A 121,896-nucleotide genomic window follows, 5' to 3' on the forward strand; every position below is an offset into this window, starting at 1 on the left:
CTTGGGAGCACATATGGCTGTGTAGCTGCTGTCCTGGAATCTGCAGGTGAAATTACACCCAGACTCTGCAATGCATCCCACTGCTCCTCTGATCTATCCAATCACCTCTCCACAGTCACCCTTCCCTACACAAGTGGCATCAAGTCTCATCCACAGCAATTGAGAAATGGCATCGCCTGCTCCTCCAGCCTTCCTGTTGTGCCACTTATGAAACAAATGACTGCCTTACATAGGGCTCTGCATTTTAACTCTTGGCTGCCTGGCATGTCTCCAGCATGCTGCTCTTTGGTCTGGTTTACACTTAAATGCATTGTCATTTTCAACTATTAGCAGGAGATAGTCTCGTTCAGTCCCAGTTAACTCTAAGGGCACACAGGCACATGGAGAAGTTACTGTGACAACCACACAGCCTAAAACTCCTTCTCTCCCCTTTCTGGGACACCTTAACAAGAAGTTAATTCCCTTCACACTTACTCAAGAAATTTTTCTTTGCTAGTCTCCCAGGCTTAACGCCACATGGTTTGTTTCCACGGTAACAGGATACATAGGAAGTCAGCCCATCCCATCCATGCCAGTAAAGAGTCTGAGACCCTTCAGCTTTTACTCTAAGGAGCACCCTCATTCTGAGCCATGCTCATCCAAGGTGTGTTCCACCTGCCCTCTCCCAAAGGTTTTTCTAGATGGTGGAGCTGCCTCTGATAGTGATATCATCTTGTTCATCGCATGCAGTGAGTTTTCAGTCAATGTGCTCAGCATCATTCAGTACAGAAGGGCCTGGGTGAGGCTGGGTCCACACTGCACAGCTGTGCTCTGCTGCTGTACTTTGGCTTTCCTCTAGGACACACACAGTTCCACCCTATCAAAGTTGCATTGCACCTAAAGTAACTCCTGCAGTAGCCCTCGGAGCTGGATTGTGCTGTGCAGGCATACACTACTTTTCCTGGTGTTTTACTCCACAAACAAATTTGGGTTTGACCTGCATTTAAAACCAACCAACCAACCAACCAACCAACCAACCAACAAGGAAGAATCACTATTTAGGCTTGTTAAAGGCTCAGCAATGTTTCCTCCTCTTAGCTGATTCTTAGATTTTTTTAAAAAGAAACCTCTGGTAGGTATAATGGGTTTAAATGCTCTATTACCTTTATATTCTTTCTCACCAAGTTCTTGTGGAATGTACAAGTCTTTAGGCACTCAAAATGCTTTCCAGCCAACAGTCGGAAAACAGCCTTTGCTGAGCTGCATTTTCTGTATAATTTGCATAAAAATACAGTTCAATTCTCACTATATGCTGCAAAAATCTGACTCTTTTATTTCCATTAAGTTGGAAACTGTCCATATTGCCATATGTAGCCATTTTATCTCTGCTCGTTCCTTTCTTATAAAGCACAGTCCTTGATGCCAGCTTGCTTTATGTTTTTCCCATTCACAGGGAAGTGAAGAAAACCAGCATGATTTCCTGAAGAGACAGTAGCAGAACAATAACTTTGCTTACAATCAGAACAGCAAAAATTCACCAAATCTAACCATTTAAGCCACGCTACTACAAAAACAAGGTTCAGGCTCTTTATTTTCCTAGCGACTGCTGGTTTGCAAGTGGGCTGTTAAAATATAAGTGATAGCAGTTTCCCAATGTCTCACAAAGTGGGGCGTTTAAAATAAATACTTCCTATTCAGTCATTTAACAAAACAGAGCTTCCTATTTCTGGTTTTGTGTATTACATTGTACTTAAAATCTGTGTGACAGAGATGCACTTCTGGCAGCAAAGTAGAATATCTGCAAGCATTTGCAATAATCTGGTATAAAGCTGGTTCCCTTGCTGTTCAGGCTGATTTCATTCATACAGACAGATCATAGCATCAGCTTTAGCAAAGTTACAGGGAAGATAAATTCAGTCCTTTTAGTTTGTGTTTACAGAGTCATACATTTTTTATAGTTCTACAGGCAGAGATTTCTGTTTAAAGCAGCATTTTTCTGGAGAAGACTATAGCACCATCAAATGATTTCAAGGTGATCATATATAAATGGAATAGATAATTCAAAGGGCAGCCCCTTGTACTCGTCACAATGAGTGGGAGCAATGATACAGTGAGTGTTTGCAAAAACGCTAACCTCACAAGAAGAGTTGTTTTTACTAATTGCACTGATTTTGGTCTGAATGCCAATTTTGTGTCCAGCTTTACCATCAACAGACTGTACCAGCTCCTCAAATAGTCCCATTTTCCCTGGTTTTGCACATCTAATGGCACCCACTGCTACTCAGGAATCATTAAGTCTAGTCCCATGTCAGCCTTCATGCCTTGATCGCACTAAAATAAAAAATTATTTAAGCCTTAATAACATCTGACCCCTGATTTCTTTGCTTTGACCACACTGCAACGTTAGAGAACAGAGCTCAGAAGAAAACACTTACATCCAACTCATTTAATTTTAACACGCTTACTCTATTTCACAGAGCCAGGGGGAAGGGGGGAAAGTGGCATTGGGTGGTTTTTTTGTTGGATTTTTGTTTGTTTGTTTTTAGGGAGACAGAGAGATGCCTCCTGAACACAACCAAGTGCAGCTGGAAAAAGCTGGGGCTCAGTTCAGCACTGTGCACATGGCCGGGTGTGGGGTGACACTGATTCCAGCAGCATCACACAAGAAGGCTGCTTGATTTTGGACAAGTCTCTGCCAAATGAGTGTCGTGTTCCTTACATGTCTGCCCTGGGCAAGCCACCAGCAGGCACAGGCAGGGAGGTGAGCTCCAGGCTGCCAGTATTCCCTTGTGCTGGGAGGGGGAACAGCCGAGCAGACAGAGAGGGCATCATCACTTTGGAAGAGTGGAATGATTGGATGGGGAGAGCGGGAAATGTTATTTCCTGAATGAGTCACCTCGAGCTAAAGCCTCCAGGTTGTATACAGCAGCTGAGGCTGATGCTGTCACTCAGTGAATAATAAAGGAGATGCCAGCTCCCATCTGAACTCATTTTTTATTCTGGCACTCGGGGAACTCACTCATCTCAGTAACTGTTTGCAGCTCTTGCTTGTCACATATGTTGGGTGAGGGCTGCCTGTCCCAGAAAGGCAGACACCTCCCCACCAAATGGGGAAGCAAAGCCAAGACCAGAGGAGAGAAGTTTAGCCAAGGTGTTTGTTTTGGGATTTCCCATGTCAAGTGCCTGTACAGGTCACTCCTGCTCAGCAAACCCTTCCCTCCTAGACTTTCACTCAGGCACAGACTCACACACAGGAGGCAGGGGGGAAAGACAGACTTTACCCATACCAACTCTAAACTCTCATTTGCAAGGAAAATAGCCATTTGCCCTCTCAGGCAACACAACAGCCATTATGTTTTGGGGGAGGGGGGGTGTGTTTCTTGCTGCTGTTCAGCAGCCACCTACTTCCTTGAGTCACGTAAGAACCAGCAATCTCACCCGGAACCTGTCCAGCTTCAGCAAATGACTTGGATCCAGTGGCACAGTGTGAACAGGAAGCTGCAACCAGTGCCATTTGGCTCCACTCATTTTGGCATACTGTACTCCTGTGGGCAATGTTCCTGCTGCTGGTACATTTTTAATTTTTTAAATGAAAATATAAGTGAAACATGATCCAAACAACAAAGCTTCCCAAAGAGGCACATTGCCAGTGCTCCTCATTGGCCAAATTGGGCAGAGGAGCAGGAACATCCCTGCAGTAGCAAAGGCATTGAGACAGGCAGGGGCTGGATGAGGTGGATTCCTCTGAACAATAACAAGTAAAAGTCGGGACTTGTTGAAAAGAAAAAAAGAAACAAACCAAACCCGCCCCCACCCCTCCCCAACTAATCAACCAAAAATATCTCAAACAAAAACCCTAAAACCAAACAGAAACAGGACCAAGAATAAAGTATATCAGGGAAACTGTCTGGTGGTAAGAAGAATTATACTGAAATTCTATCTTACTAATGCCATCATCTTAGTTTTCCTTTCTGCTTCCTTCAAAACCTATCAGTCACCAGATCCTCTTGCTGATCTTCAGCTGCTCATCTTCCAGCAAACTCTCACATAGTTAACTACTGGGAACAATTCCATCCCAGTAAAAGAGAGATACTAATCTTAGTAAGAGCTAACACCTAAATTACTATTTCAGGACTAGGGCCCTGACATATGAAACCTTCCAGGCAGCAGCTGCCACAGAACTGTTCAGCATCTAAGGAGACCTATACAAATTGTTTAAGCAACGTTAAAATCAACCCACAATAACCCACTGTATTTGTGTCCTTGCTCCTGCCCAACCTTCAGCCCCACTGCACCCTTTGGGCTCGGGGAGCAACAGCCTTTCCCAGGGAACTGATGGAACTTTTGAACTTTGCCTTTATTATCAAACACCTTGGCTGGGGGTTTTATTTAAATGTGTTAATCACTTGTGTGCTGTAATTGCAGCACAGCTACAAGCTTGTCTTGGATTTCTGCCACACTGATGCACATGGCCTCCATTTAGCACACTTACCTGCATGCTGCTCCTCTCCTGGAAATTGAGTGGGTAATGTGAACTTCAGCACAAAAGAGTCAAAAGAGGCTTTCTGGTCACTCAGAAGTTATCAGAAAGCATTCTAAGAATATTTTGAATCTACATTTTCAAGAGAATGAGCAAGATCCACAGGTGTACCATACCAGCAGAAGGAAAGTGATCTTAAAAGAGGTAAAATTATGCCAGACACATCACTAACCCTGGACTCTAAATAAATGCAATATAAAAATACAGAAATCATTTCCAGAGAGAGCGACAGAGTGAGAAGTTGAAGCTCATCTTGAGTGCTCACATGTGTTTGTGGCCAATAGTAGGTAAATCACCCCAGTGCATTGAGGGGGCTGTCTCACATGCTGAGAAACAGTCCATAATGGTAAAGGACAAAATCTTTCCTGGATGAGGTCTGTGCAGCCTCAGAAACAACAAGCAGCTAAACCAGATTTTGCCACAGGGCTAAATAACAAAGATCATTGTTTAGCAAGTAACTTCTGCAACAGCATCATCCATGGTTTTTTTTCACATGACAGACTTCTTCCTCAGAAGACTGAAGAAATGTACATTGAGCAATTTCTCCAGCTGTAGTGTGATGACTTTGTCAGCCATGATCTAGATCCTTGAACCTTCATTCAGAGTGCTTCAAGCTTGTTTCATGCCAAAAGCATGAGCACACAAGGGATGCCATTAGCAAGGAAGGGTGAAGAAGGCAGGCAAGGGATGCCACTCTGCTGGTGGGATGAGCCTGCAGCTCCCCATGCTACTGCCACAGCTCCAGCCTGCACCACAGATGCTCACCTCCTCTCCTCCACACCATTCTGGCCTACCAGGCTTACATCTCATCTCCAGCACTTAAAGGTGGGAGAAAATCCTTCACCTCAGGGTGAGCTCTGGTCTCCTTTGCTTGTCTATCATGCTCCCACCATCTAAGTGTGGGCTGGGCAATGGCCTGGCAGCTTGGGGAAGCACAGGTTTACTATTAAAGGCACAGCACTGAAAGGCTGTATCTTCTTGTTTCATTATCCTTCCTTCAGATGAGGACATATTTAAAGTTTGGGAAAGGATTCAAGTCAGATGTGAAAAAATAATTCCAACCACTTCCAGGTACATTTATAAAACAAGCAGTCTTTTTTTCTTACCGGTTTGTTTTTGCACAGGCTGCGCTTTCATAATGGGATATTTTTGCTTGTTTTGAGGGTTTGTTTTGTTGTGTTTTTTTTTTTCTTTAAATGGAAACCAATGAAAAAAATCATCGTCCTAGTGGCTAGCAATTTTCAGGTTAGATATGAGGTAAAATTAGAAGCAATGATACAACTTTTTGGAGGATGTACAGAAACAGAAGTGCTGCTCATTTCAGCTGTGGCATGGTTGTGCATTTGCGGCAGGCTATGGTCATGCAAACCACATGCAGACCTAACAGCCTGTATTTTTGGTATGTAACTGTAGATCATACTCTAATGCTCTGCTTTCCTCTCCAGAGCTGTTAAATGGAGCCAAGAGGACTTTTCTGCCACAGACTGAATTCATCAGTATATGGGCAAAATGCGCTTTGGATAAGGACTAAAATTCCCACTCCAGTTTTTTATGTTGGTCCCTCCAGCAGTGTTCAATGCACAAACTTGCTTTTCTGTGAGCCTTGTTGATTGAGCAGGTTTTCTGCCACAGCCATAAAGCACATCTGACAACAAGGAAGGACTTACAGCCCTGCAGTCCCTGGAGGGAGGCCACGTGATGGCCCAGCCACCCTTACTCAGGTTATTTCAACAAAGCAGCTAACCATCCCTTTTTGTGGATTTGCCCCCACCCAAAGCAGCTGCACAGGACATCCCAAGCCCATGGCTCGGGGGGTGCCCTCAGCCACCACACTATGCCTGGCTCCTGCCACCCTAAGTGCACTGTCAAGGTTTGGGGCAACCTTTGACTGTCTTTGATGAACATTACACGTATTTTCAGGCAATGAATTCATTCTGTGACAAAAAATACGAAACAAGGTAAATAAAATTGCATAGGTTGTTGTTTCAGCTTGGGATAATGACTGCAGCAGCATCTGCAGACTGACACACTGCTTAGATTAATGTTGCTTTCAAGAATGTGGCTTGATTTTTCTTTTTAACATTTGTCTTTACCAACAAGCCCCTCACCTTCATACCGAATAATTGATTCTGCCTTGAAGATACTAGAGCTTGTCACAATGTTTCAATGTCGGGCTGCAGCTAAGGAGACACGAAGGCCTTACCTACCTATGCCATGGTAGGTTTAGGTGTGCTGGACCACGCAGATGACCTGGTGAGGACAAGCAGCTCCTCACCACTCTCCCAGACTGACTGCTCAGGCTTCCCAAAACATATCAAAGCTCAAGTGTTTCCCCTAGGTCTGCCTGGTGAAAGGATTAATGGGAAGCACTGCTTGTCATCCAATCCCCCACAATACAAGGTCAGACAGCTCTTCATTGCTTTCTTCCTTTCCAAAACTTTTTAATATTTTAATTAATAATTTGAATACACTTTTAGTTCACTGACAACCAAGTGCAATCACTGTATAACAGAGCCTCATGTTCATTTTCAACCACACACCAACCGTCTTCCCTATGCAGAAGAGAACCCACACCAACAAAAATCACCTTGACTGTGAACTACCTTACCACTTTCTCCAAAGAGATATTTTTCAGGGGTATTTTAAGCACCAAAAAGAAAAAAAAAAAAAGAGAGGAAACTCTTTAAAGTCAGCAACAGAAAGGTAAGATCTGTTCAGATAAACATAAACGTGATGGTACAATATTCTTTCGTCTTCTTTCTATCAAATCTAAAAAATTATGTTTTAATTGATTCTTGAGGCAGTTTTTGAAGTTCAATAAATGCTTCAGAAATCAGTTGGGAGTCCACAAATGTTAATAGTATTTAGCTCATTTCAATAAAAATGGCCTCATTAACATGCCAGCTGCTAAAATGTGTGATACCAACTGTGTCCTTCTGCCAGCCTGCAGGGAAGCATTCCTACTTACTACTCAGTTCTGCTTTAAGAGACCGTTTAGAAAACATACCCATTTTACAGTGTGTATGCGTTCAGACAATAATTACTTCACTACTGCCTTACCCCCAAAAATGGCTTTAAAAGTCCCTGCCATCTCTTCCAACAAGCTGAGCTCAGGCTGGTTTTCTAGGAGAATGTTTTTTCCACAGACAAGTAAAACCTCATTCACTTTCCCATCCATCAGCACAGAAGAAGTCAGGTGAGCACCGTGCCTGTCTGAGGCAAGAAGTTTTTTATTATGGCTCTGCTAGGTGGAAATAAATCTTTACTCAGCTCTGCTGCTGTCAAGCCACAACCATTGGCTGCAGCTCCCTAGACTGCGTCTAAGCAAGCAACCTCCACCTCCAAAATTTGAAAGTCACATTCCAGTTAGCACAAGAGCAAACACTGTTGCCTTCACCCACCTACACAAACAAAGGATGACCCACATTTTGGTTTTGGAAACATCTTTTCAAGTAGTGTTTATGCATTGTGGTTAGATTTCTGAGACTCTTGGAATGAAAGCCATTAGGAGCTTTCAGGAGTGGGGTGATGCTGGTATATGAATGGGCACAAGTATCCAAACCAGGTTCAGGGCAGGAATAACATTTGGAAGCTCATTTTGAAACTTAATTTGCTCCTCTAGGCTCCTTAAGCCACCTACTGCTGCTGCCACTCTCCTTCCCAGCTGTGGCACACTGAGGGCTTGAGACACTGCTGTGGTGCTCTGAGAACACGCTAACAGCAGCAGCATTAATGATGTGCCAAATTAAACCATGTCATTAGGCCACAAGGTAAGTAGCACTGTACAAGTATTTCCAGAGAAAATGCAGGACACTATTCAATAAAGTACTGATCAAGTCAAGGACACTGGCAAAACCCAACTTAGAAATGTCACCAACAAGCGGTAACACCAAAAACTTCCACATCTAGTATGCATCTCCAGCATAAAGCTGCATTAGTAATTCAAGATCCCAGCTCAGGAAAAACAGCACGCTGGCCTTTGAGAGTCAGGGTTTGATTCTCAGATGATGTGAATGCCTCTTCCCCATGCTTACATTTGTAGCTGCGCTTCCAGCTGGTGCCATACCTGCCACAAGCTGTTCACGCAGTTAAATGGCGCTGGATGTGCCAAGCAATAGTCATTTTACCCAATCCAGCTTGTATAGCAACACACATGCCAGCCTGCCTGCAAAGCCCTGTCCCCTCTCCATGGCAGACAAAAGCAGCGTGTGACTGGCTGTGCCATGGGCATCCCCCAGCACAAGCCCAGAGGAAAGGCCAGTAACCACGCCAAGAAACCCTTTTCTCATTGTTTTAGAGCATCCCAAAAGCCATTCTATCCTGTGAGAGCCAGCACAGGGGCTGTGAAATCTTCATCATGCTCAGATACACATTTAATGGGGAATCACAGAGGGAATTCAGCCCCCCATGTCTGAAGAGTAGCTGTGCAGGATACAACCCTAAAAAGCAGGCCAGAGTCTGCAAAAGGCAGAGCACTGATAAGCAAAATTAAGCAGCAATGAGGAGCTATTGCAGCAGCAGGCCCTACATGTGGCTACCCAGAAGCTGGGCCCACAAGTCCTTGTCATCCTGCAGCTCCTACCCTGGATACTGGCCCTGCAGGATGCAGCTCAGACACTTCAGTGCAAGGATCTGAGTCCATACTGCCAATGGAAGTGGATTTAATCTAAAACGCAAGCCACTAAATGGGCTGATTTGGCTCTCCTACCTCATGCTGTAGTGGGAAAAAGCGAAAAGAGAAAGCAGCACAACCCATTGGACTATTTCCTGAGCCCCTTGTACAAGTAGAAGCAATGTCATATGCCAGCCCTCATCCTCTTTTTTACCTACTCCCAAATGCCATCTAGGACTGTTAAAAAGGTAATGGATTTTCCACTGCTCACATCAGCACCCTGCTGGGTCAGAGGTACAAGAAAAACCTCCCACTACAGCACCCTCAGACCTACCACAGTTTCAGGCTCTGGCAAACACCAGAGAGACATCCTACCTGCATCCCACATGTGTCCCAGCCTCTGGTAAACCTTGCCAGTGAAAAGACAAAGTAAGTTCTTCAGCTCAGTGCACTACCAAAATTTAGGCAAAGTAGAACACTCTAGAGCACAGGGGAGACTTGAGAGGGAAACGTGTCCTGCAGTCACGGTGAGAACAGGGCCAGCAAATCCCATCTGTGACTCTCTGAGGCCCCGACTGCTTGGTCCCTTTCAGTGCAGCTCTGACTCTGTTTCCCCTTGTGCTGAAATGAACCCCACAGTCCTTCGGCAGGCAGGGTGACACCCCGGTGTCTGTCACCACCCCAGGCAGCCTGTGCAAGGGAGATGGAGGTGTCAGTCCCTCCCACAGTGATCAGAGCTTCTGAAATGACTCCACTGCCTGTCAGGAATCACTCAGGGCGTCTCAAGTTCACATATAAAGCGTAACTAAAGAGAAAGTGAGACAGACCACAAGCAGAAAAAGCCACAGGAAGGCTGAATAGGTTATAAATACCCAGTTCTTCTGAATTCATGTGAGATGCTGAGCACAAAGCCTGGCAAAAAATCCTCCAATGGCACACAAGGAATCAGGGTAAAACCATGGGGGCTACTTAACACAAAGGTTAAAAAAAAACAGCTTCAGAAAGTGATTGGAGATATTCACAGGAGGCCAGCCTGTCCGAGACCAATGGGGTGTAATTGCGTCTGTGCTTTGAGGATGTCTTTGATGACCAGAACATGGCCACAGGTCCATGCGCAAACACTGGGACCTCTGCCACTGTGCAGAGGCAGCCCATGAAGGCAGGGAAGAGGACACTGGAGAGATCCCTCTGCCTCTGGCCACCCAAACAAAAGGTGCTCTCCTGGAGGCCATGGTGGTGTGTGAAGCACATCAGGCTGTCTGCTACATAGTCCAACCAGGAATTTCAGCCATAAAGGACAACTTTGAAGAGCTACAAACATTTTGCTTAACAACTAAGTACATTGTTTTTAGATTTCACTTACCAGGCTCTGTGAAAACGCATCTCAATAGCTGCAGCATTTTCAAATCTCCCAGCTAAGCATCTTTTAAAGTGCAATCATGGGTTTTTTTGGCATTACAGACTCGAAGGTGCAGGCAGCAGTTTGGTGTTCTCCAGACCTACATGTTCATGGACTATTCCCTGTAAATCATTGCTCCCACCCCATCCATGGTGCCAGCTCCCCTCCTGGTGCACCCACCTCAGACACCTGAGTCTCAGGGGGGGCAGGCACCCCAGCCACCCCCTTCTCCTCTTGCTTTTATTTTGGGTCACCCGTATTTCACTGGAGAGGTCAGAGTGTGGCAGTACAGCCACGGCTGAGGCCCTTCCCAGAGGCAGGAAGGGAGCACACAGCTTTTGAAGCAATGATAAGAGAGAGCACTGCAATTAGGAGTTTGCAGTTTCTCTGGCACATTTGCATTTTAAATTACATTTTGGCATAATTTTGTTTCATCTTTCTTTTCACTCTGACTTCTATAACTTTTATTATTTCCTAAGGATGGTTTGAAATGCTGTATAAGACCGCAATTAAAAAAAAAAAAAGAAACTATTTTATATCAATTTTTTTTTTTCTCAAAATATTCCTTTGAGATTAACCATTGGGGGGCAGGAAAGTCATCTGAGATGAGGAGGAACAAAATAAGGTTCACCCTGAGGAAGGATCCATGAGTTCTTGCTTGTTACCCCAAGCTCAGCAGAAAGTAAGCGGAGCTTTAGCAAAGATTTCACCCCAGCCACCTCCTGGCCAGGCAGACACCCTGAACTCATCATGGGGAATAATCCCAATTACCAGCCCCTTCACTCCACAAGTTCACAGCTTGGTGCCCTAAGTGCTAAATCTAATTATCTCTAGGTCCTATTGTGCAAAGATACCTTGACAGCTCTGCTGTCAGGCTAGATCAAGCCACGGTCACAGACCCCTGCATCCCTTCTATCCTGCTGCTGATTGTGTGAGAAGTCAAACAGTACCAGTGTGGCTGATCTGTTGCTCCTTCATTTCCCATCCCTTCATCACAGCTCCTTGCCACTCACAAAATACTCAGTGCTGCCCTTGAACTGGGAGCAGGAGCCTTGGCCCCTGACAGGGCTATGAACATGCTGAGTCCCCACAGCTGGCTGTCCATGCCATGGGAAAGGTGTGTGAGTTAAGAGAATTGCCTCAATTCCCTCAATACACACACACAAAAAGGATATCTAGATCTCTCCAGCGTGCTCTGAAGGGCAAAGAAAACCAGTCAAGATGCACTTCAATCCATAATAAAACAACACTGCTGCTATAGTCAAGCATTTGAATGGAGGCGTGAAGGTTAGATGAGTCTGTGTTATATTTAATGCTGTCAAATACTGTTTGAACACAAAGTGTGGTTTGTCTTATTGCTGCACTCCCTGCCTGCAGTCTGAAAGGATCTCCAGCATGTAATGGGCTCATTTTTTTGTAATTGCAGAATTCTAGTCAAGAAAATGATGGGGACTTTGTATTTGAATGTCACCTCCAATATGTCATGTTAATTTTCCTTTTTTAAGACCCTCATCTGGATGCTAATGCCAGATTATTATCTTGGTATATGAAACCAATGCAAGCAGGTCTATGTAAAAGGCCACCAATTCATATCCCATCAGGACAGTGGTCGTGGGTTTATTGGCACAGTGGTCCCGATTTTGATCGGAGTTAAGCCGATATAAATTAAAACTAAAAAAAATAAATAAATAAAAAGAAAAATTGATGGCTGGTGAGGGAAGGTCCTCAGGTGGTATTAATCTGCACATCTCCTCCAAAAGCAGTGCTTCTGCAGAGATTGACCCTGAGTGGACATATCCATCCCAGCCAGCAAGGCCACACAGGGCATCCCAGGATCTGTTGTTGAGGCAGGGGTAAACGCTGCTTTCAGCTTTGTTTGCAGAGCTTTCCTTTGTAAGCTACTTTAGCTGTTTTATGCACACTGGGTTTCTCACCAAGGGGGAAGCAGAATGGGGTTTTCCTCTCTCTTCTCCCATCCTCCAGCTCACGCAGCAGTTTCACTATGTCTAGATTTTGCTGCTTAAAAAAAAAAAAAAACCACTCTTGGGGTTTGGTTTTTTGGGTGAGGTTTTTTTTTGGGGGGGGGATTTTTTTAGTCTTTAAAGGCAGAGGAAAGAACTCAATAAATCAGTGCTCTATTTTACTGCATTGGATTAAGACAATATCTTTAGAATACCACTATTAATTAATGATCCAATCCTTGTAGCTTCTCCACAATAGGATAAAAGTTGGCAGAACAGAGAAGCTCCAGATGGAGGAAAACTTCTGCACCAGATAAGGCTTTATGAGTGACAAGCCCCTGCCACTCATGTTTAGGGCCACAGACATAAGCTGCTTGCTATGCTGCAAATCAGCTAAAAATACCTTAAATACAAACATTTTTCTTCTCAAAACCACCTATTACATCAGAGGCATTTAGAACATTCTGATTTGTGTGTAGGAAGTGCTTTTATTTTTACTGATCTGAACTTTTTCTTTCGTTAGAAAAAACAGAGGGAAAAGGATGAACTGCAGCTACAGCCCAGCTTCAAATGTACCCTGTTAAGAGTTCACAAAAAAAAAGCTACATAGCACTAGCAGACCACCTGCAAGCTCACACTAGGTGAAATTTTAAGCTGATTGACTTGCCTTTTTTCTTTTTTCCCTGCAAAAGCTGGAATTTATTCTCACCTCTAAGCTTTTTGGAGAAAGCAGCTCATGTAGGTTTGATGCCAAGCGCACTGTAATAGTAATAGCTCTAATCCAGAAGCCATAGGCAGGAGAACAGAGCTCTTTACAAGAGCTCCAGTTCATAGGCAGGAGACATCTAAGCCAGCACCTGAAACCTGAAAGGTTTCTTGAACCAGTAAAAGTGGATGTAAAACCTCTACAAAAGAACTATGTTTAGTAGATTAAAATGAGGGCAGTAAAACACAATGCAGACTGTGACCAGCAATCCATTCCCATATGAGCTGTACCAACCAAGCCACCACTTCGGCCTGGGCTTCAGCATCACAGGGATATGCACAGCTCATCCTGCTCCTTAGAGTTATTCCAACATTATGGACTTCTCCTGAATAAGAGGGGCCCTGCATGAGGCAAGATCTCAACTTACACAGTCAGGTCCAGAATTCACATGCACCAAACCCCCCAACACTGACTCAAACTCCCACTCACATCTCCTGCTCCCAGCTCCCATGATCCTGGTTTACTTAGACTGTAGTAACCACTTAAACCCTCTCCTCAAAATTACATAATCTTCTGTGTTATTGAAGTGGCTTTTTTTTTTTAACTGATGAAGATTAAGTATTTCATTTTGCCTCTTAAAATCTGTGTTCTGTATCATCTCATGGTCTTAAAATGCCTGGTAGGATTAAACTCAAGACTTTTCTCCATTAGGACCACTAAAGCCTTTTTAATTTGAGTCTACATTTTTTTAATAACACAAGAGGATATCATATAAATCACTGGAGTCTTATTTTTAAACATTGCCCCCCACCCCATCTTTAGAAAGGAAAGAATTATTTGAATTTCAGATTTTAAACACTGATTTCACTTGAGACTGCTTCTATCCCAGATAGTGATGTTATGCTTGCTGTCTAATTAGAAGAGATGGATTAACTGATAGATTTATCATCTACCTTGGAAATTACCATAACCATTATTATAATAGTAATGTCTACATCCTGCAGGATCCAAAAGTGCTTAACCAGATAAAGAAATCCTTTTTCATTGCACACAATCAACTGCACTGTCATTTGGAACATCTCCAGGCTAAAAAAAAAGAAAAAAAAAAAAATCAAGCCAGGATTCCAACTAGTGTGTATTTGTGTTAGGTGTAAAGTACAGCTGAGAGGTCCTCACTCTTGTAAATTTTCATTGTAATTCATAGGTTTAAAAATAAATGTGTACAGAAGAAACAATAGCAATCCAACCTCCACAAAGCAAAAGATAATTAAAAATAACCTTGCTTGAGACAGGTTTACATAATTTTGGTGCCTAAATCCACAGTCAGACTCTAAAATTTCTGCTTTAGAAGTTGTGAAAGTCTGTATGCATCTCTTTTAAAATGTAGTGCTCCTCAAGGGTCTTCTGGAGAGACAGAAGTATTTCAACCATGGCAGAGATCATGATTAGATATTAGAAAAAGGTTCTTCACCCAGAGGGAGGTTGTGCATCTGAAAAGGCTACCCAGGGTAGTCACAGCATGGAGCCTGTTTGAGTTTAAGAAGCATTTAGACAATACACTCAGGCCCATGGTGTGACTCTGGTCCTGTGCAGGGTCAGGAGCTGGAATTAATAATCCCTGTGGGTCACTTCAGCGTATTCCGTGATGTTGGTGTCCTCCATACACCAAAGCCCAAACAGGGTAACAAAAGTAATAGCAGATAAATAATCACATGCCCAAAGGTGCCAGAAGAGTATAGCCTGTAAAGCAAAGAGAAGCCAGTGTTGTAGCTACTTTGGCAAGGAAGGGGCTCAGCAAAGGTTTCTCATTAATCTCATCATTCCTTATCCTTCAAGTCACAACACAGCTGCAGAAATAGACCACCTTTGCCTGCTGTTTTGCTCTTCAAATCCTGCATTCCCATAGCATTTCCAAAGATCATTTCAGAGACTCCTTAAGGCAGCAGCTATAAAACCCCATACCTTTAGAGCAGCAAGCCTTGATAACACCAGGCAGAAAGACAGCAGAGGCAGGGTGACATGAACAGAACAAGTCCAGGCTGCCTTCAGGAGGCTGAGACAGCTCTCCACCGGAAGACCAATACCTAAAAGCTACTGGCTGCACCTGGAAGGTGGATGCTCAACAGGTGTCTGTTGTAAAGAAGAGGGAGAACCTATATGTTGCATTTAATCCTCTCAGTTCAGAGGAATGTGACAGAAAAGGTAGTTTTTAGCCAAGCATGTAAAGCAGGGCAGTTTGCAATTGTAGCTGTCTTTATAGAATTGTGTGCTAAAATCAGCAATTCTTCCTGGCCAGGAGGAAGATTATCATCTGTTGTAAATTGTCATACTTCAAAATAGCACATTAATTGCTGTGATAATTTATTCCAGCTGAGAATCTCCCCTGGGGACTGTGTTTATTACTCAGCTTTGTGTCTCAGACAATAGCAGTTCCTATCAGGGATGGGGTCCTGTGGTACTTTCATCATACTCAGAATAATGGAAAGAGATAGAAACCTTCTGTCTTTTCATTCTGGATAACTAATGCATCAGCTGAATTGGATTTAATTGCATAACAGTGGAAGTGAAGCCTGGAAGCACTGATGGAAATCACCTTTGGGGGTTTTCTTCCCCTTCCTCCCCGGTTACCTCTTATTAAATGATCATCCACATATATTTATAACACTGCAGAAAACACACATTTCGGTTGCAGTGCATAAATAGCCAAGCTACATTTTTCCTTTACAAAACCAATTCTAAAACGTGTGTAGTGAGCAGATGAGGAGGGTGCGTTGGGATTAAACTGCCCAGCACTTGACTTTACCCAGACAAATCGTGAGAACATTTTTGGCAGACTTCCTCAAAATATGACCTGTCAGTTGTTCAACTTGGTAAGGTTTTTTTAAAGCTAAAAGTAGTTGAGTGGGCAGGGCTGGCAACACCCTGCAAAGTTACTTTGGCTTTTCTTTTAAAAGCAGAGCCCTGTGAAACATTCTTTATTAAAGCACAAAATGTTTTACAGAAAAAAAATTTGTAACTCAAATAACCAGCCTACACTGATACCCCAAGAAAAATGCACTGGTGAGGGTTGCTGGGCTGCCTCTCCATGCATTCCTTCCTCTGGGTCCCATACACTTGGTCTCACTGTAGCCTGGGGCAGGACAGTGAGACACTGGAAGGGCTGGCAACTCCCACAGACCCCGATCCTGTCCCAGGCACCAGAGCAGGGGCTGCCCCATACTTTTAATCACACCAAGTCCAACACAGGTGTTTGCTGTAACCAGCTCACCTGCAGCCAAGCTGGAGAGCCCTGGCAGATTTGCAAGAGCTCTTCTGTTCACTGCATGGCCCCTTTCCCCCTCTCCCAGTGCAAACAGGCTCTTAACGATCTAAACAGCAGCTCGGAAATGTTTAGAGCAAATGTATTCCCAGAGGCTGGCAGAGCTGTCACTGCCTGACAGGCAGCTGTGGGGAGCAGGGAAATGGGCCAGGTGGGGCTCCTGAGGATGGTCAGCACCTCTCGCTTTTAAAGATCTCCAGCTTTTCTGGAGTGATGAAGCTGCTTTTCCTATAACCCGTGGTCAGCCTGCATGCTGCAACCTGCAACCTTGCATATTGGCAAGCAGCCCCCTCCAGAGACAGACGTTCCATCTGTGTAGTGTGCTCCCATTTCTGCATGGATATCAGGAGCAAAACTGCTGCCTAGAGAAGTGCTGTTACTCAGCTTCAGCACAATATTTGGACACAGCCCTAACCCAGCACTGTTACCAATCTAAACTCTGACGTCTGTATTTGGAATAAAACTTTGTTGCATGAAACGTGAAAAAAATCCAGAGGAAGTTTGAGGCATGCTATAAAATACCTGTTATCAAGGTACTCTCCTTCAAAATTCAAAAACAGTAGCAGCCCCAATTTGGCTCAGTTCCTGTCACTACCACAGTAAAAAGCCTTCCCCACTCCCCCAGCAGCCCCCTCCCCCCAGCATCTGGAAGATTTGTATTTTGTGGCAGGCTTACGAGAGGACCCCACAGGGCAGTGCTCACTATTCCCATCTCTGTAAAAAACATCTCACTTGGAAAACACACTGAAAAGGACCTTTGCTTTTAAAAAATTCAAGGCAAACAAATTAGCCAATACCCCTAAGTGGGTAATAATTTCCAGAGACACCAACTACCCTAGAATGGCTGATGTAATGTCACTTTTAAAATGGGAATGAATATTCATGGGAAGCATCACACTACATTGACCCACTTGCTATAGAGCAAGCCATTCCAAAAATCCTGATCTCATTCCTCTGATGGTGATCTGTCACCTTGCACTGCAGGTGACAAGGACTAAATTGACCTCTGCCTTTGTTTTCAGGAAGAATCAGGTAATTATTACAAGTTTCACATACTGTTTTCAATGCAGCCCAGCCTGACAAGAAAACTGGAAATACTGGTGACATTCCAAAGTTTAAAACTTCTAATTTCCAATTCCATCTGCACCAGCTGGTATGATCAACTTCCCCAAGAAACAGGCTGAGTTGTTCTGAAAGAGCATTTTGGGGCATGGGAGCAGGGAAAACAGTAAGGCATGAAATAGATTTCACTCCCAGGAGCCACGCCGTGAGGTAAAGACAGCACCTCACCCAAAAATGGCCTGTTAGGGATCCCCTGCCTCCCTTGCACCAGTACAGACTCTTCTAGTTAGTCCAATTGACAAGACTGGGCAGTTTCCTCTCTTTTTCCTCAGTGCATCACCACCAGTGCCCGTGGTGCTTTGCTGTTAGGAATGGCAGATCCTGGATCCCAACAGAGCTGGTACCACCAATTTCCACTGCTAGAGCAAAGAGGGTTGAGGCTGATGGGTGATGCAAAGGGTAGCAAAAGCATCACCACCACCCCTGCCCAATTCCAGCTGAGCAAGGCTGTGGGAGCAGCCATTCCCTCAGGTTTGTACATGCTTAATAACTAGTAGGCTGTGGCACTCAGCAAATTGTTGGTTTCAGGCTTTTTATTCCTGGTTGGTGAAGCACAAACATCATTCCCCATGGAAACAGGTGATTTTGCTCTCAACCTGTTGGTTCAGGTTTGTACTCCCAGCGCTTCCTTAGCAAAAAGCTAGGAGAGAAGCAGGGAAGTGGCTATTAAGCTGCAGAGGCCTTTGATCTGGTCTATTACGTTTTATAAGGCTTTAGAGCTGGACAAAAGTTAGGGCCTGCACCTCTTCCACCAGTGCCTTTGGAGGTAGAGCAGCAACAAATGCAACTGGACAAGCTCCCCCACCCCATCCCATGGGCATCCTTTGGCCTCCTCAGGTTTTTTTAGAATGCACCACAGTCAACCCGGGGGCACAGTGGGAATTAGCTCTGGGAGGGCAGGGCAGATGATAACTCTACTCCATCCCAGCCATGCAGCATTTCTGGCAGGACACTCTCACTCCCTCCACAAAGGAAGCTTTTGGAGGCTGCAAAGGAAGGAAGAGCAGGACAAGGCAGCAGGGCTGCCAACAAGCCTCTCTCTGACTGTTTCTTTGCTTGGATGGACTTTGCCACCACATGATTTGTCTTGAAGTTTGGTTAGAAGAAAGGATGTCTGACTTTGCCCAGATGTAGTACATTAATCACATGAGATTGATGACACACTTTAATACAAATTTAAATCATTCAGTTAGGTATTCTTAATGCATGGCAGGGCTTCCTTCTGTGCGTACTCCTGCAACACAAATCTCTTTATGAAAACTTACTTTCTGTTTAGCAGAAAGCTAAAGTATTTTCAAGACATTGCATGGCAGAGAAAAAAATTAACAGAAAAGTGTCTTCAAAATAGCTCTGACTACTGGGAGTAGTAGTAGTAGCTATCTGTGTACTTTAGAAAACATTACCTCCTCTGGGCCAGGAGAAATAATATGAACACATTGCAGCAAAGAGGTCAGAGAATGTGGTTCTTTTCCTACCCTTTTGTTTGAAACATCTATAAAAGCAGCTTTTTCTCATGCACCAGCTGTGGTGTGCTCAGTCCGTGGGCTTGTTTCAGAGCTGCAGAGGGTCCTGCCAGGGCCTGTGAGAAACCAAAGCTCCACACCTCTGTGAGCCAGCACCAGAATAACCAGCCTGATGCACACAGCACCGTGTGCTAGAGGCTGCTCCTGAAAGTGTGGGGCTAAGGGATGAGGTTCTCTGCTGCAGAGAACCATAAAGTCACAGCAAGTTTGGAATGTATTAGAGTGGCCTCATCAGAAAAAAAAAAAAAAAAAACAACAAAAAAAAAAAAAAAAAAAAAAAAAAAAACAACCCTCCACTCCTCTGTACAGGAAAGACAAGGCAAATGCTCTCTGCTCGTGGGAGATGATTACACAGAGAAACCTCAATCTCTAACATAACAGGTTCACAGAGTTTAAGAGAGTTTTGTAGCGTGCAAAAATGTCCCAACTATGGTTATGTTATAAACATCTGCAAAAGCAGATTAGATCAGTCTGAGAAAATGATCAACTAATATACCCCAGGTTAATTTTAGTGCAATTACAATTTCCTGCAGCAGCTCATTTATGGAGATGTCAGTGACACTTCACTGCGGGGTATGTCTTGCAGCAGCTCCCAGTGATCTTCACTGCCCCTTCTCACACCAGTCTTTGCAGCAGCAGCAAGATCACATTGAAGCATCCGGTCCTCTGCTTTGGATTCCACAAGATAACAAGGAGAGCATCTGAAAAAGGCCTGAGCTCTCTTTTACTTGACAGTCTCATGCTAACATTAATCGAGGATGACTCTCACTCTGACTGTAAACTAAACCAATAAGATGTGAGGTTTTGCAGGAGCAAAGCATGTCCTACAAACATTAAAAATCCCAGCTAGCTGTCAATTAAACTGACTAATAAAAACATTAATAAAAACCCCTTTCAGATATTAAGCATATTAGTCCTGCCTCATCAAAAAGTCTTATGACCTTGGGAAAGGGAAAACATCCTGTGGCTGTACCTGCCCTGGCTGATTTGCCTAGCAGGGAAATCCTCTTCATGTCTCTAAGCAGCCCATCCCCAGAAAGGCAGCACAGGTGCCTGTCTGCAGTCAACCCTGTTTCCTGTGCACCGTGGTGCCTTGATGAGAGTGTTTCCTGCCCATCTACTCTTTCTCTGTGGCATTGTTTTCCCCTGCTGGAGAAAACCAGAGCAGCACCCAGCTCGACATCCCTACCCATGCCCAGCACTCAGCTCAACTCTTCCAGTGTCCCAGTGGAAAACTCCTACTCCAGTGTTGGCCTGAAGTAACCCATTTGTCTTCTCCCTGTTTAACAATAAGGTGAAGGACATATTCCTTGATTGAAGGGCACTGATGTTTAAAGTCTTGCCATACATCCCAGGAAGGAGAGCTGAACTTTGCCCATTTTCCATCTGAATTGCATACACCAGAACCAACTCTGTTGCCTCAGAGGTGGGGATGAGAGGTACTGCTTCTTTGTTTCTGCTCGACATCAGTGAAAAGAAAATTCTCTTATAAAAAAAGAACATTTCCCCATGTAAAAATGAAAACTTGGCTGAAGTCCCCAGGAAAGATACATCTGTGGAAGTCTTTCCAGTGGATGTAGAAATTTGTTGAACATTTCCATCTGCTAAGGAGTCTGGCCATCAATTTGTTATTTTAAATTCTTAAGTGGCATTGGTTTTCCAACATTGAAAAAATGGAAATTTTATTTGTGGGAATATCCAAACCAATAAATATTGCACAGACATGCACACAGGGGGAAAAAAAAAGTGGCAGGTAATGCACAGGCTTGCTCTTGCCAGTTAGTATAAGGGGTTTAGGAGTACTCACAAACTCTTCATGAAAATGGCCTTTTAGGCAGGCTGACATCACCCAGATGTCTTTTATTACAATGACTCTAGGACTAATTTCTCTGCTTATCTGTCACTGCCCTCCAGCACTGGTTCCTGTCAATTAAATCTGCCTCAGTAACAGAGTACAGCTTTGGCTGGGGATATTCAGTTTCCTGGTAATTGGGTGTTAAGGTTTCACTGTGCTTCCACAGAAGTTAACAGAAACAAGGGAGAGCAGATCCATAGCATGGATCCTTTGGCCTGACACCTCCATGCTACCTCCTTTGCCGTGACATGGGTTCAGAGTGTGTTCCTGTCCCTTTCTCCACATAAGTAGCCCTATGTGTCCTCACAACCTCGCAGGTCAGAAGCCAGTGGCCACAGTTTCCAGAGGGGACGAAGACGCGCAGCTTCACATTGAAGGGCAAGAAGATAATTTTTGAACACAAGGTCCTCTGCCCTCAGTGGTGGAAGTAGTTCATCCCACAAGTGCAAGCCCTTCCCTCTTCCACAGATGGAAACCTCACAGGGATACATAAGATTCCACAGTCTGAGACCAAGTGTGTCATGCCACTCAAGCCAGTGAAGGCATCACCATTGGACTCAGCAGGGTGACAGAAAGTTTATGGACTGAGGCCCCAGCTCCAAACTGTACAAAGCAGCTGTACCAACACAGCCTCGTAAGAAAGCAAAAGCAACATGGATCACTGGCAGCCCGGAGTCGCAGCAGCAGACAACAAGCAGTAGTTTTTTTTCTAACCTCTTAGTAATTCTCCAAGTTTCAGAGCACTTTAAAAAGCCCTTATGAGTGTGGAGCAGGATTTGGGCTTATTAAATTTAGTGCAATTTATTTTTTTGTAAATTTCTGGGAGGACTTCACATCAAAGCCTAGTCTTGAGAGATATTTTCAGTCATTAATTTTCATTGGCTTTAGTGGGGAGGAGTATATTGCATACAGTTTGAACTGTTTCTCTGATCCACTTTAAAAAAGTGACAGGGAAGAAAAGCCTCTCCTGACCACAGGTGATCCCTCATTTGATGCTCCTATTGTATGGGATCTGGGGTCATCTGTATCTGTTTTGGTCCAAGAAGTTCCTTTTTAGGGCAACATTATTAGATTTTATGAACTTCCCTTTACATATTTAAAATGACTGTAGTTCCACTAATGGCTATAATTGTTCCAGACACCCATCAATTTTGATTTATTAACTTATTCAATTTCCCGTATTGTAGTCTTTCTTGCTCACACTGTAAGTAATTTACTGTTTTAATATTGTGGGTCAATACTAATCATATCATCTGTAAGTTGTTTAATTAATAACAATTAGCACCTCCCATCAAGAGCTCATTTTCCTGAATGAGCATTGTTAATGTGATTTTTCAGAATCATTACCTGTACCCACTCCTAACTGACTATTCAACATGTTTCACCAGTAAAGATACTTTTAACAGCTACAGTAGCTTGTCATCTCCAATTATTTTATCAAGAATCTTGTTATATTTACTTTTCTTAAAGCCTTGGCTCTCCAGCTGACTAATATAATGTGCACCTCATTTTCAATGTAATAAAAAAGTATTGATACAGTATGTGAGTATAGGAAAGAGCTAGCCAGCATGAACAGCAGCTCAAAAACCAAAGGGTAAATAAGAGCTAGAATGGTCTCTCTACAGATGAGTGTGAGTATACATTCCTTTACTTCTTATAATTTTAAGCTGACCCTTTTATTTCTGAGCCCACAGTTATTTTTTAATATCAGCCACTGGCATTACTGTGGAGTTTAACAAGGAATGCACAGCTATAACAGTATTCAAGTCCCTTTCATAAAGATCTCTCCAACCCCTCCATTAAGCGGCCACTTAGTCTTTCATGTCCACAATAAACACAGAAATAAATATTCAAATTAGTCATTAGTATCTATTTGAAAACCAAATACTCATCTTCAATCAGTTTCTCACCAGAAAAAATTATTAAATTTAGTTTCTGAATTTAAACTGAAATTAACCCCTGAAAATCTTCACATTAATATGCAATGACTTGCTCGGTGATATAGCAAAGGCAATGAACTGTTATGCATCAACAGACATAGATTGGTCACACTCATTTTAACATAGGAGCTAAGCAGGAACGGAAAAAAAAACTAGCAGGCAGTGTGTTGGAGATGAGAAAGAAACTCATCTGCACAGTGGATGGCCCATCCTGGCAGCACATCCTCCTGGGTGCTGTAAGCTTACACAAGTTCAAAAGAGGCTTAGATGAGCTTCTACAAAAGAAATCCCTCCAGCACCATTATGAAGCATCTCTACTGAATAAGTTTTTGCTGGAAAACCCCACTGTAGCTCTGCTTTCCCCTGCGTGCCCACCACTCCTTTGGCCAAGAGGACAAAACAGAGCCAGAGGCTGCTACACCCCCACCTATTGTTGATGTGATTCCCACCAGCAGTCTTACCCTGCATGGCGTCTACATCCAGAAGTGAAGGTAAGGGATCAAAAATCCTGCCAGAGGATGCTGCCTGAAGGGCTCAGAAAAGCACTGCTAGCACAAAAGCCCCCCCAGCACCAATGGAAGCAAAATAAAAGACAAAATATACACATGGCAAATTTATACAATATGATCATAACCCAAATTATTGCTTCTCATCTGACTTCCTGCTCAATTCCACTATGAGGAAGGTATCTGCTTGGTGTAACCAGCTTCAGTCACTCGCAAACCACACATCACTTTTGTTGCCACATTAGCATAAACCCAGACTTTCCATGTGGTCAACAGAAATGCACGCAGAACAGCAGCTCTCACTCTCTCACTGCCTCCAGAACCACCCCAGGAAATGTGGTTAACCCCACACAAAGTACAGCAACGCTAGCAGTGACATAGCAAACAACATGACATGGAAAAAAAAGATCAATATTACTATTTTTACACAGATAAGGTCATGCAAAGAGAGGTGAATGAAGAGATTGAGTAGAATGGAGAACCCATGACAGACCTGAGCCAGGTCCTTCATCCATCCTTCTTCCTTGTGGTCCCCAGCATAAGACCATCACCGTTCTTCACCACATCTTCACCTTTCCTCCCCTGAAACTGGCTCTGCTGTGGCAGGTGCGCATTCCAAGTTTGCTCTCTCCCAAAGGAAAGGGAGGCAAGGGAGCAATTAATACAAATACAAAATTTCAAAAAAATAACAGGCATGGGGGTTAACATGTCAAATGCTGTCAAAAAGGTATTTACCCCACCATAGCTGGAAAAGGTGTTACAGTGCAATCCTTGACAGTCACTTTATCTTCATCTTCCATGTTAAAAATTAAAGACTGTATTAATACAATGTCAGACAAACTTAATAGTACTCTTTTATCAAGTTGATATGACGGTAGCTAATTATTAAATGAGTTAATGTATGTCTTGTTATTTAATCTACCATGACTGATAGTGAACTGTGTCAAATACTTATTAGATGCTCATTCTCTCTACACCTAGTTGACATTAACATGGACCACAATTAAACACCCATGTGCCAGGCTCAATCACACTGCCCAATATGAGCCCACTAGATATTCCTTGGTCCAAAATGGGGGTCTCATTCTCCATTTGCCTTATCTTGACATTTCTTCATCCAGTTCAACATCAGCTTTTTAATCAAGGTGGTGGCAGTAACTCAGATACAGACAAGATGCTTAAGAAACTCTAGGGCTCATCAGACTCTAGAAACTTCATTGAAACATCCTTGAAGCTTCATTGCAAGAAGCTGAGCTGGAATCCATTCAGACATGGCTTTTGGTCACAGCACTCCCAAGGGAGATCTTTCCTTTGACCACAAGAGGTCTTACACTGCCAAAGGATGACTGTCCCTCATCAAGAGGCAGCTGCCACAAGGCCACAAGGCTTGCTCAGAGCAAGCAAACTTCTTCCCCATTCCTGGAAGTGTTCAAGCTCATGTTGGACAGGGTGTTGAGCAACCTGGTCTAGTGGAAGGTGTCTCTGCCCATGGCAGCAGGGTTAGAACTGGGGGATCTTTACAGTCACTTCCAACCCCAACCATTCTATGATTCTATTATTCTATGATTCTATTATTCAATGATTCTTGGGCCACACTCTCATTGCCTTTCTTCACTGCCTTTCAGTGTACCCAGCATCAGCATCCATAATCATAATCAAAATCATAAGAAGGAAAGGAATATGTACTCACACACCTCTGTAGAGAGACCATTCTAGTTCTTATTTACCTTTTGGTTTTTGAGCTGCTGTTTATGCTGGCAAGCTCTTTTCCTATACTCACAAAAAAATCCAAAAGCAAGCTACCTACCTACTCTCTTCTTCAGCCAGACCCACTCCTTTTGGGGTTGCTATTAGGGTCAAACTGAGCCTTGAGGCAGGAGCGGTGAATGCTGTTGTACTGAAGCAATGCTACTGCTCTTGGGACCAGAAAGAGTGGAGAAGAGTAGGAGGAGCAAGTTGCAAAGCTCAACCTAGATTGCTTTATGTCTTCTTAAATTGCTGCTTTTTCACCTCTAAGAGAGCAACTGCCAGTCAAACTGACAAACAACCTAATATTGCATTCACTTCAGACATCAAAAGTTACCCTTCCTTAGCAGAAACTTCTCACAATCACCTAAAGCCACCAACAGAGCAGGGCAATTTCAGACAGGCAAGCACTTTCTAAACACACCTGCATGAGTCATCCTGCTGACACCCCAGCCTGCCCCATCGCTTTTGCTTTGTTTCAGGGAGCTGAAGGTGGGATAGCAAATGCTGGGCTTTATCACTCCATTATGGAGCTGGCTACAGCTCATGTCCGGTTTCCAACCTCCTGGCCAGGGGAGTGTGTCTGCAAGCAAGCCCTGAAGTTCTGACTGCGTGTGAGCTAGCTAATGGGATTTAGCAAAGCGCCTCTCTGTCTGTTTATACCTCTGGAAAACATCCCAGCGGGCTTTCAGAGGAATCTGAAAGCTAGGAAAATGAATGCTCTGAGTTATTCACACACTACTCTCACTTCTCTGGAGAAGTTTTTATAACTTCCAGCAGGCTTAGGACAAATCTTTGCAAGAGCTTTTGGCTTCTGTATTGTAAGGTGGCCTTGCAACATGCCAGGGCATTTTGAAGTTCTTTCTAGTGGGAAAATCAAGAGTGAAGCAACCGGGTATTTTATTTTATTTGCTGACTTACTTGGAGGAAAGGGCAGAAGTCAGAAACTGTAATATTAAAAACCTGTCATAACTTCAGCTCATATACAGTCTCAGGAAAAGGCTTAGTCCTAAAAATGGAGGAAAGTTGTTTGTCTGCTTATAAAGAAGTCAATTGAAAATAGATTAAAATACAGACTGTATAAGAACAGCTTCCCACCTGCCTGTGAACGCCTAAGGGAAATTACCCGAAAATGCAGAAATTGTTATACAGATCAAACAAAAACACTTATCTATAATTACTGGACTTATCTGTTTGTCTTGGGACTAGCAGCAACAGCTCCCATTGTCAGGAATAAATATGGTGCTGTGATTTGTATTCTCTTCTATCTCTACCACCAAGATCACTCAGGAAGGACTCAGTTTATTAAAAGAAATGTTTCCTTAACTTCACTAAATAAAGGCAGATTGAAGAGATTTGGCCAGATAAATGAGGAAGGGAAAGAGAGCAAGAAGAATAGCCAAAAACTCTTTAGAAAGAATTTTCTGTCCTTTTAATAACTTTAGATCTGGACCTGCTAATATCTCAAAGACTTTGGAAAGTCACCTGGGAAACTCCCCACATTTCTGTTATGTCCTGGCTCTCATCCTACTTATTCAATAAATAATTATTAAAGTTTTAAGTATTCACAGAGGAAGCTTCCTGTTGCTTAGACTGAACAGGCTCCTGCCAACTTGACAAGCCAACACTGCACTGATGATACCGAAGCCAAAGGATAATTATCCGGTTTATATGAAGCTGAAGGAAGTGAGTGCCCTGCTGGTTTGTAATAATTTGCTGTTGGCCAGTGGCCATAGGGACTTGTCTCCATCACACACCCTCAAGTTTACAGCTGTCTTCTGGGATAAGACGTGCCTGTGCAGCTCCCACTCAAAGGTGGAAGTGATTACAGTAATTTCATGATTATAAGCCGCACCATTTTGACTAAAATTTTGGTCCAACCCCAAAGTGCAGCTTATAATCAGGTGCAGCTTATATATGGACAAAGAACAAAAAGTTGCTGTTTTAGTTTGGAGGACAGGTGTCTGCTGAGAAAGGCAGGAGCTTCTCTTTGAAATGGAGAATGTAAACCCCCTCCCTCAAAATTATTATAATTTTTAAATCAAGGGGCTCTCAGGCAAAGATATAGGAATTAGGAATAACAGTTCTTTTCTAGGGGAACTAAAATAGAAATACAGCACTACAAAGAAACAAACTACAAACCCTGACAAAGTCAGAGTACAACCTGACACCCCGTCAGGCAGGGTGTTGGTAGCAGCACCATTAAATGGTGGCTGCATCCTCCTGCAGTGACAGATGTGATTTAGTTGAAGCAGTGCTCCTGTACAAGGTGCAGTTTCCCTCCGGAGGTCGAGTGGTGATGTGGAGAAAGCCGATTTTCCTCTGGAGTCCAGTGGAGAAAGGGGCTACCTTAGTGTCCTAAAACCTCTGTTTTATCTTGGTAAGAAATGTTGGGTTCTTCCCCCTGGCTGGAGCAACTTTTAATGGGATGAAGTAATTTTCTCAGTCAGACAGCGGGACTCAATGGGCCATTAGCAGAAAATGACTCACTGGAGGAAGGATGGGTTGTGAAAGATAAAGAACAATGCCCCGCCTGGTTTCAATGGATGGCCCATTAGCAGAATATCTCCCATGGAGATAAGGATCACTGCTCCCACCCTCAACAGATGGTGATAGAATAGATAACTTTTATCACACTCTGTATTGTAACCTGGGGCTTATAATCAGGTGCGGCTTATAATTGTGAAATTACTGTAACCATGTTCTACTATTAAAGAGTCAGTTTTAAATACAATAGAATAGAATACCAGAAATACATATGTTACATCCTAGGTATGCCCAAAATTCATCTCAGTGTAATCCAGAGGATCTGTCTGCACCACATTTGGCCCTGCACGCAGATGGGGAGCCTTCCTCTGTGAGCAGTCACACCTCCAACTGCAAACGCTCACAGCCCTGTGGCTGCTGAGAGAGGACAAGTCACTCCTGCCTGAGCTACTCTCCAGCACCACTGTGTCCCCAGTGCCACCACCATATGCCAAGGTTCCAGGTGAGAAACAAGATGCCCATGCCCCAATTCCTGCAGCCACCCCTGCATCTGCCAACAGATCTGCATCTGCCTCCCTTCCTGCCCCGCAGGCTTCAGCACCCAGAGAGAGACCAGGCACAACCCTTGTGCTGGGGCCAGGGGGGAGTTGTTTGCTATCTCCATGTCACATTTACAGTGTTGCAATGAGGTTCTCATGTGCAAGCGGGCAGCACAGAGGACAAAGCAAGGGACTCAAGCCATGGGGACAAATGAAGCTGAGAGGGAAGGGGATGTTGGAGGGATGAGGTGGGACTGCCCCAGGGGTATAAACTGCACAGGCTCGGTGATCAGAGCAGCTCCCAGTAACTTCTAAGCCATGAAACTGTCATTGCAGAGAGGATGTAATTGCTAGAGGAATTACTTAGTTAATCATCAGGGGACAGATCCATTATATAAAAAAAAAAGAAAAGCTCTGTCTATGGGGCTCCCAAAAAATCAATTACTGGAAATGATCTGCTGGGGCTCCCAGGAACCACTATTGGCTTAACTGATTATTTCTAATTTAATACTAATCACACACTCCCCCTCACACTTTCATCCACCCACTTCCTGAAAGCCAATCTGATGCCTGTGCCTGGAGAAAACATTTGATGAATCCCAAACCAGTATTGCTGCAGCCTTTTAGAGATAAGAATTTAGCTGTTAGATATTTTTGAAGACTTGATTGTGCCTTTAAGCACAGCATTGAGCTCCTCCTCCAGCCCTCTGGACAAGAGCAGGCCCCAGAAAAGGCTGAGCCCATTATTCGTTTCCAAGGATAGCTCCTCCATCATTCTTTCTTTTTCTCCAAAGATGATAGAAAGCTGGTACTAAAGTGCACCAACAGCAAACTGTGGTGTTCTTCCGTGGAGAAAGGTCCAAACTCTGGTCATCTTCCTACCACTTTCTTCTCACAGGAGAGGTGTAAGCAGATAAACACATGTGTCTGGGCACTGCAAGTCTTCAGACAAGGGTTAGGATGAATTTCTGAATCAAATATACTTTTAGGATAAAATTAGATTTCCCACCAAGCAACTTTTTGCAAACCTTTGTCAAGCTTGCTTTTTCAACAAACCATCTAAAATCAGAATCCTTGGTGAGGAGGAGGGAGAAAGTGAGAAAATTTGGATATAAAGGTTTATATTTTAAATCTCTCTCTCCCAGGAGTCCATCTCATGCTCCCTAGAAAGACTTTCCATCACAAAGTGTCCCACATCCCACGAGTAACCCCAGAGGTGGTGTGCCTGCTTGGCAATGCAGCTCTGTACTACCTAAGCACAAGAGCCTATGGAGAGAGGGAGGTAAGCCCCACAAGTCCCTTTAAGGAACCCCAGTTTCCCAGTCTGCAGCCACCATTTCCTCCTGCCTCCACCAGCTCTGAGCCCAGCCTTGGCTGCTTAGGAGGAGCATTTCATCATGCACTACAGTAAAGGAGTTGACAGGGAAAAAAACATATGGGAAAAAAACCTGGATCCTGATAGCTCTGGAGGATTTTTCTAAGCAAGTGTTTTTGTATTTGTAAGGAAACCAGCTTCTGTCTGCAGCAGCTCTAATGGGTATTTGGGCCAAGTTGAGGCAGATGTAAAAACCATCAGTTTGCCTCTGCAGTCTCCCATCCTATGGGTCTCAGCCTCTGCCTTCTCACCTTGTTTTCTCCAGCCTCATTGCAGTTCCTTACAAAACAAAGCACTGCACTCTTAGACAAATTATCAAAATTTAGCCTTTTCTGGGTTTTTTTAAACAATGGCTACATTCAGAGACCAGGTGTATTTGTATGGTGAGAGTGCAGTAGGCTGTGTGATGTCAATGTTTTCCCTTTCAAAAGCAAATATATACTGAAACTAGCCTCTTCTTAACTTCGTCTATTTTTTTCTAGCTTTGGGGTTTTCTTAATATGCAGTAGGGAGTCTTTTAGGAAATGTGTTCTCCTCTCAGGTTTTTTTTTGTCCTACAGTAACCTTTTTTAAAATGCTGAGTATATGCTTGCTCAGATAAATGTGTATCTGAACACATAGCAATTATCCTATTTTCATATAATTAATTTTTTTCAAGCTTCTATATGCATTTCCTGCTCATTTGACCATGCAATAATTAATTAGCATTAATTATCTTAGATTACACCTTCTCCATCTACACACAAATTCAATTAGACAGCACGCTTTTTACAGCCCACTTCAGAGGGAACACCACAAGCAGTGAAAACTTATCTGTGGCGAGGGCATATTTCACACCTGCCAGAGTGTTCTGAGAAACTATTACTATTTTTCAAGGAACATTGAAATCAAAATCAAAGCCAGAAACCCACGTGGTCTTTGCTGCATCCATTCCAGGGACTGGACCTTCCCCCTTCTCTTCCACCATCCCTCTTTTCCATATCCATGGGGATATTTTCTTCCTGGAAGAAAGAATATTTCCTTCCTCTGGATATATCTGTACTTTGAAAGTTCCCTTGCTGTCTGGACCAGTCTCATGGCTCTTTGATGTCCTCTTGTCCATCTCCAGCTGGTGCTTGCAAACACACAATTTAAAGCCCTCATGCCCCCAACTCTCGTTACCTCCAGCACCTCTTTCTCTCCATTTCAGGAGCCAGCAATTACAACTGAGGACCAATATCTAACATTGCTGGCAGATGAAAGGATTTCACCTCTGCGTTGCTAAAGGCTGAATATGTGTTTTTCCATGCTGGGTTTCCTTTTTTTCCTGTTTTTCCTCCTGGTTTCCTTCAGGAGGGGGATGCACACTCAGTCGAGGGAGAGGCAGCTGGGGAGACTTTTCTGTCTAGTCTAACACATTTTCAGCCAAACCATTTCACCAGCTTTAGACCAAGACCAGCAGGAGTGAGATTGGAGGATGTCATGGTAATCACTGCCCTCTAAGTTATTAGGGATGAGGTGGCAGGGAAAATTATCACTTCTGGATAGCTAATGTCATCTAGATGCTACAAAAAGCCAACCATAAGCATGAAAGGAAGGAGCAAAGCGCAAAAACCCAGACAGTGCAGCTTAGCACAGAGGAAGGGAAGTGGTAGCACAATTTTCTTTAGAAGACCAACCACATAAGAGAGTGCCCCTGGGACTGAAGCTTTTGAGGTTCCAGCACAAGGAGATTAATCATCCTGCCATTGAAAAGAAGAGAAAAATACAGAAAAAAACACATCTAATCTGAGACTGTGCAGATGAGCATCACACCGATGCAGGAGATGAATCATCTGCTACCTGTACTGACTCAGAGCAACACCACAGGAAGCAGCCGGTGCCAAAGGCTGTGCTGCTGAGCCCCTGCACCCACACACAGGAGACTCCCCTACAGCCCCCAGGAGGGAGGGAGGGAGCCAGTGATGATAAGGGAGCATGTGCCATGACATGACATTTCTGTGCCACTGAGTCAGACTCAGCTCACTGATAAAAGCTTTGGGTGCACATGCATATGTGTGTGCATATAAATATGCATATATATATGTGTGTATATATGCACATATGTATGCGTGACTGCCTATGCAGTCGTAAATATACCCCGAGACAGTACATTTTATTTGGCAGCTATTGGTACTGAGGCATGTTTGTGACTTCTGAGAAACTGAGTATCCTTTAGACACATATCATAAACCTGTCACCCGGAAAAGGGAAAGGAGTTTCTGCTCAGGGCACGCAAGCATCTTCTTATGCTAGCCTTCCCAGCAGGGCTTGGTCCAGTCATGGTCTCCTGCCCAGTCCCTGAGTAGGGGATTAATTTCCCTGGCAGTGTTTGGTGGTGCTTCTGAGATCTCCGAGACTTAGTGAGACTCAGACTCTGACCTTGAAGAGGAGATGGCAATGATATAATGCCCCTTTGCTCCGTCCTTATGAAGCCCCTTTCTGTGGCAGGAGCCATTTCCTCCCCAACAGCTGCTGCAAGGAACAAACTTGGCCTCTAGGTACAGCGGCAAGTGTGCAGTCCCCGCAGCTGCCCATGCAGCTGGAGACTCAGCTTTGGCAGGGAGAGTACCACCAGCACCCCTCTTTCCCAACAAAGTCTAGAGGAGATGGGAAGGGAGGTGGGAGAGATGTGCAGTAGCCACTTTTCCGGTGTTTTGATCTGGTCCTTTGCAGAGCTGGGTGAGGAAGCCAGACATTTGTGGGCTGCCTGAAAAGAGCATGATGAGGCTGTATTTTGGAGCCATGAGCCTGTTCAACTAGTTGTCCTAACTTTGCTTCTGGAGCACTTCAGAGCATCTATCAAAATGCCCTTTGGTTCTCCTAGACTTCCTACATTTGCCTGAATATTTTTAGCATGTGTCTCCCTGGCAGCACAGCCATTAGACATACTTGGCATTCGTTTGTTTCCTCAGACTCCCTTGAAACTGTTTTTGGCAGATGAGATTAAACCAAAGTGCCCCAAACCACCCAGCAGTTCTCCTTCCCACCACACACACGGGGACCAGCCCCTAGGCCAAGCTTACCCCCGTGCACACAACTGAAGGAACAAGGGAGGATGGTTTTCACATGATGGTGGAAAGCAGGTCAAAGGATGTGCCATCAGCTGAGATTTATCTGCATCTTGTGGCTTCCCAACTCCCCGGCAAAAAAGTGTCTTCCATGGAGGAAATACGCTCACCAAAGCATCTCTCAAGTCCTTGAGCACAGCTTAGGCACATGTGATGGCATTCCTCAACTGGGGATATGTGCAGCTCTCCCTCAATGAGGCAGTCAACAGGACAGCAGTGGTCCATTACAGACAAAAAATGAGGTTGTCAGGTTTTATTTGCTTATAGTATTTAGTTGTGTAAAGCAGCACCAAGAAGCTAAACTTTGCTGGGCAAGTTATTTTCCTTACACTAGGTTAATGATTTGTATACAGATACATATGCCAGGACATGGTTACAGTTCATTATCTCATGGAGCCATGACCTAAAATTAGAAAATACTCCCTCAGGACAAAGTCTCCCAAATCCAGCTGCTGGGTAGATAACCTTTGTAAGAAGGTTTTTCACATCCAAAGATCCTTCCCATATAGCAGACCTAAGGATGCAAAAGCTGCCCTCAAGGTTGGCATCCCAGCCAAATCCTATCGGAAACCTCCTGACACCTTCACAGTTATGCAAATGAGAGAGACTTCACGTAAGCATTCAGGAGGGGAAATCCATGTCACTGCACATTTAAAATCCTCTGGAAATGCCTTTCTCGTAGTTAAATGGAGTAAATGAATTAGAGTATAATGCCACCATAGGCTGTGCCAAAAGCTGGCATCCCCAGCGGCGTCTCACGCCTGTGGATGCCGAAACCGCAGGCACCAAGCAGTGCCGCTGGCAGCAGCAGCTTCTCACCTCGGGCAGTCGGGAAAGTTTGCACAGGCAAATCTTCCATGAGGCTGAAAGGCGACTGCGGGGGCCAGCGCTGCGGGTGTCTCCAGCAAAGAGCCTTTCATCCAGGCAAGGCGGAGGTGATGGGGAAGAGGAGGGTGGGAGGCTCGGGAGGAGCCCTGTTCACTCAGGCAATGACTCCCGCAGCACTGCGATGTGGCTCCGAAGTTAAGGATTGCACAAACTGCTGCAGGAGGGCATGATTGGAAGAGGGGGCTCTCCCTGTTCCCCCGTGCTTTGTGTCAGGAGGTGGAGAAGCACAATAGTTTGAGGAGGAAGAATCTCCCTGTTCGTGTTAGAAGAACAACTTCTCTTCCCCTCACTGTCCAAAGGAAGATTTAAGTTTATCCTTGTGCCTAGTCCAAACCCCAGCTCCATGAGACCTAGCTCCCCCCATGTTCCTCATGCTGTCTCCTTGCACCACAAAATTCCACAAAAAGGCTTGTGCCTCTGGGCTGAGGAATGCTGGCATCTCCTTCTCCTGTGTCTCCTCAGAAAACAAATCCAGTAAGGGACAGGGACAGAGGATGAGGACAGAGGTGGGAGCAATACACTGACATTTCCCACACCTAACAAGGCTCACCCTTCCTCTCAGCTGTCCCTGTTGTGGACTATACCAGCCCAAAAGCAAGCTCAACTTCAACGGAGTTCAAGCCCTTCCCCAGGGTGCCCTCTGGGAACCATATCATTTTGTCAGAACAAGAAAAAAGGCCAGAGAAAAACCCAAAATGTCCCAAACCAAGCACTCTCAGATTTTTCTAAATGAGAATTTAAATATGTGCCAGCCTATCTGCTGATAGCAGAAAGCAGATTGCAAGTGTAACAGGATGCAATTGAGTCAGACAATTCCAGGGAGAGCAGCAGAAGACTTAATATTAGGACTATTGGCATTCACAGCCTTTGCTAATGCTTAACGATTGTTTGTGCTGATTTGGGCAGGCTTCATAGTGCAGAGAAAAACACTGTCTGTTCAAAACTCAGAGAGACCATCAAGGCTTTTACTGACTATCTTGGTGACTGCTTTCTTGTAAATATATATTTTCCACACCTTAATGTTAAATAAATACATCGACAAAATTAACAAACAAAAGTCAACTCCCCAGATTGTAATCTCTGGACATTTTATAGGCAATTTTCCACCCGATACCATTACCTCATAGAAAAAACACACCTGCAGGACTCAGAGGGATTTAATGTCATTGAAATCCTGCAAAAAGCACCTAAAGAAGACAAGAGGTTTCTGCTGCCTAGGGCTATCCTTCTCTTTAGAGAAATCTGTCTTTAAATAGCCCCTGTTGCAACTGGGAACTGTGTTGCTCTCTTCAATTTGGTGTGTTAAAGTCCAGGCAGGCTGGGTGACACCGTCACTCTCTTGAGATTGCTCCCCTGACTTTACAGTGCCTGTGTATTTAAATTAAAAGCATTTCTCCATGCTTTGGAGGTGAGTTTGGCTGCTCACTGAGCTGCAACAGTTGGTGCCCATCCTTCCTCAGGATGCTCTGCTCTTAAGGTTCATCCTATACCAGCAGAGAGGTACTTTGGAAAAAGGTCCCAAGCCCCCACCTCTGGGGAAGGGGCACCAAACAGAGCAGGTATATGGGGATGGCCATCACAGAGGAGACTCCCAGCCACACATGTGACACTAATCAGCACATGCAAGATAAGTACAGATAGCTCAGTGCCTATTGTTTAGGACCTAACAGCAGGAAGAGTGTCAGCACCTTTTTGGTGGCTAAGAAATGAATGTTAATCATTAAATCTAATTTAGTGCTTCCCATGGGATGAGGCCTGGCATACTATGAGTGTTTTTTCTAAATCCACTGGTAGAAGGAAAGTTAAGTGGGGAAAAGTGGGGGGAATTTTTTTAAACTTGAAAAACTTGAAGGCCACACAACAACCAATGAATCTATTAGGAGGAAAAGCAGACCCTCAGCAGCCTGCAACATCCTGGGAACCCGACCCTCAGCAGCCTGAAACACCCCACATTGAGCAAACCAATGTTTGCTTCCCCCTTCACAGGGCAGTAGCACTGACAGCATCCTGCTTTCCCCACACTCAGGCCAGCCACAATTTGTGATACCCTAAAACAGGGCCTGATTTTACAGCATGAGGAAAAGCAGACGAGTGCAGGCCCCCTGCTTTCTCAACTGCCCTGGGGAGAGGGAAGATATACCTTAAAAAGAAGATGACTGCATTCTGTGGATGCTGCTACAGCTGTGGTGATGGGGATGCCAACCAGTTCCCTGCAGAAAGAAAAATCTGCTGCTTTTCTGTGGGAACACAGGGTGGACTGGAAAGGTGACTAGGAAAAGGGATGAGAAGGAGGAAGGATGAGAGGAAGAAGAACCCAGGACAAGCCTTTACCTGGCAGGTTTCATTACATGTCACATTTCATACCCTGCTCAGTGCTCTGCTGAGGGGCAGCTCCCTTCCTTTACCACTGCCATACCTAAAGACAGAAAACAAACCAGGAAAGCAAGACGGGGGGCAGGTAATGAGGACATTGTTAAAAAATGCAAACTCCTTGCAGCTGCTGGATCAACAGAATACACACACAAGGTCTCTGCACTCCCATGCTGCTCTTCTCTACTCCTCCCCACCCACAGATACCATCTCAGGTGTGCATGGGCCAAAAGGGCTTGGAGGCATCATTAAAACAGACTGTCACCTCCATGTACAGGTGATGCATGTCAGGTACAGCAATGCCATGAGGAGGCTTCAGATGGGGATTTTTACCTTACCATTGCTGCTGATCTGCATGGAGCAAAACCATGGAGTTGGGAGAAATATATCAATGAGTTTAAATGGACTGAAATGCCAAAACCATCAGTTCTAGGTGACGTTCAGCTCCCAAACTGGATCTTGCTCTCCTTGCCTCAGGAAAGTTTGTCCTTAGTGACACTCAGACTCTGACCTGTACCGAAGCCCCAGTGACACAGTTCATTGCTCAAAAGTTTTGCCAGAGAAGAACAGTCTGAAAGAGCCAGCACACTGCAGGGGACAGGATAAATATTAGCTGCTGGGAAAATATCATGTTCAAAGCATAAGAGGAGCAAATGAGAAATTAAGAGCTTGCTTTTCAACATGCAAAGTGTAGGTCTCACCTAAGTTTGGAGTGAAGGGGCATCATATTCATCAAATTTCTAAGCTGTCTTCCCTTAGAGCATTTATGCATACATATATTTACATCCCTGTCACTAATCTAGTACAGACACATGTACACACATACAGGCAGCGTCTACCTTCTCTTGGGGTCAGCATCTTTGCCCTCAGTTTAGCTGGCTTAGTGAGATCCCCAAGCAGATGCCCAGAGCTGTGACAAACATCAGCCTCAGCAAACATCAGCTCTGCTGCCTGTTCATTCTCTTTAATGCAATTAGGACAGATTAACATGGGTGACTAGATGTGAAAGACAACTGCACCTCACCATCTCCATCCCACCCATATTTATTAATTTGAATCCTACCCTTTTCATAAACTTGTTGCTCTCTTGACCTCCCTCAGATGGAGAGTTTCTTCTTGCTCAAAAATCAAGAGCTCTGGCAGGGAAAGACAGTCAGTTGAAACAGTCGAAGCCACAGGAGCCCAACAGCAACAGGCCACAAAGTTTCTTTGACAACCAGGACAAGTGGGAGCTTCATGATCTCCCTAGTGAGCTAGCAGCCACCTCTCTTGACTCCTTTGTCAATCCCTGGTTTCAAAAGTTCTGGAAGGACTGTGAAATTAATACCATTACAATTCTTTTGCATGAGACATCTTGATTTTATCTGTTCACTTTGGAATCCCAGGCATCTGCTCTCTGCATAGACCTCCAGCAACAGGGCAGACATCTTCAGGTTTGTGTTATGCTTTAGTCAGAATAAGAGCACAAATGGCTTAAAAGGGTGATCCACCAACTAAACTGGACCACACAATCATCTTTTCTAACTTCTCATACAGCACAGCCTTTAGGTAGCCAGCTAAAGCACCATGATGTGCCTTTTAGACAAACCCTTGATGGAAAGGGTCTGGCACTTCCCCTGCTAAATTATTCCACAATTTAACAAAAAATGCCACTTGTGCTTAAAAATGAGAAGCCTTCAGGCTGAATTTCTCTAGCTTTAGCCCTTATCTACTGTGTTTTGTTTTGTCTTCGTCTGATTCCAGGTTCAGTCCACTCCCTGGCATCCTAGCAAAGAGCAATGCAAGATGTGCCCCACTCCTTCCCTTGTGACGACATGTTCTATATGTCCCTAAGTGTGGACAGCCTAGCAAATGGCGCATCTCCACTATTTATCTTACTGCAAGCACCCAGATTTTATTTCCTGCACGTTCTCCAACTGGGACACTTTTGTTCTTCCCGAGACTCTTAAAAAAAAGTCCATAATTTTCTTGACATGAAGGAAACATGGGTCTGTGAAGGACTGTAGGTGGTTTCTGGTCCATCCTTGGCATGTGTGGATGTTTCCTGACATGCCTTACCCTGCTGAGTTTCTGGTGTAATATCTTCTCCAGGAAACTTCTTTAAGTGCAGAACAATCTTTCCAATCACATCTATTGTCCTGGCAACAGATGTGCATTGCTGCCAATTAGCCTGGGTTTTTCTTGCTTTATTTCCAGAGGCTGTGAAGGGCAGTCGCTGCTCAGCATTTCAACAGACTTTAACACGGAGCAGCTGATTTACCATGTCCTCACAGCTGCCAAAATCCCAATTCAGCAACTCCAAACCCTTCTGCTTCAGGGAAAGCTTTGCTGTATAAGCTATCATTCCTGCAGACGTCCTCTGAACTCCCTCATCTGATATATTACTACAAGCAGCTCTCCAGCTGGCTGCATTTCTCCATCCAAAGCTTCACCAGAGGATACCTCCCTGTGGGGCACACTTTGCCCTTGGACAGCACCACTGGGCTGGCTGGCTCCCGGGCAGCCTGTTCTGCTGATGCCGAGCCTGTGCCCCTCCTGGGGAGCTGTGGGCAGGGGCAGGTGTCCTTCACTGCCAGTGGGTGACTGCTCAGCAGCTGCTTGTGCAGCACCTTCCTAAACATCTCCCTTCCCACCCAGTGGGCTGTAACAACCCTCCTCTTGACACCCTCCTCTCTTTCCTCTTTACCTGTCTCCAAAGTCATTCAATAAATCTTCTTCTTGCTTCCTCACAAATGTCAGACGAAGAACAACCTTTCCTAGTATTTGTCACAAAATTTAACCCCTGTTTTCTCTGCTTAGTTTTCCTAAATCAGCCATGCCCTTCCATGTGTATCTTTCCAAACTGTAATCTGTCCCCCAGAGTCTCTGTGGTGCCTGTTAAATCCTGGTCTGCTTCTGTGCTAAGTATCCTAATACTTCCTGTTTATTTTCTATACTTCTGGCATGATTTCTGAAGGAATTAAAACCAAATCTGTTTATCTTTGCTAAATCCTTCTGCTGATAAGGGTATTACTGTTCTTATTTACAAATGGAAGAGCAAGGCAAAGTAGGACTGGAAGTAAGAAATCTCATAAACTGAGTCTCTAATTTGAGATGTCCTGAAAACATCCAGCATGCTTGAATTTTCTCAAAATGCCAGATAAATATCCTCTAAAATTCGTGCCCCTTAAGGTGCTTCAGGACCTCCAATCAGTGGCATCCCCACTCCCTTTGTACTGAAGAAAATTGAGGTGGAGAGCTCACCCACTGATTTTTTTGTGGAAAGATAAAAGTACATTGCAGGCTATGTGGCAGTCAGAGTCCTCAGTCACAGACAACCTCCTTCTATCAGAGTAATTACTTTTTAATACGACTCCTAACTTTTCAGAGATGGAATTAGCAAGGCAGACATCATCCCAACAGCTGTAATGTTTTTAACTTTTTACCAGCTTCATAAAATCATTCTCTCCCTTGTCTTTCAACACCTTATTAAGAGAAGCAGAAGAGAGGGCAAGGTTGTCATGACCAAGAAACACTACAGCTATTTTTCATTTTGACAGTAGCATACTGCTTTGGAGGCAGTGGCTGCATGCAAAGGTTGCCAGTTTAAGGCTGACCACTGAACATGCTTTGGTGTCCAGCCCTCAGCCCTGCCCAAAATACCTGCTGATGTCAGTGACCAAAAGCAAATCCCACCAGCATCACCCCGCTGCCAGCCACAAAGAGGAACACATTGGTACATTTTGATGACAGAGGAAACCTTGTGATAGTGAAAGCTGCCCCAGTGAGCCAGGAAGGCAGCTACCTTTCCTGAAAGAAGAGAGAATTTATGGGGTTTTTAAGCTGCTCAGGGTGGCAAGGGCTTCTGCTGGTGCCTAATAGCTGCTGAGCCCTGACAGTCTACTCTTCTCACTCTTCAAATCCTGAGATAAAATTGTACCTTTTAATATAATGCAGTGGCTGTGATTCTGATGTATGTTTGCATCTTTTTGAAGAAGTGCAGAAGGGTAACTGTATATAACATCCCCACATTCACCCAAAGAAAAAGGATTGAATGTACAGCTCCTTCCTCAAGCTGCAAAACCCCAGGCTACTGCCAGTTTGTGTCCAAATGGGAGATTCCTTGGGTGCCTTGCCCCAAGAAGATATGGTGCTGACTCCCTGCCTAAATCAATAGCAGGCATGTAAGAAAAAATCAAAGCAAGCTGACAGCTCAGCTAGGACCACAGACAAACTGCTCTGCCAGAAAAGGAAATCAAAAGAGACAAAGACAGTTACAACATTTATCTTCCTTATACAATGCTTCTAGATTAGAAAATCCACAGTAAAGAGATCACCGGCATGCACACATTTACATTGCTTTTGAACACTATTTAGCTGCTTAAATGCATGCTGCAAAGCAGTTAGCTTTACATATAGGTTTCATTTACAGGGTAAAATTGATTTAAGCAGAATTTAACACAATATAATTATGCTTGCACTAAGGATATGAACAAATATGACACTTCTGCTCAAAGGCTGAGAATTTCTGAGTCACAGGGCAATGGCAATCCTGTTATAAGGTTTGGGTTTCTCATCTGGATACTCTGGGAGAACAGCAACCAACAAGTAAAGTCTTACTGAGATTGTTGAAAAGACTAATGATTAAAAATTAAAAAGTAAAGCTCTTTGAGTCACACAGCCTTGTGGGCCCTGCCTTTCCCAGCTCCTGCCCAGGCACACACCTAGGGCTCCTTCCAAAGACTGGCATTTCCTGCACATCCCAGGTGTATGTATTTCAGCCTGTCTAACTGTTTCATCAGTCTCTTCTAGTTTTCCCTTGGCACTTTTCCCTTTGCAAGACTTTCTTGGGAACCAGCTTTCATTATATGCCAGGAAATCACAGGCTGCACTGCAAAAAGGGGCACATATCCTTGACTTCTCTCAGTTAACAGCAAAACCTCCTCCTTCCTAATTGAGAGATGAACTGCAGAAAATGACCAAATTCCTGATACCTAAAGCTGTATGTTTAAATATATACATTGGAAAATATGTAACTGAAAGGGACCAGTACTGATTACTGAGACTGCCACTAGTGTCACCAGCAGACACCAAGTTCACCTGGAACAGACATTTTTTCCTCAGTGCCACAGACATAGGGAGCCTGTTTTCAGACACCTAATCTGAAAATGTCGTTTCAGGAGTCACTCTTTCATTTTCTACCATGATGTTCTGAGGAACCTGAAGTCAGTTTCCAGGGAGAAAAGACACTGAGCTCCTCTCAGAGCCCAGGAGCTGTAGGAATTTAGCCTTCCACCCATCCTGTTCAATTTGCAGTTGAGCAAAAGTCATGTTCAGGGACAGAGGAGAGAGACACCCTTGAAAACAAGCCACTGCTCAAACTGGGACACTTTCTGGTAAAGCTGAGAAGGCAGAGTGAACACTACTGATTTCCAGCAACAGAAGGACCAAACTCCTGCAAAAGCCTCCTGCACCTATCCCTGCTTCACACAATCCCTAAGGTATCCATGCAGCCACAAAATGCTCACAGTTCAGGGGTTATCAAAGGATTTTAATTCCTCCAACAATCGGAGAAGGGATGGATACAGCTACCAAATGTTGTTCTAGCCCAGAAATTCAGTGAGAGGTTCCCATTGTCACATACAGAACCTGACACTAGTGCAACAGTCCTGGTCGCAACATCATTGCTCAATGATTCTGAGGAGGGTTCAAAGCACAGTTTTCCTCCCCAGAGCTGGAATGACTGATGGTGTAGCTTCAAGCCACCTGATGGCTGCGTTATGCACTCGACAGAAACACAGCACAGTTCACCACACTTTCCTGTGACAAGCATTTGCCTGAGGGAGAACTTTCAGCCACAGCAAGCCTGACTGATGGATTGAGACTGGTGGCCCGCTCTGCTCACAGGGAGGTGTTTTGGGGAAGGGCAACCATGCGCTCTGCTCCTGTCCCCCTGCGTATGTTGGTCTGTGGCACTGGGTTAATGCACTTGTCTTCCCAGCTTTGCTGCTTTTCCCAGAGGCGCTGCAGTCCAGGAGTGAACACAAATGAGCAATGCTGGCAGGCTAGGCAGTGGGTTGAGCAGAGCAGAAGGAATTGATTTTGATCCTGAATGTCACCAACTCAGTTGCATCTAGGATCTATACACACTGCTGAGCACTCTTCCTTTGCAGGTCAGCTTCTGGCCCTTTCTTGGAAAGTTACTACCAGAAGTCAACAAAGTGCCACTCCTCAGGAGTAATCACAGACCTGGTGCGTCCATTCCTCAGCCCAGACCTTCCCCTACATCCTATGAGTAGAGCTTCTGCTTCTTTTGCATGGAGAATTCAAGATTTTACTTCTACAACCATGAAAAAGCAAGCTTGGGATCCCAAAAGGACAAGCTGTACATTCAGAAAGGGTCTTTCTGCTTCACCTCTGTTTAAGCCTCCCTTGCCCCTTCTCCTCTGCCAGGGGCTTCCTTCCCCCAGGGCACTCATCCCAACCATGATCCTGGGGGCAGAAATTGCCTAGCAGATGTCTAAATGCCAAAATTCAAGATTTCCAGCCATAGATGCCTAGGCAATTACAAGGCTACAGTCGCTTAGAGCCATAAACACTGAAGAGTAGCACAAAGACATCTATACCCATTGGCAAAGGTTGAAAAGGTGAGCCATCTACAGGAAACACACATCTCCCACCAACAGAATGACAGCATTGGACAGACAACACATTACAGCATCCCTGCAGACATTCCAGCCACTGGGCACATCCCTCCCAAACAGACAAACAAAACTCCTACGTGTTTCCTCTGCAACAACTCATCTGTGCAGTCCTTGAAAAGCCCCTTTCTGTCCAGGGTAGGAATGCAAAGAAATGACAAATAATGATCTTTGATAAATTCAGGGGAAAAAAGTGAGGTGGCATCCTGTCACCAACATGAGTGTGGCAGGGCCACCTCCTGCTGTCTGCTGGCTTGGCTGCAGCCCCAGCATCAGTGTGATTCCCCATCTCTGAGGCTGGACTTTCAAGCTCATGGATGTCCAGATGTCTCAGAACCTAAAAAAGCCCTGCTGAAAGTATAAACCAGAGCAAAACAACAGCTCACTGAACTGGTCCTGTTGCCTTTCCCTCACCTTGTCCCTTTAGGGCTTCTGGTGGATGCTGCTGCCCATGAGAAATCAGTGTCTCTCGTGACAGAGACAAATGTCTGTGTAGAGAAAGGACACGGGAGATTTTCTGTAGGCCGATCACATTACAGCAGACTCCTCTGGGTTCCAGAGGTTTGCTCAAGCAGATGAAATGGGGTATCTAGCAAATTTCTTTCCTCTCACCTCACATAGCTGTTCACACTTTATTATGGGGGCAAGGCAACATGAATAAAAACAACATGAAAAGTTGAAGTCTCAGTAGAAACAATTGAATTATGGCTCTGATCTGGTTATTGCACAGAAATTCAAAGTCAGAGTTCAGTTTGTCCCTGCAAGCTGTGTGAAGTGGGTAGCTAATACAAACCCACTGATTCTGCAATGCACGTTATAGATGAAATATTATCTGCACTGTACTTTTCTCTGGATGTTTCATCTGGGGTTTTGAGGAGGCCAAGTACATTACATTCCTTCAGTAAGTCAGTCAGGTTTGCTCACTGCAGCTTTAGGAGGAATCTGGTTGCAACTCTCGTCCTGGCCACCCCGACATCCTTCACTGTGAGAAAATTTTCTTCTAGCAGAGGGGCAAGGCCCACACTCTTTGAAATAGTTGGATTAATTGTGTGCAATTACACGCTGTACACACAAACTCTCTTAATTGCAGAATGCTTTTTACCAGAAATTTTGCCCATGAAAAATGGTGTGGCTGGGATAGCTCTAGAAACATCTCCAGAACCTTGTTTGAGCTAAGTGCATTCCAGCACGTTTCCAAAGAAGCTGCGTATCTGTTTTTTACAACAGATACTTGCTTTGAGGAATGCATACAACCTAAGTCAGGGAACAGCATGTTTGAAAGGAGAAAGACTTTTTGCCCCCAACTCTTTCAGAGTGAAAAAGTGTGGAGGTTTCACGTCACTTCTCACCGTGGTCCTATTCAGTCACTTTTCTCGCGTTTGATAGATACGGCAAAGCAAAATGGGTCAAAATGTCTCGTTAAATAAATACATTAAAGCAAACAGAACTACTCCAAGGGAGAATTTAGGTTCATGTACCTCCCCTCAGGCTGCTAACAGATACCAAGTAACATGCAATGTAGAGCACAGTACATTTGACAGGGATATGCACAACAGAAAGCCATTGTCTCAGAAGCCAAAAGATCCTGGCTTGTCAAGATCTAGCAGGATGGTTACTGGGTCACTTAGGTTTGTAGGTCAAGATAGCTGAGCACAAGCTGGTGGTGCAGGGGAGACTCCGGTAAACGTGCCCTGTGCTCCGGGAGGCAAGACAGTAGTGCTGGTTCAGCAGGACTGCTCCTGAGTTTATTGAGCCTCGTGATTGCAACAGGCTGTCATTAGGACAATAAAGTTTAAAGAGAGAGAGAGTGAGAGAGCAAAGACTAGGGAAGGGAACCACACCTATGTCAGGAAGCATTTAAAAAATGCACACGTTTCTCACATTCATATGTGCAGGTAACACATGCATGAGTGGTCCCTTATCTTCAGCACAGGAGCGCAGTCAGAAAACAAAATAATTTCAACTCAGCTCCAAACTCCTGCTTGTGGCTTTTGGATTTGGTGGTTGTTGGAGGGTTTTTCTTTCTTTTTTTTTTTTTCCATTTTACCCACCCCGTCAGTTACCCAGGTTTGCAGCTGCTTGCTCATGCAAAGGGAAGAGAGGTATTTGCTCCGATGCAGCAGCATTCTGCCAAAACCAGCCACCTGCCTTTTCCACCCACAAAGGGTTCACGGGCACCAGAGGGATCGGAGCCATGCAAAGGAGAGTCACCTCTCCCAGCACAATGCAAATTGCTGGAGAAAAGCACAGAGAGAGAAGCCTCGCCAAACCCTGTCAACATCGAGCCCTGGTTGGGCAGAACAAGACAGTGCAGAGGATGGAGGTGTCTGCAGTGCCGTAAGGGCAGTTTAGGACGAAACAGAGCTTTGAAGCCACTGAGAGGCTGAGCATGTTCGTTGCTTGTCATGTCAGCTGGATGTGCCACACCAGGGGATAAAGTAAAAGTAACCCTAGCCTTTAATAAAACACACAAACTTAAAAGAGTTTCAAACTGGAAATCAAGAAAGTGCTATGAAAGCACAAAAAAGGGCAAAATTGAGGCAGATATTGACCGGGGTTTTTTTTCATGTTTTACTTTTCCAAAAAGAGAGAGACCCGAGTCTATTTGCATAGATTTAGGCTGCACTAAATGCTGCTGAAGTCAGCTCTGCAGAAATAAACACAAAGATCTTTGTCAGAAACCCCATGCATATTCCTACAGGATACGGCTAGCCAGCCCAGCACCTTTCCAAGGGCTGGGGAGAACGAGCCGTCTTGAAAAGGTACAAAAGTGACACTCTACCACCATCACAGAGCTATTTCAGCAAGTTGTAAGGGCAAACTCCTATCCCTAGTGTACTTACGAAATGTTTCACAGAAATTAAAGTAAAAACAAAACTCAGACAACAACCTGTGATATGAAAAACAAATTACTCAACGATGACCTAAACTTCCTAGAAATCACTCCGATCTGCATCAAATGCACCAGATTTGTCATCTTGCTGAAACCCTTTTTCACCAGCCTGTCTTTGCCAAGCAGGGGACAGATGGGGATTCAGCATCTCTCGGGCACCACTGATGAACTCAGCGCTTGTAGATCATCTTCTGGCACCCCCTGGGGTGAATGAAGGATGCACTGGAGAGGAAGAGAGAGTCTGGTCGGAAAGGTAATGCTCTTCTAAAGTCCTCTCGGGCTCCGCACGCGTCCCGGCCAGGCCGGAGGCTGGAGGCTGCTCTCCTTGGCGCAGTGGGAAGTAGAGGGACCCGCTGGAGGAGACGCCCCGGGGTCCGTCCGGCGCTCAGGACTCCAGGCGGTGTTTCGGCGGTGGGAAAGCCCAGCGCTGATTCCCAGAGAGGCAATTTGCATGCTTTTACTTCTGTTCCCCTCAGCTGCCCAGCTGGGAGGGCTCCAGCTCCGCCGGTGAAAGGCGGCGAGCGGCGCACAGAGGGAACGGCAGCGGGGACCTATCCCCCGCCCGGGGGCTGGCAGAGGGCTCGGAGAGCACCAAGCTCCGCTCCCGGGGCTGCCAGGCAGCCAGACCTCCTTCTGCGGCTCCAGCTGCCGCGGGAAGGACACGATTTCTCCTGCGGCGAGCCACAAGCCCATAGTTTGGGAATGGTGCCGCTAGTCCCGCACGGAGCCGCGGGATGCGGGCGCTCCCGGGAATGAGTGTCAGCTCAATCCCCGCTGGCAGCCCGGTGTCTGCGGGCACAGGGCTTCATTTGGGGGAAGCCTGAGGAGACTTTGCCGATTCCCCTCCTCGCCACTTTTCTTTCTTGGCTTTTCTTTAACGCTGCCAGCCGGCCACCGAGCACTACCACGCTGCACCCCCGAGCCTCCCGCCGCAGCCGGGGGAGAGCAGCCCGGGCACAGCAGAAGGGCTCCCGGGGCCGTGGGAAAGCGCGGCCGGCCCCCGGGGACGGGAGGGATGCGGGATGAGGGGTGTCCCAGGGGGAGTGGCGGGGGCTGGCGCGGGAGGGCGGTACCCTCCGCCCCGCCGTGTCCCGCGAACCCACCGGCGAAAGCAGAAAAGGCGGGAGGGGCGAGAGAGCGGGGGTGGGAATCCCCAAAAGACCGAAAGAGCGTCAGCAGCCGGGAAAAAAGCCCCGCGCGCCGGTAGCGGGGACGGCGCCGGTAGCGGGGACGGCGCCGGTGACGGTGCTGGGGGCGCCCCCGCGCCGCGCGCTGGGGGGGGCCGGGGGGAGCCGTGCCGCGCGCGCGGGGCGGTGCGCGGGGCGGGCGCCGACGTCAGGGCGCCGCGCGCATATTGATGCGGGGGCCCGGCCGCGCTCGCCAAGGAGCAGAAGGAAGCAAGATGGCGGCGCTGTAGGAGCGGGGAGCGCGGAGCGCGGCGCCTGGGCTGTGCGTGCTGGATGTCGGCGAGGCTGAGGGACGCGGCAGAGGTCAGAGCGGGATCCCCGCGCCGGCCGCTTTCTCCGCCCGGCACTGCGTGGAGGTGTCGCGGGGCAGCGCCGCGCCGCCGGGGGACGGCGAGGAGGGGTCGCCGCCGTGGGTCCCCCAATATGGCTGATTGACAGGGGCGGCGGGGCCGCCGCCTCCCCCTCCCCACGGAGCCGGACCCGGGCTTCGGCTCGCCGCCCCTCCCCGCGCCTTTGTCTGCGGACGGGGGACCGCGGCCGGAGGCGCCCCGGCTTTGTGCCGCTCCCCGGCCCCGGGCGGACACAAAGGCGGGCGCAGCCCGGGGAGAGGGGAGAGAGGCGGGGGGCTTGCGGGGCCTGGGGAAGGCGAGGCGGTTGCGAGCGGACCGCGGTGCCGGGGGGCTCGGGAGGGAGAAGTGCGGGCGAGGCGGGGGTTCGGAGCGAGGCCTCCCTTTTTCCATGCAAAGCTCCACACGCGTGTTTTGCCCGCGTTGCTAAACCCCGCCGTCGGGGCACAATGTGGTCACGGAATGAAAAGGAGATTCACTTTCCCGAGCGTGTTCCCCTGAAATAACGCTTTCGGCGAGGTCAGGCTCGTTCCCCGCCAGATGACAGGCAAGAGCAACAACCTCGGCACGCCTGAGTCGGACGCGCGGCAGTGCGCGCTCGCTCGCATCGCGGCATTTATCGGCTTTAAATCACCCCCTTAAACACCAGCACTCATTATCGTGCCCAGAGTTAAAAGGGGCCTTTTCGGCTCGCGGTCTGAGTGTTGGAAATTCAGCAGACTCTTTTCTGTTAAGTAATTTTCCTTTTCGGAGTGAGGTGAAGGGAAAAGTGATGTGGTCCAGCGTGCTTTCACCGAAACGCTGCAGCCAAAGATCTCATCACAAGATTTTCTTTCCGTGATGAGCGGCATGCGAATGTGCAGGCTCTGAGCAGTGTTCGGCAGCTCTGAATATATGTTCAACATCATTTTCTTCTCTTTTTCCTTTCAATGTGTAGTTTAAGAGTTTCAGAGATGAGGAGATAACAGTGTCCCTAGTGAAAGCAGGTCAGTGGGTGTTGTTTGTCGGATAATGAGGCCGTTCTATTCGCGTGTTAATGGCAGGTTGACTTACTGCCGCAGGGGGTGAGTGCAGTCACACATTCACTTGTGTATCTGCATGTGTATTCCGCGATGGCACTTTGGAGGTTGTAAACTGCAAAACAGTGGTTGCCGAAGATACTCAACAGGGAGATGTCAATGGTTAATAGTCCTGTCTAAACTCGAGTTACGGTGGGATCTGGCTGCTGCTGTTAACTCTCTGAAACAATGTACCCATCTTGGATTTTATCCCACAGAAAACCACCATTGGGAACCAATGAAAAAAATCTGTTGGGCAGTATTTTATCTCTCTCATAGAAAGCTTAGTTTGAACCCTGACAAGTGAAGACAGAAAGCATTTAAATCTAGAAACCAGAGTAAGGGGAGGAGGGAAAAAGGGAAGGCAAAGATGTGGTGGGACTAAACTGCTGTTAAGATGAAGAACTCAAAAGTCACCTTTCAGTGGAAAGAGTTGTTACATTTAGGGAAGTGACATAAAAAACCCTTTGTGAATGCATCCAGGAAACCTCAGAAAGTGGTTTTGTATTGCCCATTCCAAACAAATCTTATAAAGAAGACAAGGTTGAACAGAGACACTGAGGCACCTGAATCAACCGAATTCTCACTGTTGGTAGCAAGGTTTTTAGCCAGAACTTTGGCATTGTGATGATTCATTGTGGTGGCTTTTAGCCAGGGAAACTGGTATTGTTTTGATATAGTCCACATGGTCTTAGACTTTGGCATGTCAGCATTGTTTAAAGAACAAGAAATGTGTGCTTGTTGCAAGTTGCTGAGTTATTATGATGGACAGATTTCCAAGGTCTCTTGTTGGTACCAGTGCTGCACTGGGTAGCAGAAATGCAAGGTTGTAAATGTTTTGGCTTTTACATGCAGAATCAGAAGAACCTGTAGTTGATGTTGGAATGGACATTTCAGCTGCCAAAGTTGGATGGGTCTGTTTCTTCTTGCCTAAGCACTTTAGATGGTGCTGGTCTGTGTCTTCCTCACTGTTCCTTTAAATATTAGCAACAGCCCTAAAGAAAAGGAGAGGGGAAAAAAAGCCCTCATCATATTTTGGAAGAAATCTGCTCCTCAAAACAAACAAGAAGGTCAGGTTGGATTAATGTTACTGACCCTGGTTACTTGCATGGACAGTAGTGTTTTTATCAATGTGCCTAAGCAGTGACTTTAAATCCTTTATTCCATTTTGTTCCAAGTGGAAGATGTATTTAGCGTTTCTGTAAGAGCCAAGTGAGGCCCTTTTTAAAAAGCTGACACTTTGTCAAGGTGGAATTCCAGAAGAGCTGTCAAATTTGGCTTGTCACAGCGATTGACCTCTACCTCTCTCCCTGGGCTGCTGCACAGTAGCTCGAGGCATGGTAGCAGCATCTGTAAGCCAGCTTCACAACTGGAGCTTGAAAGTGGTAGAACAAAGTTGCCAAGTTTCAAGTAGAGTTGGTGGTTATCTTGGAAACTGCACTGGAGAACACAACCACAAATTATTTTGGCAAATAATATACAGTATTTATTTAGTCCAGCTCTCTGATTGCTGTTAAGGCAGTCAGCCAGCGGCTTTAAGTGTTGAGACATCATTCTGAAAGGCAATGTGCTGGTTCTGAAATGGAGTGGGATGTACTATGATTCATTATTAAAAAAAAAAAAAAAGCTGTAGTCTGAACAGAGATGAAGCATATGACTGCATCATGGCTGAAAGCCAAAAAGAGAATTGTATGAATCAATCACACTTGCAGTATTATTCCCATCCCTTGCTTCATAAGGCAGTGAATACCATCTTACTCATTTAGTGATATTCTGCAGCAGAAATATGCTTTTGAACACTGAACAAGTAACTACTAACAAATTGCCATAATTCTGTTGCTTTATGATCACTGCTTACATGTTCAACTTAACTTGCATACCTCATCCCAATAATCCTACATAATAAAACCTTACAAATGGAAAGTACTGTGAGTAATCATCCTCGCAGTCACCCATTGAAAAGAAATCACTTCTGCCTTACCTTAGGGTAGATGAGTTTGCTTTAAAAAAAATCTATATGTGTGTGGGTGTATATATATATATATATATATATATATATATATGTGGAAAATCACCCATTTTGCCGAGGAACTGCTCAGTGGGTGGATGCAGAGATGGTGGGGTTAAGAAATAAAATTCTGACCCTCCAGCATCAGCTGGACTAATCCCAAGGACAGCTGATAACTGACCCAAAAAGATTGTTTGGATTAAAATACTGGGAATGTGCCTTGCATTATGTAGCAGGGAAGAAGAAGGTAGAGAAAAATAAGGTCTGAGAACTAGAAAGAGCAGCTAACTAATTTTACCCATATATCACACACTGTTCTTGAAATTAAGAAGAAAATATGTCCTAACTTATAGGTGGATCAGGAAGAGTTTTTTACTAGTTTTTCACAGGAAAGAATTTTAAATCTGAGGTCACTTTAAAGACAATTGCCATGCTTTGAAAAACACTTTAACAAATAAAAACCATAAAGATTTAGATTCCTGTCTGTCTTTTCAAGCAGGCCTGTTCATCTCTGTAAAACACCTTCCAGAATGCTGAATCATCTTAGTAACCTGAACAAAACTGAGGCTGTCTTTAAAAAGCGAAGTTTTATGTGGAGGTGTGGATTCCAAGTTGGAGTGTTGTTGCCTTGTAGTACACATATGGCAAGAAATCCCAGAAGGATTATTCTTACAGATAAATAAAGGCTTGCAGTATTTGACCTAATTCCTTGTGCGTGTGTTTTTCCTCTTACTAAAACAAAAATAAAACATTAAACACAGGAGGCATTTCTGCTGCAGTGTGGAAAGGAATAGGCTTGTTCTCTGTTCAAGTTCAGCAAGAAAGGATAATTCAGCATTTTAAGCCTAATCAAGTACAAAGTTTTGTTAAACCACAGTGGGAAGTTTCAAAGAAGAGAGCAGGTGAGTGTTTAGATAGCTAAGATAACCAGAAGTATCTCAATAACCAAATACCCATTGGAAGTGTCTTCTCCAGGTACAGGGCACTACCATCCACACTCTGATTAAATACTATGATGCAATTTAGACAACATGAAATAATCTTCACATGTTCTACAGCGTTACCTCTAACCTCAAATATATTCCATGTTTTCCCAGCAGACAAATATTGGTTTTACCAGATGTATGCATGGGGGAGGGGAAGTTTTCAGGTTTAAGTTGAACTTTTGCAGCTGTATCAAGAGCATCTGCATTCTTTAATGAGCTATCCTGTCCTTAAACTCACATTTCAATGACTAAAGTTGAAACAACTCTTCTGCCTAATCTCCTTTCCAATAATGCATCAGCAGTCCAAGTTTGTGTTCCAGTGTCCTGGCATGAGCTACTCTAAGTCGCATCATGTTGGGAAAGGATTTGGCTCCATTGCAGCAAAACCCCGGCTTACCAAGTGGGTAGGTTTAGGTCAGGACGATTACTCTCCATGTGGTTACGTGCACGTGGTTTGAGTGTTTACAAACAGTGTCCCAGCATCCTCGGCAGCTGCCTTGACGCAGCCAGTGAGGACAGAGTTCTAGGAATGTCCCTAGTCTCACGGACAATGGAGGAAGGGAGAAGAAATAAAAAAATGCAGAGTTTTAAGAACACATATCATAGTTTGGGTTTTGGCTGAGCTTTCTGCATCTGGTTACATTCTAGACCACTGGATCCTTTGTCAAGCACAGTTGTTTTTTTTCCTCTGCTTGAGCGTAGTCTGGGCTGTGTTGACGGGTTTGTCTGGAACAGACTGACCTGAAGTATGAGACGGGGGTTAAGGGAATTGTTGCAAAGGTTTCAAATTATTTTTGTGCCCCTCCTCCCCTTTTAAAATATATATAATTAATTCAAGTCCCAAAAGCTTTTATGGCAAAACAGCTCTTTACAATATAAGAATACCACTGTAAATGGTTATATATTGTTTCCTTAATTAAGCATGATTCACTGCCTGTTAGGATTCTAGAACAATTCCCTTTTTAAAGAACCAGAAAGAAATCATGAATCCTACTAACTTTATGAGTAAAATCAAATAGTTGTAAGTCTTTATTACTTAATGAGGCATGTTGACACAAAGAGGTGTTGCTGTTACGAAAGTTTTACCACTGCAAGGCAAGTTTTGGATCTCCATTAGATGTAAGAAGCTTGGTGGAAATTTTTTTGCACCAACCAAGTGAATAATGCCACCAATCTGTTGCTCAAAAAAAAAAAGAAAAAAGGAGTGGGAAGAAGTGCTGTTAATTTTTGGGGATGCCTTGCAGAGATGAAAAGGCACTGTAACTCATCAGAAGCACCCAACTTACAACATGTTCCATGCTCTTCCCTGTGGACCTAAATCAAACCTGTCGGACCAGTTCTGGTCTTCAGAGACACTTGAAGCCTATGCCCTCTATGTCCTGTAGGACCTTGTTATCAGAGGTTCTAACACTCCTTATCCAGTCCCATGCACATTTTTCAGACTTTCTTAGGCAGTTTTGCAGGAAGCTCTCAGAACATTTTGCAAAGCACATCACTTGCTTTACAAAATTACTCCTACGATCTGTTTTCTCTTCATAGGAAGGAAGCAGTTGGTACAAATGCCTCTTCCATGTTCTGAATTTGTCTGCTTGAGTCATGGTATTCACTGCAACAGAGTCATGCAACAGAGTAGGAAGGCTGATCACACGTTATACACGTGGCTTCTGCCAACAGTTGTATGTTCACATTGATTGCTCCCATTTTATGTTGATGTCTATTACAACACTGTAATTTTGTAATTACACTGCAGTAGTGTCTTCTCATTTGCAGGACAAAATGATTTGTGTCATACACAGAATCTACTTCTGTTTCAGTAAGCTCTTTATCACCTTTCATTTTTTTTCCCGGCCTTTTTTTTGACCTACAGTTCGCATTACTCTTGCACTAGCTGGGTAGAAGAAGGTAGGGAGCAAGCAAGAGTAAAGCGTGTGAGAGAATACATGACAAAAGCATTCCTGAGTTTGTGCTGTTTGTTCCTTCTCTTGCCACTTCTGGCCCTGTTAGAGAGATCAAAGGGTTAACGTTAACCCTGGGCCTGATTCTGGTGGCAGTTTTGCCCTCTTCTTCTGTGTCCTTTAGTATCTTTCCAGATTTGTCCTTTCGAATGAGACAGCAACTATTCATGCAACACTCACCCCCATTTCATGCCCCTGATGCTTTTTTTGTCTTTGTTTAATGTTTGTTCTTTCAGTGCTACTTCACTTGTGTTTGAAGTCACATTCTTTGATATTATAAAATTTTTATACTTGCCAAAGGATAAAAAACTCTTTCAGCTCTTATGTAAGCAAAAAGGAGGAAAGAATGATTGCATATTTTCTCTTGTATGCAAATACCATTACTCTCCTGCTCAAAATGAGGAAAAGGAATTGTCGCAGTAAAACAGGAGTTTCTACTCTTTTCCAAAAGTTAAAGACCACAGAAGTGAGATAGTTCCATGAAGCTTCAAGTGCATGTACAGCTTAATAAAAGGAATGCCATTTATCCCTAAAAGAGAACATAGGGAAGCTGGCAAATACATGGGACTCACTTATTCCAGGGATATGGAGCAGTGGCAGTATGTGTGAACACATATTACAGATTTTAACATACTTTCTTTTAGGTTATCAAATTTTTGTTCCCTCTGCACTCCTTTACTTGCTTTTCTATTTGAAGTTTGTCTGCCCAAAAAAGCTCTGAAGTATTACTTAAATGGCAACACTAAAAATAAAAAACATGAAAGCTGAGCAACTGGAAAGGGTCATATTTAACACTTACATAATTTTGGGTATCTAGTAGACGTTTTGTGGGAAGAAAAATGTATGCTAATGTGTTTCCCATTCCATGCACAAGTAGTTGCAAATGTACACATCACATACCTAGGAGCAAGTGAAAATACAGACCAAATAGGGAAAAACACTCTTGATATTCATAAAGATGAAAACTGCACAAAGCAGAAAAATACAGCCTTTCAGTTCTCTGTTGTTTCTATGGTGCTTTCCATACTTTACATGGAATATTTGTTTTCCTTAAGTAAGTTTAGACTTGTACTTTTCTGCTTCCCTGTAATCCTTAATGCAGAGAAGCTTCTGTAGGTGTGAGAAAGCAGTAAGAAAACCAAGAACCGTGCTGATCTGTTTTCTTTCTCTCTATTACTGTGTGTAAGCCTGAGAAGTGAGAAACCAGGCAGAAAAATACAGATTTCTATCTGTTTTTCCACTGTGTCTATGCTGTACAGTTGACAATACATTAAATATAGGTGGGTTTTTTCTCCCCAATGTGAGCTGACTTGTGATTCTGCAAACTGCCATTTTCACAAAGCCCTATTCATTTTTCTTGGGCTCGCCAAGCTATGCCAGAGACACTTGGAGCAGTGAAGCACCTAGTCAGTCATATACTTTGTAGTACTGAAAAAAGAAAAGTAGTTTTTGGGCTTGTTTTTTTTGGTTTTTTGTGGTTTTTTTGGGAGGAGGACAGTGAGAAGAAGTGGATGGAAAGACTACAGGTATAGAAGGTGAAAAACAAATTTTTACTTTTTTACTTAGAAACCCCAACTTTTCAAAGCAGTTGCAAGTTAACATGTATTTTGCTATGAAATGTAGACTCTAGCAGATGAATAAGACGTTACACTTCTGGAAGAGGGGGTCTAACTACCAACAGAATAGCTGCTTTTTCTTGAAACAAGGAGCTGGTTGGAGATAGTTTGTTGGACAAGCTGGAGCATGAGTCTAATTCAAGATGGCAACTCTGATGCTTCTAAATATAAGGAGAGTGGATAGAGTGAAATTAATTGTTGCACATTAGGAGGCACCTCATATCCCAGCCACGAAACAGAATCCTACTGTGCTTGGGGCTGTACAAACGTAAGCCATTTTTATTCTGTCTTACTATTTAATTCAGTGAAAGAGGTAGAAAAAAGGGGTCTGGCAGCACACAAGGGGCCAGAGTGTTAGTAACTCTTGTTTATAGCAGAGGCAGGCAGCTCCCTTTCAAAAAACTAAATATTTGCAGTAAATAAAGCAAAGCTGCTATTAGTGCCTGCTCACTCTGTGTGTGTGTGTGTGTGTGTGTGTGTGTGTCAGAGGAGCTCCTGAGCAGTACTCCTGCAGCCTTTTCCCCAGGGTGCTCATGTTAATGAGCAGGCAAAACACGCAAAGGAGAAAAAGGGTATAAAATTAATCAGTAACAACTGAGAGCCAAAGCACACAGACATCATGCAATATGGTACAAACCCTGCTGGAGTCATTAATTTTCTGTGCCCTTTTTTTTCTTAACCCTGAAGACCTACAGGAAAGCTGTGGTACAGCTGGGAACTGAACCCATATCTCCTAAACCCCAGTGCTTTACCCATGATACCCTCCTTCCTGCTCATTCAAAAGTTTACAGATCGTTTTCTCTGCTTACTGAGATAACACAAGTATCAATTTTAAGAAACAGAAACTTGACTCTTTTCACTTTTTTTAAAAATAGTTTGGTTTTCAGTAGCATTTTCTGTTGATTGACAACATGTTCTGGTTTTGCTGCACAAACTTTTGGACCTCTAAATCAGCAGTGCTTATCCAAAACAACTCAGCAAATTAAAATTGAATAAATCTCCTCAGGGAAAAGGATGACTTTTTGTTCACTGTTTTGTGGCACTGTTTAAACCTTCCACTCCAAGTGAGATAAGGATGCAGGGAAGAATGTTATCTCCATTTTACTGACACTGTAGGTGTCTCCATGTTCCTCCAAACAAATAATTAAAATAATAATTAAAAGTAGTAGGTTGTGTCAGTTAATCACAGTGTGTGAAACAGTTATAACATTTCTATAAGTAGGTACTCCAGTTAACTCCCTTTAATACCCTTGATCCTCCTATTCATTCAGGAAAGATTTCCCACAGTCTGCAAGCCGTTCGAGTACATCAGCTCCAACCTACCACACAATTCCCATTTGATCTATCAATTAAAGGTTTGTCAGGATCCACAAACGTTCATGTTGACATCACACTTGGTAGCAGAGCTCAAAGGAGGGAAAAATACGAAAATAAAACCAATTTTATTTTCTTGGCAGAAATCTCTCTGCGGGAGATGGGATGCACAAACCTGCATTAACCTGACATTAACCTTAGCAGCATTCATAGCTTTCTGTTCAAGAGTCCACCTTCATCTCCAAAACCTGAAGTGGAGATGGCAAGCTTTAATGTCTCTGGCCTTTGAGAATTCCTTTGCTGTGTGTCATGGTCATAGCTCAACCTGCCTGGTTACATAGTGCATTTAACCAAGAGCCCACCCTATTTGACTTCAGCACATTCATGGACTTGTGATACAATCCATGATGAACTGCATTTGGAAATAAAATCCAGTAGGTAATTTAACTTGTGCAGCATCTCTGGATACAGCTGATACAGATACAGAAGACATGAATGACAGATGGATTTTTCCCTTCCATGTTTAGAGATACAATACCACTGCAAACAACTTTGGAAAAAGATGGAGCAGAGCATTCAGGCTTTCGTCCCACAGTTGCTCCTCTCCCCACAGCGGTTTGGAGATTCAGCCAGCCAAGCCCCATGTGGCTCATGTGCACATGGCCGTGCTGTTTACAAACACCCTCCTAGGTGTCCCCAGGCACCACTGGGTGCCACACTGCACCTTGTGAGAGCTCCTGTTTTTCACCCAGTCGTGGCTAAAGGCAGGGCTATGATTGGCTGTGGAGCCTGCTAGCTTGTTCAGGTTTGCTCATTTTACGTTTAAACAATATTCAAACCAGGGGTTTAGAGCAAGGTCGTCCACAGCAAGTCAAAAATAGAAACCTCATTTGCTCGATAGCATAGTAGCACTGGAGAGCGCTAGCTAGATGTACACACAACAGTGAGGAAGGTGCTTTTCTGCTTTCCAGAAACACTAGTAAGGAATTGGGTAATGTTTACAGTAGGGAAAGATTTCAAAAAGCCTGTGGAAATGAATTGACACCTTTTTTTCTTTTCCTACTAACAAACCAGGGAACACTTCTTGTCCAGGTTTAAGAGATGGGGCTCAAGAAAACACAAGTAGTTTGGAGCAGCTGGTATTTAAAACCAGAGCTGCATTGTCACTCAAAGACTGCCTTAGTTCTGCGTTGTTGTAGCAGGCCACTGGCATACAGTAAAAAAGAGGTTTGAACAGCTGTGTGCTGCAGTGTTAAATGGCCTCCCATAGCTGAGGCACAAAAAGACAAAGCCCGCTTCTTTCCAGCTGCTCAGCTAAAATTGTATTCACTTACTTTTGCTACTCTCCTCACCAGTTCAGAGTTCAAGGACTCCTATATCTACCGTACTTTGAGTTCAGATAACAAGATGTAACTACATAGAGGGAAACAAACAGAAAAGTTCCTGTTCTTCAAAGACGTTCACTTTTTCTGTACTTGTTCCCTTGTTTTGTTTCGGGGTGTGCACAGTTTATTTTTCTCCTTTTGTTTTACTCTCCCTCCCTGCACCCCCTCCCGCTCACCCTCTGCTGCGTGCACACCCTCTTCAGCCGCCTCTCTGGCTTGCCTGGCCGAGAAGTGCGGACTCAGCAGAGACTGGTAACACTTTAACTCTTTGTCCTATTCTCAGCTCTCCCAGGAAAGGTCAAAGCAAATGAGACTTACAGCTGCGCTTGAAACACAGCCGTTATAATGGAGAGAGACATGGACCACTGCTCCCCCTGTCACGTTTTGTGAAGCATACGAAGTGTGTGTGTGGACTACATGAGATGAAACTTTGCATAGGCTGCATCTGCTTATTTCTCGTTAAGAGGAAATGAAAGATTTGTGACTTTTGTTTGTACTGGCCATATCATGCAACTTCTACTGATAAACAGAAATAATTTAGGAGCTACTTCCTCTAATGCCTGAAACGTGGTCTTAATTTCATCAGTGCAAAGCCAGCAAAAAGCTATTACAGACACGAATACTCTGTTATGTGCCTTTGAAGTGATTTTGGAAACTTTGGCAATGTGCCCTTATATGTTCTTTTCCCTAAGAGCCGCAGTTTTGCATTGTGTTCTGGGACCATGTGGGCTCCAATTTTAGTAACTTAGGGCAGAAAGGAGTTCCATTTTTCTTTAGAACAATTCAGCATTGCCATTTGCTTACACTGACAGACGAACCTGCGGGGCCACCATCAACATTAGCACACATCCACAGGTGCTACTTACAGGAAAAAGGTTCCCACTTGCCCTTCAGACACCCTGCCGTGGTGTCCCACAGGGCTGCGAGGGGTGTGCGCCAGCCGGGGCACTGGCGCTGCTTGGCTTCGCGACATCGCACTGGCGCCGAGCTTTAGCTCTCGGCTTTGGCACTCCAGGTCATGCTGGTGTCTCGCCACGTGCTTATGCGCACATGGCAGCAGTGTTTACAAACATGACCCCAGAACTCTTACGGGAGGTTATGAAAGAGGCAGCCAGTGCCACATCCCGCGCGCCAGCCTGACCTAGATCGCCAACGCTGGGAATGAACAGTGAGGCGCTCGTACCAACACAGGCTCTGAGAGACGTTCAAAGCAGATGATTTTGCTCCCAAAATGTTTTGAAGTATCATTGCCACCATGAGAGCGTTTTCCACCATAAACTAAAAATAGCTGCTATTAACTAGCAGGAGCGGCGGGTAAGTGATTCATCAACTCAGGGATAGAAGTGACTATTCTTCAGCACTCTGTTTCTGCCTTGAACTAACTCAGCACATAACATTTTCACAATGGGAAGGAAATTCAAAGCTGGCTTACTTTGGCTAAAAAAAAAGAACACTGCATGATCATGTAGTTCCTGATTGACAGTTCCATTTTTTATTCCTTTATTAACATTTGCACTCAGGCGCTAATGAATGCTTTGTAGTCAGGCTGTGACCATCCATTTAGGGAAAAGATGCCTTATTAATTTCAAATGAAACACTTCCATTTACAAAATATGAATACCATTATATGGCTGATTTGGATTTTTGACATGGGCCTTAAGAAAAAAAAGCATAGCCGAAATGCTGCTTCAGCAAACCAAGCACTGAATGCTCAGTTGTCAAATGTCCATATTCTATCTTCACATGTGTATTTTTTACAGTACAGATCTACTGAAAAAAAGAAAGCATCCCTTCCTCATTATTGAAGCTCTTGAAAGAAGTTTGTATTGTGTGCCAAAGTACTCCAAAGCAGTTTACTTTCTAGAAGTTAGCAGTTCCTGTAGAGTACATGATCCAACAATTAGTTTTTGACAGATTCTAGCATTCTTGAAGTTGTCTCAGAAATACATGTATGTGGAGGAAGATCGGTACTATAACTGTGAATGATTGCTCAAAATAATCAGAGTTTTCTTGAAAAAGCTGCTAGATGAGCAAAAATAACCCATCCTTGATAAAAATCACTTCCAGTTTTTGCTTTTGGAATTGAAGAATTTAATCTCTGCTTTGCAAAAGCCTTCTAAATGATGAAAAATTCTTTTCCCCCTCTCAAACAGAAAGTTTGACTTTTCAGAAGCAGATGACATGGCAGAAAGATGGTAGTTCTACTTTATATTGGTTATTGTAATGCATCTCAGTGTTTGCAAATTTTATAATGATAAAGCCTGTAGGAAAGGCACACTACGAGCTTCTCCACGCCTCTTCTGCAATACAGTTCAATCCCACTACTGAATAAAATTTTTCTAAGTATAGAAGTCATCTTTTCCAACCATACCCATGGCAGCTCTGCAGTAGAGTTGTCAAAATTCTTGCAAAGTTTGTTCGCTATGTAAACAAAATGAAACAACAGAAGGTTACATGTGTTCACTCTGGCTTGGTCACTAGCTCATTTCATGTGATCTCTGACAGCTCTAACCTGAGCTGGGGTACTGCTCTGCAGGTCAGCCCCTGACCCATTGCCAGTTTTGTCTAGTCTCATATTTTTAATCTTGTATTTAGAATGAGCAGATGTACTTGGCTGGTTATTGATGTATTTTCACTGCTGAATGTTCATTACAATGTTCATTACACCATATATAATAGACCTAGAAATAAGAATGGAAGTACTGAAAATAGGTCACTGCTGTTTTCCTATTTTAAGAGCTCTTTGTAGCATTTCTCCTGCCCAAGGAAAGCAAATCCACCTTACTGTGAAACTGTACAAGTATGGGCAGAGTGGGAGAATGGAGAATTAGAGCCTTAGTGTAAAATCATCCCTTAATGTATATAGCTTTCCCCTTGGATACATTGTTGTGCATCCTCTAGAGTCTTTCTTCAGAAACCCTAAAGCACTTTTAAAATTGCTCTGAATCAGAAAGTACTGAGGTTTTTCAAGGACTGGATTATTATTAGTATTTATGATGACTGTGGGTTTTACCAGTACATTTAACTCAACCAGTGTAATGACTATACAGATACACAAATTCTGTCTGGTGAATCTTTGACTCAGAGAATGTTCTTATTGTTTATAATATTTTCTTACCTTATATGAAGAGCTTCTTTTAGTCACCCAATGAAGAGAATATAAGAGAAGAAGTGCTGTTTATGATGAAGTTTATTTTATTCAATGCTTTTAGTTGGGGGCAGAAGGTAAGGGAAGAGTAACATTACCATTGTATGCTACAGGGTGAATGCTGCCATTGTGTCAGTTTAGATGAGTATCTCAAAATAAATACAGACTCTGTCATGGGTTTGTCCTCTAGGTAAAAAGCAGTAGAAATCTTGTTTAACGAGTTCAGCAAAAGACACACCTAAAGTTTAATTATGTCTTCAGATACATGGGTGTAAGTCTTACTAAAGAATTTTACTCAGCTCCCAGAGAACAGACTTAGGAGTTTTGATTTTTCTTAGATGGATTGATCTACAGTCATGACAGTGCACAGTTTGGGGAAGAAAATCCCTTGGCATAATAAACAACTATTCTCAGCCACAGCTCTCTGCCACCTAGGTGTGTAGGAGAGAGCAAGAGATTATTCACGAGTTCATATTTTTCAGTCAGTACTCCTCTTTCCTCAGCACTCTGAAAAGTCGATCTACCAAAAAAGCAGGGGAAGATGGAGAAGAGATGGAACGGCACTTTTGGTATTTACCTGAGGGTTTTGTATTAGTGTCTCTTGGAGCTGGGAATCTTGGATAGGCTCTGAATTGCACATCAATTGTGCTTCAAAAGTTGAAGCATTGAATGAGGCAGTGAGAAATCTTCCTGACCTAGAAGGTAGACAGACAGGGGTCAAATTGTTCCTCTGTCTCTCTTACTCATTGTTTTCTCGGCAGAAGACAGTTCCTTAACAGACCAACTGCTTATTGGTTTTGTGCACAGAGAATAAAATGTACAGAGCACCTGCTGGACAGTATATTAATTTACACTAACAACTGCCTGCAGCACTCAAAGGCAAGGTGGGAACATGCAACAGGCCTCCAAAATACATGTTCAGCATAAACCACTGTCAGAAAATGTTTCCCATCACCCTACTTAAAAACATAACAAGTCCTGTAAATTCAAGAGTCACAAGAACTATAATATGTGAATAAGAGAACAAAAACAATGCAAGGAACAAGGAGCTTTGCAGATTTTTTACAGTGCTAGGGAAAAAGGCCTGGAGGTGTTCTTAGGAAAGCAAGAAAATCCCACCTTATAGAGTGAGCTAAAAAAGCCCAAAAGATGGCTGAGCCATACCAGCAATGGCTCTTCTTCATATGCACAGAATTAAACCAGTGAGGTGCTAAGGTTCCTTCCCATGTCTTTCAGTTCTACAAGAAACACTACTGTGGTTTGCCCGCTAGCCTGACTTTGGCCATGGTCAACCTCCAAAGGTACCTTCAAAGGTACTCTTCCAACTCTTCTCATTTTGATGAGCATTTTTGCCTTTTGGACAGATAAAGCATTTCAGTTGAAGCTCTGCCTTCTTCTTTAAGAAGAAAAGTAACTTAATGTCTGACAAAGCCACAAAAAAGAGCCTGTGCAAAAATTACCTTTCTTTCTCAAAAAGGTTGGCATAATTGCTCAGCTTGATGTTTACTCTAACTCCAGGAACTCATGTTCACTCTAACTCCAGGAACTCCTGTTCCTCATTCAGTGTTTTTACTCGTGACTCTTCCCACCTTGAGACATTGTCCCTGGGCTACCAATACAAGAACCCCCCTAAGAACTTCAGGAAAAAAGCTAGTGTGTGAAACAGAGAAGTTGGTGTCATCAAGGAGAGGAACTGCACAGTGAGAGGATCTTAAGCAATTACACATTTTTGTGAGGGTCTGGTGATCCATTAGAGTGTGCGTTTCTTGGCCAAGGACCATGCCTGTGTTATCTGGGCACACTGCTGCTTTTCTGTGCATAATGCAAAGAGTTCTCTGCCATGGAAGCTCTGGACAATACAATGAAGAGCTGAAGTGTAGGCACTTTCTCAATGTGGCAGTAAAGAGAAGTGGGAAAAACAGATGCAACACAATATTTAAACTTAGCAGTATGTATGGCTTTGTTAAGCTGTAGTGAATGAAGACAGAAACATGTTTCAGAGAATGCAAAACACTAGAAAATATTTCTCTTGAGCTGTAGTGCCAGATGTGTGTGATTTGTCCATGGGAAGATCTGAATTATTCTCCTCTTTCTTGTTCCATTGGCATTTTCAGATGAAATTTGCAAATTATGAGTGTTTCCATGTATTCTGACTCTAAATACAATAGCTTGTGCTGGATCAGGGCCTCAAAACTGGCAGCACAGAATGAGGGAGCAGCGAGTAAAGCACAATGAAATTAACTCTGGAGTGTGAGCTAGATAACATACACTGAAGACAGAGAAGGGCTCTGAGAAGCTACTTTTGGCTCTCTAGCACAATTTGAAGAAGGACAGTTTTTAAGGAAGGTAGCAGCCAACATATTTCAAATTGCTGAAAGGAAACAAAGACTGCGGGTGTGCTTAATCTAAAGACCTTGCCATCACAGACTGTCGCTTAAGCAGGTTCCTTTGTAAGTAGCAGACATTTCTCTGAATTAGGACCGTGTCTAGGCTCCTCCTCCTCAAGGATACAGTCTGTAGGGGTTTTAAGTCTCATGGTTTTGGCTATCATCTGGAGGTTGGCTGAATTATTACTGAGTGATTATACATTTCTCTGAGGCATTTGCCCTTTAGCAGACTATGATAAAAACAGACAGTTGCTTGCTTCAGTGTGGCACTTTCAGCTGCCACAGGCTGTGTGCTCCTTCCTCTAACGACTTCACCACAGTGTGTCTAAGAGTACTGCTGCAAAAACAGGGTCCAGAAAATCTCTTATCAGAAACATGTACAGACTGCCTAGCTCAATAAGCTATTTTATTCATTTGTTCATTTTTGCAACATCCCAAAAAGTTGTAGTTTATGCCACCAGCAGTAAGTGTGGCCACTTCCAGAGTTCTTTGCAAAGCAGTGGCACTAACTGTTAAATTATCTAAAAAGAGCAAGCAAGTGTTGGGGGTTTTTAAAGATTAGATTGGAGGAACAGGAAAAAGCTCTTTCCTTTAGTTCTTTCCTTTTGTTTCTAGTTTTAATATTTAATGAACATGTGATATTGTTTTAAGCTAGTCCTGATGGTCTTGTGAAGCTAGTATTTAAAGCAGATGGCTGCAGTGCTTTAATAAGGTGGTTACTATAGAAACACAGCACTGTGAAAGCAAGAGTTTCTGTAATGCATGGTTCCCTCACTAAACATTTTAAAGACTCCTGATCTACATGTAGCAGGCCCAAAGAATACTAACCAAGAAATGGAAAAGAGAGATAAAAATGTGCCTGGAGTATTTACTTCAGTTGGGGTCCACTTAAACCTAGCTGGATAGCTAACATTTTTGTGGCTTGCTAAAGAGCTGCTTGAAACAACATGAAACATGAGAACAGAGATAAGCAAAAATATTGATGGAGGAGATGACTGTGTGCAGGAGACAGATCATTTCAGTTATCTTTTTTTAGAAGGCGATTTGGAGTCAAACATTAATACAAACAAATTTAAAAATGCAAAACACCCCCATACAGTTAGCTAATACACCCAAATATTTACTTCATAATCCCTGGGCTTTTTGTTTACTTCATCCTTGCATATCTAATATTGTTTATTAACACACTTGTTGTAACCTAATGCATGGGGAAGGACACACCATGTACTTTCAAGGATTTGGGCTTTTTATTACTGCCTCTGGTTTTCTTTATTTTGCCAAAACTGTTTCAACCTGAAAGTAGCTAAATTCCTCTGCATATGTCAAAGCATTTTACAGGCTGTGACACAGAATTTAGAAATCCTTTTAAAATGTTAATTAAATATATGAATATGATTTGAACTAAAGTGGGGCATTCAAGGTGGTAAATGATCTTTCTGGAAAATTACAGGTTCTGTGTGCAGAACTGTGCAAGGAAGTGCTACTTCATCTGATTGTGTCCTTCCCTCCAGGGAACTTAAAAGTAGCTTTCAGCAGTCTCAGAGGGTGAGTACATGGAGATATTGGTTGTAGAACTGTAGAAACTATGAAGCAAAGAAGGTTTCAAAACAACACTGGATGTAAAGATAGCACTTGTGAGAAATAAACATCCTTTCATACAATCTGGGCATCCTGCAGAAACTCCTGTCTTGCACTATAGTCAGCAACAGTGCTGACCTGAACTAGGTTTAGAGGGAACTGGAGACAACCAAGGCCTTTTCTTTGTTTTTATCCTTTCTTTTGTTTCTTTCTGTTCTCCTAAACTCAGAGATATTTGTGCTTGCGTGTTTTTTGCTTCCCTTCGTACCTTAAAACATCTTAACTGGGCAGGTTCAATTGCAGGGTTTGCCTCTGTTAGGGAGCTGAACACATCATTTTAAAAACCAGAAGAAAAAAAAAGCTTGTGTGAAGCACTCAATTAATAGGGTTTTCCTCTACCCTGAGACTTAAATTCTTTCATCAGTTCCTGTTTCTGTATGGTAATATCTGATTTCTTTATGGGCTTTTTCTATGACTTAAAACTTTCAGACAAGGAAAACCACATGCAATCTAAAACCCTCCCACTTTTCTGCCTTGTCACTGTGACCCTCACCACTGTCATCCTCTTCATACCAGTCAAGGTACATCTTACCTACTTTGCTCTGTCCTTTAGTTTCTTTCCTTCCATTTCTTTCCATCCCCATTTTATACCCCATCTCACTTATGAGGCTTAGCCTGCCTCATTGCTCTTTGTATTTCTCTTGTTCCTGTGAAGTATTACTGTGAGCAGCACTGCCCACAGCTTTGCAAGTTTAGCAAGTCTAGAAGTCAGAGGTATTCCCTGCTCTGCTTTATCTACTGTCTGCTTTGGTTTTTATGTATTTACAGTGCAGCAATAGAGCTACAGACTGATACTCAGAAACAGGTATCAAGCTCTTATCTTGATGCTCATTGTTTTAAACAATTCTTGAATACAGCATTCACTCTCTGAGGATGGGGAAGCTCACTCTCAGACTATCTCCACATGCACTTACACGTACATTAAAACACAGGCACAGCACACAAATCAGACATCTCTGTCTCTGTTTTCATAACAGGAATATTTTTAGGTATGACAGATACTATGAAGGAACTCTGCCTGGCTGCACTCAGGATAGATGGGGCAGGCTATTTTAGGTTATTACATAGCAGTTCTTAAAAAAGAAAGCTTTGTGACTTGCAGGCAAAAGCTCAGGGAAATCTGTCCCTCAGACACCATGAAAAGAAACCCTAGGGGAATGGGTAGCCCTGTGGTCTGTATGTAGATTTAGCCCTGAACCCATTTGGTGGCCTCAGGAGGACTTGTGTGATCCATGAGCACCTGTTTCCAGTCTTGGCCTTTTGCTACTGCTTCATGTAGGATTGTAGTCCCTGTACTGAAAAGCATTTTTTCCCCTTTTCCTTTCATTAAAAAGAACATAAACATGAGTGCTTTTCCACAGTGCTGATTAATTAATCTCACAAATAATGTCACTGACTGCAGTGAGATGACATGTGAGAACTCCCATGCATCCATGGAAGAACTCACTCTATAGAATTTTGAGAAGAAACATGTAACAGTGAGGGGAGGACATTTTATATCCTTCCAGTGTCTAACAGGAGGCTCCCTAGCTCAGCAGATGCCTGAAGACATGCTTGTGATACATAAATAGCACATAAATATATAATCTGTTAATTATTTTAAAGTGCAAATACTGAGTAGAGGTGCAAAGCTTGGAAGTGCATCAAGTGACATGGTGTAAAGTTGGGAAAATCCTTGCGCCCTAGACCTTAAAGTTCTGCTTTTATGGTAGAATATGAGTCAGAAGAGGCCAAAAGATGTTTGTAGGAAGATAACAATAGAAAGAAGAAAAAAAACCCTAACCCATGCTTAGTATGGCTTGCAATAGGAACATTCTATCACTTGTCTGTGGTGGCAGTGGCTTATGCTTCACACAAGCAGAAGAAGAAAAAAAGTGTAGTGATCACAGCCTCTGGGAGATTATCTCATAGCACTATCTGGGTTAGTACTAAAGGGCTGGAAACCTTTTACATTGATGCAGTCATAATTAAATGTGATCCAATTGCATTTGTGGAATTAACTAATCACCGGTATGAGTAAAGGGCTCACAAGTCAGCCAGAAGTTACTGTGGGAAAACCTCTGTGGGTTAAACTGAAAACTGTTGAGAAATGTTGATATTTAAATGGCAAACACAGTAGCTCAAGAACACGGGGAATAAACAACTCTGCTTCTAACATTTCCTGGCATATGACAGTTTTGATAAGGGGATTACTCTAAACAAAATTCTCAGTCTACGTATGTTCATAGTTTTAATTAGACCAAGCATGGATGGAAATTCACAGTCTGCTTAACCTATTTAAATCTGATATGTTCCTTTTGCACACCTGGTTGAAATAAAGTGTGAATGGAAAGAATAACCTCGTGGTGCTCTTTCAGGCTTTTATTGTACAAAATAGGTGGCTTTGTCTGCCTGAGTTGCCTTAGTTGTTTAGTATTTAGAGTATTTTTCAGTAGACAACTGGAATCTGTGTGTGGAGAATGCTTGTTGGTGAGTGCAGCAAGAAACTGGAAGGAGCAGGCTACAAGAGGATACTAAGTAGCATGAAGACTCCACTAAATCTCATAAATGGCCAGGATCATGTGCAACTAACAAATAATCCTGTCCCAGTTCTGCCTGTAAATTATATTTTCTTCACTAAAACTCTACTGTTCACTCTGTCAAAACCACAAATTTGAATGTTACAAGCTAAGGGAGGGGGTTACTGCTGGTCAGCTGGAGCTACCCTCTTAGGTTAAAGTGTTTGCTAAAGGGGATGTTAGGTCTCTTTAATTTTGAAAAAAACATATGCAAGGGGGCTTACTACAAAATAAAAAAATCACTACTCTGTGGTAAAATTAAAGTGGCAGCTGACAGATGCCAGCATCACACGGGTTACACAGCTGTACCCACCACACCTATCAGCCTGACCAAGGAGACCACAACCCGCAAGCTATGTTCTCAATTACAGGGGTTAGATATGTGCTGACATTCTTTGTAAACCAAAATTCTAAAAAGACCTTCTCACAAGAAGATGTAACCACATGAGAAGACTCTTGATTTATTAAAAAAAAAGAAAAAAGTATGCCCTATGAAAGTTCCCGCCACACCCCCATAAATTGGTGCTTTTTTGAACTTCATTCTAAACTCACTTCAGTGAGTGAAACAAATCTAATTTCAGTGATCTTGGGATCATATCTTTGAGTTTGATTAAGCAAATGCTGACCATATGCCCAGGTATAAGGCTATGAAGAACTACAGTAGTTTCACGAATACAAGCTGCACGGATTATAAGCCGCACTTCCGGTGCCTCGACAATGTTGCTGTCTTTGTCAATAAATAAGCCGCACCCCGAATAATAGCCGCACTTTCGTTCGTCGCGAGAATCCGTGCGCAGCTTTCACAAATTGGCCAATTAGTAACAGGATCGCGGCATAGCGGGCTTTACTGGCTCGGGGCGGGGCCAGGAAGGCTCGGCCCGCTCATGGTTGCCGACGGGGCTGGGTAGCCCAGCTCAGCGCCACAGCTCGGCGGGGCTGGCTGGGTGGTGCTGCCGCCGCCGCCGGGCTCGCTGGCCCCCCTCTCCCGTCAGCACCGCCCCGCTGCCGCGTTCGCTAGCCCTGCCGGCGGCCTGCCGCCGCCCGGCTCGCCGGCCGCGCCGCGTTCCCTAGCCCTGCCGGCGGGCTGCCGCCGCCGCCGCCCGGCTCGCCAGCCGCGCCGCGCCGCGTTCCCTAGCCCTGCCGGCGGGCTGCCGCCGCCTGGCTCGCCGGCCGCGCCGCGCCGCGTTCCCTAGCCCTGCCGGCGGCCTGCCGCCGCCGCCGCCCGGCTCGCCGGCCGCGCCGCGCCGCATTCCCTAGCCCTGCCGGCGGGCTGCCGCCGCCCGGCTCGCCGGCCGCGCCGCGTTCCCTAGCCCTGCCGGCGGGCTGCCGCCGCCCGGCTCGCCGGCCGCGCCGCGCCGCGTTCCCTAGCCCTGCCGGTGGCCTGCCGCTGCCGCCGCCCGGCTCGCCGGCCGCGCCGCGCCGCGTTCCCTAGCCCTGCCGGCGGCCTGCCGCCGCCGCCGCCCGGCTCGCCGGCCGCGCCGCGCCGCATTCCCTAGCCCTGCCGGCGGGCTGCCGCCGCCCGGCTCGCCGGCCGCGCCGCGTTCCCTAGCCCTGCCGGCGGGCTGCCGCCGCCCGGCTCGCCGGCCGCGCCGCGCCGCGTTCCCTAGCCCTGCCGGTGGCCTGCCGCTGCCGCCGCCCGGCTCGCCGGCCGCGCCGCGCCGCGTTCCCTAGCCCTGCCGGCGGGCTGCCGCCACCGCCACCGGGCTTGCCGGCCGCCCCCTCCCGTCTGCACCGCCACCGCGTTTGCTCGCCCTGGCCGGCACTGCAGGCCCCCGCACCGCCGGGCTCCCCCACGCTGCTGGCCCCGATTCTACTGGGCTTCCCCCGCTGCCAGGCAGCCCCACCCGCCGGCCTTCCTGCTTCTGCCATGCTCCCCTGCACTGCTAACCCCAGTTCTCCCAGGCTCCCCCGCCCTACTGACCCGGCTCTGCCGCCCCCCTGCCCCGCCCTGCTGGCTCAGGCTCTGCCGCCCGCCCCCCACACTGCTGGCCCCGCCTCTGCCAGGCTTTCCCACCTCTGCCGGGGCCGGCCGGGCTCCAGCTTGGCTTGGGGATGCCGCGGGCTCTCACTTCCGTGTTGGCAGCTTTTAGAATTTTGTTAATGTATTAGCCGCCCCGGAATATTGGCCGCACTTCCGGGTTTCCACCAAAATTTTGGTCAAATTGGTGCGGCTTGTATTCGTGAAATTACTGTACATAAACTTTTCATTAGAAAGCTTTCATTGAATTCCCACCTGAATTGTATTTCTAATGAGCCTACCAACCTTTGGGATCAAAATTCCTGATGATTTATATTTTAGCAGCAAGCTTGCCTAAACACTTGAGTATTCTGGGGTTTTTGGCTGCTCACGTCTCTCCTTCTCCCTCCCTTTTATTTACTCTGTTCTTTTCCTATCAGTACGTGCCACTGTACTGTACACTGTGCAGTTACATTAGCATTTATCAGATGGAGCTGAAAGCCCAGATCTTTCTCTGTAACTTTTGTGAGCCAAACTTTAAAAGCTTCTCCTTCTCCTCCCCCTCCCAGATCCCTGCAGGGAAGAAGCAATATGAACAAGAACACGCACAGCTCTCTCAAGAATACAAATTATGTTCTGAACAGAAAGTTGGCTCATGCATGTCAATTGCTTGTTATAAAGAATAAAACATTCACCTATAGTTAACCTTCAGAGGGAATGGAAAACACAAAGTTGTTGCTTGCTATATGCTTTTTACTGGAGTGGCAACTGGCAGGATGAACTGTGAAGGGGGGAAAAAAGTTGCCCTAGAGGATTCTGGGAGAGTAATTTTGAGCCAACAGAGAGAAAGTCTTGCAGTGAAGGACAAAATTGATTTGTTGCCAGGGTGTGCAACATGGGAAGAAGAGACATGCTCAGCAGTACTGCTTAATTATCCTTTTTATACTCACTGCACAGTGTGTAGTCAGGGGGAAAAAAAAGCCCAATCCTGAGTCAAATGATGGAAATGCAGAGGAGTTTTGTCTGCCTGATCCAATGGACCTGCTTAAGTTCCTTGCTTATGTGTGTTACTAAAACACCTGTGGTTTTGGTCAGTAGGAGATGTGCCATGAACTATTTACCATGCTTGTTTCTGGTGTGTCTATTAGTATTAGTAGGTGTCTTTTCAAAGTGCTTTTGCTTTTTCATTTTTGCCCTCTATTGCATGTTCTCAAAGCAGTAGTGTCTTCAAGAAAAGATTGCATTGGCCTGTAGTGGCACAGTTGTAGCGGAGCCACATCTCCGTGCTGGCACAGGAGCGGCCGCTGTGGCCCTCGCGGCCCCGCGGGGCGAGCGGCCCTCTCTGGCCCTCGCGGCCCTGCGGGGCGAGCGGCTGCTGTAGCGATAACAACCCCCGCCCCTCAGTAACGCCGCCATCCACAGCTTGGGACTGGACTGGTATGATACTAGGTAAGGGCAGATATCACATTTTTGTTCATAAATTAGCCGCACCCAAATATTAGCCGCACTTCCGGGTTTCCACCAAAATTTTTGTCTAATTACTGCGGCTTGTATTCGTGAAATTACCAGTAAATTCACGAATACAAGCCGCACTGAGTATAAGACGCATCTATGGGTGTTGGCAAATATTTCGGTTTTTGTCCATAAATAAGCCGCACCCGAGTATAAGCCGCTCTGTCGTTCGTAGCGAGGACCCGCATGCAACAAAGTTGCCAAATACTAACAGAACCGCGGCATGGAGGGAGGTTTACTGGCTCAACTAAGGCTGTGCAGGCTCGGCCCGCTAGGGGCTGCTGACGGGGCCAGGTGGCCCAGCCCGGCGCTGCCACTCGGGGCTGGCCGCCGCCTCTGGGTTCGCTCGCCCCGGCCCCGCTCCCGCCGCGGTGCTGGCCGGGCACAGAGCACCCCCTGCTCCCGCCACGGAGGCGGAGGGTGGGGGCAGAGCACCCCCCCTCCTCCCCGAGCCGCGGCAATGGTGGCGTGGGGCCCCCCCGTCTCTCCCCTGGGCTGTGGCAGAGGAGGAAAGAGAGCTCTCCCGCCTCTCTCCCCACCCCCCGTGCTGCCTGCAGGGAGCCAGGGCAACACAGTAACACTGTAACAATCGCGGAATGACGGCTTTTACTGGCAGGTGCTTGGCTCGGCGCCCTAGCTGGCACGTCTGGGGTTTTAAATGTCAGAAAATTATTCACAGATTAGCCGCCCCCGACTATTAGCCGCACTTCTGGGTTTCCACCAAAATTTTTGTCAAATTGCTGCGGCCTGTATTCATGAAATTACTGTAATTTAGTAGTCTAGATCCTGACCTGATGATGTGTACCTCAAAAGCCACGAGGAGTAGTTCAGCACCACACTTGCTCCAGACACTCACATTCCTGACAGAGAGAGGCTGGTGCATAACTGTAATACTATCCACGGTGACAGTCAGATGATGGGGTTGTGGCTAGGATTGCTCAGGTCTTTATATTACTCTTGACTTATGGTCACCTTCTGGAGCTGAAAGCAGAGCACTTGAGCCAGGCATCCAGCTAGACCATTGGGATGTAAAGGAGCTACATTAAGTCATTCCTTGTTTGTTTGGGGTGGAAGGTGTTATTCAAGGGTATTTCCCTCTTTGGGAAATGGGTACTTGCAATAGAAAGTTATTTTTAGTTGCTCTGTGCTCCAGGAATTGATACACAGAGCCTTGACCTGTCTGCTGATAACACATTACCTCATTTGCAGCTTCACTGCTGACATGTATTCCACTATGTCCTTGCTTGAACCTGGCAGGCACCATGTGGTACAGTTGTCATGGCTTTGTCTGAAGGATTAAGCTACAGCAAGGAGGTTGCTACCTTTCAAACTGATACAGAAACCCCAAATAAATTCTCAGTAGCAACATATCTTAACAGGAGTTCTTGAGGGATAGGCTGACATCTGTGTTACACCAGGAATATCTGGAACGGTTCCATTTTACAGTAGTGTAGTAACAGCCTCGCTGATACTGAGCCACTGCTCAAAACTCAACCAGTATGATTCTGCTGAAATCAGGGGAGCTACCCTGACCCACAGCAGTGCAACACCTGTCCTCGTCTCCACTATTTCTTGCAAAATACCAGATATTTTTGGGCAAAGCTAACAGGGCATCCTCAGCAAGCATTCAATCTCCTTATAATGCTTGTCACAAACAGTGAGTGACTACCCAAAAGACTCGCTTCCTCCTCTCTGCCAGGTTTTCACTGCTGCCAGCACAATGCCACATCCATCTGGACAGGCAGACTCCCTGTGGAGGCAGCCCGGCTACCTTTCCACGAATTGGTGCAGGGGTGGCATGGCGGTGTGCCGGTGGACTGGAAGCCTTCCGCTGGGAGTACGCGCGTCACCTCTGTGGCACGCTTGACATCCCTTGGCCTGAGGCCCATGGCCTGCAATCCTGAGCCAATGCTCACACTGGGTTTGTCACCAAGCTGACAGTGTAGTGACCTTACTCCAGGACACAGATTTGGTTCAATGTCCCGCAGAAAAGATATCCTATAAGCCATTTAATCATTTTGAATGGGGAGTTCACAATACATATTATGAACTAACTAAATGGGTAAATTCATCCTTCTGTATTTTTGCTACACCAGAGACCTTTTTCTCATTGTGTCCATCACTGTTACTACTTGGCCACACTATACTAGCTCTTAGAAGGAAAGAACAACAGTTGTCATTCACATGAAGCTGAAGTTCACAATTTTGTTAGATTAGTTTTAAAAGAAAACAGAAAATCCTATTTCTTATCTCATTGCTTGCCTCTGTGAACTCTTTTTCACCTCTTGCTTGCTCTGTTCACTTTCTGCAAGTTGAAAAATATCACTGCTTTATTTCAAAACATGCTTTTGTAAGCTTTTTCTTCCACTATCCAGAACCTCTTTTTTCATATCTAGCCTTCTCCATTTCACATTCTCACTCATCCCTTCTTGCCCTCCTTTAGGATCCTTCCTTTGATCTGACTGCTGTTTTTCCCAAAGAAGGCCAGACATCAGAATCTAACAAAGGTCTGCATCTGCATCTGGATATATACAGCACTCTCCATACCCAATTCTTAGCAGATGCATGCTCCGAAAGCACCTACACATTTTCTGCCTGTGTGTCTACCGTGATTCCCTTCACATCCTTCAAACTTCTCTCTTCAGTTCCTGCAAGCAAACTTTACAACTATCTTCAACTCTTTCCTAAACAGTTCCGTTCCCAACTTAAAAATTAGGAAGGGGCTTCTTCTAGCATATTTCCAGCTTCCTGTCCCTTTTAATTCTGAGGCTCCAGCCTTTCATGTGTGTGTCACTTTACTGTATGTGAAATGTTCTCTGGAAAAACTTGTTGACTGCCACAAAATTCGTACCCTGCAGTTGCATGACGTAGCATGCATTAAAACAACACAGAATTTTTCTAAACTGTACCACCTGTCTGCCCTACCCCCTTCTGAAGCATTGCTCTGGGCTTTACTTCTGATTTACTTTCCCCAAAACATTATTTATCAAGCTTCTCTCCATAGAAGACAAGAAAGCTGTGAATTCAAAGTACTGTCTTCTAGCCAGTCAAATTACAGTAAGTCTGTTTCTTCAAAAAGACCTGCACAATTTTAGTTCTTACCTTCTCACCTCTTTCTGTGATGTCAAACAGGGAGTGTCCTCCATGAACCTGTTCCACTTGCCTCTGGAGGAGCTCCTCACATAACCCCCACTGGGGATTGCAAGGTCCAGGACTTGACTACTGTCCAGACTTGTTCAAAATTATCTTTCTCTGTCTCCTCTCTACTTCCCGTTCTTACAGACAGTGTTCCCTATGGTCCTCGGACTTGTGGTTAAGGTTCTGTGTCTGACAGCTTTCTGCTATTTGGTTTGAACATATTTGCCTTATCCATAGATACTGGTGAGTATTCTGCTCACTACCACAAACTATTGCAGTCATACATCCCTCCAGTGACTAGAAAAATATGTATTAAGCTAGTTTCCCAGCAAAGGGAATAATATGGGATGATACTGTGCATATGCACATATCCACCCCCCACAAAGGAAGTCTGATTCAACTGTCTGCTTTCAGCCATATATGACAGATTTAGTGCTCCAGCTGTTGTGAAGATCAGAAGCTGAGAAAAGGAAGAAGACCCTGTAAACATCCCAGAGAGGGAACAACAAATGCATAACTTCATGTATTATTAAACACCAGAGAACTGTCATGGGAAAAAGCCTTGACACATGTTCCAGCCACAGGAAAAGCTTCCTGTGAAGCAGGAGAGTTTTGCTGCTGAAACTCTCAGTCACCCAAGAAAAGCAAATCCAAGGTAATCTTTGTCTTCCTGAGGCTTGGTGCTCCTGAAACTACCTGCTTGGAAAGCATGCCATGGGTCCTAAATCAGGAATAGTTCCCACTTCAGCTAGAATAATTTAGATTTGCATTTCAGCTCAGGAGTACCAGTTAGTTCACAGCATGTGTTCAACATGCTCAGAATACAAGTAACAGTACCGACACCCCTGGAAAAGGCCTTACCTGGTAGGTTTGCATTCTGTTCTAAAAAGCTCTAAGTAACTCAGGAAAATGACAGGTATGTACTAATTCTGGAGGAATCATCAGCCTGTTGGGGTTATTGATCTACTAATCCTCGTGTTATAGCACCTCTACTTCTTCAGCAATGGGGTTTCTGTATAACCTGCTCACTGCAGAATGATCTGCTTCAATGGGGCAGAGATAAAGCTTTACAGGATTCTAACAGAAGTGTTCATTCAGGGGAAACTTCAAGACAAACCAGGAGGTTTTAGGAAGCCTCAGACTACATAATATTCATACTGAAAAAAATACCATAAAAGGCAAGAAAAAATATTTTACATAGTGCTAAAGTGATCTAGAATAATCTATGCTATGCTATAGGGAAGAAAGAAAGCATATGGCTGAAAACACTCAGGAGTATTCTTGCTTGCACACAGTGTCATGCTCACACAGTTATTCACATTTCTGTATATAGCTCTGTGTATCCCCAAGACTGTCAAGGTGTTCTGGATAGTTTACATAAATAAAAACCCAACATGTAAAGATCACTCTTTTCAGTTCCTGCCCTTTCCTTACTCTGAACAAAAATGTAGTTAGCTATTTCAGAGGAAGACAGATTTTTGTGCCTGTAAATCAGGTTACTTCATCTTTTTGTGTTGAGCATTTGGAGCTAACATAAAGGGAAGGTGGATTTATACCTGGAAATATGAATCCTAGTTCCTGTAGCATTTTGCTTTTCCTTGTGACTAAGTTTATTTACCTACTTACCAAGGGAGGTCCAGTATCAAAGTGAAATTCCTACTTGTTTTGTTTTCATAACACTTTGACCTCAGCCTCATTGGGCTGATTATGGCAACTGTCCACATATCGGCAGGATCTTGTGGAGTTCAGCAGCAGTTCCACAAACTGCACATAGGACTGCTAACTGAATGGCACAGGCTGGTGTTACAGAGAGTGGACTACCAAAGCACCAGCAGTCCACAGCAGAGCTCAGGTATCCTGTGGCACAGTTGTGTTCACAGGGATCTGACCTGTGCATTCTGTGGTCGCCAAACCTGCATACCTGACTTCTGGTCAAACAGGCCTTAAGGACCATCTCTCCAGCAGCATTCAGATGTTTGGAGAGTCAGACTGGTATTTCTGCAATTCCATAGAGTTTATGTTTGGAAATCCCCATGATGTGTCCATCTGCATGTCTATGTGCTCAAACACCACTGCACATTTTGGCCCATCTTTAGCTCATTTCTTCAGTCTCGCACTCAAGTTTTGCTAAGTGCCACGCTGCTGTCCCTTCATAGCCTCAGCAGGAATAACCATGGCTTCCCCTCCGTGTCCCTGTGCACGGCGGGCACTCACCCAGCAGTCTGGCTGTGCATGGAGAGCTGCTTCCTCAGCAGCTGGCTCACACCCAGCCGGGAGGCTACCTCCAAAGCACGTGGATGCACATGCAGCTTTTTCCAGCTCAGTAAAGCTGTTCCTCTCCAAGTCTTGAGATCAAGGCCCTCAGAAGGAGCCAGCTTGTTTCTCCCTTAGGAATTTGTCCATTCTGCCGGCAGGAAAGCTCTTACGTGCTTGAAAGTTTCACAGCAATTATTCCCAAGTTTAGACAACAATGAACACACATGTAGTGGAGTAGTAGTGAAAGCAGTTCTCAGCATTTCAGGTGCACACAGAGATGATGTTAGTCACGTACAGCAGCCAGATAAAAATCCAGCCTGTTGCTTCATGATCTCTGATCTCTATGGAAATCATTCTGTTGTCTGCTTTGCAGCAGTCATCTCAGCACTGTGTTCTCCTGCATTTGCTGGTTTTCCCCATTACACAACCCACTTACCTATTTTTCCTGAATTAAAGTTACTCCCATTCCTTGCATGTTTCAATGATTACTCTATGATTATCTATGATGTAATTAAGAGCTCTGCCTATTTGGCATAGCATATGCTTTCTGGAGTTAGGCAGCACTCTGCACTCCTACTTGGTGCCTTCTGATTTCCAAGCAAGACCATGGGAGTACAGACCATGTTCAGTTAAACAGCAGAACCCAAAGGGTTTCTCACTGTGACCTAACCTTCCTGGCCTCCTGGAAAATCTGTTTATTCTCCTTGTAAATACCTAAAATACTTTTGGAATAACAGAAACAGACTTCTTCAGCTTCAGCATATTTCCTTCTTTTTCACTATAATTAAGAATTGCCTGGAGTGACTCATGTTTCCCCATACACCCCCTCTTGACAACTTCCTCCTGGACTGTACCCTCCCAGCAATGCTGGCAGCCATTGGGGTGTGAGAGAAGAAAGGGACAACCACCCTTGATATTTTCTTCAGACAAAACTATTCCTGAAGTGTTCTTTCTTTGGTGTGCTCATTATTTTTGCCCATAAAATAATGAAAGGAGAAACGTGCCTGTGTTAGCCTGTCAAGGGAAGGAAGCAGGGCAAGAGACTTGTTTTTAATTAGTAATTTTGTGAACATTTGTGCAAGGACAGAGTCTGCTGCCAAACAGCATCTCAATTAGCATGTCCCTGTGGGCAGACCTTGCTTGGATTATCTGTGACTTAAAAAGGTGACAGAGAGAAGACACAGAAAGGATAGTTTGCTTTTTTTATTACCTCCTTCTTTTTTGTGTTGCTAGGCAAGGAGGCTGATACAGTGGGTGGTGTCTAACTGGGAGCAGTGACCCAGTTCAATAAACCTGGCTTGGCTCCTGTGGGATTGGAGAGAGACAGTGCAGAAGAGCAGGCTGGGACCACTCCAGGCACAGAGCAAGAAGCTGTTTCTAGAGCTTTGTCAGGGAAGAGGTGAAAACTGAAACAGTAAAGCAAGGATGAGGAAGGATTTGAGAAAGTAAAAGTACACTGAGCAGAGACACACAAACCCAGAGAGCAGGTTTTGTCACTGGCTGGTAATTCTTTGCGAAGTATTTGTCAAGTTCTCCAAACTTGGAGAGGATTTTGGGGAGGGCTGGAGAAGAACTGAAGGAAAGGAATGCTTTTTTCTTCAGAAAAAAATAATGAAGAGTACTTTTTCCTGCTGAAAACAAGGTGTGCATCCAGGCTTTAAAAACCCATGATATTTCACCAGAGAGATATTTTAAAGGTTTTGGTGGTTTTGTCACACAGCAGAACAGTGTTTTGCATCACTGAAACTCCCTGAGGAGTGCAGTAGCATTTCTCAGCATGTTAATTGTCACATAGTGCTGCAGGTAGCTTCTGCTCAGGAGAGGGGGGTGGCAGTGAAGAGATTAAAATGGTGATTCAATCAGGAGACTCTCAGAAATCTGCCTAGTGACAATTTTTTATTTGTTTTAAAGACTCAGGCTCTGTGGCATAGTTACAAAGGAGGAGTCTTAATTAAAATTAGCAGGCACATGAAGCATTTGAATGGGCATCTTTCAATTCTTTTTCCCTTTCAGCTCACAGTAAGCCCTCTTCTCCTTTTCTCTTTTCTCACAACAGCTTAAGTTTGCTTGAACAGTTTTGCTTGCCCATTTTCTTTCCATCACAAAAAAAATCCTTTAAATTGTACTCTCTCTAGAGTGCCATGAAAATAACTTGCATTTCTATGATTCCTTTAAGCCAAGAACAATTTAGAGGCAGTTCTGCTTATCAGCCTGTGAGTTAGTCTGTATATCACTCCCTATCCTGTTGTAGCTTGTGAAACAGGCACAGAAATTAATCTAAGGTCTGCATCACAAGTAGCTTTTGCTGGGTGTCCATAACAGAAGTTACACATGGTTTATTTGCAAGTTTATCAGATCAGAACAGAAATGTTGTTCAACTCCGGCTCCAGCTGCTTCTGTTTCTGACACCTGTTGGCAGGGAAAAAAATTTATGCTCCAGGACAGACAAGCAGAAACTCCAACTGTGGAGATCCTAAAACTAACATGAGCCTTTGAGCTTTCATATACATATACACATACACACACACACATTTATATATGTAAACCATGCAAGAATTCACTGCTAAAAGCAAATGTCATGTCATACTACATGAATTGAGATACAGGTGATATAAAGGACAGTAATCAACAATTTAATTTGCACCTCCCATTTCACTACCCTTTCATCATGCAGGAAAAGCAGGCAAAGCTCCATTGCTTGCTTTCATCAGAGAAATGAAAAACCAAATCCATTTCATATCCTTAAACCAAATTTTCCTGACTGAGAAGATAGGAAAGAAAGCACATACTCTTGAGTAAGTGACAACATTTAAAGGACAGACAAATGAAATCTATTTTTGATTATCATCATTATATGGTTAAACAGATCACAAGGCCAGGTAACTTGGCTTTTGTTACATTCCTAGATTTTGGAACAGCTTTCAGCTCAGCAACTTGTTATGTGTGTACTTTGCCAGGCAGAACAAGCCAGCTTGCTGTATTTCTTGCTAGGGTTTGGAATTAAAATGAAGATTCAAAGCAGATGGGGATGTTTCTGCTGCAGCTGAATAGAAATACACAGAAAATGAGAATACTCGTCCCTCCCCTCCCCCTCTCAAACAAAGTCAGCTATCATCTCCTTCTGACAAAGGCCTATTGTTCTGCAGACCACATAAAATTATCTATCTAGTGAAGATCTGAATTTATGTACTATCAGGGCCCTTTGTGAAGTGCTGGCGAGCCCTTGGGCCAGCAGAGCCTGATTGCTCGCAAGGCCACTCTTCGAGAGGAGTGGAGCGACCTCTGTTCAGGAACTCCTTCAACACTTGTTTTACATACAAACTGAAGGGAAAACAAAACAACGAGAACCAAAATCAGCGAAACAGAAAATTATTTCCTAGATGGCTGGTACCTCATCAGCATTCAGTCTAACCTGTTCTGTACTGCAGCAGCAAAACAAAGCCATCCTCCTGGATTAGGGGTTAGTAAGCACAGACAGCTGGTCTCCCTCTGGATCTCTTCCCTACACTGACCTTGTACAGGGAATCCCTCCCTCCTTTATCCTTAGATAAACTCCCGTCATCCCTGAAACTGGAATAACTGTGTCATCTCACAGTCACATTGCATCTGTCATGCATCATTGTAAATCACCTTTGTTTTCAGCAGGGAGTTTCAAGTCGTTACCTGCCTAAAACAGGATTCAATCAATGTGTTAGTGACTCTGACAGTTTTCTTTACTGAGGCATAGAAAGATCTCCTGTATTTGGATTCTTCTTTTTTTGGCTATTAACTAAGTATTTAATCAGATGATGACTTAAAAAAATCAAACAAGAAAAAAACCAAAAAACCCATACCCCCTCTTTCTTTCTCTAGAAAGTCAGCAAATCAATTCAGCTTAAAATCTGAATGCTAATCTTCCATTCTTACCCTTGGTGGGTGCACTTTACATCTACAAGCTATGGACTCCCCTTTTCACTGTTGCGATTTCTATTTTTAGTCTTTTCAGTGCAATTAGTGTCAGCTGTGATACGACATATTTTCTTCTTCTCCTGGGCAAAATATCCCCCCAAACAGTTTCTTTCTTTTCTTTTCCTCCCTCTTTAAATAGTAATTTACCTTTTAAGAAAACACAACTGCCTCCCTCTGTGATACTGTCCTTATCTTCTCTATGCACAGCAAGAACAAGAATTTCTACTTCTTGAAAAAACACCCATAAGCTCAAGGAGAGAAAAGGTCAACTGTGATAAGGATTATGAGTTTCTGAAACTCCTTATATCTAGAAAGATTTCTGTTTTACGTCTGAACTACAGAACTAGGGTTTACCCTTGCAAAACAAAAAACCACTTGCATCACCTGCTAAAAAGTGATGATACTGTTTTTCATTATGACAAAAGCTTGTTTTTCTGAATTGCTGGAATGCCATTTAAAGCTATAGGAAAGGAAATAATCCCTTTCCTTCACCCCTAAAGATAGTCAAGAAAGTTCTTAGCTCTCTTTTACAATGGGAAGGAATAAAAGAAAAAGGAATATAGAAATTTTTCTGGGAGACAAGAACTGTAAGCATGAGATTTTCCTAGGTTTTCTTTCTTCCTCTCAAATACAGCTAAATAAATAAGCTCTCAAATACAGCTAAAGTTGAAATGAAGACAATAAAAGCAACCAGCTGTGAGGACTGTAGAACTGAGGAAATAAAGATTTCTGCCCATCCAACGCTGATTCAGTTTTCAACTGTAAAGCATTTTTCAATTCTGCTTGTAAGACAGACACTGAACATGGACAAAAGTCAGATGGGGTAGGTATGAATTTACATACCTTCCTGGGTATGGGGAATCTTTCAGTAATATCCCTCTTATCTAAGTCTTTGTGCTGTCATTTTGACTTTCTGGGGCTCTGCCTCAAATGCTCAGATGCTAAATATGCATTCAGGATCAACATCATACAGGGCAGGAAACTAATGCATCTACTTTGTGCATTTTAAAATCACCAAAGATTTTAAGTGAAGAAGCACAGTTTCTCATTTTTCATCTGGGGTGACTTGACTTTAACTAAGCTTTGTGTCATGAGTAGAGATAACAAGTGAGGGGTGTAAATCTTCCCAGCAGATGATCTATTAGACAGTCTAACTTTGTCAAATGCACTGTCTAACTATAACATTGAAAGAGAACACTGATGATCTTTGCTCTTTTGAGGTGTCAGGTACTTAATATTATCTGTCTTCTTCATTTGGATACTATAAATCTCTTTTTTCCCCTTTGAGAAAAGAGAAGATTAGAATGAGATGAGAAGATGAGAAACTAGAGTTTTAAAAATAAAGGGTTTTTTTGTTGTTATTTTTGAAAAAGGCTTATAGAATAGATTCCCTTCAAGCAAAAAAATACAAGGAATGTAAATAAACATTGTCAAGCCATGAGGCACTCAGTATTATGACAGAAGAGCACTGTGGGAGTTACTGGGGCATGACCAGTATACAAAATACCACCACTACTTTTCCTGTAATTGATGCTAGCACCTTTAAGTTACTAGAATCTATAGTGTTTCTATGTAAAAATCCAATATTTGGCCTAGTTGACTTCAGTTTTTCCATCCATTGCAGAGGATGCAAAAGTTTATGGTCCTCTTTTCTATGTACAGTCCACGGAAATGAAAGTAATAATAAAGTAACAAATGATTTTGCAGTTATGTAAGTTGTTGTAACTAAAAGTTAATCTAAATTATGATAAGGCCACAAATGGGAACAAAAGTTAATAACAGATTGTTACAACTGCTCCTCTTTTAAGTCAGCTTACTGAAAACCCACTAAGTCTCAAGTCAAGCAAGTTCATTTAAACTTAAAAGCTTAGTTGTTTGTTTTACAATGCCTATGAATAGTTCATCCCTGAGCTTCTGGTCGGAAAAAACCACCCTATATCCTGTCCTGTGTGCTCAATGGTTTGCCATGCCATGCTGTACACAGTTCATGGCCTGTGGCCACTGTTTTACAGTATCTGGCCACCCTGAATCATTCAGGGGGAGTCAGTTATGGTCGGCACAACACACACTATTTACTGTTCCTGTCTTCATGTGTGAAGTGCAAATCTACTTCTGAAAGATAATGTTGGCAGTATTTGCCTTAATTAATCTGGTTCTGTGTACTATAAATACATTTCTGTAGCTTTAACAGAAAGAGGAAACAATTATGCTCAAAGTGCTTACAAAGTGTTTTTCCTGCATTTTGTGCATTTTTATGTATTGGTTACTGCAGTTCTCTGTGAGTCTGCATCTGTGGTTGTGACCTGCATGAGCAAAATAACTGGCAAAGGCTGCTGCCCTGTTCCAGCTGCAGCGTACAGGAAGTGGTGTCACATGCAAGCCCCAGCATCATTCAGTAACTCTCTGTGGGGAGTGAGAGGCCTTTCCAGAGACAGCCTCAAAGAAGTGGCTTCACAAATCCCACAGGTGGGATTTCTGGTCAAACAAGTGTGTGCTGGTGCCAGGCTAGATGGGAGGAGAGCACTTCAATGCGAGTTGGCAGAAATGGGAAGGCCTATGGAGCTAACTCTGCACTGGGAGGGGTCAGAAGATTGCACGGGCCAGTTCTTACAAAGACTGATTTGAATCAAAGTTATTGCACTTGGAAATGAGTACCAGAGTTGCAAAGCATGAGCTTAAACTTTCAAGTAAGTCAGAGCAAATTCTGCAGTAGGTTCCTAACAAGCCAGATCCAGGGGGAAGCCTCTGTAATTAACACCCAACAAAGGGTCACTGCCTGCTGATTCCAGGGTTTACAGGCCAATCCTCACAGGTGCTGAAGGAGCAACCCAACAATGGAGACTTGAAGACTGTTGGTTGGCAGTCCTTGGTAATTTCATCTCTAAAAACTACTCTCAGTGTTTTTAGTCATCAAAACTTTTAGGCACAGTCTCTAGCTGCTGCACTGCCTTCGTCTATCTTCAGCTTCCTGCAGTTCTGTGAAGCATGTTCCCTCATCCCCATCCACTTCCTCTTGTTAACCTTGTAATGGAAAATCTCTCTCAAAATCTCTCTCCCTCTCTTCCTTGTTGCTATCTGAAGTACACCAATCTTTCCTCCAACACAAATACAATCTGACACAACAAACAGAGGGAGACTTATTACTGCTGACCACATATTTAATCTTTTATAGCAATTTCCTTTGGAATCCTGATTGAGCTTTTCAGTATTCAGTAGACATAGGCTGTTCCCAGTGAGTCTTTTGTAAAGGCGACTGCACATCCTTGAGTTCTGTATTTCCCTCCTTTAATTTAAAGCAACAGCAGTGCCTACCAGCATAGAGATATTTTCACAATAGCCCGCTTGACCAAGTCAGGATTAAAAACTGAACATCAAAGAAACATCTTCTGTATCAATGGAGGTTTGATTCATTTACAAGGCTGTGCACATTTTTACAAAGCAGTTCCTCAGCCATTAGCCCACTATACCAGACTGGTTTTTAGCATAGTGTCAGGATCTTTTCTCTAACTCATTGGCAGCAGCAGCACTAGAGTTTAAATGTTTTGGTGTTCTGTTTTAGCTCGAACATCTTTTTGCTGATTTCCAAGTATCTTGTTTTACAATAGCCTCCTTCAGGCAATAGAGTCCAGAGCAAAATTTAATCTTCAGAGAGCATAACAAAAGAAATCAGCCTTAGTTACCAGAAGATCATTAAGTAGTACCAGCTGTTTTCAAGACATTGAATTTTTTCAATGAAGACAGAAAAACTGAAGTGCAGTCTAAGACTTTTGTGGTGCCTGGTTACATTGCAATGTATGAAAAAACATCTAACAACTCTGAAGACATCTCTGCCTCCACAGCTCCAGGAACAAGGGCTGGGGCAGGGAGCTCAGGCAAGGGGAGGTTGGGAGCTGTTGGGATCCCTGTCAATTTCCAGGATGGGACTGGGACTCTGCTGGATGATGCTTACACATGCCTTGTATACACTGCATGCTCAACTGGCCCCTCTGCTTGAAGAAAGGACATGGTTTTGTTGGGACCTATCAGTGACTGGACTTTAAAAGTGTTAGAAGGATAAGGTAGGAAGTAGGATGGGCTTGGACCCATCAGCACCCTGAACATAGAGTCCAAACAGCTTGACGGCATAATTTTTCTCTGTCATGCTGCACAGTTGATGCATAGCAGTATGGGGACATGTTCTGTCTCTAGAATTCACCTGATCTGCTTTAGTCCTTCACATGCTTTTGCAAAGGTTAACTGCATGTATTCCAAGATACACTTTTTCCCCATCTTGTTTCCAGTTCTAATTTTAGGTACAACTAACTTTTCAGAACATTCACTTGATCACCAATACCTATCATAGACTTTTACAACAATTTTGGGTTGGGAAGCTGAAGCACACATCTGATTTTTTAAACACCATTTCTGTAGAAAGCTTGTGAGCTTTCTAACTTTGTGAGCTAGATGAGGCTGTTAGGAAGGTTTGTTTGCTGGGGAGTGTAATAGGCAGATAAACTTTGGCATTCATCCTTGTCCCCCACCCTTCCCACAGTAAAATTATTAGCTCATTTTCTCATAACCAACCCGGCTGACTCTCAAAGGTTAACAAACCAAAGATAAAGTGCCCTTACATACATTTGATAGTGACATGCATATGAGCTTAACTGACCGCATTAGACATTGAGTATCCTGATAGACTTCTCCTCTCTTCTCCCAACTCCCCCTGCCTTTTTTTTTTTAAGAAAAAGCAGCTGTTCATTGCCCTCAGAGGCTGTATAGAAGTAACACTACCAATCACAGACTGTGCTGTATTTCTTCTGAGTAAAACCAGTTGCATATATCAGAGCTTAATGCCTATCTTCCTTGTTTTGCCCCTGAAACTGTTCTCTCCCTGATGTGTTTTGGGGGACCAAGGGTGACAGAGGGATCTTATGTTTGTCTTGGCAAGAAAAGCAGAGACTGTGCTGTGCAATCCACTTGACATACAAGGACGCACACGCTTACGGGAACTCAAGTACACAATGCAGGGCGTTCTTTCCTACACCTGCATTCCTGAGCTCAAGACCACCACAGCTATGAGGCTGCTGACTGAAGGACTACCCTGGCAAACACTCTGCATAACCTTGCCAGGTAGAAGCAGTTCTGCAGGACTTGTGGGATCAAGTCCTCCTTGCTGGAGGTGTGGATTTAAAGAATTAAAAGTCACCTGATGCTTCTAAGGAGCGCTCCCCTACTTAGGTCCTCTTAGGAAGACTAAAGAGAGGCATTTAAAAGGCTTCCATTAACTTTCATTGTCTTTAGGAAAGATGTTTACTTAAGCTGAAAAGAGACTCAGCTATGATTTATGAGTTTCATTCAAAGTAGTCTCATATCTTAGATTTGTCTGTAGTTCCCAGCTTTCTAAATCCAGTTGAGTGTGTACTTTATAATGGTGAGCTTTTCATCCACACTGCTTCTTTGTGCACTAAGAGCATGCCTGTGTTGTGGACAGACAATAATCAATTAGTGAAATGTATCTCATGACTGAGAATATGAAGTGGGCTTTGCAGAGGCTGACAATAGCTCTTTTAACTCACCCATTTTTGTATGTCTCTTAAACATCCCAAAATATCAAAGGTCTTTCATTAGAGTTTCAAACTCTTTCAAATCCATGCAGGCCACTATACCTCAGAAGACTATGAACTGATGTGAGCCGGCAGCAAGTGGCAAATTGCCAGAATGAAGAACAACCGACTGTTTTCAAAGCTTTGAAAATATTTGAAAAGGAAGGACAGAGGAAGAAGTGTTGCAGTTCCCTTCAGGACTGCTCAAATGCTGCTCTTCCAAGCGTCCGCTGTGGGAGTCTAAAAGTCTTAGTGAGAGTTAAATCACAATCTGCCAGTTCCCCTGGCTCCTTTCAGCTTGGCAGCAGTGAATTTTCTGCCTCTTCATGTTGCATCCCGCCACAAAGGGAAAAATTTAAACAGGAGAAACAATGTTCCTTTGAATTACTGGAAATTAAAGGGAAGCAGGAATGCCAGCTCATTCTGGGGTCCCAACTGTTTCTCAGCATAGCAATTCCACGTTTTTATCCAGTCTTTTAATTCGGTAAAAGGGAGAAACTTTCATGATAGAGCTGTGTTTTAAAGCAATCATCCCATTCACAAAATCTAGACTTGTTACTGGTTTCCAGTTTCCCTGGAATACCAAAGTGGTATTTCACAGAAAGGAAAAAGCCTGTATCCTTGTAATAATCTTTTTTCTCTAGTAGTTTTCTTAAATTTTTTCTGAAATATTTTGTCACAAAATACATAGAAGTCTCCATATACTGCACATTTATGCTTAAATACTAAGTTTTAAACGGCTGTACATAAAACCCACATCCTTTGTAAGTGGGGATAGAACAAGGTAAGAAGTAACTGGGAAATGGCTTCAGTTGTGTGGAAGCATGAACTGGAGCCTATCATTTGATCCTCAGAACAAGATTAACAGCAGCCTTCTAAAGAAAAACCTAAAAACTCTGTTGGCAAGGCATATAAAACTAAAATTAGAAAGGGAAGAAAAATACTGTAGCCAAAATGGTAACTACAGAAAATTTGTTTTTCAAGCCAGGCTTAAGAAGCTAGGGTATGACTCCTCAATAAATGCTGTCATGATGTGAAGTTGGTGTCTCTCAAATGACAATTTGTTTGGGTCCTGAGCCCTTTTATATAAGAAGATCAATGACCAAGTTCTTCCCAAGCTTGTATATTGAGTATTCAAAATGAAAACATAGTCCCACATCTTCATCTCCAGCCTAAAGCTGAAGGGTATGGCAACAGTCAAGCTCATGCCCAAGCACTCTTGTGTGCTTGGAACTGTGGTATGGCAGCACTGGCTCACATTTTGTTTCTCTCCCGGAGTTTTGCCTTTACCAGGATTAAACTTCAACTGCTTCTAGGTTGTCAGCTGGCTCTGGTCATCAAAACCACCTTGTCTTTCATCTCTGGTACATCTGAAGAGGTAAACTATAATCGTTTTCTCAGATCTGGATTTCAGCCCAATAATCCGTGCCATTGTTTTGTGTAGATTGCCATAACCCACATGAAACCTGCTCCTGAAGACCACACACAAATGCAGAAAAGCAGAATGGTAACCACAGCTCCAGGGAGCATCTTCTAATAGACCTCTAAAAATGCATTAGATTCTTATCTTCTGTGGTGCCTCAGCAACAGTGGAAGTCAGAAGAGATGTTTGTGTGAGTAGCTCAAAGACTTAAGCACGCTGAAATGTTTTAAGGAAACACCCTTTTCTATAAAGATCTGCTAGAAGTAACAAGTGTGTTCTGTTGATTTCAGTGTGATTTATACAGTGAAGGAATGAAACTGCTTAGTTACTGAGGGGAAAGTCAAGGTAATTCATACAGGTTTTTGGAAGATTATACAGATACACATACAGCTGCTTGTATATCAAGCATCTGAATTTGGAGAAAATCTAGCAGAGGGTAGCATGTGCATTATGTCTCTGGAGAACAGACTGGATTTGCTATTTGACCTCCATGCATTTAGTCAGGGAACAAAGACTATGGATATAGATACACCCAGGGAGGAGATTGGATGTCATGAACTGGGTTGTTTATTCTGTCTAAAGGGGAGCATTAATGACAGTCTTCAGTTACATGAGAAGAAAGAAGTCATAGCACAGAAGGAAAAAAACCCCTGCTCTCCATGTCTGTGGCAGATGGGATGAGCTGATCTAAGGTTATGTTTTAAATGATAGAAGCTTTCTAATAAGTTAGATTAATTATTGCATGTAATTGTGTTATTATGCAACCCTTGTCATCAGAGACTTTTGAAAACAGGTTGGAGTGGACTGGTACAGGTCTGGCTGGTGTTGCCCTGAAGCCAAGGAATAGGGCACTGACAAACCTATTTTTCCCATGTGTTTATGAGCAATTGGTCTGGTTTGTAAGTCGCAAAAGGTACAAATTAGGAGAAATAAAACTAAATCACAAGTGGGAATGAAAACATGTTTTGAAATTAAATCATGCAACAATTAAAATAGTGTAAGATGTTTCCGAAACAAGTACCCTTGTATTGGCTTAATTCCTCCAGCTCCACTGAGTGGAAGTGAAGCCCCAGCAGGACATGAAGGGGCAGGCAGCATCTCTCACAGGGACACAGGGCATCTTGTGGCTCACTGCCCCTGGCAGGGATCCCCAGAACCTGCCCCTTGGCTATACTGGCACACACAGTGTACACTGTGTAGTGTGGGAGCTGCCTGTTTGGCTGCCGCTCATTTCTAAAAACACAGCAGCCAAAAGTTGAGTTCACTATAACATCCCAGCCTAGGTGTGGCAGAGCCATGAGAAAAACAGAGGAGGAATGTGTAGAGGGGTGTAAAGGCTACTACAGTGAGGCCAGTGAAGGGGCTGAAAGCTCTGCTTTACCATCTGGACATGCAGGAGCACCAGTCAGAGTACACCTTGGAGCCATCAGCCTTCTCTTTGCATTCTCCCCACTCTCCTCTCAGTATGACAATCAACTTTTAAGAAGAAATTTGTGAAAACTGCATTTTGTAAAAAATTCCGTTTTCAACAGAACTGTGAGACCAACAGGATTTCCTATTTGAAGTTCAAAGGATAATAGAAACCAGAGCTGTGTAAATAGGTTTTCTGAGGACGCTGTAGCCCACAAGGTTTTATTCTCTTCTATCAGTTCTTCCAGTCATATGTCTATTTTCTAATGTTACTGACCCAACACAATGAAACCTTGAAAATTTTAGCTTGCCAATGGGTTTTTTTTCCATCCAGTGGTTTTCACTCTGCCAAACGCTGTGATGAAATGATCATGGATAACTGACCTTTGACTGGTGCTAGGAAGTCATCAACCCAAGAAATCTGTGCTATATCCAGGTTTGGAGCCAAATGGACAAAGATCACAGAAACTGGAAGATAATGATGACAGTGACCTCTTGGTAACCGTCCCTAAACAGCAGGTTGATAACATCAAGTGTGCCCTGAGGAGCAGTTCAGCCACCAACGCTTGCTTATCCTGGCGTGCTCACAAGAGGCTGCACTGCAGAACTTGGCCAGAACAGCAAGAGAAGTCAGCTGTTGCTCTTGGGGAACTGATTTTAATCAGCAGCCCATATCACCATTGCCATTTGACACATGGAGTAGCTGAAGTACTGAGAGGAAAATCATCTCTCAAATAACATCCTTTCTCCAGACATCAAAAATGGGTCAAAGCACCAGTTGTGCACCTGATTAACACAGCTCAACACACCTAGCCTAGCATAATAGACTGAGATTAGGAAAAAGAGGCTTTGCTCTGTTTTCCAGCCCCAACATCTTTGCCAGTGATGAATTCACAGGCACTGGGGAATTACCAAATTATGTCCTGTGTGGGTCACAATTTGAAATAATTTTGCTGGTCCAGACTTCACAGAGAAGTTTCTCATTTATGCAAAAGCATCTCACGCAATATACAGTCATTTGAGCACCCCTGAGATTTAAGGCTGTAACTCCCATTCCTGCAGTCTTCCTATTACTATTATGGGATACAAGGATTTTCAAAAAAACAGCAAAGATTAAAGGGTGTTTTATTCATCTTCCCTGTATTTGTTAAAGACACCTAATAGTAAGGGTGGTGGTCAAGAAATTGAGTAATACTGCTGTTAGAGTATGTTGGCATCCCAGCACCATACAAACCACCTGGATCCACCATGTTCCAAATCTAAACTATGGAAAAGAGCTCACAACTGGCAAAAACAGACATAGATGCCAACCTCATCTTTAATGATCTGGTAATTGCAATGGGAGGGTCCTTTTATTTCTTAAATTCAGCCTGGTTCTGAAGTTTGTCTTTTTGGGAAGCATTTCTAATCTGGTCATACCATGGTGGCATTTAAACATACTTGAGGAGCTGTGGTGTTTTCCTAGAAGTGCTACATAGTACAATTAGGTACAAAGTTTGTATGGAACACAAATCACAAGGAATGGGAGAGCTGTGTGGTGTGACATTATAAGTCTTGTTTACTCATATTTTATAATTCTGTATTAATTTCCTTTGCATAATTGTTTTTTACCACCCATATTGTAGAGGCATTTAATTTTACTTCCCTTAATGTTATGCAATTGTTAAAATAGTACAGTTTTTCACATCTGGGTAGAAATTACACAGTATTCAGTCTTGTTGATGGTTATGTAATGTAGGAGGGGAAATCACTGTTTAGCTTTACTATCATGCCCTCTATATTAAGGCCAAAAATCAAACTGATTCAAGTGCTTTTGCAATTAGACCACTGTACCACTGAAATGCAAGAACTGATGTCAGTAAATTGAGGGGGATTTAGCACTAGTTGATTTTAAAAATGCATGAATTTTGAAGTGTCTGGCTTGGATAAGATTTAATGAATTATTAATCCTCATATGTCACAATGCTCTTCATTCCTGTATGTCTGCTTATATCTATATTCACTAGTCACCATTTTCCCTGTAAATTAAGGATAAATTAGCTATAAATTAGGTAACAAATTTTATCCATCCCACATTTTCTTTTGTTTGACACAGATTATTGTAGATGTAAATGCCAGAGAAGACAGTTATATTCATGTAATATGACCTTCTGCAGAATACAGTCACACTGTCATTGAGGGGTTTCTAAATTTACCCCTTAACTGCTCTTTAAAGCTACAGTAAGAAAGCAATATGTATATTTTAGGAAGAAATATAACTTTAACTAAAAAATCTTCAAGGGACAGGCAAGGTATGGCATCCTTACTCAAGTTTTTTCCAAAGCATTGCTAATGCCCTACATAAATAATCTATCCAAATGAAGAGACAGTTGAATGTAGTGCAAAAGGACCTTATTGTAAGCCATAGAGCCATGCCAACAGCAGATTGTCCTTGTCCTTCTGGGGCATCCTTTTCATCTGCCTTGAAGTTTCTCTGTGTTTTCCTCACCCACCACATATGCAGCAGGGCAGTACAGATGCTGGTAAGGAGCAGAGCAAATCCTCAGGGGATGTTGTGGGGTTTTGAGCATCAGTTCAACTTGGGTGTGAATGCAATCTCTCTTGAATCTGTCCTGGTCTTCCTCTCCTCTAAGTTTCCATGTGGAAGCTCACTTTGTTTCTCTGTGTATAAACTGCAGTACCTTAAATGCAAAACATATAGGAAATCCTTAAACTTTACCATGTGTTCAACTTTTTATCCCAGCAATAACAGAACTGTCTCACTAATAAGGAGTTTTGATGTGTTACATCACCACTTAGCCATCTGAGTTCACTGCACTTCTTTTCTCCTTTAGGGACACTGGCAGCTGCTTACAGGTGTTAACCCAGGGCACAGCTGCAGCAACTGGTCTTTAGCTGGGCCATGGAATCGCATCTCATAATATCAAATCCTGGTGTTAAGCGTCATTGTAACTGATTACACATCTTCTTCCAATATTAAAGAAGAGAAAACTTTGTCATAGGCTTAATCAGAAATAATTTTGCATGTATGCAAGTCCTGAAGATTTAAGGTTTCAGAACAGAAATCAAGATTTCTGACAATGTCATGCATGAGTGCCCTTACCTAAGTAATAACCACTTGTGCCTCTTCTCAAATTTTCATTTGTTATGGAAATAGGAAAAAACCCAAACCCTTAATTTCAGGAACTTTTTCTCATGTTTGAAGTTCAGTATTTCAAACCCTTTGCTAGATGCATGAGCTTCAGAGGAGAGATGCAACTGCACAACAGCACATAAGGATATGTAGCCCCAATTGAAGCCAGCTACCATACACAGATAATAGGAGCAGGAGCGTTTAAGCAGGAAGTACAACTTACCAAACTGGAGTTTGGCAAGACCTATGGGCAAATTCACCTCCTGTCAAGAAAGTGCTAGAGGGGTTTCTTGTCTGGGAGCAGTTTAGATCTCTGTGTCATCTGGCAGTGGCAGAAGGGTGCCAGCAGGATGGAGACTGTGGCAACACTCCAGGAACAACCCAGTGAGCTATCAACAAGCTTCTGGGTATCTGACTTCTGCTTTCCCCAGTCTCATACTGATAATCAGTTAAGCACAAGTCAGCTGAGGCTTTGATATAAGGATGTGTATTTCTGCTGGGGGAAAAAAATCTCTGAGGAGATAAATGTCTATCTCAGCTAACCCCAGAAGGGAAAACAACCCATCTGTCATCCCACCTTTTGGTCCTTTTAGGTTCATGAATGCTGTACCACAGCTATTCCCCCACCTACTTTTTCTCCTGGGAATCTTGCCCAGTTTTGCAGAAGATTGTACTCCCCTGCAGTGGGTGTATATATCCATTCATTCATCTGAGCTGCTTTGCATTCACAAACTCCCCAGATACAGGTGCTATAGAAAATAAGATATGAACCTCCAGAACTGGGTAAAACTCAAGAAAGATTTTATGTGAAAGAAAATGATACAACTTCTGTTGCTGCAGAAATGTCTGTTGTGCTTGTAACAACACCTTCCACAGTATACTGATAAGAGGTGGCAGGAGTATGTCAAGCTTGTCCATAAAACAAACAACAAAGAAATCTGAGGCTCTCATTCAGTGCCTAGTTTCCAGTTCGTTCCCTGTGTGCCGCAAGAAATAAATGTACATACATCGATTGTGTCTGAAAAAGTCAAACAGTGGTAGTCTGAATTCTAACTTGAATGCATATTGGTGGGATGAGATGCTGATCCATTTGCACAGTAATGTGCTATATTTCAGTCACGCATCACAGCATCTTCAAAGAGGCCAGTCATAATTATGATGGATTAGACTGCAGAGTCAGTCCTAGATGCAGTAATTGTTTCACAGATGCTGATGATGTGACTTGAATTTCTAATGTATTATAGCTGAAGAAAAATATGTGGTGCTTCTAAATGGTCTGGATAAAATACAGCTATGGGAAAGACTAAAAAGACTAACTGCTGCACTTAGGGGAAGGTAGATTTACTTTGAGCGGTAGAAAGCTCACCCCACAATGATTGTAAGGATGACCACAAAGACTTTTTAAGGTGCAAGCAAGTAGGAGTATTACTTCATGGTGTCCCAGTTAAAACCAGTAATAAAGACATTGTGGCCATTTATTTTTTGCCAGTTCTACCTTACAAATTACATTACTTTACATTTGCTGTGATTTGTTGTTGCTCGAGGAAGATTTTTACTCAGGTGGGACTTGAGGACAGTGAATAACTTGAGTGTAGACAGAGAGAAAGAAGGATAATGCAAAGTCACCCCCATCCTAGACACATTTCAAAGAATTCAAATCTGGCACTTTTAATACATGAATTAGCTTTGTATTTTGAATAACCAAATTATTCCTATGTTCTTTGCAATGTCTAATACCAGTGCCTTTTACACTGAAAGTGGTCAGAATTTGGGGGAACATAACCATGAGATATTTGGGAATGCCATGAACAATAATTCATCTCACAAGATAACCTTTTGGGTTTTGAGGACAGCATGAATCCAAGACTCTCTTCTGACCATGGATGTGCTCTTTTGAGGAGTTTGCAAGCTAAGTTTAGAGAAATCAGAGAGCCCCCACTTCTAAAGAAAATAGTGGGTTTATGTAATAGATAGTAAGGAGTTGAGAAGAAAGATTACCTGGGAATTCTCAAAAGGAATTTGGTTGCAACCCACAGGGTATATCAGAAAAAAAGTCGCAAGGCAGACTTGGAGGGCCAGACAAAGTTTCTCACAGCTTAGTTGCACAGACCAAAACTTTTTTTAAAGAAATAAATCTTTTAGAAGCAGCTTGACGGCACGGTTTTAATCATTATGGTGCCCTTTATTTCATTTCATACTTGCGAAATGCAGCAGCCTACACACTCATGTCTGCGGTTCACCTGCAGTTTTTAGGAATGAAAGGAGTGAAGACAAAAAATTGTTTCCAAATTAGTGTGGCATTTTATTTTTGAGACACTCTGGGAGCATCGTTCTGCTGCCTGACCTAGAATGACACATCAGAGGAATCCTTTTCACAGAGTTTTCTGCTAAGCATGGAACATTGTCTCCCTGGGAAAGCTGCAAAGGCTCATGTCTTGTGGTACTATAAAGCTAGGGTGGGAAATACCTCTAGAAGGAAATAAGCCTACACTACCATGTCAAAAACACCCAGGCAAGACTGACAAACTTATTTTTCCCTCTCCCTGTTCTTAGCTTTCCCTGCAAAATTTCTTTTTAAAAGTACTGTTACTTGCAGCAAGAACTCTACTTCTGTCATAAAAAAACCATAAATTGAGTAAAGGAAGGGGAAAAAAACAAACTTCAGGAGGTCAAAAGTAAATCTAAAAACAAGTTTGGCATTTAGAGGAAATGAATACAAGTTATCATATAGGTGCTTGCTGGTCAAAATGTGCATTTGAATTGTCCTGCTACTGAAATCAGAGCTACAAGCAGAGAGAATTCTGCTGGATGCAATGTATTTAATGAATTAATATTACTTATAAGAACATTTTAGAATCATATTGCTAAACTGAGTAAGACAATACTGCACTGAAAACTATTTAAATTACATGTAAATAGCATTTAAACTGATATTTTAATAACATAAAAATATTAATGTAGGGTAAATACATAAGCAGAGCAACCATGATGGAAGAATTTTTTCATTATAATAGTTCTTCTTATGTAGTGACAATACTAGCCACACATAATGGTTCTCCTGACTCTGAAGTCTGAGCAGAGCTGACCTGGTAATGGAGAACCCTTCAGATTCTCCTTTATGCAAACCAAAAATAAATGCTTCAGAACAGACATGCATATGTCCACATTTTCTCTGTGCAACTTCAAATCTGTTAGACCCACTGTCAGTCTGCCTTCTGTCATTAGTGACTGGTTGAGAACCATAAACAAACAAAGAGTAAATTACAAGCAGAATCAAACAAGGGATTTGTCTATGTTAACTGGGTCTATGAATTCTGGGAAGACGCATGTGAACAGGATTAGCTTGTCATTGTATGGAATTTGCTCACTGCACGTTGTCAGTACTTTTATCCAGCTAAAACCTTCACTTTGTAAATAAAGAGTATATGAGAAAATGTGATTTCCCATCCCAACAAAGAAGAAAAAAATCCTAGCTCCACAGCTGCAGAGCTCAATTCAAAACCCAAAGCACAGTTTAAGCCATGCTTGATGTCTATATGTAAATTTGGAAGGATATTGATACCTGAAAAAAAGCATTTCCATCAAACCTTTAAAAAATCACTCTATTTCTGTTCATGTTACCAATCTGTTGATGAACTGTAAGAGTTCCTGTGGACAGCAGTCAAGCATGGCTTTGTCTTGTGTATTGTGCCACTTGCATGGCCTTTAGGAATACCAGTTTTAAAAGACACTGTCAGGCAGCTGAGGACAGAAAAAAAAGTTTTCCCCACTAATTGGAAACTTGATGGCAAAACTCCTTTAAGTCAGACAAAAGAGGTTTGGCCATCTTAATCAAATTACAGGATTAGCACCAAGTCTGGGAACCATGGTTTCAACATGACTTTCTGCCTTACCAATGGCAAAATGTGATGACAGAGGAGTCTATGCAAATAATTCAAAAACAGAGAATATTTTTTGCACCACTACGAGAGATTTATTCTGGTAAAATATCTTCTTGTGTGTTAAATAAGGAAGGGGGTAAGGAAGTCACTCTGTATTTTCACTCTCTCTTTGTCTTGGAGAACAAGCCTTTAAGAAAAAGGGAGACCTGGGGGTAAAAGATACATTAGGATAACAAAACACCCCTTGCGTGTGCTTGCAGCCTTACACTGTGCGTGGGAGCTGGTCAAGGCAAGGGGCACTTGAGTGCTGCAGGAATTGTCAGTAACTGGCTGTCCTTCAATGGAAACTAAAACTGACTTAGATTCTCTCATGTTTCTTTTCTCTTGCAGATACGTTCAGAGGGTAGCCTTGTGGATGGCCCCGGAGCAGGCCAGATGGAACAGGACAGAACCAACCATGTTGACGGCAATAGATTGAGTCCATTTCTAATACCACAGTCTTCTCATATTTGCCAGGCAGAGCCTTCTGCAGTGAAGCTACAGAATGGGAGTCCAGCAGTAGAGAGGCCTGAAGTGGAAGTAAATGGCGACCACAAGCCGCTATTCAATAAAAGCAACTTTGGAGTGCCCCACCCAAAGGAAAATCCAAACAATTGTGTTAGCCCCAACCTTTTACAAGAAAATAAAGTATATTCCAAATATATGCAAAATGGTGGGATCAAACGCACTTTTAGCGAGCCCTCTCTGTATGGATTTCATGAGAGCAAGAAAGTGAAACAAGGCAAAGAGGTAAATGGAGAAAAAGCTGAGCCAGAGAACAGTATTGAAAAACCAAGCATCTCCAATTGTTACAATGAGAAGAAATCTGAGAGTTTTACAAGACAAGAAAACAAAGCTTCAGATTTGATACCGTCTACAAGATACAACAGTGTTGGTTCAGAAAACCCTCATGACCTTCAGGATGAGCAGGAGCAGGAAACTATTCATTGCCATAACAGGGACATTGTCTTACTACTTAAGAACAAGGCAGTGCCAATGCCTAATGGTGCTACAGTTTCTGCCTCTTCCATGGAAAGCATGCATGGTGAACTCCTGGAGAAAACACTGTCTCAGTATTATCCAGAACGAGTTTCCATAGCAATGCAGAACACATCTCATATTAATGCCATTGCCAGTCAGGCTACTAATGAGTTGTCCTATGAGACAACACATTCATCCCATACCTCAGGGCAGATCACTTCTCCACAGACCTCAAACTCTGAGCTGCCTCAAGTGCCAGCTGTAGTGGTTACTGAGGTCTACAACACAAAAGACTCCAGTAAACTACCTGTATTGCCAGGTAGCTGTTCACTTCAGAAACCAGATCTACAGCTACAGCAACAGATTTCAGGCTATGATCCTCACCAGTTACCTGTAGGAAACAGTAATATTCATGGAAGCATAGGGCAGGTTCCTAACCACGACCTCTCTCTAAGTTCTGGCAGTAACCTGCAAGCTCAGAGCACTGCTCTGGAAAGGTACTCTGAGCAAGCAGAAAATAATGGTGCTTTCTTTACACAGAACTCAACGTTTCACAAAGATTCCTCCACTGCTCCTGCTCCAGAAATTAACAGTGCACTGTCTGCCGCTGTGCAAGAAGGACACCATTCCTATGACAACAGATGTGATGAAACTCTTCCTGGGGAGATAAAAAATGAAGGGCAACAGGAGGGACCAATGTCAGAAAGTCCCAGCCTCAGCCAACAACTTCACCCTCAGCAGAGCCTTCTGCAACAGGCACAAACATCACAACAAGATATCAATGAAAGCAACCCACAACCTGCTCTGGCCGCCTCGATTCCGCAGCGCCCCAAAGATGTGACGCTGGCGTCAGAATCTCCCCTCCAAAACCTGCACGCACACAGAAGCGAGGGTGAGTTGCAACAACACTATCAGCATTTCTCAAGACAGAGAGAACCTGAGACTCCTCCCGACAAAGAAAAGGACCAAGTGAAAGAGCCTGTACAACAGGCTCAACATTATTCAAAACCTGCCTGGATAGAACTGGTTTCCACCCAGTTCCGCCAGGGAGAGCCTCCCCAGAAGCCCAGTGAAGCATTATTGCGGTCAATTCTTCAGTACCAGACAAGCACAGCCCAAACAGTCTATACAAAACAGTATGCTGGAAGTCCTGATTCATTAAAGGGGCCTTCAGGACAGGCCCAGAGCCAGAAGATAATGCAACAGGAACAATTTCCTCCACTGTACAAAAGTGAGAGTTCCCAGCTGCAGCCGCATCCCCCAGCTGACCAGCAGCTGTCGTTCCAGAGACACTCACCACACCCACAGCTTACAAAGGTGGATTCCCTTCTCAAGTCCCAAGTGCAGCAACACCCTCCACAGCAGCTCCATTTCCAGCCAAGATCAGAACAACATGCTGAACAGCCTTTAGGGGCCCCTTTGAAAAAGCAGCACTTGAATCCCCAGCCAGGGGAAAATGGGCAATTCTTGCATTCACACATCTTGCAACAGATGCTGCAAAAACAGACACATCCAGTGCAACTGCCATGCAGTCCACAGCTAACTCCAAACCAGCAGCAGGCTTCACAAATGAAAACTAAAGACTTGTCCCAAACTGTATCCCACTCCCAAAGCAATGCTGAGCAGCCTCTAGACAGGACATCCTTCAGTCAACTTCAAGTAGATGAATGTTTCCAAACTGGGAGTAAGTATGCTAAATCAGTTGCATTCCCACTGCCTAACCCTCAGCTAGGCCTAGAGCAGGTGCAAACCATGAACAACAAAGCTCCCCTTTACACTCAGAAGGCAAATGCCAGTATCCAGCACCCTTGCCCAAACAACAGGCATCTGATTTCCAAAAAGAAAGGGAATGCCGCAAATACGGAACACTTTGGAGCCAACAAAATGCAGAACTTGCAGCACGCGCAGTATTTTTCAAATAACTTGACCGCAAAGCAAGATGTGAATCATTGTTTTCAAGAACAAGAGCAACAGACACAACAAGCCTCAGTTCTGCAGTTGCCACCCCTCCAGCCCGCACAGGGCTATGGTGCTAGTCTGAACCAAGACCTCCCAAGCAAACAAGCTCCACAGATTCCTCAGCAGTACTTACCACACGGCCAAACTGCCCCCCATGCCCAAGACCAGAGAGGCTGTCATTTGCAGTCCCAGACCCCTAAGGATTTTCAAAAGCATGCTGCTCTGCGGTGGCACCTTTTGCAAAAACAGGAGCAACAAGCATACCAGCAACCCAAAACTGAGATTGGTCCCAGTGCAGCACGCAAGCCTATAAAAATTGAGGCTGGCACAAAGTCTAATGTCTGCATGCGCCCATCAGCTGGACAGCTGGAAAACAAAATGTGGAAAAAAACAATTAAACAAGAGAATCAGCGCTTTGGCTGCGAGAACGTGCAACAAAAGAGCATCATTGAGACAATGGAACAGCAGCTAAAACAGATACAGGTCAAATCACTGTTTGATCACAAGACTTTTACTCTCAAATCACCCAAACATGTGAAGGTTGAAACAGCAGGCCCTATTACCATCCTATCACGAAATACCAGTGCTGCAGATTTTGACACTCAAACCCCAATCTTAGATCAGCAAACAAACTTGTCTTCTGAGAAAACCCCGACCAAAAGAACAGCTGGAACTGTTCTCAATAATTTTTTAGACTCACCTTCCAAGTTATTGGATACTCCTGTAAAAAATTTATTGGATACACCTGCCAAAACCCAATATGATTTCCCATCTTGCAGCTGTGTTGGTAAGTGCTGAGATGTACTAAAAACATAATAGTTCACAGGAAGGAAATGAGCCTTCAAGTTGGGATCACAGGGTTAGTTGGATGTTTTTGTTGGAAGATTTTTTGGGGTTTTTTTAAGATCAGTAATTAGTGAAGACTTATAAAACTGAGATTTTACACACTTATGCCTACTCCGCTTACTAGCCCTACACATGGGCCCTTTCTCATTATTTCATGAAGCAATTACCTATTTGATTTTTCAGTCAGAATGCTTATGGCCTCACATCCATTCTCCTTGAGCAGCAGATGTCTAACAACAACATACTGATAGAGAGTAGGACGTAACTTTATGACCTAATTTATTTGTCAAGGTTAGATACAGCTTTTAAAAAAACTAACCCAGTCCAAAACTATAGAGCCTTATGGCTGTTTTTTGCTCTAACAGTGAAATTGTTGAATCTTCCTTAGTAAAACCTAAGCAAAAGCAGATGTCAAATTATTCCTCACTCGTTGCAAGAGTTTATCCTCCTTTTCAGGCCTTTGTCTTCTGTAAGGTTAAAGAGAAGCTTCATAGAGAAGTTGTAGAGAGAAGCTACAGAAGCAGCACAAAAAAAAGCTGGGGGGGACGGGGATGGACCCTTGTTGCTTGGTGGCAAACCCTGTCTCCAAGAGGTGGAAAAATAGAGCAGAGGGAAACAGAGTGACAGCCATGATCTCCTAGCCCAAGCTTTCATACAGTACTGACACTGTACGTAGCCAAGTGTAACAGGCACTTTCAGACTCTACTGGATAAACTATTTAGGCTGAGACAGAAGGTTCAGCACCAAAAATGAGAATAAAAATCGTTGTTACAGTTTCAGTTACTAGGATTTTGTATCAACTACAAAAGAGGAAAGTTCAATCAATGCTCCTCCAAAATGCAAAATGGACCTTTTTGCCTTTTTGAATGTTGGGGCTATGTCTCACAGATGACATGTGGGAAAAAAACAGGAAGTAGTGAATTTCTAGAGCTCCCAGACAGAACTCTGGAAGCCAATTCCTTGCTGTTACTTGTTTTATAAGAAACAACCTTCAAAATGTAGGTTTTTTTGAAAACACAGTTGTCATTTGTTGGAGTCTTTTATATTGTTTCTTCCATATAGTTAGCACAAGTTTCTCTGGCAGTTATTTCCTTATCCTCATTTTCTTTTCTTTTCTTTTTTTTTTTTTTTTCATACTGAAACCACTAAGTAAACTTAAGAATTTATCCTCATTTACATTTTAATTCTTCAGTCCTAGCAGACACTAGGAAATATAGGAATATGAAACTCTCTCTGAAGAACACAGTGCCACAGCATAATCTATAAGTTTATTGCTCTTTCTTATCAATCTTGCTGTGAGCAATGTGATACATCTAATCTTAATATAATTTAATCTTAAGATTAAATGAAGCCATTCCCCACTGACATGTTCAGATTTATACCATGCCTTCATTGTGCTTCCAGAGGCTGGCTGTCAAGAGTAGCACCACCCATCCAGCCCTTAGAGTTAGCACGGCAGAAAGCATTTAGTCAGTATTCAGACATCAGCCAGCACAGCTCCATCGTCTCCGAAACCCAAGCAGGACCTGGCCAGTTCTTTCACACAGTTGGAGCTGCTTCCTGGTATCAAACCAAACATACAGCATGTAATGTGACTGATATGGTCCTACCTACTCACACAAAGCTGAGGCCACATTCTTGGCATACAAGGGTTTTGACCAGGCCTGGTGCATGATTTTTTTCAGCAAACTTGGGGTCTTTTTTTCATTTCACAGTCTTTCTGTGAGTGGCAGGAATTCTCTGTGTGACCTTAATGGCCAGTTTTTCAAGCTGTAAGTTCTTGCACTGTTACATGTCTGCTGAAAAACAAGTACGGTACAGCTTCCTAGCATCAATATTTACCACTGTTATCCCATTTATCCTCCTTTCTATATACTGGGAGAGGAGGAAGTGGGAGAAGGAGAAACAATTGTTTGGTGATAACAGGAAAATGCCAATTTGAACATCATTGTAGAGCCTGGGATGTGGAATAAGTGTTTGTGCTAAGGAAAGGCACGCAGTCCCTATCCCAGCTGTTTGCAGGATTAGCCATTGCTTTGCATGTTTTGTACAAACTGTGTGGGCAAATACCTTAGACATAAGTGTTTGAAAATTGACCCCAGGCCTGTACAGCAGTCTTCTAACAAGCTAGAGGTAAGATTTTCAATGTGACATTTTACATTAAAGAATTAAGCTTCAAAGTAATAACCTTTATTTTGTTTTAAACAGAGCAAATTATTGAAAAAGATGAAGGTCCCTTCTATACCCATCTAGGAGCCGGTCCTAATGTGGCAGCTATTAGAGAAATCATGGAAGAAAGGTAATTAGTGCAAAGGCACAGAGCAGATTAACATTTATCCTTTTGTGGATGTCAGAATTTTTCCAGCTTTTGCACATAAAGAAATAAACAACTGCAAATCAAGTAATTACTTGCAGGCTTAGCTACTCCAGTGTTGCCAACATTACACACCCTGCTATTCACCAGAGAGTCACAATATTTGACAGGGCTAATAGTCTGTTGGCTGGCACAGGCTGTGCCCTGGAAGCCAGATGCCAGCAAACCCAAGCCGGAACAAGTTCTCACCAGCCTGCCAAGCAAGGCAGCTGGCAGTGGCTGCAAAGGCAGGCATGGAGCTGGTGTTTCCTCTGGCAAGGAGAATGTCAGCGGAGAAGGACGATGAAGAACAGAATACCAAATTTCAACATTCGTTTACCCTTACCAAATTACTAAATGTCTCAATCGCATTCATTCACATCCAGAGAAGTGCCACAAAATTGCTGATTGGGATTTCAGCCCAAGAATCTATAAGTAGTGTTGTGAGAAAACATTCCCCTGCCTTGGAGTATTGCACAAACTCAGTCTTATCTTGATTATGAATCCCTGTTATCATGTTGCATTCTGTGATGTATTTATTGCATCAACACCAACCAAACCAGGAATTTTTAAAGGCACAGAAGAGATACATGATATGTGTAGTTTAAAAACACAAACCCCACCAGCCTAAGATATGCAAATTAAAAGCTATCACAGAAGTGACTTCTGCATTACTTGTAGCCAATAATGACCAGATTTTTAGAGGTATCTGGGAATTCGTTTCCCCCCAACAAAGAAACAAGCAAAAAACTCTTCAGTTAAGTCAGAGACAGATGGGAATTTGATTTGCTAGTACGTTAAAAATCTGGACTCCAGAACACCAGTGAAGATCCGTCTAGTTGCAGAGCCAAAAGCAAGTGGGCATTATTGCAGTGCTGGATCTGAGCTAAGGAGCACCATTTCTTAGCAAGGTCTGTTAGCTTGTGCTCATCACTGCTCAACCATGGGGCACTTGTAGCCTATTAAACCCTTCAGATTAAATCCTAAGGTCCTTTCTCTTTCTTAGCACCTCCTTCTCTGTGACTCTTGTGCACGGCTTGCCCAGTAATTTTCAGCTTTTAGAGCAGCTCGAGTGCATGTTGACTATATAAATCAGCTTTCTTCTGAGAAGGAACAGTGAACACTGACTCTCTGAAGAAATTCTTTACCATCTGTTATCTCCAGAGCTCTCATAAACTGGTTCTTTAGTATTTACAAATAATAAATGAGGAAAGTAATTCATATTGTAATTTCAATTACAGAGATGAAATTTTTTTCAGCTTTTTTACTTTGGAAAGTAGTCTTTTATTCGTAATATTGACCTTACCTTTTTTCTTTTCTTTTTTGAATTAATTTCATTGCATGTTGGCAGAAGGAAATAATGAGATATCATAGGTAACATGCAACTAATCAGCCAGGTGCAGCAGAGTATAGCAGCAGGTACTTGAACAACGGCTAGCAACTGTATGGTATGAACTATGAAATTCTCTGACTGAGGAACTCCAAAACTCATTAATTAATTTCTTTATCCCTAAGTGAAAAAACGCCAAAGCCTTCACTATAAAGATACTCTCAAACCTACATGTGGAGTTGGTGACATTAATCACAACTCAAGCACTTTTAACCTGGCTTCCCATGCATATGGATTGACTGTTTAGGTATCAGCACTGCTAAAGAAGACAGGATTTGGATTTACACTTACAATTAATATTTTAGCTTTACCAGAACTAATTTCTTACAGAATTCACAGCAGATACAGACATTTTTACCTCTTCCTTCTCCCAGTTCCTACTTCATGCTCAGTGAGATTTGCTCTAGTTTTAAAGTCAATCAGCTTTGGCCTGAAAGCAAGCATGACAAACATCAGGCACAAATTCCTTTCTGACAGTTGAAAAAATATGGGATGAAGTCCATTTCGTTTCCAGTGTGTAATATACAATATACTTCTATAGAGTCATCCACTCAGTTGTCCTGCAATCCAGATTAGAAAACTGATAGAAAAATTTAAGATTTAAAAATGTTTTTTTAAGTGGTTAATTAAAGAAACAAATAAATGCTAACATCCAAGCCTAAGCAGGAAAAGGTGACCTAACAGTTGCCTGCAGAAACAACATGCAGTACAACTTGATGTTGTTTCTATAATTTCCTGTGACACTGAAACTTCACAATGAGATCACATCTAAAAATAAGCATTTTTCATTTCCTTTACAGGACAAAAGTTTAAATAGAGATACTGGCCCTTAAATACGTTACCAAGATTTTAGTGCAAAAACAAGAGGAAAAAGGGTCAAAGGCATCACTAAATGGCTGCATAACAGGAATATACCTTGATTGCTCTGTAGGTAAAGGCAAAAAACAACGAAGTTAGTCCCTACACTTGGCTATTAAAGTTAACACCAATGAGAGTGGTAGAATTCCAGAAATGGTGATGGAAGTGCAGTTTGCCCAGTGCCCAAGAGGCAGCTGAGTGGCCAGGGTGGCTCAGTCTGCAAGACTGCCGGCTGCTGTGGTTTCTCTCCTGGTGTGCTCCCGGGCTCAAGAGATCCTTCACATGGCATTTGCCACATATTTCCACCTGGAAAGTGAATCCTCTTTGCTCTGGGAACAGCACTGCTTGCACATGAAGCTTGCACAAGAGCCTGCCTTGAGAGCATAATCCCCTTGTTTAAATGCTTCAGAAAGAGCTGAGCTTGCCCGCCTTGGCTGCAAAGAGACCACTAATGGTGTTATTTGAGGGCACTTTGTGATCCTAACTGGAGCATATAAGTTGAGTAGAAGTAAATATGTAACAATTTATGAGTGGATGATACAGTTAAAAAAATAGATATGATGCAAATTAATCCTGACTTAACTGATTCACAGTAAGACAGAAACAAGCACAGAAAATTAATAGTGACTGTTACATGCCAGTTGTTCCATGATAACTTAATTATGTACATTTCACAGAAACAACTTCAACCCAGAAATTAAAAGAAAAAATTCTTCACCAAAATAGACTTCCTTTTTTAAAAAAGTCAATTTTTCAAAATGTCATCTATAACAAATGCTCTAAAGAAATGGTTAAAATATTTGATAATATTAATGGGATATTGATAATTTTTACCCATCTGGGATGTATTAAAGACATTTGCCTCTCTCAATATATCATTCCACCACTATAATAAAATCATGAAGACAAACCATATTGTACATCCTCCCCTGTAATTCACAGTGTTTATTTTTCTAAGATAAGACTGGCAAATGTGCTCCATCTTTTCAGTGTTCACACAGGACCAAAGGAATCTGCTTATTGTACATATTTTTGTTTTGTTTAAGATTTGGACAGAAGGGTAAAGCTATAAGAATTGAGAGGGTTGTCTACACTGGGAAGGAAGGCAAAAGTTCTCAAGGATGTCCAATTGCTAAATGGGTAAGTGATGTAAACAAATTAATCTAGTCCAGTATGATGGTTCATGTAGCTGACAGCAGTGACATGTCCTGTTAACTGACACTAGGAAACTTAAAATAGTTCAACAACAGAAGTAATATGGGCTGTCTGTAGCCTACTCCCACCCATCTCTCACTCCATTGACTTGTTGCACAGAGAATAGCAAGAAGAAAATTTAAGTTAAAGGTATGAAAACCTAAGAAGGTCATGTTTAACCTTAGATTTGCTTAGATTTAAGTTTTGCACCACCTGACAGTTTCACTGCTGTTTGATTTTAGCCTACAGATAAGTCCAGTAAGTGCACCACAGTGATGTCTTTAAGATACCCTCCCAGTTTGAGGTGTTAGGACACCCTCTTAGCAAACACTGTTGTACTTTGGAACAAATTACCGAGTGGTTTGGATTGCTGGGGAAAGACAGGATGAGGAGAAACTAATACATTATAGTTTTTATGCATGCCAGACTGCATCCTTTTTAGGAAATGCTTCTCAGTGCTTATGCTACTGGAAGGACACTGTTTTATTTGAAAAACATCTACTGCCTTCCTCCCAACACTGTAATGTTTGTATGTAATAAGAGCAGGTCACAAAACTCTGGGACTGGTTATGAGTATAGCTGCTTTAGTTTGGAAGGGGACAGAGCTCCCATGTCCAGATATTCCTTACTGCCTGCCTTTCCCTGCATGCTTCCTGCTCTAAGACAGGTGTCCACTACCCAGCTCTGTGTGGGGAGACACTTCACTGCTCACTTCCTCTTGCTCACCAATCAATCTGGGCCACAACCATAACACAGATTCAGGAGAGGATGCCTGCTGAATCAGAGTATGGAAGAAACTTTTACAAAGCTGGTTTCCACCACCATGGCTTTCCATGCCATCAGTCAACCTCTTAGAGTCAGCTTCATTAAACACAAAGGGTAGCCCTGCCATTTCACAGTGAGAAAAACAGAATGAACTGCTAGAAGCAAAGAGGAGGATACAAGTAGAAGTAACCTCCTCACACACACAGTAATGCTGAGGTTTTCTATTCTTTTGCTCTTCACATTAAGAATGTCATCATTTGTGTTGGGGCTCTGGGGTGTGTGTTGCTGTACATGCAGGTAGTCCGCAGAAGCAGTCAGGAGGAGAAGCTCCTCTGCTTGGTGCGTGAGCGAGCTGGACACACGTGTGAGACGGCTGTCATCGTGATTCTCATCCTGGTCTGGGAGGGAATCCCAACCAGCCTGGCTGATAAGCTCTACTCTGAACTCACCGACACCCTGAGGAAGTACGGCACGCTCACGAACCGGCGCTGCGCCCTGAACGAAGAGTAAGTGAAGCAAAGGCTGTGCTCACCAAACCTGCAGCCCCATCTTCAGACCCAGCATCTCTACTCACGCTGTTATCCTGAAACATCTACAACTTTTCCAGCTACTTTAGGTGGTTTGAAAACACACAAACTTTGTAGGAAAGCCAAAGTAAACACTCTTACAAATAGGGAAAAACATTTTCTCAGAGTTGTGAAGCATCTCAATATATTTAAAAGGAGAAATCTCAGCAGCGGCAAGGATAGCTGATACCTCATTCTTGAAATAAAAGCTGGGTGCACTAAACCATACTTGTGTAAGCTGACACAGACAAGCCTCAGTCTAAAGAAATTGCATTGTATCTTTTTCCCATGCCTTTCTGAGACACAAGAATATTTAGACCAAAATTACAGCAGCAATCACTGTGTTACTATAGCTTCATGGGTAGTGACATTTCAGGAATTATTGTTCAGCCCCTGTCAGAGGGCTCCCACATTCTTGAAGTGCTGTCAGCACAAGCCCCTGGGGCACCATGAGTATCAATACATAACAAGGCACCACACAAACACACCCTCGCTCGAGCAAAACTGGGTTTCTCACACAAGTGTAGAATCCCCAAAGACCCTGCCTCTGTAACCATGACATCATTCACTCTGATAAATTCTTCTGTGTGTCTCCCTCTTGCATTTCTTCATTATTTACTGGTGGAAGACGATCCACACCACTGATTCCCTGGAGCACTGGCAGAACACTCATGGCCACTGCCAGAGCACTACAGGGAGACCTGCCTGCTTCTAACAGCTGTGTTCTCTTATCTTTTAGACGGACTTGTGCATGCCAAGGGCTGGACCCTGAAACTTGCGGTGCTTCATTTTCCTTTGGTTGCTCCTGGAGCATGTACTACAATGGTTGTAAGTTTGCCAGAAGCAAGATTCCAAGAAAGTTTAAGCTGATGGGGGATGACCCAAAAGAGGTTGGTGTCCATTTCTGAAATGAACTTCATTTGCAAAGAAATGTTTTCTGTTGCTCTGTAAATAGAGATACAGTACAAGAGAGCAGGGCCCGAGGCCTCCCTGAGTGCTGTACATGTAGGGTAATTAAATAAGTGCCAGTCAAAACCAATTGATTCCAGTCACTGAGCCAGCTGAATTGACTGTCCAAATTCTGACAGCTGGTAAAAGCCCTGAGACTTGAAACCATGTTTGCAGGCTTTCACAATTAGAGGAGAGGGCATGGCCTGAATAATTCTGGCTGTATTAGGCCTTCAATTGAGCATTCCCCAGTGGCACAGTGGAAGGTTTACCAGCTAATGGCACATAACACTGCAACTGGGAACCAGAGCAGACTAGTTCAATGGAGAAAAACACGATGAAACTCTGAGATTACAATAGGAAGAAGAGGATAGGCAGACTCATTCTACATACAGTCCTGCCCCTCTGAATGTTTCCAGACTGGGTTCTGTGTTACAACAAACTGGCAAATGTTACAACAGAGTAATAAACACTGACCTTAGCCTGGACATGAGATACCCTGAAGTTACGACTGCAGTGACTCCTGGACACCTCCAGCAAGTCATGTGAAGCTCCACTGGCCCAGTCTGCTTTCTGGCAAGGATGTGCAGATTTATTCCCTTGCCTGAGTACTGGCACATTAGCACACAGTTTCACTGTATTCTGATGTCTTACACAAATCCAAGCATTACTCTGTCATAATCAGAGAGACAGGTATTTCCGTATCCTACAGACTGTGCTGAAAAGAGTGCACTGTTTAGAATATCCTCATAATTAACATACAGGTTTTCCTCCCAATGTTCTTCTACAGCACCAAGAGCTACAGAATAGCTCTCCTCCAGACATGCTGTGGCACAAAGCCTTCTTTATCACACCCTGCAATCCTCAACTACTTAAGATGGATAGCTGACCAGAGCACACCAGGGCACTCTTCCAACTTGTATTCTTGGATTTACTTCCAATGGAAGCCAGATTTACACAGGAAAGAGGGTTTTACCCTCCAGTCCTGGTCCCAAAGCTGGAGGCAGCCAAAGCATGCATCCAGACCAGGGGCTGGGTTTCATAGCACAGACAGTTTATAGGCAGCACAAACAGAATCCTCACCAATAAAAACTAGAAGTTACACTAACAAATGCTAATCTACAGGCCATACAAAAGCTCCACATTCTGGCAGCAGGCACAAGGTCACAGCAAGGTATTTTTTGACAATTTCATGTCAAACAAAACTAGGATATTATCCCATAGTAGAGAATAAAAACTTTCAATACCCCAAATGCATTCCTCTCTGAAACCTGTTTTCTCGCAGTTCTTCACGTCTTCCTTAAATACAAAAACTCCTGAAAACGAATACACCACTCCAGTATGCCACCATTCTGTATGCACTGAAAATTAAAGATAAGGGCCTCATACAAACGAGGTTTTGAATTTGGGATTCTCATCCTTAGATGATGGGGAACAATTCTGGAGTATGTTATTAGATTCTGTTTTAAAGATGCTTTATTTTGACAGTGTACAGTTTAGAGAACAAAGGAGGTGTGGTCATTCCCACCTCCCTATCACCAATTACTAGATACATCCATGATTCTTCATTGCTTAAGGACTGGAAACTTTTTGAAGGCTGCAATATTTAAATATGTTTTAATTTCTGCATAAAAAAATATTTCAGTATCAAAGTGTTGTCATTGCAGTGTGCAAAATCCTTAAATTAGCCATATTTACGTGGACCATTCTGATGTTATTTCTCTCAAGCTTTCTGAAGAGTATTTTTTTCCCACAACTCCAAAAACAAAAATAATGAGGATTATCACATTTAGATGTAAAACATATCCACATTGAAGAATATTATTTTTCTTAATATAAAACAAATTAAGAGTATAGTATGTGATGTTCTACTGCAATTTTCCCACTACACTGCTATAGCTGCTCCATTCCTTTAAAGGCCTTGGAACAATAAAATTAAAAGAAGATTCACAGCAGTCACTGTCTAAACACCAGTGATATTGGTTTATGTGTTTACACAACTGTCAGTGTAAACATGATTGTGTAAGACCCCAACTTGCTGGATCCCAGATGTACAGTATGGAGATGTCATTGAACTCTGTTTCATCTCTAACAGGAAGAAAAATTAGAATCCAATTTGCAGAATCTGTCAACCCTGATGGCACCAACCTACAAGAAGCTTGCACCTGATGCATATAATAACCAGGTATGATGGGGAATAAAAGGAACATGAGCAGTTATGGAAATAACCCAATTCCCAATGCTTCAGCCTTGCACCAAACCATTATATACATTTTGTGCTAACATTTCTTTGATATCAGCATGAAGACAAATAGAAATTAAAAATTCCACTTAAAATGCTCTCACAAGTAAAATTAGCAGGATTTGGTCCAGAATAGAATTAATAGAATTAATTTTTTCACCTGCATCAACACAATAAAATTATTTTACTCTTCAGCTCCAAAATATAAATTTCTCAATTTAGCATGAATTACCAGCAACCCAGCAAAGCTGCCATGAATATGGTGTGAGATTGGCAACAGTTTGCACTCAAGTCCTGATGCCACAGTTTCAGTTCTGCTTTCTCAAGCAGCTGATGAATTTAGTTTTCACCAAAACAGCCTTTATAAACATGCTTTTAAAGTGAAGTTTTATATTTGAATAAATTCAGGCCTGTGTATGCACACAAGTGCCTGCACCAGCCTTCTTGCATGAGGGGATCGTGTGAGCCTGTTTTCCATGGGTTGGTGTTCTTGGACACCAGCACATCCAGAGCTCTGATGAGGTTCCCAGCGTGGCTGTGTCTCATCTACATTTCATTACAAAATGTCTTTCAGATAGCTATACCAAAATTTGACAGCACACCACCTGCTGACATGTAAGTGTTGACCTTTATTTTCATTGCTCAGGTTCACTGCCGTTAGGAACACTCACAGAACTTACAGTCCCCAAACTTTCAGCATCTACTGCAAACTGTGACATCACCCTGCTTTCCTGTTGACAGCACTGTACAACCAGCACAAGACAGATTCTCAGCTTTAACAGAAATAGTACTAACACAAAACTGTCCATTATTATCTGCTGTAAAATTCACTCCTTTGCTGTGTATTTAGTAGCAGCTAAGCAGGGCAAGCAGACTCAGTGCAGTTACCCAGTTTCATTCACAGAGTTTCACTTACCCAGTTTCACTGATCAGATGTTTGGAGACTCATGGAGAAAACTGGGGCTGTGTGCCCACTAGCTGTGGTTATCTGTCCAAATAACTGATAGACATACTGCAAGAGAAAATAGGAAGAAAAAGGAAAAAAAAGAGGTGGTGAACAATAAATTGTTTCTTTGTTTGGGCTGCTTTTCTTTTGCCACAAAAATTCACTAAAGAACTTTTCTCCAAGTAAGCTGTGGTGCTACCCAACACTTGTTGAAAATACATGCTTTCACAAGTTTCAATTTTTACCTTATGTAATAAGGCATGTGTATAGCTTGGCTTATTTCAGGAGTTTCATGTAGACCCTATATTTGTGGGGAAACTGTTCTCGAGCTACTGTCAGTGGCTTTAAAAATAGAAGACTGAGTTCTAATTTGTATGATATTGTAAAAAGTTCCAAAATCAAAAAAGGCCTAAAACCACATTTCGAATTTCCAGATTTATTCTAATCTAAATCTGAATCACTTCTGGATTACAATCAAAAACTGGAAAGGCTCTGTTTCTCAACTGTTCTCAAACAGAACATTTCAGAGAGCAGCTGCGCCCATATAGTTTGATCAGACAATTATAGTCTGGCTAACATTTCAGACTGCTCACATTTAATTCCAAAGAAGTTTACACAGTTTTCAAGTTTTGTCCTGCTTTTATTTTCAGATTCCAGGGAAGTAAATAATCTTGGTTTGAAAAATAAATGTCTGTGAGCAAAAAAGACATATTTTTCGTGAGTTTGAATTAAGACCTGGCAAAGCTTCTAGTTTGACCTTGACTTGAAAAGGAATCTATTAAGTGTAGATGTTCTGTGCATTCACTTGAAAGGTTCAGGAATTTCAGCAAAGCATTTTATAATCATGTGGTTTATAAACCACATTTATAATTTTCTAAATAAAATATGAAACCAATATTTTTCTAAGACTTTATCTTCCATTACAAAATCCCTTCTTTGTGTGTAAGGTGTGTTGTTGCATTATGAGTTCTTTGTAAAGCTCCTTAATAATGACTGCATGGGTACAAGGTACTGTCTTGACTGAATTCTCTCTCTTTTTAGTCAGGGGTTAGATTTGTGCTTAAGCTAATGAAATACATGTTTAGCATGCCAAAATATTACAAATCAAAGAGCAAATTATTATTTTTCATTGAGTCATTCTGAAGTCAGTTTTCTAAAGCCATTTTCCCTTAATAGTTTGGTATACTTCCAGTCTATACAAACATATCACTCTCAGAGTGCCAGTCACGGAAACCATGCACTTCATTTGTCATGTAAAAACACCAACCCCTGCCAGAAACTCAGGCATAATATACAAGGAAAAGTATTATTGACTAATTTCACAACCACACCAGAGACTGAAGGTACAAAGGAACAAAGTAGCAAGGAATGAAGCATGGATAACAAATGGCCATCAAATTGTAGTTTATTTGTTTTCAAGATGCGTTTGTTGTCACCTCCAAGACGTGAGGGAGACCTGCCCTTTGTCACAGCAGAGCATTCCTGTGCACTCAGTGTCCTGGAGCACCCAGTGAAACCTGTCATGTCTCTCCAGATCGAGTACGAACACAGAGCCCCCGAGTGCCGCTTGGGTTTGAAGGAAGGTCGCCCATTCTCAGGAGTCACCGCCTGCCTTGACTTCTGTGCTCATGCTCACAGAGACTTGCACAATATGCAAAATGGGAGTACTCTGGTAAGTCTGGGATGTGTAACAGCCTCCTCACTCGAGCACTTAGTTTGTGGCTTTATTTCATTATCTCCTCTCTTTAAAATTTATTTTGCATAATGCAGATTAGTAAAAAAAAACATATTAGGCAGTAACTGAGCTGACTTATTACCCTCTAAACATTTTTCTTTCAAATGAATGAGACTTAAGATGTGTTAAAGGAAGTTTTAACATAGACCTTGTAAAAGAGGAACTGTGAAGACAATGGGAAGAAGGTCCCAGCAGAGTTGAAATGCCTGCTTCAGTGTTCCTGGCACAAAATGGTTCATATTTACCCTCTTGAAACCCTTCTTTTTGTAACAATTTTGGATTATATCTTCTAATAAAATAAAAGTAGAAATAAATAACTTCTTTCTGAGAGAGTTTTGGAAATTTTGGATTTTATTCCTGCTTTGGATGAGCAGAAAGTCTGCAAGTCCATATACCCTTTACTCTGCTCAGTTCTGATTTCTGTACAGCAGGTACAGCAGACGTTCTGTAGAAGATGCTAGAAAAGCCAGTTGGTTTTCAATGTGTATTGGATTATTTCTGTGACAAAAGAGTTGGGACAAACATAGGAAAGAATACTCTTCAGTTCTGAATAATCATAAAGGCTGTAGTTTGGAACAGCTCCCTAGATTCACAGTGCAGATCTTATTACAACCAGAGACAACCAGAATACAAGACAAGGCAGATTACAATCAAATCTGTCTTTTTAATTCAAACTGAAGTTTTCCTGTTTCAAGGGTCTGACTTAAATCAAAAGTTAATCACCACCAATACAATGTATATTTCCAGCTGAGCTTTCTTCCCAAAGTTGGGACAATGATTTTGTCCCAGCTGCAGAATATGTCCCTTCCAGCATCTTTTTCCACAAAGATCCTCCCAATACTTGTCCTAGATAGAGCTAATACAACAGGTTTGCTGAATGCCAACAGTAACTCCCCTAAATCTTGTTATTAACATTGCCGTTACACTGTAAGGGGGTGTGAAGTACAACACCAGTGTACTATATTGCACACTCTCTCTAATAGGTAACTAGACATGTCATGTGTTGTAGTGAAAGAATCTTCAGGTGAGTACAAAGATTCCACTGCTTTAGCTCTCTGGCTGCAGTGCAATGGATCACAGAGTTTATTTCACCTGAGGGTAATCCCTAACTATACAGTTCATTTCAGCACAAGTAAAAGAGATAGATATCTATACACCTTCTGTTTCTTTTAACACTGTCCAACAAAGTAGTGGAAGAAATTACATTTGAAGGCTTGTTGTGATATGCAAAAACTGCACAGAAACTTACAGTTAATGAAGAGTTTGCCAGATGCCAGTGCTGACAGTGTCACGGTAAAGCACAATGCAGAGGTAGAGATTCAGATCTCTAATACACTTTTCTAACAGGTTTGCACACTGACTAGAGAAGACAATCGTGAAATTGGCCAAACACCAGAAGATGAGCAGCTCCACGTGCTCCCATTATACAAAGTCTCTGATGTGGATGAGTTTGGAAGCACTGAGGGCCAGGAGGAGAAGAAGAGGAATGGCAGTATCCAGGTCCTTACCTCCTTTCGACGAAAAGTAAGGATGTTAGCAGAGCCCGTTAAGACCTGTCGGCAAAGGAAGCTAGAAGCAAAGAAGGCAGCTGCAGAAAAGCTTTCCTCTTTGGAGAATGGGTCTAGCAAAGCTGAGAGAGAGAAGTCTGCTGCAGCACGCAACAAGCAAGGCACCTCTGAAGCAGCAGGTCATGCAAAGCAGCTGGCAGGTAAACACAGGAATCTGAGTGGGGTCAGCAGTGGTAAGCATCCTACAAATCAGGGCCAGTTATAAACAGCCTCAAGAAAACCATTATTTTCAGCCCAAGAATGTATTGAAGTAAAAAGGCAAGAGATCTCTTGAAAGTGAATATCAATATTATATAAATGAGAGTGACAAATTTGGTACAACTCCTGAGAAGAAAAAATAAAGAAAAGTTGCAATGAGAAATCTTTCTACTGGTGGATAGTTAACACTTGTAGAAATCTAGAAATAAACTCTGCTTGCCATCCAGTGTATTGTAAAGTACAGTAAATTCACGAATACAAGCCGCACTGAGTATAAGCCGCATCTATGGGTGTTGGCAAATGTTTCGGTTTTTGTCCATAAATAAGCCGCACCTGAATATAAGCCGCTCTGTCATTTGCAGCGAGGATCCGCGTGCAACAAAGTTGCCAAATAGTAACCAAACCGCGGCATGGCGGGAGGTTTACTGGCTCAACTAAGGCTGTGCAGGCTCGGCCTGCTAGGGGCTGCTGACGGGGCCAGGTGGTTCAGCTCAGTGGTGCCGCTCGGGGATGGCCGCCGCCTCTGGGTTCGCTCGCCTCAGCCCCGCTCCCGCCGCAGCCCCAGCTGGGCACGGAGAGAGCGGCCCACTCCCGCCGCGGCCCCGGCCGGGCACGGAGAGAGTGACCCGCTCCCGCCGCAGTTCCGGTCGGGCACGGAGAGAGTGGCCCGCTCCCGGCGCGGCGGGTGAGCATGGAGTGCCCCCAGCTCCTGGCGCCGCGGCGGAGAGCAGGGGCGGAGCCCCCCGCCTCCTCCCCGAGCTGTGGGGATGTCAGCACAGAGCCCCCTGCCTCTCCCCCGCCTGAAATAGGGAACTCCCCTGCCTCCCTCCCTCCCCAACGCTGCCGGCGCTGAGCTGGCCCCACCTGCCGCGCAACACAGTATCCAATTTGTAACAATCGCGAAATCCTGGGTTTTACTGGCAGGCGCTCAGCTCGGCACCCTGGCTGGCACTTCTGGGGTTGTAAATGTCAGAAAATTATTCACATATTAGCCGCTCCTGAATATTGGCCGCATTTCCGGTTTGAGAGCAAAATCTAAGTCAAAATGGTGCGGCTTGTATTCGTGAAATTACTGTATCTTTAAAGGACTAGTAGTGCTAGAAGCCATGAAGAGAAGTATGTGGTGCTGCTGCCAAAGAATGACCTAGACATCATTCAACGTCTGCCACTGTTACAGAGAACCTCCTGATTTCAGGAGATACAAGGATAATCTCTTTACCACTATTTATACTCTCTGCCTCAAGACCAAAAGCAAAGCAGGTTTTCCATAGTGGAGTAAGAGTTTATGGCAGTTCTCAGCAGCAGATTTGAGAGTCCTGAGCAAAGGAGCTAGCAGAAGTATTTTATTGTTGCAGCAGCTTTCCCAGAGAGGAAAAAAGCAATACATCCAGGGCCACCCAGAAGGTCACTGAAATACCTATGAATAGAAGCCAGCTGTCCCATGATCCAGGCAAGGGTTGTGACCATTAAATTATGCCATTGCACTTTAATGAATGGTATTTTTGATCTTATGTCTTCAGTTAATCTCACTTATTACTGCACTGTTCTGTCTACCAGTGAATATTTTTTTAACATACTTGGAGTCATTTCTATTCATGTAGATGAGAAGAATTATTTATTTGCCGGGAAAAGAAAGTCACTTTGTGCATGACTGTTTGGGAGCACTTTGATGCTCCATTTCATGGGCTACTTAAAAGATTATTTAACTCTTTGGATTTTGTGCATGTGACTATGAACAGACTGCACTGTCCTCTTTTCCCTACTGCCACTAGCATCTGATCTCATTGGATACATGCCAAAAAGGAAGAGTAGCCTTAATATTTATTCAGCTTCTTAAAGGACGATGTTTGAGAAATGAGAAAGGCAGCGTCTGTTTCAACTTTTCTTAGAAAGTTCATATCAAGTATGTAATTTGTTGGGTGGTTGGTTGGTTTGGGGCCTTTTTTGAAAAGCCTGTTTGTTGTTTGTTTTTTCCTTTTTACATCTACAGATCTTTTACGTCTTTCAGGACCAGCCACACAACAACAGCAGCAGCAGCAACATCCACAACGCTCTCTCCCTAACAACCCTCAGTCAAACCCCATTAACTCTTACTCGGGTTCAGGTTCTGCAAATCTCTATGGAAGGTTGCCTAATCCAGCCAATGCTTATCCAAACTCTTCGTACACTTCAGATCCATATGGAGGGTCCAATCCCATGAACCTCTATACAACCTCATCACAATCTGCGGGGTCTTATTTGAATTCTTCCAGTCCCATGAACCCTTATTCAGGATCTTTAAGTCAAAATAACCAATATCCCCCTTATCAATGCAATGGAAATATAGCTATGGACAACTGCCCCTCTTACTTGGGCTCCTACTCTTCCCAGCATCAGCACATGGACTTGTATAGTTGCCAGAGCCAAGACCATATGTCTAAACTAAGTCTACCACCCATTCAAACATTATACCAGCATAGGTTTGGGAATAACCAGAGTTTTGGTCCCAAGTACTTGAATTACGGAAACCAAAATATGCAGATAGACTCCTTCAGTAATTGCACCATTAGACCAAATTTACACCATGCAGGGTCATTTTCCTCTTACTCGACCCATGAGGCCAATGGCCATTTTATGGAGATTGCCTCAAGGTTAAAATCTAATCTGAGTAATCCAAGCATGGATTATACCTCCATGAGTAAAACAGGTGAACATCATCACATGCAACCCCCTCCACACTTATCACATGACTACCATTCTGCTCCAAGTTTGTTTAGTGGTCCTCCTAATTCACTGCATCTCCAAAATAAGGATAATGAAATTATTTCACATGCAGTTAATGGTTTGTCTAACATGCTTCCAGGTCAAAACCCTGACAGGACTACTCCCCAGGGTGGTTTAGATAAAACTGACGTGCTGAATCCAGAAAAAGCAGAGGATCCCGATGAAGTCTGGTCAGATAGTGAGCAAAACTTTCTGGATCCAGAAATTGGAGGAGTGGCAGTTGCTCCATCTCATGGGTCAATTCTCATAGAGTGTGCAAAACGCGAGCTCCACGCAACGACTCCCTTAAAAAATCCCAACAGGAACCATCCCACCAGAATATCCCTTGTATTTTACCAGCACAAAAGCATGAATGAGCCAAAACATGGTTTGGCTCTGTGGGAGGCAAAGATGGCTGAGAAGGCAAGAGAGAAAGAAGAGGAATGCGAGAAGTACGGCCCAGACTACGTGCCTCAGAAATCCTACGGCAAAAAAGCCAAGCGGGAGCCTGTGGAGCCCCATGAGCCCTCTGAGCCAACATACCTGCGCTTCATCAAGTCCCTGCCACAAAGGACACTGTCAGTCACCACAGACTCCACCGTAACTACATCTCCATATGCCTTTACACGGGTTACAGGGCCTTACAACCGGTATATCTGACTTCACACCTTGGCTGGTTACCTCATCTGAAAAAACACCTTGTCACTAGGGACTAGGGCAGTAGTGCTTTAGGTTTCGTGGAAGGTAAGGGTGGAGAATAAAACAGTGTTTTTACGGAACTCATTGGTGGAAAACACCTCAGCACACCAGCAAAAAGAGGTATATCTCACTAGAGCACTTGTTTTCCACTGATTTTTAAGTGGTCATAGATGGCACGTAGGAAACAAAACCAAAGCATCCTATGCAAAAAAAAAAAAAAAAAAAAGAAAAAAAAAAGAAAAAAAAAATTTTTAAAAAAAGACAGAAGAAGAAAATGAAAGAAAAAAGACATAACACAACAAAAAAGTGTTTCACAATTTACATTGGAAAACACTGGCTCTATTTCTGAAAGAGATAATCTGCAAATGGAATTTTTTTTCTTACAGTTTTGCACATCTGTGGCCACTTTTAATGTCATCAAGTTTGCATAGTCATGGAGCAGGAGCAAAAAAAACCCCTAAAAAAATAATACTGTAGTATTACAACTGCAGGAATCTTAAAATAACATCTGGTGCTGAATCTATGATGTACTGAAATACTGGAATTATGGCTTTTTAACATGCAGTTTTTACTGTAATCTTAATAGTCTTTTGATTTTATTTAACTAAGTAGATAAGTATAAAACAAATAGACAGCAAAACACTGAATTTGTTTGAATATTCTAAAACCATGGTGCTATCTAAGAGAATGGTGTCTTTATTTTATCAGTCAAACAGTTAATGCCTTTATAACAAAATGTCAAAGATGTTGTCAAACGTTCTTCTGCAACAAGGAGGACCTTTTCAGTCATGTATGTATTGAAGTTACCTGGTGTTAAAATAAGCTTACTTTTTAACATATGGGAATTACGAAGACCTCTGGATTTTGCGCATCCAGTCAAGTCCTAGAAAAGGACAATAAAATAGAGAGAGAGATATTTTTTTTTAAATAGTGTTTCAAAAGCACTTTGTCTACCTAAGCTTGGCAACTTGAACAATGCTAAGGTACTAAGACATTAAAAAAAAAAGAGTTTACTTTGATTTTAAAATGCAAAGATAATTTTTTTAAACTAAAAAAGCTTTTAAGTACTTTTGGTTTAGCCATGCATCAGCTAGTGGGCTACATATCCATTTTTAATAGTCAGTTATGGTAAAAATGGGGCTTACTGGATATAAGGGAATACTTTGTACACAAAACACATTTTTTCTGGTGCTCATCTCACACAGCTATACTGTAAACTGTTTTCTACAATTATGACAAGTTCATTGCTCAAATATGTACAGTTTTAAGGAAAGAATTTTATATTAACCACAAGTAATAATTAGCAGCATGCAACAAACTACACCTAGTTAGCCTGGGCTTCTGCTGTTTCTAGAGATCTGTGCGCTCCCACTATGGAATGGCAGAACTGCTTTTGTGTTGATAATTACGTACATTGTGGTGCAAGTCATTTCCCGGTGCAAGTGGCCTCTTTTCCAGGAAGACTGAGCAGACCGATGCCTACACAAGATGAATGAAACAGGGTTAGTTCTGTGCGATTCCGTTGATTAATAGAAAAAAAAATAGGCAGCTGGCTTGCTGTGGTGGTTTTAAATCATTAATTTCTATTAAAAAAAAAGCAGGAGAGTTGTATAGTAAATTAAATTGTAAACAAACCCTTTTTTAACGCAATGCTTTAGTATTTTAGTACTGTAAAAATATTAAATCTATATATATTTGGGTTTTGAGCTGAATTCACATCATGGTGCTACTCAGCCTGCTACAAATATATCATAATGTGAGCTAAAAATACATTAAAAGGTTTGAGTGATGTTCCTACTTGTCATATACCTCAACACTAGTTTGGCAATAGGATATTGAACTGAGTGTGAAAGTTTATATATATGGTATACCATCTTTCTCCCCCAATAGCCTTTGAAAAAAACAATTAAAAAAAAAAAAACTAAACAAAAAAACTCTCGATACTTGACATTTTAGCAAGTATAACTTGAACTTCAACTTTTCTTTTCTTTTTTTTTTGGTTCTAAAAATTCAGGGATATTTCAGCTCATGTTCTCCTATGCCAATGTGTCACCTGTGTGTATGTAAAGCTGTTGTAGGTTAAATATATTATTCTTGGGGTTTTTGTTTTTGTTTTTTTTTTTTTCAGGGATTTAATGTTTTTCTTTTGAATCCCTTCTCTTGTTTTTCTTGTACATGTATTGTGTAACTAAAACTTTTGTAAATTTGTTAGCTCTTTTTATTGTAACAGAAGTGTTTAAGAGATTTAGAATGTTTTGACTGTTTCAAATGATTAAACAAAAAGAAAGTAGAATGCACTGAGCTGATTAAAGGGAAAAATGTAAGGCAGGGGTTTGGCAAGTGACCGTTTGCTAGAGTTGTTCAAGTCACTCTATAAACAAGGCTTCTTGGATACTGTAATGAATAAAATAAAATAAAATATAAAAAGGTACAGTCTGTACAAGGGCTTCCCTAAACATGCAAACCTCCACGTCCCAGCTATATCTTGTGCAATATACTGTAAGATTAAGTTTGGTTGAAAGAAATTCCACCCAACAGAATCACAATGTAACTTAAGTAAATCAAAGGAGGCCTTTGGGTTTAATGGTCAAATATTTATTACGGCAATTTTGTTTTTTCTCTGTCTGTGACTTTATCCACTCATTGAAACAAAAGTTTCACCTTTTGGGGAAAAAAAAGAAAAAAGGATGGTTATATGTCAGATTAAGTAAATCATTATATATCTTCATCTTTTGGTGATTTTTTTTTTTAATCCTATCTAATCCATATAATCCATAGTAGATCTTTGGTTAATATGCCGTGCACCATCATTTGCCAAACTGCTGGCAGCAGGAACAAGAAGCTTAGTTGGTGAATCAGTTTTGTATTGTAAATACCTGAGCTGTAATTTTTGGTGTACAGAACCCTGCCTCAGTTGGAACGAATGACAGAGCAGAGTTGCTTGTATAGGATTATCAGGTTGACTATAGCCATACTTGAAGATGCTTCTGAGAGTTGTCAACTTTACTTGAATGAATTTTTCATCTTGGTTGACGCACAGCAGTATAAAGTTCACTTCTAAAGCTAGTGGTTAACTTGTGTAGGAAACTAGCAGTTTGACACTAAGGTAATGAACTTCTGTGTGCATTTTCTATGCTTATGTTCTACTTTTTTTTACTTTAGTTTCATTCATTTTCATGAGATGTTTGGTATGTCTATAAAAAGAATCTGAGGATGGTTATAAATACTGTAAGTATTGTAATGTAATGCAGGTTATTTGAAAGCTGTTTATTATTATATCATTCCTGATAACGCTGAGATGTGGGTGTTTTTAATAAAATTTATATTTATTTAATGCACTCTAAGTCTGTCTTGCAGAAACTTGTCTTTCCTTGTCATTTTTACCAGCTAACAACAAAGCAGGCATAACACTCAAACAAAGTGCATCACTAGGGATTTCACAACAGGAAGCCTAGGCATCACATTTATTCCTAGTTCTGCTTTGTGTCTTACCTCTAACAGGTTGGGACACAGGCTGCTGAGCCCAGGCTACTGCTCCATAAAATCTGGACTTAATTTTGAACTTAATAATCTTAAGTGCCTTTTTCAACCTGAATTATTATGTGACCAAGAAAAACCCCAAAACTATAAAAGCCAAAAACCTCAGGTATAATCTAAATCACTCACAAGCTAGAGAAAAGTAGAAGCAGTAAGAAAGTGTGTCCGAATCAATACCAGGACATACATTCTTGGAAGCAGTAGAAAAAAGCTTTTTCTCCTGGTCCCTTTGTTTAACTTCAGGGGATATCAGGACTGAATTCTGAAACAGCCCATTCTGTGGGAAAAGAAAGAAATTGCTCTCTCCACAGTTGGAAAATGTTTCTGTGACAATTGCAAGAATTGTCAAGCTTTCTTTTGTAAGAGCCTGAGTATGTTGTCAGCACTGGTCACCCCATTCATCAAAGCCACACACCTTGAAAGCCACTCTGCTACACACATTCAGATCACTCAGTGTCTTGGGAATGTGGTGCTTTAACACTCAGTAATCTGTAATGCTCCCCCCACCCCCGGCTCTCAGAGTATTCCCAGATGGGAATGTCTTGAGGCAAGCTAGCACCCTGCAGCAGCCAAGTGTTGCTCTTTTTCTCTGCACAGGTGCACTTTCCTGCTTCAGCTGAACAGATGGATTCACTGGCTTTAACAAAGCTCTTGCAGCCCTTCATCCTTCCTCAGAAAAGAATCCTGCCATTAATGAACATCCCCTCTGGCTGCTTTCTGCATAATTTCTTCAGTGCACTTCCAGAGATCTCGTTCCAGAGGTGCTAACATGGCACAATGTGCTCATACCAAGACCACAGAGAAGTGAAACCAGACCTTCCCCCAGCACTTCTCCCACGAACACACGCTTTTCCCGAAACTTAGGCAGTTTGCTGCTGCCTCGAGGGGCTGTGACAAAGCACCACTCACCATCACCACCAAAAGCACTGGTTGTAGCACCCAGTGATTACAACTGGAAATGCCCAGCTGACCAT

The 121,896-nt window shown here is 43.1% G+C and overlaps 1 protein-coding gene across 1 annotated transcript; it reads left to right on the top strand.

Annotated features, from left to right (window-relative positions):
• The first annotated feature begins 46,881 nt into the window (after nt 1-46,881).
• Nucleotides 46,882-120,723, top strand: TET2 (tet methylcytosine dioxygenase 2). Its single transcript, XM_033059835.2, has 10 exons — nt 46,882-47,019; nt 95,747-99,122; nt 101,390-101,480; nt 104,829-104,922; nt 106,039-106,247; nt 107,047-107,197; nt 109,351-109,440; nt 111,978-112,115; nt 113,526-113,886; nt 115,935-120,723. The coding sequence occupies exons 1-10, from the start codon at nt 46,990-46,992 to the stop codon at nt 117,344-117,346; spliced, it is 5,952 nt and encodes a 1,983-aa protein (XP_032915726.1). The 5' UTR covers nt 46,882-46,989; the 3' UTR covers nt 117,347-120,723.
• Nucleotides 120,724-121,896: the final 1,173 nt, after the last annotated feature.

The sequence above is a fragment of the Catharus ustulatus genome, chromosome 5 (genome assembly GCF_009819885.2).
Source record: "Catharus ustulatus isolate bCatUst1 chromosome 5, bCatUst1.pri.v2, whole genome shotgun sequence".
Taxonomy (NCBI): domain Eukaryota; kingdom Metazoa; phylum Chordata; class Aves; order Passeriformes; family Turdidae; genus Catharus; species Catharus ustulatus.

Excerpts from the sequence above, each read along its gene's own strand:
- TET2 (XM_033059835.2), top strand. The coding sequence starts at position 46,990 with ATGTCGGCGAGGCTGAGGGACGCGGCAGAG. Across the intron at positions 47,020-95,746 it reads GGCTGAGGGACGCGGCAGAG|ATACGTTCAGAGGGTAGCCT; the intron begins GTCAGAGCGGGA and ends TTTCTCTTGCAG. Across the intron at positions 99,123-101,389 it reads CCCATCTTGCAGCTGTGTTG|AGCAAATTATTGAAAAAGAT; the intron begins GTAAGTGCTGAG and ends TGTTTTAAACAG.